Source organism: Diceros bicornis, chromosome X (assembly GCF_020826845.1).
Source record: "Diceros bicornis minor isolate mBicDic1 chromosome X, mDicBic1.mat.cur, whole genome shotgun sequence".
Lineage (NCBI taxonomy): Eukaryota > Metazoa > Chordata > Mammalia > Perissodactyla > Rhinocerotidae > Diceros > Diceros bicornis.
Window position 1 is genome coordinate 118,236,860 of NC_080781.1, and position 103,702 is coordinate 118,340,561.

Sequence of the window (103,702 nt, forward strand, 5' to 3'; positions counted from 1 at the left end):
CAATTTTTTTGGATATATACCCAGAAGTAGGATTGCTGTATCATATGGTAGTTCTACTTTTTTTAGGAACCTCCATATGTTTTCCATAGTGTCTGCACCATTTTACATTCCCATCAACAGTGTACAAGGTTCAAATTTCTCCATATCCTGGCCAACACTTCTTGTCTTGTTTTTTGTTTTTTCATAATAGCCATCCTAACAGGTGTGAGGAGGTATCTCATTAAGGTTTTGATTTGCATTTCCCTGATGATTAGTAATGTTGAGCATCTTTTCATATACCTGTTGGCCATTTGTATGTGTTCTTTGGAGAAATGTCTATTCAAGTCCTTTGCCCATTTTTTAATCAGGTTATGTTTTTTTGCTATTGAGTTGTAGGAATTCCTTATATATTTTGGATATTAACCCTTTGTCAGATATATGGTTTGCAAATATTTTCTCCCATTCTGTAGGTTGCCTTTTCATTCTTTTCATTGTTTCCTTTGCTATGTATAAGCTTTTTAGTTTGATATAGTCCCATTTGTCTATTTTTGCTTTTCTTGGTTGTGCTTTTGGTGTCATATCCAAGATCATTGCCTAGAGCAATGTCATGAAGCTTTTCTCCTATGTGGCCTAGAAGTTTTACAGTTTCAGGTCTTACATTTAAATCTTTAATACACTTTGAGTTGATTTTTATGTATGGTGTAAGATGTCCAGTTTCATTCTTTTGAATCTCATTTACAATAGCACAAAAAAGAATAAAATACTTAAGAATAAATTAAACCAAGGAGGTGAAAGGCTTCTACATTGAAAGTTACGAAATATTGATGAAAGAAATTAAAGAAGTCACAAATAAATGGAAAGACATCCCATGTTCATGGATTGGAAAAGTTAATATTGTTAAAATGTCCAAACTACCCAAAGAGATCTACACATTCAATGCGATTCCTACCAAAATTGCAATGGCTTTTTTTACATAAATAAAAAAATCCTAAAATTCATATGGAATGACAAAAGACTCTGTCTGAATAGCCAAAGCAATTTTGAGAAATAAAAACAATTTTAAATAGCATCCTTAGAGAGATTCAAGATATTGGATCCCTAAAACAAGGACAAAATGCTATGACAAAAGACCAATCAGAAAAATAAATAGCTTGTGTAAATTTAAAATGTGATTTCCAAAATAAAATTTAGCGACAAAGTTGAGCATAAAGGTGAGGAAATTTTCCAGAAAATAGAATACAGAGACAAAGAGATGGGAAATCTGAGCAAAAAGATATGAGACATGAGGATCAACCCGGAAATTCTAAATCTGATTAGCAGGAGTTTTAGAAAAGACAATTGAGAAGGGAGAGAGAAAGAAATTACCAGGACAAATAATACAAGAGAATTTTATAGAGCTTCGTGAAGAATAGAGTTTCTATATTAAAGGGGCCCCCTCGGTGTCCAGTGCAATGAATCAAAAACATTCCACAATAATCCACATTAGTGTAAGAGAAAATCGAAAGAAGGTGCTAAAAGCACCAGATGCTAGAAGGCAATTGAGCCACGCCTTCAAATTCTGAAAGAAAAGTACTTTCAAATGAGAATTCTGCATCTACAAATTTATCAATCAAGCGTGAGACTAGAATCATTTTTCAGACACTTAAAACTCAGAAAGTTTCTCTCTCCCACATACTTTCTTAGGAAGTTACTTGAGGATCTATTCCAGCAAGAAAAAGTTAGTAAACCAAGACACTGAGATCCAAGAACCAGTGGCTCCACCCAAGGACTGCAGTGAAGAGAAGTCCTAGGGGGACTGTGTCTTGACATGAGTACAGCCATGTTTGGCCGCTCCATTGACCTACAGCCACCAGCACAAAAAGAAATATAAAAGCTGCTTTCTGCATGGTGGGAACTGGCCCTTCTCCCACGGAGAGAGTTGCAAGTTGTAACATTTCAAGGCTCTTGGAGCATCACAGCACGGGATGGACTGGCCATCTGTGCCAGGCTAGGACGATAACCAAAGAGAACAATGCACGTACACAACTACTGGGCTGGGACGTTAGCCAAGGGGCTCAGTGCACGTACGCCACTGATAACCATTTTGTGCATGGGAACACTAGATGCTTGCTCTCTAACTCTGTAACTGCTTATATAAACTGCTGGAGACTAAGACCCGGTGAGAGTCCCACCTGTGGAAGGGACGCCTTGCCCAGGATGTGTGATCCTTGCCCAGCCGTGTCGATCGACAGGACTCTCCCGGCAGTGGGGCGTGGATGTTGTGAGTAATTGATTTACTGTGAAGTAATTGATCTGATGTGTTCTCTTTTCGGTCAACCTGGTGTTTCTCTTTCCGGTTGATTTGTGTCATTTCCCTTCAGTCGATCTGGTGTTTCCCTTTCCGATCGATCTGATGCTTTTCCCTCTTATTATATGACCTATTCGGATCTGCTGCTATCTCAGCCGATGTGGATGTTTTCCCTTTCCAGTCGAGCTGGTGTTTTTTCCCTCTTATTATTTGACCTATTCGGATCTGTTTGCGGACTATCGCCTTTACTATCCTCTATAGAATAAAATATACCTTCAGTCCATTGTTTGGAGTGGAAAGTTTCTTTTACGTCTCCGATCGAGTCCCCGAACCTCTCATAACAGACTGCTGTTCATTAGAACTGGGGAGCAATCAGGCCAGATTGGAGCAAAGTGTTGGAGAGCTCCAGGATTCCTCAATCCATGGAAAATCCATGGAAAACAATAGAAATCCATGGAAAACAGCAGCAATCAAGAGATGTCATACTATCCTTAAAAAACTGGAGCAACCTAAGAAGATGATAAAGGCAGGCAATGCCTGGGAATTAGGGAAGCAACCAAGCAAGCAATAACTTAGGCAATACAATGCCCATGGACCCTTCCAGAAAGAACTACTTAAGGATGAAATACATCCAGGCAAGAGATAAGCAAAATAAAAATCTTATAAATGGAGATTCTTTGGCAAAATGGACTGATGTTCCCAGCATTAAATCCATGTAAACATAAAACTAAAAGCAAGAAACCATGGCAATTGAGGTTATAGGGACTTCCCACCTTAGGCAATGTAGTGAGTGGAAAAACTAATTCCTCAGCCTCCCCTACAGATGTGGCGGGGTGGGGAGGGCAGGCAATGAAATATAAATGGCAGTTGGGGCTTCTGGAAGTGTCTTTTTTACGTTCACCCCCTTCTTCCTGCTTCTTGCCTGGAAATATAGACATGATGACTAGAACTCCAGGAGCCACCTTATGACCTTGAAAATGAAAGTCACACACAAAACATGGCAAAGCAGGAAGACAGAGGAAGCTGGGTTCCTAATGAGCTCATGGAGCCCTGCCCATGTCCTGACTCCTTCTTCCAGTCTTCCTTTAGGCGAGAGACTAAATCCTATGTGTTTGTCACTATAGTCAGGTCTCTATTCACTGGCAGTCAAACACAATTTCTAACTGATTCCTAGCACATGAAGTAAATGTTATAAATGTTGACAATGTGATATATTATTATATGAAACAAAAATTGGAAAAGGAGAGGAAAAAACACAAGTGTAATTTCCTCATCTCTCATAGCAGAGAGTCAATCAATATTATTAGAAGTGAAACAAGAAGGAAAAAACACAATAACACCAACCTCTTGATGTTTTTCTCATCAACTTTTATCCTTAACCTTAGAGGGATCTATCAGAAACTGATATGCCTTATGGTGAATAAATATTTTTCCAAAGTGTATAGTTTTGTCAGTTTGATCTCATTTTCTCTTTATCCCATTAAATTCTAGTAAAAGTAAATTGAATAATTTAATTAAAAATATGTATAATATGATTTAAATCTTATCAAAAATTGGTTCTGTATGTCTATTACCTATCTGTCTATATGTGTGCAATGAGATATCTAGAATGCTGTTAACCTCATGTTGACAGCGATTGTATCAGGGTGGTGGGAACTGGGGTGGTTTTAGCTTTCAACCTTTTACTTTGAACTGCTTCAATTCTTTATAATGAGCATGTATCATTTTTAGAAAAACAATAAAGTCATTTTCAAATGAGGGTATTAGACTCCAAGGTCTCTAAAGATCTCCAAGCTCTAAAAGTCTATGATTTAATATTTTATGAAGCAAACACAGATCCATAGTTGAGTGATAAAAGACCCCACATTCTTTTTTAAAATAATATCTCACTGAATCTTCTAGCCTCCTTTGATCATTGATCTTTGTCTAGGCTCAAAGCCTATTGGAAAAGCACTAAATGACCTCAAATAATTAACCTTAGAGGACAGTGTGTTCTCACCAACCAAAAGCAATTTTTTAATACAAATGAAAATTTTAAAACAGAAAGCATGCTATCTAATCCAAGAACAATGAAGAAACATCAACTTACACATAGTTTTAATATTTAATGTAATGATAGTAAACTGTCTACTTAGAGAGGTGGTAAATATAACTCACATTGGCATCCCTTATTTCAAAACAAGGAGTCCAAATATATTATCTGGTAGGAACATCTCCTATTCCCCTAACCTTCCAGCTCTTTCATACCTCTGTGTCTTTGCACACACCCTAATGCTTTCTCCCTCGTCTATAATTTGGACAAGTGTCATTCACCTGGAAAAACTCAGTCCCTCCTACCATTACAGGCATACCTCGTCTTATTGCACTTTGCTTTATTGTGCTTCACAGATATTGCGTGGAGGGCAAGACCCTCCACCAGCAAAAAAGACTATGACTCGCTGAAGGCTCAGATGATGGTAAGCATTTTTTAGCCATAACGTATTTTTAAATTAAGGTATGTACACTTTTTTAGACATAATGCTATTGCATACTTAACAGACTACAATATAGTATAAACATAACTTTTATATGCACTGGGAAACCAAAAAATTCATGTGACTTGCTTTATTGCGATATTTGCTTTATTGCGGTGGTCTGGAACAGAACCCACAATATCTCCGAGGTATGCCTGTACAGGCCTATAGTGCTTGGCGTATACCTGTGTTATAATGGTTCTCAGAGCCACTATGTGTAATTGTACAAGTTATGCACTGCACAGAGACCCCCAGATGAGGGAGTAAATGGGAGCTAAAATCCATCCTGAGCTCAGCTGCCAAGCCAGGCTGTACCTGCCTAGAGGAAGTCTCTGTTAAATTTGCACAAAGACACCTTATAGGTTCACATTGACTCTTACCGTTGTTTGGATTGAAATTAGAGTTTACTCGTCTATTGCTCCTCCTAGACTGTGAATTCATCAAGGACCTGGCATAGAGCATGAACTTAATGTTTGTTCAATGGATCCTGAATAAATATATCAACAGTTTCCTTAATCTTTTAACATCACAGTGAAAACAAGTGTCAGGCATTTTTTTCTCCCCTCATTTAGGTGGATAAATATTTTTTAGCAGTTGTACAGAAAAAAGGAAGAAAATAAAACTAATACTTCATGAGTAGCAACTGTATGTAAGGAAATTCACATATGTTATCTCATTTTATGTTCCCAATAACCCTACCCATTAAGTCTTATTAGGTTTGATAGTCAAAATATTTAACAACCAGTACAGCATGGGCACCCACCATTCAGAGTGGACACTGGCCCAATCAGAACAGAGCCCACCTGTAAACAACTGCTCCACCCATGCTGGTAAATATCAGCTGAATGTCAGCCCTGAGTATATCATCCCCACATTACAGATGGGCAAACGAATGCTCAGAGAGGATAGATAATGTGTCGAGCTCACATAGCTAGTAAGTGGGGAAGATAGGACTAGACCCTGGATGAGTCTGATTCCCAAAACCAGTGCTCTTTCCCCCATACCATAATGCTTCTCCTTGGTCTCTAAATCCCAGCAGGAGTGTGAGAAGTTGGGTCTAAGTTTCCTGATGTCTATTCTAATGTCTATTCACTAGACTACTTCACTTCCCCAAAGAGGAATAACCATTGTTTATGACTCTAAAGTAATGACCCTCATTCCACAAGTCACACACACACAAATAGTCATGTTGCTTTAGAGTCACGCTTCATATCCTAATAAATCTGAGTGGGACATTTTTATTACTTTATACATTGAAAGGGTATAAAGGAGACAATTCCTGAATAATGCTCCTGGCTCCCTTTGCATTTTTTAAAGTCTATATGCTTTAAATTTGAACTACATAATGCAGTTCCTTTCAGCAAATACCCTTCAACTGCCGAAGAATATACCAAACATAATTTTGTTCTGTGAAAGTTCAGGGCAATACTTTGCATCCTACACATTTTACTACCGGTTGATGAATTCTAGCTTGTTTCAAGACCTCATATGTTCTATGAACATATATTAATTTCGGGATCCTGTTATTTACTCAATCCTTGGAACAGCCATTGCATAGCACTATGGCCAGGCACTGTACATCATGCCAAATCCCTACTGGGAATGAAAACATTCAACAATGTTTGGTTTGCTTTGAGGTTGTTTTCCATTACAGCCCTGTAGGAGATTCTAATAAATTTGTTTCCACTATGAAATCAGTTCTTCCCTGTAAAGGAAGGGGATTTTTTTTTTTTCCTTAGATCAGTTTTACTGGAATATAATATTAACCTATAGGCAATCAACTCATTCTGATTTGTGACCAAAATTTATTTTTCTGGCAATAAAAGAGTGAACCTAAGGAAAGATTATTACTCAAAAAATGCTTTTTTAAATACAAGATTTCTTCCTTTTTTACAAAAATAAATGATGACTGTTTAAAAAATGCAAAATTTACAGAAAGACGTGTTGAAATTGCTTTAGAAGAAATCAACCAAACTATGAAATACATTATTTACAACTACACTGATGCAAGTACACATAGAAAATACTGTACATATGCCTTTTGTAATATGCGTTTTGGATCTTTTTTCCATGCAAGTCACGGGAATGGCATTCAAAATATTTAACAACCAGTATGGCACAGACATCAGCCAATCAAAATGGAAGACAACTCTAGCCCTGGAGCAGAAGCCTAGAGCCCTCTGCTATACCACAAAATAACCCTTTAGTTGCTGGGTTGTAAGAAGATCTTGGGGTTTTCAGGGAGGGATCAGGTCAGCTGGGGGAGACACTCGAGGGGCTCAGGGAAGGAACTATTTACCCATCACTAAGAGCTATTCAGTATTTTAATAACCAGTACGCCTGGTTATTAAATAATTACCAGTAGCATATTTTAATTTATATTATATTGTAATATTAGATTAACTATTACCCTATTATTTAAAATAATCAGTATGGTGGGTACCATCTGAAAATCAATTCTGCCAGTCAAAATGTCCGTCAGTGCCTGCCAGGCCCCAGGCCCTTTGTCCAACTACCCTACCCTTAGCCCCCGCTACCCAGGCAGTCATGTTATATACCATATTACTCAGCCCTTCACTGGCCACAGCCAACAAGACTTAGTACAGACTCACAATCCAGGGGCTGAAAATACATAGGCCAGCCAGTAATGCTTTTGGCCTAACACAAAGATAACCCGGCCAGCCAATCAGATTCCCAGTCTTAGGAATTTGAGTTAGGAAACACAAAAAGACTGATACAAGTAGCAGTTAGTTGTTTCCTGGCAGGAAATGAGAATGGGACAAGTGATACCAAAGGCATCACTAAATACAGAGAATGGGACGAGCTAGGGTTGAACACAAGGGGCAGCAGTTAATCACAGAAGTGAGGATGGACATCACAACCAGCACATGAGGAAAGGCGGCAATCCAGGTGCCAGGAGTGACAGAACACAGGGAGACCTCTGTTTTGAGTTTACAAATTGAGGGGTTCCCAGGAACACAACTGACAGATGACCTAGAGAAATTCTCCTGGATTGAAATGACCCACCACACCCCACTTCTACTTGAGCACTAAAGGCCTGACTCAAGCACCCTAGAACAGTGTTTTTCTTTTTTTTTTTTTTCTGTGAGGAAGATCAGCCCTGAGCTAACACCCATACCAATCCTCCTCTTTCTGCTGAGGAAGACCGGCTCTGAGCTAACATCTATTGCCAATCCTCCTCCTTTTTTCTCCCCAAAGCCCCAGTTGATAGTTGTATGTCATAGGAGCACATCCTTCTAGTTACTGTATGTGGGACGCGGCCTCAGCATGGCCAGAGAAGAAGTGCGTCAGTTACGCGCCCGGGATCCGAACCCGGGCTGCCAGTAGCAGAGTGCGCGCACTTAATCGCTAAGCCACAGGGCCGGCCCCCAGAACAGTGGTTTTTAAAGTGTGATTCCTGGACCAGCAGAATCAACGTCACCTGGGAACTTGTCACAATGCAAATTCCCACTGAAGCAGAAACTCTGGGGGTGGAGTTCAGCAGTCTGTGTTTTAATAAACTCTCCATGTGATTCCAATCCAAGCTCAAGTTTGAGAAGCAACTCCTCAAGTGGGTTTTGCCCAGAGTGCCAGAATTACTTGGAATTGGACTGCTGCTGACCTTAGAGTATCTCAGGGGTAATCCTCCCAGAGGCAGATTCTCCAGTTGGTCAGATTTGCTGACCAAGGAACTCACTTCTCGCCAATACATGTATGCCTACCAGTTCCAGTATATGATTCACCACCCCCAAGCAGCTGCAAGATGCAATATATACTCCGAACCAGCAACCATAGGCAGGCCCAGGAATTAAGCTGAAGACGCCACACAAAAGTTATAGACACTTAGTCTGATAAGCAGCTTTTAATATGATCTTTTCACATTACTTCTAGATAAAACTGGGTTGTCTTCCTCCTGGAAGTAGGGGAGCAGGTGTTTGTGGTTGAGGCATAATAGGTAGATTGTTTCAGGCAGAGATAACTTTGGTACTGCATATAGGAGAAAGGTTAGTGTATCAAGGGGCAAGAAATAGACTATAGGAAGATATCAATTACTGTCTGTTAGTCCACTGCCTGCCTGCAACCTCTGCTGCACATGCTTCTAAGTTTATATCACATGACCTTGCCCTCTAGCCATAGGGTGTACCCCTGACCCACGTGCAGCCAAGTCAGTCAAACCACGTACCTACAATGTGACCTGATCCAGAAGATGATCTGTACCCCTATGATTCTCCCACTCAAAAATCTGAAGACCACAGCAGTGGGAAATGACAGCTAAAGCTTACCAAAAATGCCCCGAGGAAGAGAAGGATCTATGAAGGATCGTGGCAAGGCAAAATAACAACAAAAACAGAATGCATTGCCCAGCATGGAGTTCGAAGAAATAATATCAGTAGGCCACACACTATAGAGGCTATTGACACATATAGAGAGAAGCAGAGATACTGAGAGAGAATGACAATAACAGGGACATTGAGAGAGACATCAGGTAATCCTGAAGAGAGATGGAAAGTTTAACTGCCTGGATTCCTGCTGGCTGGTGTCCTTGCAATATCCACCTTTTCATATTTAGGTAGTCAAAGTGAGTTACTAGAATGCCCGAGGAGGGGGCTATTTAAATTAGTTTGAGTGTAAGAACAAGATGAGAAAGACAAAGACAATGAAAGAAAGAGAGAGAAATACACAAAGATCAATGGAGACAGAGAAAGACAGTCCCTAGGGATGCAAAGCTTGAAGGGCATTCTGTCAGAGAAAGGGTCATGGCCACAACTCCTTCTCACAGGAGTTTAACCTGAAATCCAACTAAATGAAGAATGAATGAATACACAAATGAATAAATAATAAATACATTTTAAATGAATACATAAAGTTAATGACATTCGTCAGGATGGACAGAGATGACTCTGGCCAAGGCCCAGTGTCAGAAAAAGCAACAAAGCTTCTGAGATCAAATCACTATGAGAGTAGAAAGAGATGGCACCAGTGGCACCTTGCCCCAAGCCATACAGTTATAAAGGAACAAAAGACTAGCTCTGCGGAGTGGCAAACCCAGCAACTGATCTCACCCCAGCTCTTCTGGTGTCCTGAAGAAAAGTTAGTTAATGCTTCTAAAGAGCTCAAGTGTTTGAATTCCAGACCAGTTTTTGCTAGATTACCTTTGCTTGGTGGTGGCCTTGGTGGGGAACTCATTTAGGGGCCAGGGAAGTGACAGGAGCAGAAGTGTTCTACCCGAGATATCAATTCAGTCATAACAGGTGACAATGCACAGTCCAGCACTAGCAATGGCAACAGTAGTAATCAAAGGATCATAAACTTTGCCAACTTCGGTGGCAGAAAAAGTGGCAAGAAAGCCTGTTCTGAAGCAAACAGCTTAGAGTAGCAAAGACGGAGGTCTCTAGACTCGAAAGGGCTTGTCTGTGTTCTGGCCCAGTGCCAAAGAGGAGTAGCAGGACCAGTTCTAGACCTTGGTAAATATGTTGGACCTTGGGGCATTCCCAGACAACACTGGATATTTTGCTCTCACTGCCTATTTTAACCACGCCATTTGACCCCAAGGACATTTTTGTTCTGCATTTTGCTCTCTCCTGCACCCAGAGTATGGACCATTTGGGTCAGAAGAATTCAATTTTACTAGGAGTTTAATACCTCTATTTCAACTTAAAAGAAATTTCTTTGAATGTATAGATAGGGATTTGACACCTTGAAAGCAGCTGAGACCGTGAGAGGAAAGACACCGTGTGCTGATCTTTCCAGTTACAGAGTTGGCACATGTTGCATTAGCTTCTCTTCCCAGTGTACTCCTGCTTCACCAGTTTATAGCAATGATTACCTGGAGCGTGGTGCCTGAGGGAAAAAAAAAAAAAACGGCAGTCCCTGAAATCTGAAAGCTGGCCTGATGCTCACAGCTAGGCCGTGCTCTTCTCCTATTGGACATTAACAATTTCACATAATACCAACTTCAAACAAGGTTAGTCTGAGAACATGAGAATGTGAGACAAAACAAGGCCACTTCATAATTTTGTCTTAAGCACGAAGTCCAAGTCCCTGTGCCCCCAACAAACTACCAAACACTGGCCCCCGTCAGCTAAAACGAGTAACTGTGACTTCTTCACCAATTACAGCTTTGTCCTCTCTCCAGCCAGCCCTCCCTACAGATAAGATTTTATTGAGATACCCAGTCATAGAATCGTCCCTGATTTCTGATAGCATACAATCTAGAATGAACCCTTGCTTCCTTAGACACTCCTTCAATCACCTAACCAAAGCCCAAATCCTATAATAGGTTCTTTCTATTTTCCTCTCACTGAGGGACCCCAACAAGTAATAAACCCAACTTGTTCAACCACAGGTGTGGTCTTGGCGGGCTTTAGCTGCAGGGCATTGGCATGCCCTAACATGCATTCTTTTAATTGATTTACTTTTGTCTTTATTGTTATGTTTGTTTCTGTGTGTATGTGTGTTTTGCATTAAAGGTTGAAGGACATAAACTTTCAGTATCATATTTATGATTTTTGATGGAGTAACAGAGTTTTACGTTGAGTGTACAATAGGTACAAAAAAATTTAAGGACAACAGGTAAATAGTCATAATTATATTGTGAGAAACTGCATGGTTAGTTTGTATTGTAAGTAATGTGAATCATTAAACCATTGGAATCCAGTTTAATGGAAATTAGGTGGTGTTTGAACAAATGGGTGTCAATTTGGGGGCTCAGGGATGCATAACATTTTTCCCATTTAAAGTAATGGTGATTGCAACTTTGACTTAGGAGGATTTGCACTAAAGGAAATTGCCAGGAACAAATCACAAAGGGAAATATTATATTCATAAGTATTGGATGTGCAATAGCGTAGATCCATCCTGAAGAATAGGAAAATTCTGGAACACCTGAGTGGTGTTGCTCACAATTTCCTCATGGAATCACCAAGGAATTAATATCATATTCCAAGTCATAATAAATATAACTGGTAGAACTAATCAACACAAAATAAAATGGTCAATGTCTAAAACAGCACATGGTAAAATTTATTAGAAACAAAAACTGAAGAACTACATGTCATTTGTAACATTGGAAACTGTGAAAACTGACCCGAGAAAATTTAGACTTGGTGGAAATAACCACCAAAGAAAAAAATGACAAGTAGTGAAACTGCACATGATAAAATTTGTTACTGACTATAACTTTACAGAAAAATCACACGTTCTTGAAAAATTTGGATCCATAAAATTAGACCCAGGGAAGTAGACACGGATAAAAATAATGTCCACAAATAAAAATTTACAATGCAAATTAAATTTTACACTGAAAAATAATTTATTGATAAAGCAAATCCGTACTGTAAAGTTAAAATGAAACTTATCAATCTCAATGAGAATACTTTCAGTAGAATAAAAATTCAAATGGAAAAAAATGGAAATGGTTTATCTGTACAGTTTAAAAAATTGATCAAGGGGGCTGGCCCAGTGGCATAGTCGTTAAGTGCGCGCACTCCGCTGTGGCGGCCTGGGCTTCGTATCCTGGGCATGCACCGACGCACTGCTTGTCAAGCCATGCTGTGGCGGCGTCTCATATAAAGTGGAGGAAGATGGGCACGGATGTTAGCCCAGGGCCAGTCCTCCTCAGCAAAAAGAGGAGGATTGGCAGATGTTAGCTCAGGGCTGATCTTCCTCACACACACAAAAAAATTGATCAAGGACTTTAGTTGGCTTAAGAGAATTTGTTTCAGTAAAAATTTACTCAATAAAAAAATCATCAATATTGGGGTGTTAGGATACAGCTCCATATACCAATGACAACAAAATTTAAAACAGTGGCTTAAGCAGATAGAAAACTATTTCTCTCTCAAGATAAAGAAGTCTAGAAGTGAGGGTACCCCAGGGTTGGTAAGCAATTCCGTGATCATCAGGAACCCAGGCTCCTTCTATCCAGCTGCTACACTATCCTTGATGTACACTATCCTTGATGTACATCCACATAATTCAAGATGGTTGCTCGAACTCTAGCCATCAAGTTCACATTCCAACCAGCAGGAAAGAGGAAAGGATGAAGAAAGTCTCTCCTTTTAAGGACACTTTCCAGAAGTTGCAATGTCAGTTCTGTTTATATCTCATTGGCCAAAACTTAGTACACATGCCATAGCTAGCTACAAAGGAAGCTGGGCAATACAGTCTTTTAACCAAGTGACAACGAAATTAGATGTTCTTATTACTAAGCAAGAAGTAAAAAGATGATGTATATTTGGAGGCAATTAGCAGTCTATGTCTCTGTTAGCATAATTGTGATATACATGTTTGTACTCAAAACAGGGAATCCAAATGTTCTTGGAGCCAAAATAGATGGGGAATCCAAACCGCTGGATCAAAAAGACTACTAGTTCAAAATGGTCAAGTCAAAAAGGCAAGTACAAAATACCTTTCAGGGAGGAAGGCTCTGAGTGATAGACTCTGGACTTTCCACTGAGCTATGTACACGGGGACTCAAAAGCTATAATTTGGGATAATACTAGAGGACTGTTATTCACACTAATTGGAAAACCTCAACAGAAAGAGCCTGTGTTAGATTCCTCTCCACCCACATCTAGTACCTAGGCCTTTTCCAATGTTACTTTACAGCATCTCTCATTGAGAAGTAGAATCAATTTCCCTACCCCTTGAATCTGATCTGGCATTGTGATTTGCTTTGACCAATAGAATCTAGTTGAAGTTGTGTGAAATCTAAGCCTGGGCCTCAAGAGGCCTTGCAAGTTTCTGCTCCTTCTTTCAGAACCCTGCCAAACTGCCCAAGTTAACCTGCTGGACGATGAGAGACTTGTGGCAGAGTTACCCCCATGGCCCAAACCAACAATCAGACAACCCCTACAACCAGAGTCATCTAGCTGATCAGTAGTTGACCATAAACATGTGAGTGAGCCCAGCCAAGACCAAAAGAACCAGCCACCTGAGCCCAACCCAAATTGCCAACCCAGAGAATTGTGGGTTAAATAAACGGTTATTTTAAGCCACTAAATTTTAGAGTGTTTTGTTATGCATTAAAAACACCGCTGGCCCGGTGGCGTAGCAGTTAAGTTCACCTGCTCCGCTTCAGTGGCCCGGGGGTCGTAGGTTTGGATCCCAGGTGCCCACTGACACACTGCTTGTAAAGCCAAGCTGTGGTGACATCCCATATAAAGTAGAGGAAGATGGGCACGAATGTTAACCCAGGGCCAATCTTCCTTGGCAATAAGAGGAGGATAGGCATCGGATCTTAGCTCAGGGCTACCTTCCTCACACACACAAAAAAAGTAAATAAAAAAAAAACATAATGATACAGAGCCTAACTAAAATAAAGCTAAACCAAGCTTAGATGTCTTCAGAGCCTGAAGCTGACAATTCTAAATACAATTCAGAATGTTGTCCTTTAGCATATTAAGTCCAAACCTCTGCATCCTGGGAGATACAATCACTAGTTACAGTTCCATGTGGCTTGGGCAGTGCAGCTTGCCATGCTCCAGCACCTACCCAGCATGGTGGAAGATCTCCACATGAAGAAAATTATAGTATGCAAATTATTCACACATACTTTACATTGTTTTAAAACTACAAACAAAAAGCAAATATTTTAAAAACATAGCCCATCCATATTCAAATTTTAGCAGATGTGCATTTATAATAGCACATGAAAGTATCACCTTTTCTCCTTACTATCATGACCAGCAACAGTTGCCATCTCCCAGAAGAGAAGACTCAAAATACCGTGACACTGTTGCATAGTAAACCATTGTTCTCAAGGACTCAAGTTCACTGAGTCTCACCAATAATGACAAAATATGGTAGATAATAAATCCCACATAGGTAATGATTCTCATGAGAAGTTATCAAGTTTGCACTCTATAATGGTACCTCTTGCGAAACCTTTTGTATTAGTGAATGCTCCAGCCATATATCAACATGTAATCAACCACACAGGCTGTAGGTACTGACCTGGCTACAGAAGCTGAGCATCTAAGCAGACTAAACATAGTGTCCATAATGGCCTCCAGCGGAAGGGGTTCAAATCTCCTCTCTGGTCCTCTCCCTATCGTCCAATACAAGTAGTAGAGGAGTGCTGAACTGATGGGTGAAATTCCCAAACACTTGTTGAACCTCAGTTTCTAGTGGGTGGAGTCTTGGGAACATAAACAATCCCATATGGGTAGAAAGCCTTCTTTCTGGATTCATTCCCTCTGGAGCTGGTAGCTGTGAGTTTTTTTCTCATTGGAATGGCAAATTCTGAGATTTGATTTTGGCTTAAGGGAAATGCTAAAGCATTCATCCTCCTTTGGTTCTGAGTTCCAGGCTGCCTCTACCCTCAACCTCCTTGTGGTCAAGCCCAGCTCAGTAGAATGCTGAACTGGGGTTTGGAGCCAATGTCCCAGTTAATAAACTGTTACTTTGCTTTCCTTTGCCACTTTTTATGCACATGCATCCCTCGTGGAACACACAAGGGTGGTAGGGTCAAGGCAGGATTTAAGTATTCCTGAGTCCCCTGGCCTACAACCACCATAATTCCATCCCTTAACAGTACCTGGATCTCACTTCCACCCCTAACACTGACATGGTCTCAGCAGACAGAGCAAATATACGCCCCAGGAACTGACATTTGGAGAGCAAAGTCCCACAAAAGAGATTGAGGTTCAGTCCTCAAACTTTAAGCACTGCTTCTGTAGGCCTAGAATATAATCTCCCATGTGTAACACGCAGGTGTTGGTCTTGGTACAAATATTCATTTTAGGAGCTAGGGTAGCCTTGTCCATGACTTTGATTTGTGGGAGAAGCAAACATGACCTAGGTCTCCCTAAAATAAGCAGTGTGACATTTTTGGCCTATTGGATTGTTAGATCCAAATATTCACATGGCCAACTAGATGGCAGGCTCAGATTCTCTTGATCTTGTTTTAACCTGCAACCAGGGATAAAGAGAGAATGATGGTGAGATAAAATTCTGTGGTGTCCTGTGCCTGCTCTAAAGTTTTCTGAGTCCCTTCTCCACCATATGTTCTCAAGTTGACTCTGATTTGAACATCATATAAATCCTAATCTATGAATTTGTGGAAAGAAGATAAATGGATAGAGTAACAAAAAATAACCCTTAGTGATTTACAAAGCCTAATCAGGAGACAATACGTTCCTTGCAATGGCTTTCCTGATCAGGTATCTGATTGGCCAAGCATCTAATCATGGTTATGGATTTCCGAGACTTTAGAGTATGGATGCAATCACTGCAGAGAGGTAGAGTTCACTAACAAAAAGGAATTGAGGCCTTTACTGCACGGTGAAAGTAGCCTCTTGGATTGAGGTGGAGAGGAAAATTTAATGAAAGAAAAACAAGTCCAAAAGTCAAAAAGGCATTAAATAATGCCTGTACCCCGAATGCCTTGGCTTTGAGAATCAGGTTGGCCTGGAAATAGTGGAAGGCCCCTGGTCAGCAGGTAGAATGACTACAGGATATTTTAAATGAACTAAAAACTCTTGTTCGGGAGATAATTTGAACTTTAGGAGTGATGAGAGGCAAACTAGGAAAGAACTGGGAAAAGAAGAAGCTTGAGATCTTAGAAACCAGGATAGACATATTTGAAAGGAAAAAAGGACATACCTACAAAGATATACCCAGACCCAACAGCAACCAGCTCTCATGAAAGTAAGGGAGCCATCTACCCAAGTGTAAACAATATAGTTAACACACACTAGGAATCAGATGGAATATCACGGCAATCTTAGTAGAAAATGGGTAAATCATATTTCGGCAATGCTCTCATGTGGCCAGTACAAAAACTAAATAGCATGCTGAGACTTACAGTTGATTCTAGGAAAGAACTGAATAAGGTATCAATCCCAATTGATGATGATGGTCACATACCAAATATTCTAGCAAAGATGGGACCTTATACAAAGTTCTTTTCTGTCTTGGATATAGCAAATAGGCTTTGGTATCTACTACTGAAGGAGATATGTTAGTTCAAAACTTTATTCATCATGGGAGGTAGACAGTTGGACATGAATAGTACAATCAACCTCCCATAGATATACAGAGACCTTCAAGAATAGACCACATAATTTGGTAGTCTTACATATTCTAATATCTATTATCACAGGAAGAAGATCAGAAATTAACTAAGCACGTCTTGGGGGCAATATGGAAGGCAAGGTCGAAAGTCAATGAAAAGATACAGCCTGAATCTGACTACAATTGTCTAGATGAAAGTTTCTCTAGCTGAATAGCAATGTATCAGGAAAGGGACAAATAATCAGGTCACTAGGCCAACAGATGAAAAAAACCTACTTTCATCAGGTTTCTGTAACAGTTATATACCACAACACAGTGAAAAAGGCTAACAGTTGGTCCAGTTATCTAAATGAACCACTGCTACAGGGAAGGGGCACCAACTAGCATGGAGAACACTTAAAGAGACAATAACCTGGGCACCAGCTTTGGCCTTACCAAAAACTTGGGAACCTTTTAACCTCTGCCTAGTAATAACTCCTAATACCATAGTTATTGGTGATATGAGAAAGTCTCGTTTGTTAATGGAGAGGAATCACAACCCAGTACTTTGTACCAGTGCAGAATATCCTGATCCAGTCATATCACCCCCTAACTGTCCACAGAGAGACACTTCTTCTAAGAACAGATGAATGATGCACTATCCAGTTATTACTCTCCTTAAACACCCACATCTTTTTATAGAATAACTAAGAGCTAACAGAAAAAGAAAGACAAACACCATATGATCTCACTCATATCTGGAATATAAATCAACACATGGACATAGAAAACTGTATTGTGGTTACCAGGGGCAATGGGGGTAGGGGGTGGGCACAAGGGGTGAGGGGACACATGTATATGGTGATCGACAAACAAAAATGTACAACCAAAATTTCTCAATGTTATAAACTATTAAGACATCAATTAAAAAAAATACCTAAGGGCTAAGAAGAGCTATGCACACAGTGTCTTAATTTGGGTTTCCTTAGAAGCAGACCCTGAGACAAAGATTCTAATGAAAGTAGTTTATGTAGGAGTTGACCCCAGGAAACACCCATAGGGGAGTGAGGAAGTGATACAGGGAAAGGAAGCAGTCAATAAAGAGTGTGTTATCAACACAGCTACTACGGTGGGTGACTGGAGCTTAATCCCACGGGTAAACTCTGGGGAACCATACAGACCACATACCTTAGAGTGACCCTGCTCAAGGGGTGAGAGAGCTGGGCTACTTATACACCAACTCCAATCAGTTTTTGGTTGAGAGCCACTCTCAGAGGTATTAACCCTCTAGCTCTTCTAGCCTATCATGGAAACGGTAGAAAAGCCTTCCAAGGCCTGTGATAAAGCCCTCAGACAAAGAGATAGTGACAGTTAGAAATCAGCTGGAGCACACAGAAATGATAAGGTTGAGGAACAAAGGACATGACAGATGGCATTAGCTACGTGTATCTGAACCACAGGAAGATCTTACCTCTCTTCTATTGGGAAGGGTAGCTTAGGCAGACTAAATAAAGGAAACATGGGATAGAATACTGATAGAAGTTTGAAATTTGATGGCAACTTGAGGATTTCAGGAGTTGATAACACCTGGAGAGAAAATAATGTGGACACCAGCATTATCGTGGGCCTTGAAACTGTCCCAGAAATCTAACTAGCTGCACTGGCTATTGCATGATAGAGGAGGAACAGCAGATCACATTGGGGATCTTCACCAGTAATTGAGAAATAACAGCATTTTATTTTGATGACAGTAAATAGTTTCGCCAGTTGGGTAGAGACTTTTCACACTAAACATCCAGCAACTAAGCTGCAAAGATTCTAGCTCAATAACTTCTCTTAACTGGGAAATCTCAGAAAATGAACCAAATTTAAGGCATATTTCATGGGAGAATTATGTAATCTGACAAGTATACAAGTTGTCCATATAGCATAACCACTTGTAGGCCAGGGAGCCAGGGAACAAGAAGGAACTGTGCAATAAAGACTGAGATACAAATGGCTATGATGAAAATGAGAGATTACTGAGCTCACCACCTCTTTTGAGTCTAAGGAAATTAGGGCCTGAGTGTCCAATGGATTAAGACAAATGCTTTATGAGGGCCTCTGTGGGAGCCCGAGGGTTATTGGGAAATCTATTCACCTCTTGTCTTCTATAGATAAAGGCCTTGAGTGAAGGAAACCACTCAGGATTCCTGTTCTTTTACTCACTTCCCTCCTTACACATTCTCCAAACAGGGAATCAGGTTGGGTCAGATTCCAGCACAATCGACTGGACCATTTTTTGCTGGGGGGGGGAGCTGGATCATTGTGCATTTATAAGATTGCATTCATGGATACAGCATTCTCTTGTGCTTCCTCTGGCCTCCAAGCAGCTGACACAGTAAACTGACTATCCTGCATGACTATCCTCCTCAACATGGCAGCCAGGTCTAGGGCTACGATCCTATCAGTCTAGGCCTCTTGTTTAAAATGGGATTTCTTTGTTGGGACTTTTAAATTTTCTATGACACTTTAATTTCTCTGTGGAAAATTGACAATAAGGTTTCATATAGAGACTTGGGCATTTTGTATCTCCGACATTGTATTATTTGGACAGTGCCATCCTCTGGTGTTCATTTATGGGCCTCCTTGGTAGGCTATGTTCAACAATGATGCTATACATAATCTAAGATGAGGAATAGAATAGGTGGTGAATTTTTCACTAAACATATAGTGTGGTCTTTACGTTAAAATCCTGAATAAAACTGTTGCACAAGTTTCTGAGGATGACATCAGAGGCATTCACTGAACATCTTGGAGAATTGAATTTCACATCTCTTTGGTCCAAGAAAGGCTCATAAGAGCCATGATATGAATCAGAGAAATATCCCCATGAAAAGGCTGAAGAACTTACCTGCATATTTCCTCCCCTATAGTAGAGAGTCACATACTGCTTAGCCATTAACCCCTTTGGGTTAACAGAGAAAGAACAAGAAGTAGATACTATTCAATTTCCATGAAAGAAGTTCAAAGACCTTAATTGTACCTGCTCCCACCCTCCAACTTCATTCCCTCTAAGACAAGAAATGCTGACTTGATTTATCAGAGTCCAGGACCCTCACTGGGCTGTTGTTCAGTGCACAGAACTTGGGGTATCAATAAAACCCTCTCAGGTATCATTTTCTCCAGCTCAGTTAACTATATCTTGTAATCTCATTGGAGTGGAAAATTCCAAGATTTTATTTTGGGCTTAAGAGCTTTGGATTGAAGTTTGGAGCCAAAGCACCAGCTAGTGAAGTATTACTTCACTTACCTTCCCCTCCTTGGTGGACCTTACAGAAAGGGCGGTTAAGACAAGGATCGATTTGGGTATCTCTGGGTCCCTTGATCTAATATTATCCAAACCTCATCTCTTAACAGCACCTCAATTTCACCCCAACCTTCAAGAGAACACAAGCGTCTAAGTCCTAATAGTGGAAACAGTAAAAGGAACCCAATTAGGAGCATGGCAGTAAGAAATATGAAATCTGGATAATGAATGAAGACTTGCAAGAGTCCAGCAGACAGTGTGTTGTCATTCTAGAAGATCTATTCCTATGTTGCAAAACTCTTATGAGAAGATATGAAAGATGCTGACTTGCACTCAGGGCTACCCAAGGTTTGCCAGTGGTACACTAAATAGAGTCTGATAGGAAATGCAAAAGATCTTGGTAGGGAGAGGAAGCAACTCTTTAGTAGTCCAAACCTTGTTCTGATAACAAACACCAGTGTCCTGCATTCCCAGCTCTGCTTATTTATTTGCTGTGTGTTTTACACTAGATTCTGATTCATTTTTCCTGTTCCCTTATAACCTGACCTTGACTGTGATTAATTGCACACCAACAGTTTCATGTGACAGACCCTGTTTCTTTCCTGAAGCGACAGCCCCTGTGGCAGAGACAGTAATACAAAACATTCCATTTGTTCCCCTACATTTGCCAGCCCTCTTGCACGTACACAGGACCACATGACTAGTTTTGGGCAATGAAATGTCCATGTGACATATGTCCCTTCTGGGCTGAGGCAATAATGAGCCTACATGAGATTCTTCAGCCTCTCTTGTTCTCCTACAGCGGCAGCTGAAAAAGCCACATGTCCCAGATGGTGCAGCTACAAAATAGTGGAGCCTCAGTCAGCCTGGAACCCTGAGTGGCTGTGTGGAGCAGATCCTTTCCCATTCTCACATCCCTCTAACCTGCATGGGATCTGTAGTGTGAGCAAGAAGTAAACTCTTGGTGTGTAAAACCCAGATTGTTTGTTATCTAAGCATAATTGTATTCCTATAGAAGACAGCCTCCCTTCTGCATGCATAGTGCTTATTTCATACTCTTAATTTAGTTATTAATAAATCTACTTGTTATACCCAGACTCCTCTAAACAGGCTCTATGGGACAGAAAATCATGCACAAGTCAGCAAGCAAAGCTTTAACTGTCAACCAAATACATAGTAGTGAGCAATACAATTCAAGTAAACACAGCTATTCTCTACTGCACAAAAAACAGGAAATAATTAAATTTCTTATAGACATTTTCTTTATTATATTTTCCCACTTGAATATTTAGAGAATAATTTAAATGTAACGCATACTGACAGCAAGCACAGTATCAAATATTAGTTTTTTAATATTTTTCTGTTCTCACCCTTTATTCCTTTAGGAAAAAAATATTTAGATGACCTCAAAGAAACAATTATTATGCTAATCACAGTATGCAGTAACACGTACAAGCCCATACTCAATAGAAAAGAAAGCGACAAAGAAGTGAAAAAGTCTTTCTCCTCAAATCATTTTAATTCATTTTTCCACAGCCATATAAATTTAAAGTATGAAACAACAATAATACAGCTATAGAATCTAGGTTCTCTTTCAAAGCAGCGGCATATAAAACATAGAAAAGCTAAAACCTCAGCACAAGCTTCAAAAGAACAAGGACTGAGAGGATTTTGATGAAGACATGAAATGCACAAAATACAGTACACAAAAATACTAGAATGCATAAAATATAAAGCTACACATTTCAGGTAGAAAGCATTGTAAAATATATAAAATATGCAAGAAATCAAAACCAAAGAGATTTTTCTTAGAGTACCATGAATACACTGGAACTGGCAATTAGCATTTGAAGATGGGAACAAGAAAATAGCAGTTTCCCATTTAAAACTTTATTTCTAGGCTTTAGGATTTCACCTTCTTGACATCCTTCTTTCCAGAGCTCTCAGTAGCTGACTCTGCTTTTCTTTTCTGTGACTAAAATGGAAACAGATTTAATGTTCTGCTCCAATATGCACATTTTTAAATGGCCCAACAATGTTAAATCTAGGATGTAAATGCATTAAAAAAAAATTTTAACATGAATATTCACTTAAATGTTATACTCACAGTTAATGTTCTATATAGCCCAACAAACTATATAACCCAATGTAAAATAACCTTCAAAGATGTTTCTTTATAAGAAAAGACATAAAATACCCATCAAAAATAGTCATGAAGTGTCTACTTACACATGGTACTATAAATGTACTCTTATTTTAAAGAACTACTTAATACTTAAAGTTTTCTGGGCAAAATGTTATTTATGAGTGTATTATTTTTAAAAACCTTATGATAAATGTTAAAATACCATATTTCATATATTCCAGGATGCACATTTCTTTCCCACTTCAGCATCTCTGAAATCAGGATGCATCTTACAACTGACGACAAAGTATAGTTACTTGGCAGCAGTTTTTCTTAGTGGTACATAAAATAATGCTATGTCTTACAATGGAAGCATCTTAGACTTGATGAAATATGGCAGTTTACTTAATGACAGTCAAATAATATGATCTATTCAGGAGTATATTAAACTGTGGCTATATAAGGCAACCTGACTGGATTACAGTCAAGTCATCTTATTATTCAACAATTAACTTATTACTAAGTAAACCAAGTAAAGCTTTGCTGTCTGCTCAAAGTTCTTATTTGCACTCACAGTTCCACAAAGATCAGAAACTTATTTGATCAAATCAGAACTCCCAGTTTCAACCTCAGCCCCATCCCAACCCACCCCGGCCCTCTCCTACTCCCCACGATAACTCTAGTCTCAATTCAAAGGATTTTACTTGCATTATACTTCTGCTTAAAGTCACGAGGAATTTTTTAAAATACTGAGCCCTGTTACTAGGGAGTTCCTAACCATATGTTCTACAAACAAATAGGAAACGTGGTTGTAGTGTAATTCTTCTTCTGTCAAAAACAAATTAGCATTTCATAAAACCGGTTTTTATAATAAGTAGCACTATGGCATTAAACATAATATAGGCATTTTAATTATGTAAAAAAATGAGATCTACCTAAAAGTTAGGAAAATGCTGAAAATTTTACCATTGGAGTTTTAGTTGCCCGTTTCTTCTTTTCTGCTCTCTCTCTTTCCTCAATTTCCATATTTTCTTTCTCAATCAATGAAATCAGAGTATTACAGCGTCTCTGGAATTCCTAAACCAAATAATAAAAGACGTAATTTCTGCAACCTAGGCATAATCTTTAAAAACTGACAATTCTTTAATTGTATCATTTCTGTGGTACAAGATTTCTAAAGTTGATATTCTTCAGAACAATATTCATACAGGGTATTAATAGATTCCACCAAAAATATGGGGAGGGGTTAAATGTCATTCAGTGGGTGAATGGGTAAACAAACTGTGGTACATCCATACCATGCAATACTACCCAGCAATAAAAAGGAAAGATACTATTGGTACACACAACAACCTGGATGAACCTCAAGGGAATTATGCTAAGTGAAAAAAAGCCAATCTCAAAAGGTTACATACCATATCATTCCACTTATATAACATTCTTGAAATGACCAAAGTCTAGAAATGGAGAACATTTCAATGGCTGCCAGGGGCTAGGAAAAGGGGGGAGAGTGGGTGTGACTATAAAGAACTAGCACAAGGGAGTCTTGCGGTGGTGCTGGTTACACAAATCTACATGTGATAAAACTGCATGAAACTACACACACACACAAGTGCATGTATAACCCATGAAATCTGAATAAAATCTGTGGATTGTACTAATGTCAATTTCCCGGTTGTGATATTGTACTATAGTTATGCAAGATGTTAACTTGGTGAAGGCTGCATGGGACCTGCCTGTACATTTCTTTACAACTTCCTGTGAATCTATAAAGATTTCAAGGTAAAAAGTTAACAAAAATCATATAAACAAACAAAAAAATAAGGGGTTGTTCTATTGCCAAAGTAAGTTTTGGAAGTACTCAGTTTACAACAGTTAAACAGATCTCTTTACTACAGCGCTTCTCAGAGCCTTTAAGTTCCTGATGAGCACTGTCAACCACTGGGTAGGAGATGTACAATGCAAGCAGTTCCCAAAGCTATTCAACCAACAGAACTCTCTTCTCATAGGACATCTTCTGGGATCAGAGTTCTGAGGAGCACATCTCAGAAAACACTGCTGAATTTGTTAATTCGGAGCAAACGATAGCTGAAAGATTTTGCATTAACCTTGCCACTACCTATATTTCACTGCCAGCAAATCAATGCGTCTAAACTATAAACGTTTTTTATGAATGTATGGTAAACATTAAACATATGATTCATTAACATGGACACTCATATATATTAACTCTGTATACTTTGCTGTATTTTAAAGGTAAGTAATACTTTAATATTAAAAGATAAATATTTTAAAATATGATTCTTTTTCTGTATAAGCAAAAACGTCTGATAAAATACAAAACAGCTAAACACTCAAATGAAAATGTAGGTTTATCGGCAATTAAGAACCTCAACAAAAAAACAGTCAAGGTACAAGAAGAGAAAACATAAAAAATTAAAATGTCCAAATATTTTAAAAAATTTCACTCAAACTAATGATCAAAGAAATGTAAAGTAAAACAATGCCATCTTTATCAAATTAGCAATAATATGTGCATGCATGTGTGCATGTGTGGTGTGTGTATCCAGTGTGGGAAGTAAGATGGTAAAATGGAAATTCTCATTCACGGCTGATGAGATACCTATTATGGACTGAATTGTGTCCCCTTCAAATTCATTTGCTGAAGCCTTAAACCCCCCACAATGTGACTGTGTTAGGAGACAGGGCCTTTAAGAAGGTAATTAAGGTTAAATGAGGTCATAAGAGTGGGGGCCCTAATCCGATAGGATTGGTGTTCTTATTAAGAAGAGGAAGAGACACCTAGAGATCTCTCTCTCTTTCTACACACGCACAGAGAAAAGGCCATGTGAGGACACAGCGAGAAGGACCATCTACAAACCAGGGATAAAGGCCTCACCAGAAACCAACCCTGCTGGCGCCTTGATCTTGGATTTCCAGTCTCCAAAACTGTGAGAAATTTCTGTTTAAGCTGCCCCATCTGTGGTATTCTGTTATGGAAGGCCAAGGAGACTAATACACTACTTTTCTAGAAAGCAATTTGGGAATATCAATGAAGCATCTTAAAAATTTCATACCCTTTGAACTAACAATTTCACTCCTAGGCACTTAATTTAAGGAAATAAGAGATGTATACAAAGATTTACAAAAGAATGTTTAAGACAGTGTTATTTTTAGCAGGAAAATATTGGGAAGTAAATTTTTGGTAATTTGGAATGGAATACACAGACACATCTTATTATATACATATATACACAGAAATAGCTGAGAGAATATTAACTACAACGTTACTAGCGGTTAACAGTAGCTGTCTCTGAGAGTAGGACCAATGGTAACTTTTATTTTCTTCTTCATACGAGTCTGTATTTTCCAAATTTTCTGCAATGAACATTTAGGTCTTGGGCAATCTGTAACGTTTTTAAGAAATGTCAATTTTTTTAATACAGTTTTATCTTTTCAAATAAAAGCCAGAAAAATTCCATACAACACAGGAAATGTTACATACAGAAATATTATCAACTATCCAAGCATTTTCTACTCTTTAAAATTCAAATCCTCCTTCAAATTTCAAGGAGGCAGAAAACCAAAGACAGTTTAGCCAGAAAAAATTCCTCATTAACAAATTATTAACTATTAAAAATAACCTTACAGAACATTGGTACATTCAAGTTTCTCATGCATCCTCAAATCACCCAAGGTTAAGTAACTTAGGGAAAATAACACTGGAATTTTCCTTACTTACCAAAACAATAGTGGTATCTTTAATATGCAGACCAAATACTCTTCATAACTTCATTCAATAACACACATACAAATTAAACAGCATGTTATTCAATTTATCTATTATAGAAAGGGCTAAGTTACCCCTGATGAGATTTGACTATTGGTTTCTAGGGAGACTTAGAGTCTTTATGTGAAGCTGATTCTTGAATCATTAAGCTATATCCTCTGGCTATTATCATTCTCAATAAGTAATAGTTGCCTGTGACTGCAGATACCTTTAGATACATTTTCATCGTTCATATGGGTGATTCAGGAAAAAAACTAATACTTTTGAGATAGTCTTATATGCAGGGAATTAGAATATCTCAAAATAATTATAAATAGACTGTATAAGTTCTTACTTTCACTCATTTTAACCTGTCACTAACTACTCCAGACACAGAAAAATAATCTCTCTAGAGAAATGCACCTTGGAATGGGCGAGTATGAATGTTACATTCCTAGCATAGGTAATATCATTTTCTCTATATACCAATCCCTTTTTTATTCACGTGCTTAAAGACTGCCTAACTAAACAGATGGTATCATAAACAGAACACTAGCTAAAAGCAGAAATTACAAGGAGAAAGGCCAGATTACCAATAAAACAGTGATTCACTTTTTGAATAACTAAGTGACTATGAAATGACCATGAGAAGTTTCATGTCAAAAGCACTTTCACCTTATATAATTTCTCCTTTCACATACATTTTCTCCTAGACTCATACTTCTTTATCTTCCTATTTTTCTGGGGTTACAGGGAGTAGTTCATGTGGTCTCAAATGTTTCCACAATTCTGTAGTCTAGTTAACACTTTCTCTCACCATTTCTCCATGCTGGATTTAGGAATGAAGTTGGAAGGAGAAAAATAAAACACAAGAGGAAGAGAGGATATGCAAAAACAATAAAGACAACAGAAGGGAACAGGAAAATGACAAATGGAAAATTGTTTTGCAGTGCTAATAGCTGTGACAAAAGAAAAAAAAAGTATTCTGTGTTCACACGTGTGGGAAAAGCTGGATTTTAAAAAGGTTATACAAATTTCTTCATGGCAGGTCTTCTCAGAGCTTTTAGCATTCTAATGTAGATTGGAATTGTCAAGGGCAGGATTTAGTATCAGCACTACCCAAACCTTCTGAACACAGAACCCTTGTCTTGCTTATCATCTATTTGTATATCCTGGAACAATGTTTGGTAGAAACCAACTTGGGAAATGCTGTGCATGGTAAGAGTGATGAATAAGGCCAAGTTTGGATCAAAGTACAAAGAAACTAGTAATGAAGAACTAAGGAATTTTACTTAATTCAGTTGACAAAAGGATCTCATTGATGATTTTTGAGCAGGTGGAATGATGTAATCAAAGGCATATTTTGTACTTGGAAATCTTCCCTTGATACAGATTTTCAATAGTGGGAGTTCATAAAATCATAGACTCTCAAGATTAGAAAGGACCTTTAAAGATCATTCAAGTTGATGCCTGAATCCCTTCTACCAGGTCCTTGCTAATTAGTTGTCCAACCTGTCTGAATTCTTCCAATGATGGGGTACTCACTACCTCCCAAGGCTGTCTAGTCCACCTTTGGACAAGTTAAGCATGTTCTCTTATGCAAAGCTACAATTTGCTACCTTATAGTTTCCAACACTTGGTTCTAAGTCTAACTTTTGTAGTCACAGAGAACAAGCTGATTCTCTCTTCTGTATGACAATACTTCAAATATTATGTCAGCTATTATGCCTCCATCACAATCATCAACAGACTCCCTCCAAACACCCCTCTTTTAGGCTAAATAGCGTCTCCCTTTACCCGTCCCTCATTCAACACTTTTCTTAAAGGACAATTTAACACATAGCTACCCTTGGTTGTACTATTTCTTTCAACCTTTCCTACACATTCTTTTAAACCAGGGGTCAGCACCTCTTTTCAGTAAAGAGCCAGATAGTAAATATTTTCGGCTTTGCAGACCACATGGTCTCTATCACAACTACTCAGCTCTGCTGTTGTAGCATGAAAGCAGCCGAAGACAACACATAAATGAATGAGTGCGGCTGTGTTCCAATAAAACCTTACTTACAGATACTAAAATTCGAATTTTGCATAATTTTCACATGTCACAACATAGTCTTTTATTGTCTTTCAACCATTTGAAAATGTAAAAACCATTCTTGGCTCGCAGGAAGTACAAAAACAAGTGGTGGGCCACGGTTTGCCAACCCCTGTTTTAAACTACAGACTTTAGATTTACTTTAAACAAATTGTGCTGCCTTGGGTTTCCATATCTTTTTAATGGTTTATGATTCTAGTCAACACAAAGTCATCCGAGTTTCAACTTTTGAATCCTAAGATATGTATCTCTGCCTTTATTTAATAAATGATGGAATGTTTGCAGTGAGCGGGGCTGCCCCTTAGTGTGTGGTGAATACCAATCGTGCCGGTCACCAAGTTCAAATATCCTTTGCCCCAATACACAGCTTCAAAGCACCAATTCAAAAGGCACAGAAAGCATGAGTAGACTTGAAGTGATTTACTGAAAGAGATTAAAGAGGCTCCACATTACGTTTCCTATGTACGGAAATCCTAGACACTGAGCCTGCCTAAGTCTGAATGGCAGAAGATCTGCGCCCGCTATGGTTCTAAGTCAAAAGCAGGTGAGAGAGCAAGGGCAAAAGAGTAAACTGCACTCCATATCTGTGTCTCTAAATTTGTAGCTGTTCTATAAAGTCATAATTTTCTTCTACAGTTCTTTGTAAAGCAAAATGGGTGTTTTTTTTCCTCTTTTGCTCTTTTATAAACTCCCTATACCTTACCTACAGAATCAATACCTTCAACTATACATTTTGTGGTAATTTCCCAGGTTCTTTGTCACTTTGGAACCTCTATCATGCTAACAAAAAGCAATGACATTCTATACTAGAATCTCGGGGCCCAAGCACATTGGCAGTTAAATGAGAGTTAATATTCTAATAAATATTTCCCACATTTCTGAAACAAGTATCCAATGTTACAATGCTTTTACTTAACTGCTGCCGCTTAAACACTGATATTTATAAAATGTTATGTCATATCCTCACAAGATAACACATAATTATAAATACCTAAAATGTAGTCTTGTTAGTTATTTCAGACTGTTCGAACACTTCAGTCTTAAATCAAACACTATCGTCACTAATAAAACACATGATATTTACAACTGGCTATTCAAACAAGAATAAATGAAAGCTGCAGGGATGACAGCCAAATAAAGTCTATCATTAGAAAAAGGTAGATAAAAAGAAAAAAAAGCAAATATTTCTTCACATTCTTTCCAGATCTGATCCATCTGTAGAAGTCTATGAGATGGACGCAAAGTGAAGTACCAAAGTTCCATGCTCATTTAGTCACTGAATGCCTACTTTGTGCAAGGTACTATGCTGGTCCCTTTAGCTATAACCAACCACACTTGAAGGTTAAAAGAGCAGTAGTAAAAAATGACTCTGGGGCAGATGGTGATACATTACCCAAGGGAAGGAAAAAAAAAGATGAGGAACAGAGAAAAGATAGAGAGATAAATTTGGAATTATCAGCCTATAGTTGGTAGTTGAGGTAGACATTTGCCCACTTCCACAGAATGCTATTTCTAAAACGTCAATCTGATCGTCACTGACCTGAGAAAAATCTGTCAATAACTCCTTACTTCCTACAGACTAATGACCAAAGACTTCAATACAGTAGACAGAGCCCTTTGTAATTTGGCCGCCATCCATTTCCTCACCTTCCAGTACTTCCCTATGCATACCCTACCATAGAACCTACTCACGGTTTCTGAATATGTTGTGTTTGTTTATACCTTTGCATATGCTGTTTCCACAACCTGGAATGTAGTCCCACGGCCAACTCCTTTTAGTTTTTCAAGACTCAGTTCCAAGAAGGCCCTTTTCTGTGAAGCTATTCCTCTTACCTAACCCTCAAGGCAAAGATAAGCACTACTTCCGCTGTACATATCTTTACATAGGACCGTTTCAAAATTAAGGCTGAAAAGGGACATTTTTGTCTTTCAAGTGCATGAGTTAACAATATATCCCTATGAGCATAAATATATTGGGTTTTTAATATTTTAATAATTCTATAGTCAAGAAGAGACAATCAATACATTTTATAGTTCACCAATTTTACCAAAAATGTTCTAATTCATATTTATCACATTCCATTAAGAATGTAATACTCTAAAACATCAATATTAGCTGTTATCATACAATTAAGTACTAACATATAAAAATTGTAAGTGGCCTTCTTTATGAAATTTCCTAGACTATGCTGTATAAGCAACAAACAAAAGTAGTATTGCGACTACAGAATAGGTTGGAAATTTCTGAATTTGACTTTCATTTTTCTGAAGTATCTATAAAGAAAATCCTTCTCTGACTGGACTGATCATTTATAAAACATCCTGTGCTGAACTAATAACCTAATTAACATTTACAATCACTGATAAACCTATGAAAAGGGAAGCAAGCTAATAAAAAGCTATAGTGATTTTCTAAAAAGTATTTTTTTCTCTACAATTCTAATGAGGGATGTCATTTTCTTAAATTTTAAATAAGGAACACTTTCATTAATAATAAAGGTGTGATTTGAAAACAAACAATAATAACATGAAATTTTTATTACATTGCATACAACAGTGTGTGATTTTCTTTCTGAGATGCTATCAGAAAAATTCATTTAAACTACTAGAAAAGGCAGGGTAATTGTAATAACTAATTACTAATACTTTGACTCAACTCCAAGGTACATGGCCATAGGCAATGTGCACACAGCTTCTTGAGCTGGCTAAGAGAGGAAAGAAAAGAGGTCCCCAGAGATTAAAGGTATGTATTTTTTTTAATTAAAATTAAGAGTCAAAGCAACACTGCAAAGGATGCAATAAATGGTTACATCAAGAAATGTTCTTTATCTCAGAGAGTTAAATTCTGTTTTTTCTCCTTTAAGTACTTAAAAGGACCTAAGCAGGTCCAAGGAATTAGTGATTAAACTTTGGGTACTTTCCACATGTCCTTTCCAGTACACTGACTAATGTGCTAGATCTTTTGGACCTCTCAGAATCTTCTTACATCTCCCAGTCACGTTAGTCTGTCACTAAATGAATGGAGATAGTACCCTGGCATCCATTCCCTAAAAGGAATGGCAAGAAAATTAATGAGCTAATGTTGGTAAAGGGATTGGCAAGCATTTTATAAAAGGTACTATATAAATTCAGAGTATCATCATTTCCTCTTATAGCCATTTGGTCAAAGTCCTTTTAATTCTGATAGTTTTTGAATGTTCTCAGACTAAGACCCCATTATAATATATTTTTCTTAGAAGAAAAATGGTAGGATGATTCATATGCTCTGAGCTTAAAAATATAAATTGATCATATCCTTCCTACTTGTTTATGTAGTTCAATAGACACTGATTACTTACTTAAAGACCACACAAGTTCTCAGAGAAAGAAATCACAGTCTTTTTTTAGCACAGAGAAATGGAACTAAAACTCATTTTCTCTTTTGTATAGCTAGCATTTTTAAATGGAGAAGAGCCTCAAAGAAATCTTCAACCTTTAGCTGAAGGCTTTCAAAGTGAGGCATATTTAGAAGCGGAGGTTCACGCCTTTAAGCACTTTAAGACTATTAAGTCAGAAGCCATGGATTCAGTACTTGGAGATCTCTGAATAAAATATAACTACTAATGTGTCTACCTTTTTCTAAGTACTTCACAGTATTTATTGGTATCTCTGGGAAAGAAAAGAGTCATCTTTAAGGAAGATTACGTTTTTAAAGATAGCTTCTTTAGTAAGCTAAGTTTCAAGTTTAATCATTAGTAAGATTTTAATTTGAACACAGTGACACACTCACATAATGAATCAAATTACATCCTCTGGTTTTTGTTTTGTTTTCGTTTTTTTCAGTGAGGAAGATTGGCTCTGAGCTGACATCTGTTGCCAATCCTTCTCTTTTTTGCTGAGGAATATTAGCCCTGAGCTAACATCTGTACCCATCTTCCTCCATTTCGTATACGGGACGCCGCCACACATGGCTGGATGAGCGGTGTGCAGGTCCACGCCCGGGATTCGAAACTGCGAATCCCGGGCTGCCAAAGCGGAGCGTGCAAACTTAACCACTATGCCACTGGCCTGGCCCCCACATCCTCTGTATTTTTAAGATGGTATTTTTCAATGAAACAAATTATTTTAATTTCAGAAATCACAACTGCTCTTTCAAGGGGGAAGTTTCTCTTCCTAGATTGTGAATGTGATTCACTCACTATACAAGAACAATTACTTAAAATGAAGGGGGAAAGAGATCATCTGGGAACATTAATAATCCATTTCTTTAATTCCCTAATGATTGATATTATCATGAAATATTCCAAAAAGATGGTTCAAATGTATGCATATTTTAAAACATATTTCTTATACTCTAAATCCAAAAAACAGGCAAAAATTATCCAATAACTAGGAGAGAAATAAAAACAATATGATAGAAATTTAATAAACAAAAAAATTTGGATTAAAGTACTTAAATATGAAATAAACTATTACACGTTTTAAAGATTCTTTAGAAATCATAAATTCCACCCTCCGGAAGGTAATTAAGGACAGAGGTGTCTTCATTTTTAACAGACAACAAAATAAAGGTTTCATTTTGCAATCATCTATATGGTTAACATCTGTTCTTTGGAAAATATACATTAGAGATTTATATCTCTTAGTAAAGAAAGAAGTAAATGTCTTGCAGAAAGAAGATGGAGGATAAAAAGATTATTTACAAGGGAGTTCAGAGACATCTAGTGGTTGTTAATATATTGGGTTTTTTCTTGGAAGATGAAATAAGATTACATAGTTCTACAGTCATGTTCATATTACAAATAACATAAGATTTTCTTTGCATGTGTTTCATCCTACTGTTTTAGTCTAATGATTCCGGAAACTGAAAACAGCATTAAACTATCAACCTTTTAAAAAATTAGTAAAATATCACTGAAATAATACTCAAAATTCAGCAAATGTTACATCACATAAAAGGGCAGGTATGATCTAAAACATGATTAACCGACAAATGCAGGTAGGCAATTGTTTTTTACAAGTTATTGATGCTGCTCTAAATTAGATCATTACACGCATAAAATCCCAAATGGCTAAAAATGTTAAATGCATGGCTTTTGAAAGGAGTTCTCTGCTAAACATGGTCACAGATGCACCGAGCTAGAAGGCACCTTTTAAGGCCAACTAGCTCACTGTCAAAGTCTTCAGACAGTCAAAATAGAATCTCATTTTCAAGGCTTATAGAAAAGCTATTCTACATTGTTCTTCAATCATCTATTTCAGTGATGCAAAGAACTCTGTCAAACAACTCTTCCCTACATCCAACCTCAGTCCTTCATGCTACAGATTCATTCTTATCTTTTTTATTCTTTTCTCAATTCTTCCTACTGTATCTTATTAACATATACACACTGCATATTCTTTTGTACAAGTATAGCACTTTACATTTATCCCTATTAAATGTCATGTTGTGAGAGTCAACCCACCTATCATTCCAATTGCTCTAGTTCCTTTTGGATCTTGGCTTGACCCAAAGTATTTGCTAGCTCTCCCAGCATTATGTATTCCATAAACTTGATAGGCACATTCTAATAACAATCCAAGAACACTCTAAATTTGTGTTGAAGTTTTAAGAAATATCTCATCTTACAAAGCACCAAAATTAGCATCTTCTCTTCTTTTTATTCAACTTGAACTGAAAATATAAAATGAGTCAAACAAAATATTAAGCATTGCTTTGCATCCCTATGAACTTTTGGCCAAGAAAACATTTATGATAGATAGCAACTACTTAAGAAATATGTCCACTGTTTGGATTGTTAGTTTCCGGCTACTTTTAATTTTTAGGCTGTATAAATCTATTTTTGTCTTAATTACCTTGGCTGACAAAAGACTGATGATGCCAACATTAAAAATGTGTTGCATTTATTTCAATATCATCACGAACACTGCTAAGCAGCACTAGAATTTAACAGGAACACGATTCACATTAGAACGTAACGGAGTAACCTGCATGAAGCTAAAAAGAATACCTCTTCTACTTAATCATTCTCTGTCTCATAATATTCTTATAAACACTCAACTTAGGCAGCAATTCTTTCTCATTAAAAATAATTCCTTAAGTTATTCATATAGTCTCAAGTATCATCTGCCTAATTACAAAGGGGAAAATGTACCTTTAAAGCGGAGAGCTCTGGTGGTCACCATATTAACCAAGTGATCAAACTTATAGCATCACCAACGGTGTGACAACCTGACATAATGTGCCTCCTGATGTGATGCAATAAGAAGTACACGTCGCTTATGTCACATTCTTGCCAAAAATGTTTAACCATAATCTAACAATGAGCAAAGAATGAGATATATGTGGGACAATTTACAAGACAATGAGCCCGAGCACCTTAAGAAAATCATCGTCATGAAAAACAAAAAGTTGTAGATTGAAAGAGACTAAAGAGACTCAACAACCAATGCAACATGTGAACTTTGACTGGATCATCAATTTAAAGAAACAGCAATGAGAGACACTTTTGAGACAACTAGAAAAGTCTGTACATGGACTGTATACTAAATGACATCACTGAATCAATGTTAACATTTTCAGGTAAGATAACAGTATTGTGGCTATGTAGGAAAATGTCTTTATTTTTAGGAGATGAATGCTGAAGTATTTAGAGGTGAATACTCATGACGTCTGCAACTTACTTTCAAATGGTTCAGAAATATAGATATTATATTTACGAATATAAAATACAGATATGTATTTCTGAATGGAGATATGTTTCTGTATTTCTTAATATAAAATATAGATGCTATATGTATTTATAGATTCTATGTATATATGTATGTATAAGTTTATATACACATATAAGGGTGGAGGGAGAAAGCCAATGTGGCAAAATGTTAACCATTAGAGAATCTAAGTGAAGGATATATAATATTTAAAATTTTTTAAAATAAAAAGTTGGAGGAAATAAGTAAGAAAGGAATACATACCATGGCAGTTCTAGACTTGATAAACCAGTCAAATCTAAACTGAGGAGCATTCCGTACACACTGTCTTAATTCTTCATACACATTTTCTCTATCAAAGCCCATTTTGTGTAACATACAAATCAAGAATCTATCTTCTTCCTCAGTATAGTTCTTTCCTTTGCTGGTTCCATACTGAATACGTAACTGATGAAATGGAGCCTTGTATCTTGCAATCTGTGGATTTAAACAAAATAGTGCTTTTAACTAAATGTGCAATAATAAGTCAAAGCTAATCACCATATGAATTAAAACAATCTAATCATAATTTGACAATTATGTAATATAGTACTTTGGCATCCAGGGCTTTCTTGATACTGATCCTTCGTTGAATTCTTGCTTCTCCGCGTTCAATCTGAGCCATAATTTTCTCAATGTCCTGTAATTCATTGCAACGTTCCCAAAATACAGCTGAAAAACAGAGTTATTACTTCACAATACTATCATCTTAAGCAAATGAATCCAAGGAACTGCAGAATAAAGAATTAACGGGAAAAGATACAGTGAACTTACATTGTTTAAAATTAAGATTCAGATTCATATGTACATATATATATATATGTTCAATTATTAAGTACCCCTAACTTTTCACTAAAAAGCAAGACCTCAACAAGGTTTCAGGTTAGCAATTTTTCTTTCATGAAATATTTATGCAATTTTTAATTATCCATCCGAAATGACTAGGATTTCAAAAATTTAAAGCTATGCTTTTATTCAAACATGATATAAAAGGGACCAAATATATAAAGTGAAATAGGAGAGAGGGTGGCCATATAAACTTAGAGAATATAGCTTCCCAGCAAGCAAAAAAAAAGGACGAAACTGTTATCAACAGGTCATTCAAACGTCCTACAAAGCAGCAACTTCTACTGAAACTGCTACTTCGCTTTTGCAACCACTCACTAATCTTACAATATTTCCAATGATCCATAGCTTTTTTTTAAAGTTACTTGGAATAGCCTTTTCTCAAAAAAAAAAAAAGAAAGAAACACCAAGTCACCCAAATTTTATACATGTGTTAAATAATCTGGCTACATTAATGTGTCACATCTTATGACAAGTCATACTCTGCATTTTTAAATTTTTCATTTTTAGAGCCTATCAAGAAAGGGATGTTAGCACTCTGATTTTTATAAGCACCAGTGTTCATTTACTCATTCTCTCCCTTATTCATTCAACACATATTTAAATACCTGCTATGTATAAGATACTCATAAACAGCCAATTGTACACATTTCTTTTTTAATTGCAACCAACTAGATAGATCCATTCCAATTTCCCCACCCTCTGACATGGCCCCAATTAAGCTGTCCTGAGCTATTCATGCTACCAGGCCTGGTGTCAAATTTTAAGGAACATCTGACATGATATCTTTTTGAATCACTTGTTTTCTTGCAACTTCACACACACACTGATGCTATTTTGAAAAAAAATTCTACTTCAATAAATCTCTCTACACATATCCTTTTATACTCTTTTCATTCAACTTTTGCTGCTAAAATTCTACTCTCTCATCTATTTTTCCCCTGTCTAAGCCCCCAAATGCCCTGAACTTATGTGATAAAGCTTAACAGTAATAGTAATGTTATGCTGGTATCAAGGAAAAGAAAGTTCATAAACTTGATATTATATTACACGAAATAAAAACTCAATATAATCAACCTCTAAAGTCCCTGATAATCACCAGAAGACGCTTTTGGATTTCCAAAATAAAAAAAGTATCTATTCTCTAATTAAACCTGGATTTCTTCAAGCAGTACCACTATAGATAAATTAAAAGCTGCTCCTAGCCTGTATTAATCTTTGGAATATTTATTAGTATTGTAATGTTTCCTCTCTACTATTTTTCATTGCAAAAACACAGAATTTCAATTGTTAAGCTAAATCGACTTTGAGAGGCTAGCATAGAAAACTAAAGCTACTTTGTTACATTGTTCCCACGGGAAAAAATGCTCTGGATTCTGAACAGCTGATATTCATAATAAATTTGAGAGTTCAACCTACTTGGAAGTTGGAAACTTCCTATTCTTACATATAGAAAACTTGCCAAACATAATTACCTATTTTTAATAAGATTTCTTTTCAGAAGACTGAGGTTGGATCTGATGTGACATGGGACTTAGTATTAACTCCATATGCTTCAGCAGCTAATCTAGTGCTGGTCAAGACCAAAGACACAGCTGAGTAAGAGAGGGAGATGATTCTAGGACCAATCAACAGATCTATTCAAGCAGTCTTTTTAGGTCTATTCCAGCTTGCCTTGAGTTATTGGAATCCACATGAACCCTGGGGGTATTTGAGGATCTAAAAGGGCGTGACGGGAATTTTCTACTTCAAGGACAACCTAGAAAGACACTAATTGAATCCGCTGAACCTGAAGTCTCAGATTTGACTTTCCCAGAAGAGGACCAAATTCCAGAGGTGGGAAAGTGGGAAACTTATTTTGTCACTGCTCATCCAATAGCCACCCTTGTTTCATCAGGCTTTACCTGGCTCTATTAGCTACATACTAGGGACAACAGCAGTCAGTTTGTTTTGATAAATCCTATAATCTTTTTGTAGAAATACAATTATATTTTATACTTTCATCTACACTTTATCCATAAAAGTTTAAAAGATCTCTGAACAATGGTACAATTAAATTGAAACTAAAGAAATGAATGAAGTTACATTAAACACCATGTTTGAAGTTAAATACAAACCTGAATACTCCATGACCTCTTCGGGGGATTTGCCCTCCACCTCTCGAGCTATATTATCAATGTCATCTCTTCCATACTTTTCATTAGCTTTAATAAACTGGTTAAAATCTCGCTTAGTCCAGTTTGTGAATCCCTGTGAACAAAAAATTAAGCATCATCAATAGAGGTTAAATTAACAAATCCATTTATTGTTCTATTTACTTCTATACAATGATACTTTAGAAAAGGTTTAAAGGACTTAAAACATTCCTCCTTATAAAATCCCAGGTTTTTTATGTTGGAATCAAAAGTTGAGTGAGCGTTATTATAAAAATGCTTTTCTATCATGAAGAGGAGGTACTTCTCTCCAAGTCTTAAAAAGGGATTTATAGTACCAAGATATTGTTTTTAATTCCATATTTTATACCTGCCTACTACATTAAAATATTAATGCATAAAAATAAAAATGCTAATATAAATGCTGAAGTCCTGATATTCCAGTACTTCAAAGGTTTTTTTTCACAGATCTGTTCCCATATAAATTAAGAGAGGAATGTGGATGCATTAAAACTAAAAAAATGGAGGGGAAAAAAAGGAGAATGCAGAAAAAATTTTGTAGCTCTTTATATCATTCCAAACTACTGTGAATAAATAATTTCTGTTCAAAATTGTATTCAGAAATAGAATTTCTATAAACAGAATGTATTGGGCTCACTCAATTTCTTTACTAAAAGACAGAACACTTTAACCAATCGGTGTTTTAAATCTCTTTGGTATTATTAGCATGTTTGTGAAGTCACAAGACCAAGAATTTGTTTTCCCCTCCTCATGTCCCAACCCACATATACGTGATACCCTCAACAGTGCAAAACTCTATCCCTAGCCTTTAGTTAATAAAGGTTTCAGATGATCCTACATTTTGTTCCTTTGTATTGCCATGATTTTTTAAAAAATTAATTATTTTTGGCAGCAGAGAAAGATGATTAAAGATGAATTCAACTACAAGGAGGAGCAAAAAAACTGATTTTACTTCTAATTACAAACTAATGCAATTTCTCAGTTGAGACTGTATGTTCACAATATATTGTACATTCACAATATACTGAAAGCCAAGTAGCATTCTAAGACCATAACTTTATTTTTGTGTTTGGGAAATAAATTTTGAAAATAAAACATGAATATTTAAATGTTTTATTTTATTCTGTGGTAAGTCTTAGTATTCAGCCAACTACAATTATATTTTCAAACTAAATTTTATGACTTCTAGGCATTGGCTCAACGACTTATGAATGTAATTTGTAAAAATTCATTCAATAAAATTACATAATATAACAAAGAAAAGACCTATATAATAAATAAGATATAAATATAAAAACTATCTTTCAATAATTAATGTGGAAAACTTCCTAGCACTGTGCCTTGCATAGCGTTCAGAAGAATTTGTTGAACAAATAAATCTCGCTGGCAACTTTCTATACTACAGTAGTATCATACAGTACAAATTTTGTTTATTATTTTGCAAGGGTCTTTTATGCTGTAACTTTTTTAATCTTCTACAGATTATTTTGGAAGTATGACACTCATAAAATTCATTAAAGCAACCATGACCAGAAAGCACTAATATTTTGTTCAAATGGAAATGCTCCCTATTTAATAACTATTAGCTTTTAATTATACAATGATCATCTTAAAAAGTTTCAGAAATTTCTCATCATTTTATTAAAATTCTTTCCAAGAAAGCATAAAAGGCATTTTGAGACTTATGAGATTATTCCATAAATAAAAGATTAGTAGAGTATAATTTCAGAGGATAGTTCACATGACTCAATAAGAATATGCTAGTAGGTCTAGCCCTGTGGCTTAGAGGTTAAGTGCACGCACTCCGCTACTGGCGGCCTGGGTTCAGATCCTGGGTGCGCACTGACGCACCGCTTGTCTGGCCATGTTGAGGCAGCATCCCACATATAGCAACTAGAAGGATGTGAAACTATGACATACAACTATCTTTGGGGAAAAAAAGAGAAAAAAAAAAAAAAACGGAGGAGGATTGGCAATAGATGTTAGCTCAGGGCTGGTCTTCCTTAGCAAAAAGAGGAGGATTGGCATGGATGTTAGCTCAGGGCTGATCTTCCTCACAAAAAAAAAAAAAGAATATGCTAGTAATTCTGGTCTATCAGGATTCATATGTGGATTAACTAACCTTGTTATAATTGATAAAATACATGTCTTCTTTCTAATAACTGACACATATTTTGCATTTATGTATTTTCTAGTATAGTCATGCATCACTTAACAACGGGGATACATTCTGAGAAACGCGTCATTAGGCAATTTTGTCGTTGTGCAAACATTCGAGTATACTTACACAAACCTAGATGGTATAGCCTACTACATACCTAGGCTATATGGTACTAATCTTATGGGACCACCGTCATATATGTGGTCAATTGCTGACCAAATGTCATTATGTGGCGCATGACTATATTTCCAAAAGGGTGTATTCTATGAAACAGATAAAAAATAGGGATATTTCGTCTAAACGTATACAAAATTGCCCTGAGCTTTGCTGGTGTGTCCAATTAGGGTACTGGGACCACACAACAAAAAGTAAGCGATCTATATTTTCTTTTCTTTTTCCTATTGGTTGACTAGAAATATTTGAGGCACTTAAAATATTTTACTTGTGTGAGAAGTTTTTCCTTTTCTTCAGTCTCTTCTGGTGTAAGAGGTTCAGCTCCATCAATCTTTTTTTGCTCCTCTCTTTGAGCCACAGCTGGATTTGGGATATCAGGATTCCTTGGGACCTATAAATCAAGAGATGAGTTATGAGTAAACTGTTCAGAAAAATTAATTAAGGGTGTATATACATGTATCAATCTTTAGAATTATTTCAACAGTAAACAATATAGAGTCATACTAGAATGACACATGATCCTCTCACCTTCCTACTACCTTGATATTAGTAAAATAAAAACCATTCTTAAATGCGCTACATGATAGTTTAGAGTTAAAACCCATTGCTAAATTCCACATTACATTCTATATTTACTTATACTGTGGGACAAAATGTATCCTTGTGATATTGTAATACATGCTAATAACAGTAATATCATTATCCCCAACCCCAACATTATACAATAAAATCTCAAGACCAGAAGAAACAAAAAGTTTGGCAGTACAAAAAGAGCCCATATTCACCCGCAATATAGACCAGGGCAGAGAAATGGCATTGCATTTGAAGATTGCATCCAACGCTCAGATCAGTTCAATGTGCAAAAAGAAAGGAGTGCTTTTATTGCCTGCCAGGGTATGGAAAGGGAGAGCATTTTCACACAAAACGCAAAGTCTGGAAGAAGTGATAGGACGAAGAAGAAGAAAAAAAAATAGAGAATATATGTAAGAGGAAAGGGGTAGCAGAGCACACAAGCAGGGACCCGCTATGCTGGGACCCGCAGTCAAGAGAAAAAGACTACAGTAGCAGTGACCAATAGAAATTATAGTGTTTGGGGTACAGAGCTGCAAATACACTGACAACTGAGAAGAAGAGAGTCAAGTTCAAAAGACTGAGGACAGAAGCTTAGCTCTCCAAGGAGGCAAACAGTCAGCCAGTAACCTGTATCTCAAAACTGGAGCCACAGGGGCCTCAGTGCATCACAATGAACACAGACAACCAGTACAGTTCAGCAGTATGGAGCAGCATTCATTGTATGGAGTGACAAACTAAGTCACTCAGCCCAAAGCCTCACACCACTTCTATGTGCATCTGCAGTGATGATGCAGCACACGGATTTAAGAGGGCAGGTACATAACACGTGTAGTACATTTTATAGCACTCCATTAAACATGAAAAGAATAGGGTTAACAGTAAGCCTTCCATTGTTTGAAATGCACACCTATCATAAATGACTCATTCTCTATGAGTATCAGATAGTCATTATTTTACTACAATGTAATTATAATACATACTAGAGTACATTTTTTAAATTTTTATACATATTTCATAGTGTTTGAAACTATATCATGTAACTTAAATATTTTTAAAAACTATTATATCAAGCAGTTGTTTAAATATAAAACCTACTAACTAGGCACTAAAAAAATACTGAAAAAACAGATTCATGTGTAATCATCAGTACCAAACAATCAAATTATAAGTATTGACTAAGCATCTATTATGTCTGTAGCACTATGACAGGTATTCATTGGAATATAAAAGAAGTAGTGGACATGGTCCTTGCCCAAAAGGTGCTCACAACCTAGTTGTAGAATTTTGAGCTGTACCTTAAGAACTCTAAGGATTAGGGAGATGGAGAGGAGGGAAAGAATATTCTAGGCTGGAGCAATATGAGCAAATCATGAAGGCAAAAATGTACAGGAAGGAGCACATAGGGTTTATGATGACAAAGGATAAGACACAAGGCCAAGTGGAGACAGGTTAGAGGGCCTTTTGAAACTATACAGTAGGCAACAGCAAGCCACTGGAGATTTTTGAACACAGGAGTAAAGTGTCAAAACACAGTGTTTTCACCTTTAAGCCTTGTGCTGAATGGACTGAAGTGGGGAAGTGACTAGAAGTGAGAGAACCAGCTAAACTGTCATTATCTAGAAATGAGGTATGATCACCCGGACTAGAATGGTGGCAAATGGAAATGGAAAAGAAGGCGTAAATTAAAAATGAAATGTAGTCCAGTGATAAGCATGATTAAAAATACCTTTTTTCAATAGCTAAATTCAATTTTTAAATTACAGGCACACCTGCAATTCCATACCTAAGTATTTACCCAAAGAAATGAAATATATCTATACAAAGACTTTTTACAAGAATGTTCACAGCAGCTTTACTCAAAATAGCCAAAAACCAGAAAACAGGACAGAAGTCCATCAACAAGAGAATGGATAAGCAAATTGTGGTATATCCTTACAATGGAATAATATTCATCAATAAAAAAAGGAATGAACCACTGATAATGGGACAAGGTGGATGAATCTCAAAAACAGTGTGCTACGTGAAAGAAGCCTTACACATAATGTATGATTTCATTTATGTGAAATTCTAGAACAAAAAGAACCTAATCTGTGGAGGAAAATAATATCAGAACAGTGGTTGTCTCTAGGCAGTGGGTATGGGGATTGACTGGGGAGAAGTACTTTCTGGGGTGACAGTAATGTTCTATATCTTTACAGGGGTTCCAGTTATACAGGCATATGCATTTGTTAAAATACATCAAATGATACAGTTAAGATTACACATTTCACTGTAATTAAATTTTACCTAAAAAAGAATCAAATAAATATTGAACTCTGGCTAATGACATGCATGTTGAAGTGTTTCTGGGTGAAATATACTTATGACAGCAACAGTAAAATGCATAAAAAAAATAACATACTTATCCATTTGGTAGAAAGCTGGAGAAATGGACAAATATAGGTGATAAAGCAAATAAGATGTAAATTGGAGAATATATGTGGTGTGTATATGGGTGTTCACTGTACAAATATTTCAACATTTTTTTATGTTTGAAAATTTTTCATAATAAAATGTTTGAAAAAAATTACGGACATAGCTTTAAAAGTTTAATAGATTCCTTAAATTGCTGGTATGTGAAATTACTTTGGCATCAAATTTTAATTGAGAAAAACTTGTTTAATCTTAAGATATTTCTCTATCAAATACCTTCAATATTTCTATGTCCAACCATATTTTAACAAAATGAAATATTTCATAAACATCTAATTTTATGACAGAAAATGGATAATATACCCACACAAAATAAACTCTTTAATCCTATGCAGATAATCCCAATACTAAAAATTTCCCCCTTGAACTTTAACAAAAGCAAAATCAGAATATTACATCATACCATTAGATTTTCGGATTCAACGCAGACTACTTCCTCCACATCCACTGGTCATATTTTTAACACAGCAAAACTTTAGAATGCCTTCATTAATGTCACATTTACTATTTTAATTCTAGAAATTACTCAAATATATATGTACTACTGAAATTGTTCTGGGGCGCCACGAACCGCGCCCAAGACAGCAAACTTAATTGATAAATGTTGTGTGTGTTCTGACTGCTCCTCTTACCAGCCGTTCCTCTGTCTCTCTCTCTCTCCTTGGACCTCCCTATTCTCTGAGATGCAATAATATTAAAATTAGGCCAATTAATAACCCTACAATGGCCTCTAACTGTTGAAGTGAAAGAAAGAGTCGTATGTCTCTCACTTTAAATCAAAAGCTAGAAATGACTAAGCTTAGTGAGGAAGGCATGTTGAAACTCAAGACAGGTCAAAACCTAGGCCTCTTGCACCTCTAGGCCTCTTAGCCAAGTTGTGAATGCAAAGGAAAAGTTCTTGAAGGAAATTAAAAGTGCTACTCCAGTGAACACACGAATGACAAGAGAGTGAAATAGCCTTGTTGCTGATAGGGAGAAAGTTTTAGTGGTCTGGATAGATCAAATCAGCCACGACATTCCCTTAAGCCAAAGCCTAACCCAGAGCAAGGCCCTAGCTCTCTTCAATTCTATAAAGGCTGAGAGAGGTGAGGAAGCTGCAGAAAAAAAGTTTGAAGCTAGCAGAGGTTGGCTCATGAGGTTTAAGGAAAGAAGATGTCTCCATGACATGAAAGTGCAAGGTGAAGCAGCAAGTGCTGATGTAGAAGCTGCAGCAAGTTATCCAGAAGATCTAGCTAAGATAATACATGAAGGTGGCTACACTAAACAACAGATTTTCAATGTAGACAAAACAGCCTTATATCGGAAGAAGATGCTGTCTAGGACTTTCACAGCTAGAGAGGAGAAGTCAATGCCTGGCTTCAAAGGATAGGCTGACTCTCTTGTTAGAGGCTAATGCAGCTGGTGACTTTAAGTTGAAGCCAATGCTCATTTACCATTCCAAAAATCCTAGGGCCCTTAAGAATTATGCTAAATCTACTCTGCCTGTGCTCTATAAATGGAACAACAAAGCCTGGAAGACAGCACATCTGTTTACAACACGGTTTACTGAATATTTTAAACCCACTGTTAAGACCTACTACTCAGAAAAAGAGATTCCTTTCAAAATATTACTGCTCATTGACAATGCACCTGGTCACCCAAGAGCTCTAATGGAGATGTACAAGATTAATGTTGTTTTCATGCTTGCTAACACAACATCCATTCTGCAGCTCATGGATCAAGCAGTCATTTCATCTTTCAAGTCTTATTATTTAAGAAATGCATTTCACAAGGCTAGAGCTGCCATAGATAGTGAATCCTCTGATGGATCTGGGCAACGTAAATTGAAAACTTTCTGGAAACAATTCACCTTTCTAGATGCCATTAAGAAAATTCATGATTCATGGGAAGAGGTCAAAATATCAACATTAACAGGAGTTTGGAAGAAGTTGATTCTAACCCTCATGGATGATTTTGAGGGGTTCAACATTCCAGTGGAGGAAATAACTGCAGATGTGGTGGAAATAGCAAGAGAACTAGAATTAGAAGTGGAGCCTGAAGATGTGACTCAATTGCTGCAATCTCATGATCAAACTTTATGGGATGAGGAGGTGCTTCTTATGGATGAGCAAAGAAAGTCGTTTCTTGAGATGGAATCTACTCCTGGTAAAGATGCTGTGAAGATTGTTGGAATGACAACAAAGGATTTAGGATATTAACATAAACTTAGTTGATAAAGCAGGGTTTGAGAGGACTGACTCCAAGTTTGAAAGTTTTACTGTGGGTAAAATGCTACCAAATAGCATCGCATGCTACAGAGAAACAGTTCGTGAAACAAAGAGTCAATCGATGCAGCAAACTTCACTATTGTCTTATTTTAAGAAACTGCCACAGCCCCCCCGAACCTTCAGTGACCACCACCCTGACCAGTCAGCAGCCATCAACATCAAGGCAAGACCCTCCTCCAGCAAAAAGATGACAACTCACTGAAGGCTCAGATGATGGTTAGCATTTTTTAGCAATTTTTTATTTATTTTTTAATTAAGGTACATACATTCTTTTTTTGGACATAATGCCCTTGCACACTTAACAGACTATATAGTATAGTATAAACATAACTTTTATATGCACTGGGAAACCAAAAAATTCATATGACTCGCTTTATTGCGGTGGTCTGGAACTGAACCCTCAGTATCTCCGAGGTATGCCTTTGTAAAAATTAAGTAGAGAAATTATAGACCAATAGTACTAAGCAGATACCTAAAACTTATCTCAAGTACTCATACTGTCTGTCTTAGTGATGGCCTCCAGCAACACTTAATATGGTCACAATATACAAGAAGTTATCTTTCAAAAGGAAACATCTCAATTATTATTTGGATTTCTAGTCAGACCCTAGGTAATTTGTGATTAAGAGCTGTGTTCCATGAGAACGTGAAAAACTTTTTGGTCTTGCTTCTTCAAAGGAGTTTTAGTAAGCATATCACAGAAACATGGAATACTGAAGGCAATGTGACCACACACAAAATGAAAGTAGTAACGTGAAATCAGCTCACCGTATTTTAGTTCTACCACTGCAAAACAGGGGGCCCACAACAGCACATTATGAAAAGTCACAAAGATTATGGAACTTCCTCCATTTGTCAAATGTTTATATTCATCCCTAAAGACATTTTTTATTGAGGATAAATGTTAGAATGTTCTACAGCTTTCTTCAGATTCAAATATGGCAAAACTCTTTCACTCCAGGTCTTAGACTCAATGGAATTTCTAAATACTCTGGGTTTTTTTTAATTCTGCAATTGAAATTTCAATTAAGTCATCCTCTTCCAATGTAAAGATTTTAGTGAACAAGTGATTAAATACATTAAGTAACTCCCTTAAGTTACAAGAGCAACGAAGCTTCTGAATATGTCTAACTTGCAACAAGGTCAAAGCTTAGACAGTGGAGAGAATTGGCACATAATGCACTGCTATCCACCAAGTGGTCAGGGCAAAACAAACAAATATTTCAGCCTCAAATAAAGCAAACCTCTTTAACCACAGATCTTATTATCAGCAATATTGCTGTGACCTTGTGCTGAGTGTGGGGGGAAAACAAAATAGAAAGTAAAAATGCAAATAAGCAGGCCCTCAGGAAAAATGCCTTTACCGATTGCTTCAAAACCATTGAGCCCCTCACAAGCCCCACCCCAAATCACTACAGGATAAGACTACGGGGGTTCAAAATGGACAAAACGATACTGCGTGCCACAGTTCCCCCAGCTATAGACAACACTTCTCTCCCTTGGGCTAACAATCATTTAAGCAGAAAGAGGGGAATGAGTCCCTTTTTGAGACTCCTAGCTGCATAGAGAATACCAGGTAACTTCACTACAGCAGTTCCGTTCATCTCAGAATAAACTATTGCTCTGTTCCCTTTGTGGCTCTGGTGAGTTTTCTGGAGGTATGGGGGAAAAGAATCAATCCAGATATCCTTAAGAAGATACATCTAGCAGTTAACAATATCACATCATCCTTAAAAGAAAGCTTTTGCAGATGATTAACATGCCATGCTCATCTGTCTATACTCTGAACTCAAACATGAAACGCACCCAATTGAAGCACTCATCCTAGCTCGGGTCTGTAGGTCCTGGTAAAAAATGGAAAAGACAAGGTTCAGAAAGAACCAACATCCAGAATGTATTCTTGTTTGTTTTGTAAATCTTCCGCTAAATATGCATATGGAGGATCAAGGCAAGTCTTTAGACAATACAGAGGCAATCCAGGATGCAGCTGAAGAGAGCACAAGGCTAGGAGTATAGTGGTAGGGGAGTGACTCTCCTTCCACCACCACCACCACCACCACCACACTCCAACCTATCACCATCTTCTCTCATCTTGACACTTCAACAGCCTCCTGCCTGGTTTCCCTGAATAAACTCACCATTCTCTGGGTCGCAGCCAGAGTGATCGTTTAAAAATGTAAATCTGATCATACCCTACCACATAAGTTGTTTGACCTTAAGCAAATTACTCAACCTCTCTATTATGCCTCAGTTTCCCCATTTGTATAACTGGAATGTAGTTCCAGAGCTGTTGTGAGGATAATGAGCTAATCTTTTAAAAGAACTTAGAACAGTAAGCAACACAAGTAAATACTAAATCAGTATCTGCTACTATTATTTCACACTCACCCACCACTCTGCTTAAAAACATCTAAATGGTTTTCCTTCGCTCTAAAGCTAAAGTTCAACCTAATTAATATGACCTATAATTAATGTTCAGTGCTCCAGATGATCCAACTCTACCTGCTCACCAGCTTCATCTCAAGTTGCTCTCCTCCTCGCCACTCTTAGCAACACTGGCCTTCCTTCAGTTTCTTAAGGGGCAATCCTCCTTCCTACTGCAACACCTTAGTACCTGTGGTTCCCTCGCCTGAGCTCTTCTCTCCCACACTTTACTTGGCTAATTCCTGTGCATCTCTCTGACCTCAGCTTAAATGACACTTCCTTATGGACCACCTCTCTGATCTCCCAGTCCACATTAGATACCCATGTTATGCTTCCTTGTAGCACCCTTTATAAGTACTGAAAACAAATAACATCATTACTCTGTGGTATCAGCTTAATGTCTGTTCCTCCATTAGAATGTAAGTTCCATGTGCTGAGGGACCTTGTCTGTCTTATTCACCGCTTTATCCTCAGTGCTTGGCATAGGACCTGACACAGAGGAGTACTCAACAAATATGTATTAAATGGAAAAAAAAAAGCCCTCCTTTTGCTCATTCTCACTCTCCTGTCATTTCTTTCTGGAAGGTGAGAAACAGAAAATAGTAAGGTGCCATAACATGAATTCCATGCCATCTTCCTTCTCCACATTGATCCCTTTCCTCTCTACTTACACCTTCCTGCTTCCTACCACCCTTCGCAGCTGTCCCTTCATTCCTCTCTCTTCTAAGGTTTCCTCTCTCCTCCATCTCCTTCCAGTTGGCCATCACCCAACCAGTCACTGTAAGACCTCACCCTCAACCACAAACTGCCTATAATGAAAGGCATTGTTTACACTAAAATCAGAGCTGTGGTGAGAATGTGGTGAGCACTGTATTATTGCAGAGAACAGAATTTCAGGATCTCCAAAGAAGGAGCATACACAGTTACATCAGCAGAGATGATTTTTTTATTGCTGCTACTTGACTACCACTTGGCTCACCTCCCAAACAACATGTCACACCACTGTAAACAAAGTCCTTATTTAGGGCTGCTGAAAGAAGCGGGGTTATGTCACATGCAGAAATAGCCCAGAACGTCTGAGCAGAAAAAGCATAGCATATGAACACTGAGAACTCGGGTTTGAGACCAGCACCCTCAGCAACTCTGTTAGCTATGTGATCTTGAATAGTCATTTAATCTCTCTGAACTTGGGTTTCCTGATTTATCATATGGAGGTGATAATAACACCTATCTCTCAGATTTGTTAGGAATCAAATGAAGTATGTGGTAAAGCATTTTGTAAATTATAAAATACTATACATAGATATTTGGTTGATTTACTAACTGAGGTCTAACATTTCAACTAATTCTCCTTTCAAGTCTCACTAATAACAGTCAATACAAGTAACAGAATATAATGATCTAAACCTAAAATTATTATAATCCTTAGTGGGACAATATATATATTTGTTTACTTCATGAAATTTTATTAACTATTAATTTTACTATTTTTATTTTACATTTTTAACCTATAACTTGCCTGTTTCTTCTGGCATATCGCCATTTTCACCTTCTTTGAAACTGGTTTTCAAAGATACTGATAATGTTCAATCATGGTTACTTTACTCTTCTACAACTTCCTAAGAAGGATTTTATCCAGTCCTGTTGATTTAAATACATTCAAATTTAATCATATTTCCCTAACCAGATTATAACTAACCACTTATATTCACCTTAAGTTTCTTATTCCTATTTATATCTATTTAAACTTTGATACACAAATAGCAAGCAAAGTTTTTTTGCTGTTTCAAACGGCAATGCTCCCACTCTGCACAAATAATAGAAACATTATAGAGATCCACTCTAGTTCCAAAAGATAAACAAACTAACTAAATATCTTACACACATGGAGCTTTTCTAGGCATATTACAGCTACTAATCAAAATAATTGGTAATAGTTCCACTGGTGATAAAGGTTCACAAAATAAACTTTAAAACACAGCTTCCAATTCATAAAAAGAAAACTTCATACAAATAATGTTAATATTTTCATAATTTTGTTTATACTGTTTATTACTATACCTTTGGTCGTCCCTTTTCTTCCACTAGGAAGTCAATTTCAACATACAGAAATAACCTAGTACATCTAATCTCTCAATGTGATAGCTGTAGTGTGACAAACATTAAATTTCACTAACTTAAAATGCGTCCCTGTCTACCTATATAAATAAGAATTTCGAATTCCAAAAGATCATTTTAAAATGACATAATTCTTTATCATGTTTATCATTATCTTTAACACCTATGTGACCACTATCTACTAACCAGCAACAGGACTTTCATCAACCTATGAGCAATAAACACAAAAATACTATTTCTTAGCCATATTAAGGAAAATGATCAAAAACTTCCTATCATTTATCATATATTCACTTCTAATTAAACACATACCTGTTGTTCTTTCTACATATTCTCTGACCACTCAAACACTAGCACTATTAAAATAATATGTTATTACTATTTTTAAATATTGGATAATTCTCCATTAATTCCATTTAGTAATGATTCTACTGGTGATTCAGTAGTTTGATGCCTTACTTCTAGTTAAACCTCCTCTTTGGTGTTAAAAACACCACTATTTTGGTTTACTCTTATGTTCTCTCACATTAAAATGGAATATCTTCTAGTCCAGCTTAATAGATTATATTAGCTTAAAAGATTATATTGTACTAAACTAAAAAAATTGAAAATTTTTATACCTTATAGCCTATTGTCTTCCGATAATAAAGAATTTCCTTTTCCAGAAGCTCAAATAAACGTGGTGGGAAAAACTGAAAATCCTGAACATTTGGCTGCTTTGGAGGTCGTGGAGCCTGTGGGGGAAAAATACATTACATATATGTTTTCAATACACAAAGTAAACATATTTATCTTGTACTATTTCTTTTATATATAGAAAAACAAATACAATGGAATCCATTTATATGGCTGGGCCATATCAAGGACTTTTCTGTATTGTTGTTATACTTTAAGGACTATGATTTTGTACTAATATGAGTAAATCTGTATCCCAGACCGTGTTACAAGAGAATCCTGCTGTAAGACAGAAAACCTGGCCTCATTACTGTTTTACCTTTGGAACCTTTGGCTCGCTGACACGTAAAGCCTCTCTAAAGTAGGCATCCACTGCATAGTTTGCTTTGCGTTCTCGTTTAGGAGGTTCAATCCATTCCACCATACCAAGCTATACACAACACACAAGAACAAGGAGTTTAATTACTCCAAACTGTTTTATGAAAATCTAGCACATCAAGGCCACAGAAGCATGAGAAAACCAAAGCCATAAAAAAGAATCAAAATTTGCTTTACAAGTCACAATTACACATCCAAAGCTCCAAAACCTTGTTATTATATACCAAATTTAGGTGCAAGGATGGTTTTCTTTCTTTTTGTTTTTTGAAAGTAGGTTTAAATCTTAGTTCTTCCTTAGTAATTGAGAATAATTTGCACAATCTGGTTAGTATTTTATGTCAAAATAAATAAACAAACAGTATCTAATATAGAAGGAAGACTAACATAATTCTGGTAACAGTGGTTAATTGTATGAATTAGAAAACAGCTGAAAGGGGTAAATTATGTATATCAACATGACAAGCACATATCCTTTCAAATCAAGAGAAATTTTTTAATGAGATCTCTCAGTAAGGTAGCTATGGGAAAAGTCAGTGGAATCAGAAAGACCTGAATTTGTTTGGGTTTTGGGGGTGTTTTGCTTCTTTATTTTATTTCATTTTACTTTTTTATTGAAGTATAATTGGCATACAATACTATATTAGTTTCAGGTGTACAACATAGTGATTTGATATTTTTATACATTTTAAAATCATCAGCAAGCTAAGTCTGGTTACCACCTGTCACCATACAATGTAATTACAATATCATTGACTACATGCCCTATGCTGTACATTACATTCCCATGACTTATTCAGAAAGACCTGAATTTGAAGCCAGGTTCTGCCACTTCACCAGTTGTATAACTTTGGAGAAATTATTTTCTCCATCTGTAAAATGGGAATAATACCTATCTTGAGGATTAAACATGACCATATACATGAAAGCATTAGGTAAACTGCCAATAGTTAAATGTAAGTTATTAATAAACATCCAAAGTGGGGTGAACAATGATTTGGTAGCCTTACAAAACTTTACCCCAATATCAGCTAGAAAATACAATTTAAAAGTCAATAGACAGGGCCGGCGCCATGGCTTAGCGGTTAAGTGCGCACGCTCCGCTGCTGACGGCCCGGGTTCGGATCCCGCGCACGCACCGATGCACTGCTTCTCTGGCCATGCTGAGGCCGCATCCCACATACAGCAACTAGAAGGATGTGCAAGTATGACATACAACTATCTACTGGGGCTTTGGGGAAAAAAAGGAGGAGAATTGGCAATAGATGTTAGCTCAGAGCCAGTCTTCCTCAGCAAAAACAAGAGGAGGATTGGCATGGATGTTAGCTCAGGGCTGATCTTCCTCACAAAAAAAAAAAAGTCAATAGACAAAACTGACAGTACAAAGTTCTGGAGTCTGTAGAAATGGTTCTTCTAGTTCAGATATTTTTCTTGATTTCACAGTGCCTAGCCTAGTGCTTTTACACAAACGAGGCCATTAATCTACAATTAATAGTGTTACTCTGATCTTATCTAAGGGTTGAGTTCCAACTTTTTTATCACATTTTAAGAGTGGATGATAAACTAAGATGACTAGGATTGGTAGAGATTACAAACTCTCACAGTGTCTAGAGAAGTAAAGACTAAAGACAAACATAATGGTGGCATCCACATATGTAAAAGTCTATCAAATAGAAAAGAACACAGTTCTTTGTTGATCCGTAAGATTAAAACCAATGTGGAAAGTCAAAGGAAAGTGGGTTGCTACTCAATATAATTTAACAAATATGTCTTAAGTACCTATTGCATTATTTGCAAGTCAGTGTCAAGGATACAAAGAAGAATAAAATAATCTCTTCCATCAAGGAGTTTATAAGTTCAATCAGTTGTCTGAGAACTAGAGAATAAAAAACAGTGAAATGATCCTGAAAGGAGTAAGATTCCCAATGTGACCACATTCAAACAGAGGCTGAATCACTGTCCTAAATACTATAGATGGGATTTCTTTTTTTTTTTCCAGCAACTTTATTGAGATCATAATGGTTTATAACATTGCATAATTTCGGGTGCACATTATTGTTTATCAATTTCTGAGTAGACTTCATCGTGGTCACCCCAAGTAGTCTAATTATTGTCCATCACCATACATATGATGGGATTTCTTAATTATAAAAAACGTTAGACTAAATGACCTTTAAGGTCTCTTTTTTAACTCTAAGAGTCTATGAGATATGCATAATATAATGTTTGTTTATGTAAAATGAGAAATACCCAGAGCAGTGAAATGAGTTTTGTTTTGTTTTTTTCCCCCTCAGATGGATTAATGTGAGATGATAGTAATGGAAAAGATATTTTATAAATAACCAATATTTTATTTGTCTCAATTGGGGTGAAAATCAATAATAACTTAAATTAACTTTCTAAAAGTAATGTATTTGGCCATTTAACCTACACTTGTTTGAAGGTCTAGGTATTCAAATTTGAAATAAGTGTTAAAGGCCAATTCCTGAATTTTCAAAAGGAGAATAAATCATGCTGAATTAGTTTGTTTTAGACAAGAATACACTAATACAAACTTATTCAGGTTACTTTATTCAGGATCAATGTCAGTCATTAAATTTAGCAAGTATGGTTGTAAAGTAATGCAACTAGTTCAACAAATCATATATGAAAATCTACCTCATTGTGTAATTCCCATGATTTATGTATAAACAACATTCTTGCTGGTTTTCAATTCTCTTCAAAGGATAATATGAACCTATTTTAAGAACCTATCTAGAAAATATGAAAAGACAGAAATAAAATATAAATAAAATATAATCTCAACTCAGAATATTCAGAAAAAATTCTGATTTGGTCAGACATTCAATTATAAAAATATAAATAATAATTATTAGTATTAAAATTTCTCTATATCTGTGAATCATTATTTTGCTAGAATTAGAAGCACAAGAAAACCTGTTATATTAGAAATAGACAAGTATTTTATTAAGTCTAATTTTCTTCTAAGAACATAGATAAGAAGCTTGACTGATATTTAGACTCTTCACTGTTGAATATTTTTCCACTTTATAAAACACTTTTAATACCAATAAGCCTGCAGGAATAATTGTAAAATTAATAAAATTCGTATCACATAATGAGATCTAAACAGCATATTAGGAAGGCAATTTCCATCCTGTGCATGCAGGCCATCACCTCCATCTCATCAGAATAAAATATAAGAAATCTGAATTAAGGTTACAGATAAAAGAACCAGATAGATTTAAGTCAAGACACTAAAAACTACCAGAAATAATGATAGCAACAAAGCATTATCAGCATACTAGTTGCAATGCGAACTAAAATGGCTCACCTCTCATTTTTCAGTAAAATCGATGACCAAGAATAAGCTTTTTTTTTTTTGTGAGGAAGATTAGCCCTGAGCTAACATCCATTGCCAATCCTCCTCTTTTTGCTGAGGAAGACTGGCCCTGGGCTAACATCCGTGCCCATCTTCCTCTACTTTATATAAGACGCCACCACAGCATGGCTTGACAAGCAGTGTGTTGATCCGGCCCGGGATCCAAACCCTCGAACCCCGGGCCACCAAAGCAGAGCGCCACCGGGCTGGCCCCAGAATAAGCTTTTTTTATTTTAATAAAATTCACTTCTGTCAGTTAAAATACATAACAGCTTTACGGAACAATTTGAGCAACAAAATAAATAATGATAGAAAAATATAATAATTCAAAAGAAAAACAAATATCCATGAGTCCATGCTGATATAAATGAATAACTGAGTATATAAACAAATGGGGAGAAGGCACAACTCTTCCTTACAGAAAGATCTCAATTAATAAATGTAGATGGAATGAAGGAAATACAAAATTATCATTAGGTAAACACCACATTAATTACTGTTGCAGGCAAACTCCACCAATAGATACTAAAATCAGTTGGTAAAAGTTTGAGGAGTATCTCCCCCAAGGTATTTATCAATTACAAAGGGAAAAATGGTAACCCTATAGTGGAGAAACCCAGCAGACACTACCTCAACTAAATGATCAAGGTTAACATCCCCAGTAATACAACATGGTAATATCATACATTGCCTGGTATGATGTACTAGAAGGACATAACATCCCTTCCATGGCATTTTTGCCAAAAATGCATAATCTCAATCAAATCACAAGAAAACATCAGACAAACTCCAAGTGACAGACAAGCTACAAAATAAATGACCAGTACTCTTCAAAAGTGTCAAGGTCATGAAAGACTGAGAACTATCACAGATTAGAAGAGACTAAGGAAACACAACAACAAAAATGCAATGTGGCTCAACAGAATGAGAAGACAAGCCACAGACTGGGAGAAAACATTTGCAGAAGACATATCTGATAAAGGACTGTTAATTCAAAATATGCAAAAAAACCTTAGAACTCAACAATAAGAAAACAACCAATCTGATTAAAAAATTGGCAAAAGACCTGAACAGATACCTCCACAAAGAAGATATGTAGATGGAAAATAAGCAAATGAAAAGATGCTCATCACACGTCATCAGTGAAATGCAAATGAAAACAACAACATACCACTACACACCTATTAGAATGGCAAAAATCCAGAACACTGACAAAACCAAGTGCTGGCAATAACGTGCAGCAATAGGAACCCTCATTCATTGCTCATGGGAAAGAAAAATAGTATGGCCACTTTGGAAGACAGGTTGGCAGTTTCTTATAAAACTAAACATACACTTACCATACGATCCAGTAATTGTGCTCTTTGGTATTTACCCAAAGGAGTTGAAAATCTATGTCCCCATAAAAACCTGCACATGAATGTTTATGGAAGCTTTATTTATAATTGCCAAAACTTAGAAGCAACCAAGATATCTTTCAGTAGGTGAATAGATACATAAACTGTGGCACATCCAGACAATGAAATATTATTCAGCACTAAAAAGAAATGAACTATCAAGCCATTAAAAGACATGAAGGAAACTTAAATGCATATTACTAAGTGGAAGAAGCCAATCTGTAAAGGCTACATGCTATATGATTCCAACTATATGATATTCTGGAAAGGGCAAAACTATGGAGACAGTAAAAAGATCAGTGGTTGCCAGGGGTTGAGGGGAGGGAGGGATGAATAGGCAAAGCACAGAGGATTTTTAAAGCAGTGAAACTATTCTTTTGTGTGTGCGTGTGAGGAAGATCAGCCCTGAGCTAACATCTGCCAATCCTCCTCTTTTTTTGCTGAGGAAGACTGGCCCCGGGCTAACATCCATGCCCATCTTCCTCCACTTTATATGGGACGCCGCCATAGCATGGCTTGACAAGCGGTGCGTCGGTGCGTGCCCAGGATCCGAACCGGCAAACCCCGGGCTGCTGCAGCTGAGCGAGCGCACTTAACCGCTTGCGCCACCGAGCCAGCCTGAAACTATTCTTTATGATACTATAATGATGGATACAAGTCATTATACATTTATCCAAACCCATACAACACCAAGAGTAAACCCTAACATAAACGACGGAGTTTAGATGATGATGATGTGTCAACGTAGGTTCGATTGTAACAAATGTACCACTCCGGTGTGGGATGTTATTAGTGGAGGAGGCTGTGTTTGCGTGGGGGCAGTAGGAATAAGGGAACTCCATATTTTCTGCTCGATTTTGCTGTGAACCTAAAATTGCCCTTAAAAATTAAACTCTGTTTTTAAAAATCGCAATGTGGGATCCCAGATAGTATCCCCTGGAACAGGAAAAGGACATTAGGGGAAAAACGTGTTAACTTCCTGGATTTGATAACTATACTATGATTACGTAAGTTGTTAACATTAGGGGAAGCTGAGTCAAGGATATATGTGAACTCTGTACTGTTTTTTGCAATAAAGTCTAAAGTCATATCAAAACAAAAAGTTTTAAAAATTACAGCCATAATTTCAGTTTAAACAAACAAAATAACTAAAACTCTCATTTCTTCATAGGACTCTTGTTGTCCATGCAGTATATTACAAGGCATTATTTTATAAATGAGACCACCTATAACAAAGTCCTTCTGGCATTTAAGTAACTACATGTTAATAATAATATTATTAGTAATGTAGTTAATAGTAAGTGCTATGCATTGTTCTAGTTACTTTATGAGTATTAACTCATTTAACCCTCAGAATCACTCTATGATCTAATTACTATAACTTCCATTTGATAGGTGAAAAAACTGAGTATCGAAAGTCACTTAATTAGTGATAAAGTTAGGATTTCAGCTTCAGAATCCATGAACTCAACCAAAATCCTATACTGCTTCTCAAAAACAAAAGGGGTAGTAGTAGCAGCAACAGCAGCAAAAACAATGATGATGATGATGGTAATAACAGTAATAATAAACCAGCAAAATTCATTAAAGATAGCCCTTGCATGAGATCTTTTGACCTACAGCAAATTTCACTCTACAGTAGGGTATTGTAATAGGTAAGTGCCAGTGTTTTTTATAATTGCTATGGGGAGAAATGCTAATTTGAGAGTTTAATGGTTGAGGGTAAAAAGTTACCTTCTGTTTCTCTCTATAATCTTCTCCTTCAAACTTGTACAAACTTTGTTCAGTGTCCATTCTAAAATTTCTCAGAGAAGACTCTCCCATTTTCTGCAAGCGTTCATTCATCTCTGCAGTCTAAAGGTGAATGCATTGAAATTAGAAAATTATCACTGAATTATTTATAAAAATCTGTGGATTCTCTATAAAAGTCTGGTTTTCACATGAAATATACAATCTGTTAACTTACAAGGTAAGAATACAACACTAATATCAAATTTGAATATAAATTTAACTTGTTCCAAGTATTTTAAATACTTAAATGGTTCTACCAAAATATTCTCACTTAACCTTTCTTTAAAAATTTTTATCACTGAAGATGTAGCCATATTATAATTTCTATTGCATAATTTAATGGGACAAATAGCTAATGCTAAAATAAAGGCAAACTTAGATTAAGCAACACATTTTGCATACTAATATGAAACAGTAACACAAGATTGCTCAAAATTCAAGATATGACCTCAGATACATGAAAAGGTGCTCAATATCACTAAATTATCAGGGAAATGCAAATCAAAACCACAATGAGATATCACTTCACACCTGTTAGAATGGCTATTCTCAAAAAGAAAAGAAATAACAAATGTTGGTGACGATGTGAAGAAAAGGGAACCTTGTATGTAAATTCTCACTATATAGCAACTACGGAAAATGTATGGAGGTTCCTCAAAAAATTAAAAATAGAACTACCATATGATCCAGCAATTCCACTTCTGGGTATTTATCTGAAGGAAACAAAGACACTAACCCAAAAAGATATCTGCACCCAAAGGTTCATTATAGCATTATTTACAATAGCCAAGACATGGAAAGAACCTAAGTGTCCATCAGTGGATGAATGGACAAATGAAATGTGGTGTATATGTACACAATGGAATATTATTCAGCCATAAAATAGAAACCCTGCCATTTTCAACAACATGAATGGACCTTAGGGTATTGTCTAAGTGAAATATGTCAGACAGTGAAAGACAAATACCATACAATCTCACTGATATATGGAATCTAAAAAAAAAAAAACTGAACTCATAGATACAGAGAATAGATTGGTGGTTGCCAGAGGTGGGGGATTGGGGGTTCAGTTATAAAATAAATAAGTCCTGGGAATGTAATGCAAAAAAATTATATAGATATAGATATAGATAGATAGATAGATAGATAGATAGATAGATAGATAGATAGATCTCAGAACAAAAAATGGTCTGAAAAGTAAATTCAACCAATTTACAGGAAATATAGTAAATAAATGAACATGGTAAAATACACCATGGGGATGGAATCAGCAAAATCCAGACCATGAGCAACTCAAAAGGCAAACAACCCAGTTTCTTCACCAGATAAACTACAAGGGAAATAATACATAAATGGAGGGAGAACTAACAAATCAAAAAAGATACAGATGACATATCAACTAATGGCAATGTGTGGACCTTAAGTGCTTTCTGATTCAAAAAAAAAAGAAAACTGTTTCCAAAAAAAAGGTATAGCTACTTATGAGACAACTGGAAGTTTGAACACTAACTGGATACTTGATGTTATTAAAGAATTATTGGGGTTTTTGAGATGGGACAATGCTATAATGATTATGTTTTTTGTTGTTGTTTTTTTTGTGTGAGGAAGATCAGCCCTGAGCTAGCATCCACGCCAATCCTCCTCTTTTTGCCGAGGAAGACTGGCCCTGGGCTAACATCTGTGCCCACCTTCCTCCACTTTATGTGGGACGCGACCACATCACGGCCTGAACAAGCAGTGCATCGGTGCGCGCCCGGGATCCAAACCCAGGCCGCCAGCAGCAGAGCGTGCACACTTAACCGCTACGCCACAGGGCCGGCCCCATAATGATTATGTTTTTAAAAAGAGTTCTTATATTTTAGAAACACATAGTGAAATATTTACAGCTGAAATGATATGTCTGAAATTTGCTTCAAAATAATCCAAAAGGAGGGAAGATGAATTGGGGGTATGAATGAGGCAGGACTAGTTGATGGTTGTTGCAAATGGGTGGTAAGTACATGGGGGTTCATTACACTAGTCTATCTACTTTTGCTTATGTTTGAAATTACCCATAATAGTTTGTGAAAAAAGGTAAATTCAACACAAAATTGCAATATTCTGAAACAGCTTATTATACTTAAACTTCAATATTTCATGAAATGTTCATAAAAGATCTTCAGTTAACACAATGTATCAACAGACAATTTCTAATCCAGTGGAAAAAAAGTCATAAACATGCGGTTCTGATACACGTAATTAAACACAAAATTTATTTGGCTTTTAAGTAAATACCAACATTATTTTCAATAAACATGAGGTATAAGGTCACTCAATTTAAACTCTGGTTCTTAGTCTTTCTCATCAAAAATTAAACTAAAAAAAACTAAATTACCCCTGGATATAAATCTACAAATTCTTAGACCATGAGTCATTTGAAACATGCAGTTTGAAACATGCATTTGAAATAACACACATACAATAAGCATGCTGAAGTATGTTGATTTTAAAGCAATCCATCATGAAAGCAAAATGCCATTGTAACTAACCTTCTTTTCCCCTCTTTCCAGAAGAGTTGTAATGTCTTCATCTGTCAGCTCACTTTCTTTAGAAGCAAAAACATGTGTGGCCCCATGACGTATCATTTGCAACATTTCCTCTTTTGCTAGCTTATTAGACTGTTGGTCAATGAGTCTTCCTAATAATAAAAATAAAATTTGTATATTCAATTATATTCCAGAGAAGCTATCAGTGCACTTTCTTTAGAAGCAAAAACATGTGTGGCCCCATGACGTATCATTTGCAACATTTCCTCTTTTGCTAGCTTGTTAGCCTGTTGGTCAATGAGTCTTCCTAATAATAAAAATAAAAGTTCTATATTCAATTATATTTCAGAGAAAGCATAGCATAGTATTTCTAATCAGACACTACTACATTTAACCATAAGTAAAGCTTTATAAGATACAGAAAATTAGTGAGCTTTAAAGTTATTTTTTCAATGAACAATTCTACAAGTTTTTCTTCTACCATACCTTCTACTTCAATATGAATTTCCTTCTGTAAAATTCAGTTAAAACTCAAAAAGACAGAAACATTTTTTCATGTTGAAACTTCATTTTTCAGATCCAATTTCTCTGTATGGAAAGGTGCCCTCTAATAACATGCTTTAAAAATTTTTAAACGACATTTTATCTGCTAAATAATATCAGGTACTTCAAAAGACATGCCATTGACATTCAACTATAAGTTAGTGATGTTCAACTTTCTATTCCATATATTGAATGCAAGGCTTTAAATTAGGAACATCTAAATTAACATTTTTTTAACTAACTTTTTTCTCTCGCTAAGTTTGCAAATTTTTTTGGTCAACTTTCATTAAAAGTAATCTCCTTTGAAGAAAATTGCACGTATTTTTGCAAAAAAACCCATCTAATTAAGTTTATACATATAAATACCTTGTTGTATAACAATTGAGTCGAGTCTCAGTTTAATCTCAGCTCTTTCTACAATCCTTTCTTCAACAGTGTTGTCAGTGATGAGACGGAACACACGTACTGGCTTCTTCTGACCAATACGATGTGCTCGATCCTAGTAGAAAGAATCCTAATATAAGATATTGGGTATTCTGGATAAAATGTATAATATAGCCACCATATGCTATAAAATTCTGAAAATAAAATTAGTTCCTGATATCTCTAGACTTGCCACTTTTGAAAGGAGGATGATGAATATTAGGAATATCTAGAGATCCTTAGGAACAAAGAAATCTGCAAACATTCTACCATACCATTAATAGAAAACTTCCAGAAAGACAACAGGCAAAGCTCCTTTAAGATGAGAGCTAGATGGAACTGAACACTTCTGGGTTAAATTACTAAATAACTTTAAGCCACTAAATACAAACATCTTCCACACTAGCAAGGAGTTTTGGAAGTGATGGGCAAAGTAGTTAACAAGGATTGCTATGGTGGCAAGAGTCAGCTTTATCTCATCATGAAGCAGGTCTTTCTGCTTATTGAGGCAATTCAGGGATCTGTAGCAGAGGGTCATAAAAATTAATGGAATATTAATATCCTTACTATATAGTGGTCTAGAATTGGTCCTATTGTTTATAGCTGATAGAGGTGACAGATGGCAAGTTCTGATAATATAAAAACAGCTTGGGGAGTGTTTTTAAAAAACAGAAGCTGCTAGAGCAAATAGGTGAAGGGAGGAGCGTAGTTGAGAAAAAAAAATCAAAGAAACGGGGTTCAAAACAGCCCTTGTACTAAATATAAAAACACTAGAGCCCAGTAACAGTTTTAACACAGCATATCGAAAAAGAACACAACACCCCTACACATTGAAATTTCAAAATCAAATCAGTAAATCATGGAGCTGGCCCGGAGGCATAGTGGTTAAATTCACACGCTCTGCTTCAGTGGCCTGGGGTTTGCAGGTTTGGATCCCGGGCATGGACCTACACACCGCTCATCAAGCCATGCTGTGGTGGCATCCCACATAGAAAATAGAGAAAGATGGGCACACATGTTAGCTCAGAGGCCAATCTTCCTCAGCAAAAAGAGGAAGATTGGCAATGGATGTTAGCTCAGGGCCAGTCTTCCTCACCATAAAAAAAAAAAGGTCAGTAAATCGTGACACATCAGCTATACTCCAACACTTTTAAGGAAATGAAGTGTTATCATCAACAGATTTTCCAGTTCAGTAACACTGTTACTTACTGGGGCTTACTCCTACTTAGTCATATCAAACAAGGAGTTTGGTACTCTGCTAAAGTAATAATAATTATGCCAAAGCATGTTGATTTAAAAATGTCCCAATGGTCAATATTTTTTCAATTCTCTATTATAAAAGAAAAGGAAGGACTTCTAAGCTATGCCTCATTGGCATATGACTTTAGTTGCTCTCAAAGACTGTCAATTGTCTCATAACTCCTTGGGATTTTGAATGCACAGCTATTTTGCATCTTTTTACTTCTGAAATTATATTTCTTTATCTTAAAATGTGAGTCACACTGACAGAAGTTGCAGCTCTAATTCAGTAAATGACACCATGATGAAAGGTAAGAAAATTGGCTCTCTGATTTTTTTTTTTTAAAAAAAGGATAGAATAGTTTTTGATGGTGTCCTTAGGTAATAAATATTTTTCTGGAATATATTCCTTTGTTATCTTTTTACCTTCTCATCGCAATTGTTTTATTACAAAAGTTAAAATCCGACTTCTTCCAATTTCAGTGCTAAGGATTTTAATATATTTAGTTGTTAAGCAGAACTTTTTAACCCTTTTCATTAAAACACATGTATGTGTCCTCTTCAATATTCAGGATTGGGGAAAAACGACATTTCTGTTTCATGATAAAAGCCAAAATCGAGATACAAATGCTATAGTTGGATTTGGGGTGTGTTTGTTTGTTTTAATTTCCTTTGTTTTTGCAAGTAGCACAGCAACTTTGTTTTCCAGGATAATCTATTTTAACATATACAAAACCTCTCAAAAAATTGTTGTTACCCTTTCATCATAAATTACCTTTGTGCTATATAAATAACAATAGTATTCTGAGTTAAGATAAATTTCTGGCACCATTAAAGATTACTAACCATAGCTTGTAGATCAACCTGTGGATTCCAGTCTGAATCATATAGTATTACCACATCAGCACTTGCCAGGTTAATTCCGAGACCTCCAGCCCTTGTACTCAGCATAAAGATGAATTTGCTACTATTCGGAACATTAAAGGCCTCTATTGCTTCCTTTTTTTTTTTAATTGACACAGGAGATGGAAGAAAAAGAGAGAAAAATCAAATTACCAGAGTACTTAAGAAAGAAATAAACATTTTTAACATGCATACTCAAAATCCCACTTTATAATACTCTTCAATCTTCAAAAATATTTAAGCATCTATCTATATACTATACTGTGTGAATTGCTGTAGAAAGTATATTACATAAAGTTCCTACTCTTTAGAAGCTTACATCAATAGAGACAAACTTAGAACAATCACATAGATAAATTCAACTAAGCAAGTAGTAAATCATTTAAATTATTTCAAAACAATAATAGTAAAAATGTTTTAATTGAGTGAGAGCTGAAATTTACCTAGGGGGTAAAATGTCAGATATCTCAATTTCATTCCCATTATTTTATAAAGGATTAATAAAGAAGGTACAGTTTAGAAGACCAATCAAAAGAGAAAAAGGTTTAGAAATGGGAATGAAAGCAACAGATAAAGGGGAAAGTAAGTAGACTTATTTCCGTATGGTGAAAAAGGAGCAAACGGAAATAATAAGGAATATCAGGAAGGTAATCCAGGGATATTTAGTAAAGCGTCTTAAAAATTAATGGGATGTTAATATCCTTACTATATAAAGATCTCATACAAATTAATTAGAAAAAAAAATTAAGACCCCCCCAATAGAAAAATGAGCAAAACAAGAACAGACGATCCACAGAAGAACAAATACGAATGGCTAATAAACACAAGAATAATGTTAAATCTCACTAGTAATCAAATAAATGCAAATTAAAACAACATAATACCATTTTTTGAAGATTAAAAAAAATGATAATACTCAATGTTGACGAGGGGGCGGTGAGACGGGCACTCTCATACATTGCTGCTGGGAGTGTAAATTGGTACAACCTTTCTGGAAAGCAATTTGGCAATATGCATCAAGAGTCTTAAAAATGTTCATACCCTCTGACCCAGTAATTCCACTTCTAGGAATTTATCCTAAGGAAATAATCAGAAATGTGCACAAAGATTTATGTATAAGGACTTGCACTTTAGCATTATTTATAATAGTGAAAAACTGGAAACAACCTAAATGATCAACAATAAGGGGATAAATTATTTATAGTATGTCCATAGGATGAAATATTACACTAAAATTATTTTTACAATGATTTTTTTTTACTGACATAGGAAAGTACAACATAATGTTGAATAAAAAGTATGAGGATATGGAACTTTATATATACTGTATATAGCATAATATAAATTACTTATATATATTATATATATACATAAAATATTGGCCAGAAAGACTTTTCTTTATTTTCCAAATTTCCTTCGGCAATCACATATTACTTTCATAATCACAAAATACAGGAAGTTATATTTTTAATGAATGGAATGGCATGGTCAAAAGTTGCCGGCAGAAAAGGTGACTCACTGCCACAGTCCATATAGAGGGGACAGTATAGAAAGCAGCATGGTGTAGTGAGAGGCAATTTGGTGTAGAGGAAATAGCAAAAACCTGGACGTGAATAATAACTCTACCATTTATCACATATGTGGTTCTGAGCAAGCATTTAACCTCTCTGAGACACAGTTTCAAGTGGAGAAAATTACACCAATACTTTACTGGGCTGCTGGGAGAATTCAATTGGAACTGTAAGTTGCCCAGCTTATAATAGTTGCTTGACAAATATTAGTTCCTTTCCCTATAAACGTAAGGAGGCCAATTAAGTAAAGGTTACAGGAACTGAGTCAGAGGATGACCAGAGACTTAGCTAGCTGAATTTAGCTGTAGCAATGGAGAAAGGGCAAATCTGAGAGCTACTGAGAAAGAATTGTTTATTAACAGCTAGCAAACAATTAGAGTAAGGAATCAAATGTGGTCTTCCCCTTCTTATTGTGAAAACAAATGAAATGATTGTGTGGACAACAACATAATGGCATTTCCAAAACAAAAAAACGAACAGCTCTGACTTTACTGTATCTAAAGTCAATACATGTAATTCCAAGTCTCTGAAGGTAAAACGTTATTTGAAATTTTAAGAAACCAGAAGAATTTGGGAATAATTAGGTAAAGTCCACATTGTTCATGAGCAGAGAGATTAGTCAGAAATGCAAATAGGCTATTTGAGGTCAGACAGCCTACTCTTCTCCCTCAGTATCATCTTTATTCCAGGAAGAAAGGCAATCTTGAATGGTACTATAATGGCCTATGCTTACTATGGATTTGGAGAAACCTATTCTCAGGAATATATCAGCAATAGCCCAATAAAGCTTCAGGTTATGATTTCAGAGAGAGTAAAATACTACGGATCAGGGAACAATGTAAGCTTTGAAACACCCCCACATTTGTAAATGTTACTGCAACTATTTCCCCACAGTGAGTAGCAGGAAACCCTTAATGCCTGCTGTCGACACTATCCTATGCTATAGCCAGGCTTCAACAAGGAGGTGTGCAAGGGACAGAATGCCCACTGCAGCTGTGGAAGGAGAGGGACAGGGGCTGAGAGTCTTTGTAGCCTGAGAAGGGGCCCTAAAGCTGAGAGATAAAAAGGCCTGTGTGCAATTTCATGACATGGGATATATACTGCAATACAGTTTAAAATGCAATATATACTGTACTACACAGTTTAGAAACTGTATTCATACCTACTATATCCAATGATCATTGGATTGTCAGAAAAAAGAAGCCTAGGTATTAATATTACCCTTATAATACAGTTAAAGATACTGAGGCTCAGAGAATTAAATGGCTTGCATACACTACAAAGTGGTGGAGTTGGTGCTAAAATTCAAGTCTTCTGAAACCAAGTTCAATGCATTTTCCACTATACCATGGAATCACGATCTTTGCCCAGAGCATGAGTATAGACTTAAAACAGAGGCCAAAGACAGAGCCTGAAGGATCACAGAAAAGAGAAGATAAATTAGCAAAGCCCTCCCCGAAAAAAGTGCTTTAAAGGATTTAAAATACATTAGACCCATGACATTTGTGAGGGATAATCTAAAGATCTGTAAGAATTTCCAAATTTGAGAAAGATACTGGGTGCTAGGCTTCCATGTTAGCTAAGCAACTCACTCCTGCACACCAATCTTTTACTACTCTAAGATCCAAATGCATGACAAGCACCCATACCTATGTTGTCCCATTTCAGTTTTACAAAATCTCTGTAAGACTGAGATTATTCCTTTTACAAATTACTATGTTTCATGAGTCTTTAGAGTTGCTCATAAACTGGAAAAATCTGAACTGTTAAACTCCACAAATGGCGAGGGTCTACTGTAGGAGGCAAATCAAGAAAATGACATAGAATCAGAGGTCAAAGACTAAGCTTAGAAACAGTAATCAAAAGGTCAGAGATAGCAGTGGTTAGAGGAGGTAAGGATACAATGGCGTAGTGTCTTTAGATAAGTGAAGATGTCTTTAAAGACCCTGGAAAGGACGATTTGTAAAGAGTCAGGGTAATGGAAGCCAAACTGAAGATCTCAGAGAGAGAGAGAGGTGGCAGTGAAAAATTCAATGAACCTAGCTAAAGAAAAGGCCAAAATTCAAAACTACCTAATGATGAAAAACATGGCTTAATTGAACTCTTATTTCTGAAGTCTTATTTTATTTTCTCTTCCTCACCTCTCTTTCTTCGTGTGGGGTTTGTCCATCCAGTCGACAATACTCATAACCACGCCACATACAATAATCCTCCAAAATATCCAGCAAGCGAGTCATCTGGCTAAAAATGAGAACCCTTGAACCTAAAACATTTCACAAAAAAAAGCAAGTTATTCAACTTGTGTAAAACCAACATGAAAGTTATAAAAATAAAAGTAAACATCATATGCAATATAAATCTACAGCACATGAACACTCCACTAAACACATACAGACCTTCAAGGGATACATACAGAATTATGCATTTGTTGAGTTATGCATTTTTAAGGCCTTCAAAATCCTCCACACATATTGAGATGATTTAAAGTCTGCCTTTACTCCGTCCTGAGAATGAGTGATGGGTCCACACAGTCTTTCACTGGATTACCACAATAGTTTCCCAACTAGTCTCCTCTTTCCAGTCTCTCATCTTCAGTAGATCCCTAATGCTGCTTCCAAGGTTCTCTTCCTAACATACAAGTCTGATCATGTCACTCTCCATGGCCTAATCTTCTATGACTGCCCCTCTACCTTCAAAATAGTCTAAACTTCTTAAAGCATAGTTTAAAAGGCCTTTTGTAATTTGGCCCCAACCATCTTCCCAGATTCATCAACTGCCACTCTACCCCAAATACCATAAGCTCTGCATTCCCTTCTTTCACACCTCTGTTTCATTGCCCTGGAAAACCCTTCCCTTCCTTTTTCCCATGGTTTACTTCCACACATTCTCCAGTGCTCACCTCAAATGTCATCTCTGTGACAACTTCCCCAACTCCCAGTTTCTCAATATATCACAGCACTTATCACAATGAAATGCAACTATTCCTCCTCACTATACCATGAGCTTCTGCAAGGCAAAGTCTGTTGTCTTCTACATCTTTGTATACCCAGCCCGTAGGACAATTCCTGGCAAATAGTAAGTACTCAACAATGTTTGCTGAAGGAGTGAGTGAATGAATGATGAGTGATTATGCAAAATGTTATTCATACACAAGTCATTAATATTAAGCTATTTCATATTAATTTAAATATTTGTAACTTACCCTGTTCTTTGAGTTTGGCCAATAGTTTATCAAGAACTACCATTTTACCACTGTTACTGACAATGTGCTCATCAGTGGTATAAGGTGGACCAGGCTCAGCACCATCAAACAGGTAAGGATGATTACAACACTTTCGAAGCTGCATCAGAATGTTTAAAAGTCGCATCTTGTCCATTTTGCCAGCAGAGTTTAAAACATCAATATCTTTCATCAGGATTTTTGTATACCTAAAGTTTTAAACTATAATTAATCATCAATTATTAGAAAGGTTTAATGTCATCAAGAAACGCCCCTTTGGTTATCAGCTTGGATTCCCATTTAAAGATAAACAACAAGATTTGATTTGAGCCTAAATCTGATCAGTAAAACCAAGAAACTAGTGAATATTTGAGTATCTTAACTTGTATGACGCCTATAAACCTGTTTCCTCCTGCCTTATCATTACTAAAAATTGCCATCAGCTAATAACTAGTCAGACAATTATATCTGATAATTATTCAATAACTACAATATTTGGCAAAAGTTGACATCCAACTTTCACTTGTATGTGCTTAAAACAATCACAATTTCTTATACATGTCTTCATAGATCATTTTTTTCTGCTTCTATAAACATTTTCTATTATCTTTTCTAGACGTTCACCCGGGCAAAAATAGACCTATGTATCCACCTGGACAGTAATAATACTTAATTATAATAATAGCCAACTTGTACTGAGTGCAAGTGCCAGGTATCATATCAAGGGCTTTATATGTGTCATCTTGTTAAATCTTCACAACTCTGAGATACGTACTAGTGTCACCCCCATTTTACACATGGAAATTAGGGCAGCTCAGAGAAGTGAAACAACTTACTCAGGGCCACAGAAAGGACAAAGGCCAGGGTTTGATCTTATATCTGAGTCCAAAGAATATACTCTTCACCACTATCCTAAACTGGCTTCAATAGTCAAGAAATCATTATATGTTATGTGATCTAATTTTATTTATATAAGCAATGTTTTTGCTTCTCTTAGCAGCAATATTACATTATTAACATGTCTAATTTACGATTCCTTGTGACTCCCCTTGTCAATTTCCTGCTTTGCTTGTATTTATCAAACCATTCCAGCTTCTGCTTTTGTAATATCTACAATCACTGATATGTTTTCATTCATCTGATTGTTACTCGTTATTATTATAGTTATTACTATTTTCAATGATGGAAAAAGCAAGAATAACAAATGTGCCAGTGACAGTAACCCCTTTAATTCTCGTAAGCTAAGTATTATTATCCCTATTTTACAGAAGGGAAATTGAGGTTATATAACTTGCCCAAGATAAATAGCTGTTAAGAGGCAAAGCACAGGATTCAAACACAAGTCTACAGACTCCAAGGCCCATGCTCTTTCCCAAAGGTTAAATAAAATACTCATCAATTTTCTATTAAAATATTTGAACTACTTAACTTGCCATTTAAACATAAAATGTAATTTTTGAACTAATGGCACAACTGAACCATTACAAAGCTAATTTTTTAATAAATTCCAATACATAAATAAATTCTAATGGAAATAAAATAGCTCACCATTCTCGTTGCATTTTACTCAGTCCCAAATAAATCTTTATTTCTTTTTTAGGAGGCAGGCTCTTCTCTACATCAGTTTTTATACGACGTAACAAAAATGGTTTTAAAACCTAAAAAGTGATAGTTTTTACAAAAGTTTATAAAACATTTAATATCATAAACTATATATTTCAATGACAACACTCTAATGTGAAATTTACTTCCCACTGCATAATCTGAAAAACACTACCAACATCAGTTGCCAACTTTATTGGTAAAAAAGAACCAAGTAATGGCCACCTAGAAAATCAGAATAGGGGACCTAAATTAGACATTCATACTTTGATGGCACAAAATACATTAAAAATAAAGACAACGTGATTATTGATTATTGAATAAGCATGGAAGAGCATTTTGTGCATGTGTGTGTGTGTGTGAGGAAGATCAGCCCTGAGCTAACATCTGCCAAACCTCCTCTTTTTGCTGAGGAAGACTGGCCCTGGGCTAACATCCGTGCCCATCTTCCTCCACTTTATATGAGATGCTGCTACAGCATGGCTTGACAAGCGGTGCACTGGTGCACACCCGGGATCTGAATCTGTGAAGCCCAGGCTGCCGAAGCGGAACACACTCACCTAACCACTACGCAACCGGGCAGGCCTCAAGAGCATTTTTTTTAAATCTGCTGTCACGTAGTTTTTTTAAACCTTCGAGGAAATATGAAGTCAGAGTATGGATCAGAGAGTTTCTAAAAGTGAAATAAAAATGCAGGACACTTCAAAATGGTTAAATATATGAATGAGGATAAAATGGTTCAATGTTAAGGAAGATATGGATGAACAGAGAAAAAAGATGAAATAATCAGTGTATACCTGGAAGACAGATTCTATCACAAGAAAATAGCAGTGCTACCATCCATAGAGAATCTGCAATGTGCCAGACAGTGCACTATGAACTTTACTTAGCGTACTGAAGCCTTAGGATAAATCTTTGAGAGAAATGTGATTATTTCAATTTTAGAAACACCACCAAAGTCACTTTGCTAGTAAGCGGTAGAAGCAAAATTCAAACCCAGATCAAGCTGATTCTAAAATCAGCTCAGCCCCTGATTTGCTTTTGTCAGTCTGGGCAAGTTCCTTAACCTTTCCAAGCTTGTTTCCCCATTCATTCATCAAAAAAAAAAATTATGATATATGTATATGCCAAGCATTTCTAAACACAGATAATGACACCTATTTCCAAGGCTGCTGTAACAATTTGTAGTAGTACATGTGTAGAGCTTAACCACAAGCTGTTATTATTATAGATCTATGGGCGATAAGGAAAAGGGAAAAGTAAAAGACAACTTCTAGTCTCTGGTTCGGGCCTCTTAAGCTTGTCTAAGAGAGATTTTTAAGAGTTTAAACTGCCTGTGAGACATGTAGGCAGAAAGACTCAGAAGGCAGTGGGATATGTAAGTCTAGAGCTAGAAGAGAAATATGGAGAGAGAAATTTGGAAGTTAGAAGTGTATAGGTGATAGCTGAAACCATGGAAGTGGATCCCCAAAGAAAGTCTGTATGAAAAAGAAAGTCCAAGACAAAGCCATACAAAACACTAAACTTTCAGGGACAAACAGAGAAAGAAAAGTACATAAAAGGGGACTGATAGGAGTAGCCAAAGTGGTAAGAGAATATCCATTCCATTCCCAGAAATCAAACAAGAAAGAGTGTCAAGGAGGAGGAGTGGTTAGCAGTGCTACATAGTCCAGAGAATCCAAGATACTGACCAGAAAGTGTACCCTGAATTCAGCAACTGGAAAATCATTGAGGACCTTGCAAAATAAGCTTCAGTTGTGTGGAATGGATAGAAGCCAGTGGTCAATGGATTCAAGAGTGAATAGAAAATTAGGCAGTGGCTATGGAGAGGATAAACTACTCTTTCAAGAAGCTTAGCTATCAAAGGAAGAAACGAGAATCACAGCTAGAGAGGGACAGTGTTGAGGGAGTACTGTTTTGTACATCAGTGAGGGTGGGTGGCTATGGGTGGGGGTTTGGATTTGATAAGGGAGGTGTTTGAGATGTTGAGGGAGAAGAGCCAATATGGAGGGAGAGGTAGAAAATTCAGTCAATAAAAAGGATAAATCATGGGGAAACGTCCATAAAGAAATAGGAAGAGATGAGATCCAGGGTTCACATTGAAAGAATTAGCCACCGACCAGAGACAGAATACCTCTTCCCCTCAGGCAGAAGGTAACACAGATGCAGATACCTGTGGAAGATGGATAGCCTTGAAGGAGTTCCTACCTAATGACTTCTGACTTCTCTTTGAGAAGGGAATGATACTTAGCTGCTGAGAGAGAAATAGGGTGGGGGATACTTGGGATAGAAGTCTTGGGGAGATTGAGACAGGTCTGAAATAGCTGTTATAGGAAATGGGAAAGAATGCTGTACAAGGCCATATTGAAGGATCACCAGCGTCATCAAATCCCAGCTTACATTAGGAACATGAAATTGTAATGGTTCCAATCTATACAGTTGTATAATCTTCTTTATCAGTGTTGAGCAGCCCCAGGACAGAGTAGGTCACTCTGCTAGTAAGTGGTAGAAGCAGAATTCAAACCCAGAGGACAGAGACACAGTTACATTACTCTATTTTAGGGCTTTTAGGGCAGAAATGGCAGATGGACAAGAGAGCAAGGGAGTTTGGGAGTTTTGGCAAAAGAGTGGTTCAAGTGATAAAAAATGGGCTCATTGCTGGATACAGAAAAAAGTAACAACAGAAATGGGTTGATGGATGGGGAAAAAAAGCAGGGATCAGGAACTGAAGTTCTCTGTAAGAGAACAGAATAGGTACAAGAGTAACATGAGTGTAAGAGCTAGAAGGATATGAGAAGCTGTTATCAAAGAATGGAAAACTGGTGTTTAATGAATGTGAGGGAGTCACCTGGTGATGAGTACATGACAAAGAGAATGGGTGGAGAGGGAACCTGCAAGATAACTTGAGCTTCAAAGTAATAGTTCTATACATGACAGTGGAGAAGTAGCGGCTTACAAGTGGCTCTGGGGAACTAGGAGAATACTGATGCGATCTCGAGGACCTGTGGAGTGTGAGAGAGTGAACAGCCTCTACTGGAGAGGACCACGTTATCCATGGGTGAGAGCTGAAGCTAAAAAGCTGTTCCACAGACAGGCTGAGGATATAGTGGAGTTTGTTTCCCAAAGAAGGATGTTGGGAAGGAGAAGCAGTGAGACTGAGCCACAAGGCAAACCCACAAGTTCAAACAGATTCTATGGTAGTTTGTTTTCTGGCTCAGTTATACATATTTAATTAATAAATTTTCTTGTCTGCTATTACTTACTGCATGAAGTCTTTCCACAAGTTTTTGATCACCAAGACAATTTTTAGTGTCAAACCAAGAATCAAAGTCCTGTGGAGGGGTGAAAATTCTGCAGTAAGTGCACAGTTTGGGTTATTTTTAATAAATTTGGTATTCTATAAATTCTTATACAACTGATACAGAAATAATTCATTTTAAAAGCACTTTCAAAAATATGTTAACTGTGATGGCCAATATTATTTACTTCTGAAAATAGATAAAATACTGGAGCAGTTAAAAAATTTGAACCCCATTATACAGAAACTCCATCAGCAGTTTTTCCTTAAAAGGCTTTTATTGGGCTTATCCATACCATAGTAACATTATATCCAGTTCAGCAGAGTTGGAGTCAGAATATAAAATCGAAAACATATAATGCTAATGAAAAAGTTAATCAAACAATAAAAATGAATGAAAAGCAAGGTAAGGTATACAAACCAATGAATAGCTGAACTTGGTACTTTTTATTATCAATTAACATCAGTAATGACAAAAATCAAGCTCCAAAGTCCTTAAATCATTCAATTCAGTTTGCTGCACTAGCATAAACTTGTGTTAATGATACAAACAATGTAAATCATACATTTACAAAATACATTGTGCTTTCAAATCACACATTATGAGCTCTTTAGTACTCACCAAATGTTAATGCTTACAATAATCAAAGATCATGTTAAAGACTCCACCTGCCAAACTAGTATGCAGAAAGCTCTTCCAATTTAACTAAAAGAAAATTTTGAATGCGCTATTCTGAACTCAGCCTATCTCATATCATAACTTGTGGGAGCAATCTGATACAGGCAAAGTTTAACAGGCAGGATAATCTCAAAGAAAAGAAACATTATTTCTCTAAATATCCGCATTTGGAAAATTTGTACTTAAGAGCTCTTTTCTGAGAAAACAAAAACACAGATAAAGAATTACAAATGAAAAAGAACTATAAATTTCAATCTACAATCTACGCTTTGAAAACAATTGTCTGTGAGCATAAAAAAATTATACTTATAATGTCTGACTTAAACTTACATCTGCAGAATTAAAGACATCAGGCAATAAAAAGTTGAGTAACGCCCAGAGTTCGTGCAGATTATTCTGCAAAGGTGTTCCAGTTAGGAGCAAGCGGTTAGTTGACTTGAACTCACGAACAATCTCTGAAAGCTAGAAAAATAACAGTTATGTTAATGTTGTTTTATTTATTAGGATGTTCAACGTTCAGTTCTTTATCCAACCAATGCATTTTCTGAATAAAATAAAACTTGAAAATAAATTTTCTGTGGAAAAATATCCTAGTTCAGGTGACAGTGCCACAGTGAAGCACAACTGAACCAAATATTCTGGGCATTTCTACCCTTACAAGAATGCAGATCATAGTCATACCTGAGACCCCCCCCCCCACTTCAAAACATTTTTTCTCCGTTTTGGGTCCACAGAAACAGAACACTATGGAATCCAGGCTAGTCACTTTACACAATAATACTTCCTTCTCCCCGCCAATCATGTTCATCTACATGCCTAGTCAAGTTCTAACTTGACCTGGTCACAATTTTTAAGCAGCTGAGTTGAGCCCATTTTCCCTGATATCTAATATTAACTTTCTAAATATAAGATCTCAAATTAAAGTATAAAAAGTATAAAAGAACGGTAATTTTATCAATAAAAATGCACATGTTTATAACGCTCTTAAATAAATAATTATTCTCTAACATGCACCTTCTTATCGGCTATTAGTTCCAATGTGAAATTAGTATGATCCACCTGGGGGTTTTGCTCCAGTTCTGTCCCTGTTTCTCCCAAAGTAGCCCAGAGATCCAAAGAGAGGTTCACCATAATAACTGATGCTTTTCCTACTGTTGATGGAGTTGAATGGCAAGAAATATTGACATTTTTCAATGTTAACACCACACTCTAATTCACACAAGTCAGATAATTCCAGGGAATTATTTTTTCTAATCCATATGAACATACATAAGGTAGCTCCTCAATAAAAAATAAATAAATGCAAATGACATTTGTATGCCAAATATTACCAAAATATTAAAATACTGTATTACAACAGAGTTAAGCTGCAACAGGTATAGCCAATAAACACCTAATTTTCTTTACATTAAAATCTGTGCTCAATTTTCATTTGTATTATATTCAATAATTTAAACTTTAAAACCATTTTAAAAACTGATTTTCATTCACATTCCATGAATAAAATCACAATGTTTCATCACATATTTATTTTGAATAAAGAGAAGTAAACAAACAGATGTGGCAGTTAAAAGAAAACTTTAATAAAGATATTGAGAACTGGCTTACCTTAGACTTTTCATTCTTTATTCTGTGAGCCTCATCAATGACTAGGTATCGCCAATGAAACTTTTTGAATACAGATTTTTCTTTAATTACCATCTCATAAGAAGTAACACAAACATCCCATTCTCCTGGCATCATTTCATCACGAATAAAAGCAGCCTAATGCAAAATAAAGTTCCTTATATTAGAATATACTGACAAGATGACCACAGAATTAAAGCAGCAAGAAAATATTAAGACTTCTAAGAGACTCTTGGAATCATTTGGTCTCATCCATTCTAGAGATAAAAAAAACTGAGGCCCCAACATACCTTTGTGGCCAGTTATCTGGATGATATGCTAATGTATTCATCAACAAAAGACAAGCAAAGGCTTCCCTTAAACGAGTACAGCATATTCAATGAACTGGAGAAGTTCATATCACCAGAAGACGACTAAATTACCAGGCTCTTACTTCATACCAAGGGGTCCAAAAGGACATGGGCAAAGTAACTGCTTTCTGAATACCATATTCTTACCAAGATCCAAGCATTACCAACATAATATAGTTTCAACAAATGGAAAAAACTCAATATACACGAGTGATTCCAACCTTTTGAGATCTCCTGTACGTTCCTTCACTTTCTAGCAGGGATGAGTCATATGTGTTAAGGGGTCATGAAAGCCCATTAATGTTTTTGTGAACTTCCTGATGTTGTTATGAGGCTAAGAATGTGATTTTATAAAAGGGACTTGCTCTACCTAGTACAGGAGGCTATTTAAAACGGTGAGACTATTTACAACTATTTTTAAATCTTCACAGGCAGTGGTCATTGTGGTAGCCAAGCTGACTGAGAATATTTCTAACTCATATGAACTGAATTCCAGATGTTATAGGTCAAAATAAAACCCCAAAAGTTAACAGGGAGCAGCAAAATCTATATTGAGAAGGGGCTGATTAGTACTGTAAATCTGAAATTACTGTGCATAAAAAAATTAACTGTTCACTGCTAAGTCATTATTTCATAAATTCACAGTTATGCACCAAACACACTGTGGACTCATTAACAAATATTCACTGAGTGCCCACTATGTTTAAAAGGACTGCCTGGACTAAAGTAGAGAACAGAAAAAAGGCCTTTGCAGAGATCTCACCTGCACCCTGGGAAGTGGTCATATTAAAAACAATAAGTAAGACATTAGGGAATTCGAGATAAAATAAAGAGAACCCAGGGTGCCAGACCCCATTTGGTCCTGCAAACACCTTATCTTTGTTTGATTTTGTGAAACACTTAGTTTAACGGTTCCTCCTACAGTTTCATGGAACATAACGCATATTTTCAATTTAAATTAGCTCTGCTTTGAAATTTGTGTAACTATTTGATAGATTTTAGAGTTAAATATCTTGACAGAATATTAAACATTACATAATCCAAAAGCTGTGATTTTATAGGTGACAAAATTAAGGCCCTTCAAGATTTACTCAACATCACACAGTCAGTAGCAAAGCCAGAACTAAAACCAGATCACGTGTTTCCATGTCCATGAACTTTGATGCCTCTGGAGTGGAAAAGGAAGGGGTCAAAAAACCATGTTTGGGAATCACACCTCTATATATTTCAGGACTACCTTAGCATCAGACAGGATCAGAAGCTATCTCTAATAATATCCCAACTCAATTAAATAGCTCTTGTAGCCTACATCAAATTTTTTATTACTAAAATATTGACCTCATAAAATTTTTAAAGAGAGCCAGGAGACTAGAAAGACCCAATATATCTATCCCATAATGGTACCAACGTTCAAATCTGTCTATAAATAATGATCTAGATTTTCTCTATACATACTGACATCAATGTCTAAGTGTTGAATATGGCACATTATTTATATAATTAATAATTACCGGTTTTCAAACTCTTTTGACCATGGACCACAGTAAAATTACATTTTAGATTGCAATCCAGTATACACATACATGTTCAAGAGTGTGTATACAGAAAGAAGTAATATGTATCCTTGCTATGTTTGAAACAACACATTCATCTTCCAGAGTGTGTATATAGAAAGAATATGTATCCTTACTATATTTGAAACACTTTGCTATTTTCTATTCCATTCTATCTCAATGTTTTAAAAAATTTTTGTCACCATCCACTAAGATTAATTCCCAACCTATTAATGAGTGGCAATTTGAAAAACACTGACTTTGAAGATTAGTTTTCAAGATTAAGAAATTTTTGAAGCCAGCAGAAGAATCCCAACCTCCCATGTGGTAGAGATAGGGCAGTCACAAATTAAATGCATCCACTTTTAATTTAAAAACTCCCAGAGGGGCCGGCCCAGTGGCGCAAGCGGTTAAGTGCTCGAGCTCCACTGCAGTGGCCCGGGGTTCGTTGGTTTGGATCCCGGGCACGCACCGACGCACTGCTTGTCGAGCCATGCTGTGGCGGTGTCCCATATAAAGTAGAGGAAGATGGGCACGGATGTTAGCCCAGGGCCAGTCTTCCTCAGCAAAAAGAGGAGGATTGGCATCAGATGTTAGCTCAGGGCTGATCTTCCTCACACACACACACAAAAAAAACTCCCAGAGATAACTTCATGAAACCCTTAGATTTCATATAACATAGTTGAAAACCACTGACATACATCTTTACTGAGACATTATGAAAACACAAGCCTAGACATTTCTCTTTTGCTTATGATCTTCGAGAAATAATTTCAGCAAAAAACCAATACTTCAGAAAAGCAAACTTTTATAAGGAGTGGTATTACATTAAATACTAGCAGTGATGAGAAAGAGTTCTAAGTGACTAATTTGCTACTGGGAAATATTAGGCATAGGGAAGAATCAAGCCTATAATTCTAAATTTATGATCCCAGTATTTCAATATTTAAATTATTTATAAGTTAAATGTAAATAAATATAAGTAGTTTTTCTTGAAGCAAAATGGTAAGAATAAAATTATAATTCATTATGCTACCATTCTTTTGAGGATATCCTTTGATGACCTATCTAAATATGTAAAATAGAATAAATCTTTAAACTATGTTCTCTAGAGGCAAAGTAAAGACAAAGTTTAATAATCTGCTTTCTAAACTGATTATTCATTTTGGTATTTTTGCATAATTTATTATTTTTAGATTAATTCTATAGTCCTAAAATAACTGTAGCCTACTAGATTGACAAATATCTAATTTAAGCAAGAGCCCAGAGTTTCTCTATCTAAGAATGTATGCAGACATGTATTTTTCTATTCAAAGACCAAAACTGAAAGCTATGTCTATGCGTAAACACAAAACACAAAGCTGTCCGTACAAAGAGAAAAGGTTCCACTGGTATGTGAGCGCATGCGGGTGGGTGTGTGTATGTATACCAAGTGAAAGCCAAAAGTCGAAAATTTAAACATAAAAAATTGTCATGCAAATTTACACATTTTTGGGTCAAATAGCAGAAATTATACAGTCATTGATAAGATATACTGTCAATAAAATAAGATTTGTTTTATAAAAAGTTACTTAAAAGTGCAACTCGAAAATGTAACAGGGCACATGTGTACAGTGACAGATGGTAATTAGTCTTTGGGTGGTGAACATGATGTAGTCTACACAGAAATCGAACTATAATGATGTACATCTGAAATTTATATAACGTTATAAACCAATGTTAGCTCAATAAAAATAGTTAAATAAAAATTTTAAAAATGCTTAGGTTAATGAGCTAGTTAAAAGTAAATGCACATAAACACAATACTGGATTGTCTGTTACTAATAGGTAACACATCTACCTCATAGGAGTGTTGTGAGAACTAATTAACAGATAAAAAAGCACTTAGAACTGAGCCTAACATAGAGTAAGCACAACTTAAGTGTTATTAAGTAGTAGCCAACTTAAATGTCTTTTATGGCAATAGCATGCAACTTAACCCCAGAAAAGATGTTATTCTCGATTGCCTTTTTAAACCTGTTTATCACTTACTCTCGCATCCTTGTCTCCGACGAAACAAATAACACGGAGAGATGGGACCCATCGCTTAAATTCATTCATCCAGTTATGTAAAGTAGACTTTGGAACTAAAACCATGTGAGGTCCGGGAATGTTTCGGTAATGTTTCAGGTAACCAAGCAAAGCAATCGTTTGTAAAGTCTTACCAAGACCCTGCATTATCATCACAAGGAAAAAAATCCATAAATGTTTTTTATTAATGCAACATTTTGTTAGTAACAAGATTACAAAAGATATTTGCCAACTATCTCACATAGGGAAAAGTGAAAAGGTCTTTTTTTTTTTAAAGTGAATAACCATTCCAATTCAGTACTTACTGTGAGCACAAAAAGAAACCAGGAACGTGCAGGTGGAAAGTTGCTCAACAAAGCAACTTTCTATTTAGGAGACTTACCCCTAAAGGAGCAAGCAATCTACTATATAATTGTTTCTACTGGTTGCAAAATTAGGAATCTTGTGTATATATCTCATCAAGACTCATTTCCTTTACCAGCCTGCTTACATACCAGTCTTTCTTTCCCATTGACCTCAACATTATTACAGCCTACCCATGAAATATTCAGACTATGCATCAAGAAGCTTGTAGCTCTGTACTTGCATCTCTGTACTTACACACTTGAAGACCTACACAACCATAAGAACAGAACATAAAAGAACTTGGCAGCCAGAAAGGACCTTAGAGATCACCCAGGACAGAGGACTTTTTAAAAAATAATATATTGGGGCCGGCCCCGTGGCTTAGCGGTTAAGTGCGCATGCTCCACTACTGGCGGCCCGGGGTTCGGATCCAGGGTGCGCACCGACGCACCACTTGTCCGGCCATGCTAAGGCCACGTCCCACATACAGCAACTAGAAGGATGTGCAACTATGACATACAACTATCTACTGGGGCTTTCGGGAAAAAAAGGAGGAGGATTGTCAATAGATGTTAGCTCAGAGCTGGTCTTCCTCAGCAAAAAGAGGAGGATTAGCACGGATGTTAGCTCAGGGCTGATCTTCCTCAACAACAACAAAAAATAATAATAATATATTGAAAACCCATGAACCCACTACCTAATCAATGGAAAAGGAACTATGTCCTATGCTTCAAGGCTGTTTAAAATAGTTTCTGGCTTTATCTATTCAAGGAATATATTTTCATTTATAAACCTAAACCTAAAGCCATTTTTTTTTTTGGAGGAAGATTAGCCTTGAGCTAACATCTGTTGCCAACCCTCCTCTATTTTCGCTGAGGAAGATTGACCCTGGGCTAACATCCGTGCCCATCTTCCTCTACTTTATATGGGACGCCGCCACAGCATTGCTTGATAAGTGGTGCATAGGTCCATGGCTGGGATCCGAACCTGCAAACCCTGGGCCGCCAAACCAGAGCACGCAAACTTAACTGCTATGCCACTGGGCCGGCCCCTAAAGCTATTTTTATGAGGTTTATCCCTTCTGATATTTCAATTAATGAGATGGGTTTTATGAATGCTATGCATCAAAATCTTAAAATGTTTATACTCCTTAAGCAAAGAATTCCACTTCTAGGAATCCTATGGAAATAATTTGAGAGGTTCAGAAAAACTAAATTACAGAGGTTCTCATAATAGCATTATTATATGCCATATATATGTGTGTGTGTATATATATATATACACACGCATACACACATATATACACACACAATATATACTATATAGGTATATATTATACATCACCAATCCAAATGACCAACAATAAGGGAGGAGATGAATAAAATTATGGTAGTTCCCTAAGATTATTATGCAGTAATTAACAATTTTTTACAAAAGTGTTTTAATTATGTGGAAAATATGTATGAATGTGAAGAAATCAGAATACCAAGTTATACATACAGTATGATCTCAACTATGCAAAATAAATACATCCAGAGGATAAAGACTAAAAAGAAATATGCCAAAATGTTAACTGTGGTTATTTTCAGGCAGTAGAATTATAACTTACTTTTAATTTTTTTCTAGATTTTTCCCAAACTTTCTATACTCCTTAAAATATCTTTCCTTTTTTAGTAATTAAAACATATCTCGTGTCAGTATAAATTCAATATGAAAGATCTTTAGATCCTTCATGTTTAGACAGGCTGCAACCAAGAGGAGCTTGAGACAAATAATCCTGGTCTTTCTGTTGTCCAATTAACTAAGCTCCTCCCCCTCTGAGCCAACTGTAGTCTCCAACCCAGAATACTAAATATAAGGAACCACAGATCCTTGATTTAAAGGACCTCCTGCCACACACCTAACAGTTGCTCAGCCAGGGATAAGTACCCATGGGATTGACTACTACACCACATGCTATAGAGCATAAAGAGTCATGTGGCTCTTCTGGATAAGAGTGATTGCAAATATGGCACCAGAGTCACATAAATATGAGTATCACTGGGTCATATACATCTAGAACTCCCCCTGCCCTCTCTTAAATCTCATCTTATTCATTTGGCCTTAAAATACCAATCTAAGCCTTCATATACTCCCCGATCTGCTGAATTAGCATCTTAAATGGGCTTACTTTTTCTCTTTGGTCATTTTATTTATATGTCCATCATTCATTAGCTTACTTACCAACCTCACCTGGCACTCTGCTGTATCAAGACTCAATACTGCTCTTTACTTTTTTGTTCTTTATTCCATCTATTCACTTTCTGATTGCCCACACATCAAGGTATTTACATTCATTCATGCATGCATTCATTCACTTATTGTTTGGTTTATTCATTCATTCATTCATTTAGTGTTTGGTTTATATACCCCACCTTATTCCCAAAAGGATTTCAGGTAGCCTACAATGAAAACGTGGAACATAAATCAATGGCAAAGTAGAAATAAAGAGGGGCCAAGGAAAGTAACAGCAGAAGGTATAGAATAGGAAAAGGCACAAAGGACACAATGGGCAGACCATGAAAAGTTACACAGACGCTCCATTTTGGCATTTACTTTGGCTCTGAGCTTCCTGGAAGCCAAAGTGCAAACAAAAACAAAAGTACAAGGAGGTTTTCCGAACCATTTGAGGAAATCTCAATAAGAATTTTGTGGCCTGTGAAAGTATATGTTCTAGAGGTAACTTAAAGAAACAATTCTAGACTTTACAAATGCCTTTTATGTTATAACTAAATAAAGCAATTAGCCTCCAGGGCCTCAGGGGAGCAACTCAGCTCAGGTATTTCTAATTATTACATAAAGATTATTGATAACCGAGAATGTTTTTTTTTGGTACCAACTCCTTACCATTTCATCAGCCAAAATACCATTGACTCCATTTTCATACAAAGAGATCAACCAGTTCAGTCCTCGAATCTGATAATCTCTCAATGGTCCTCCTTTCACATCTGAAAAAAAAGGTCCAGGATGTCTCATACTTTCATTAATACAATCAAGTAAAACTTTTCTAAAACCAATATGATGAAGTACTTACACGAAGGTGACACCTCAAATCTAACACACACGTTAGATGTTTTCCGACTTTCTGAGAGTAGTTCTTCATCTTCTTCTTGTTCTGTGCGCCTGTGGCGGTAGCTGAAGTGAAAAAAGAAATACCTTCATATTCAACCCAAATGCTAAAGTGTCAATTAAGTCAGTATACATTGCTAATATCTGTTATGAAAAAAAAAAGAGTTATCTAGGGTCTTGCTTAGAAGTTGGTAGAACCAGCCTACATTTTTATTGATTGACTTGTAACGAGAAAAAAATACTGTTGCCTCCAAAACATATTTACACCGAAAATAACCTTATTTTTTTTAATATAGAGTTATACTGAATAAGTGAAGAAGGAAGGAGAGTATGCAGGGAGGGAAAAGGGAGGACAGGAGGAAGGGAGGGAAAGAGAGAGGAAAGAAAGTAGAGAGACAGATGTCAACATACTCTCCAGCAGAAATTAAGCTTTGCTTGTCATCTTTCTTTATTCGAGGACGTCCCAATTTCATGTTCAGAGGAGATGTTGGAGATTTCTGTGCTGAAGGTTGAATGAAATGTGCAAAAAGTTCTGTCTGCTTCAGTAAAAATTCAAATCTCTTGGCTCGGTCTGCTTTCTAATTCACAAAACAAAAGAAAAAGTAATGATTTTCTTTTTATTCATTCAAAGTTATTTAACACATATTGCACTTACTTTGCACTATGTTCTAAGCACTTTAAACATACTAAGCCATTTAATTCTCTTAAAAAAACCTACAAGGTAGGTACTAGTATTATCCCCATTTTACAGATGATAAAACTGAGGTACAGAGAGGTTAAGTAACTTGCTCAAGTTCCCACAGCGAGTAAGTAGCAGAATTTGAAAACGGTATTCTCTGATAGCTTGAATAGAAGCCAAGTGATCTGACAGACCTAGTAAATGCCCCAATAAGAAGTACCCTGCTTAAAGAGTCAGGATCAAAGCAAATCCTCTTTCCAAACCATAATGGTTTTCTTTTCCTAATAGTTAACAAAATTAAGCATCAAAATATACAATGTATCCCAAATACAGAAATATAAATTAACTATGATATACGTATATATACTATAAATTGAACTCTTCAAGAATTTTCAAGCTCCATCTAGAAATTGAAATCTTAGAATACAGTGTCATTTCATCTCAAAATATTTTCAGCATTGTGATACAATAACATAAACATTTCTCTCTTCAATTACAGTGATCTAGAAAATTGCATTTTATGCTAATGCTATATAAAGTATCTCCCCAAGGTGAGCAGGATTTGGAGAAAAAAATATACACACACACATACACACGTAAGTGAAACAGTTAATATATATTAACTATTAAAAACTGATATGTATTATAATTTCTCAAAAGGTCATAATTTGTACTATATTAATACAATAAAACTTTTTTTCACTAAAAAATCTTAAAAGATTAAAAGATGTATAAATCATTTTAGATAAAGAAAAAAAATGAAGATGATTTTTCAATTCCCAGTCACTTTCTGACCACAGAGTAGAGAATATCTGATTGCCAATGAAGGATGCATAATTAATAACACCAGAAACTTACAAGCATTCATTAACATAAATACAAGAATTAGACAAATATATTCAGACCAGCAGCTGGAAGGAGGCCAAAACCTTTCCATTTTATGTTATCCTCCCTGGAATGTTGTTTTTAGAGTGTTAAAACATTAACTGTCTACATTAGATGTCGCCTTAAACGTTAAAGGAATGGAGTTTTGTAAAACCACTATGAACAACCAAAAAATGTACTTCATCTCTACTTGTTTTTATAATATTACTGCAAAAACAATCCCTCAACAAAAAAATTCAGTTACTACTACCTGTTAACTTCTCTTTTAAGTTAACCAACTTTACTGGTTTTGAAAGATCCTAGGGCATAAAAGTTATGCCCTAGTTAAATTTAAAGCTAAAATATGGATTTTAGTGACTAAAAATTAATAATTAAATGTATAGCAAAGCAGTAGATGGGCATAACTAGGATTATACTGCTTAAACACGTAATAGTTTCATACATTGGGCAAATATCCTTCCCTCAAGAAAATGTATTACCATATTACATGTTTCATAATGTGTAGCATTCGTTCATATATCCAAAGCAAGGAGAAAGGGAGAAAAAAATATCAGTCTGGCTTTGTGACTTGCTCTCTCTCAGCCATATTGATATTGCCACTGATAATTTCACTTAGTGGATAAAACAGTTCTAGAATAAAACATCTTATGGGGTAAAGAGGACTGAACAAAAGTGAAGAGATGTGGCTTCTGGTCCCAACTATTCCATATAGTTTCTCTGATCCTTTATTTCCTCATCTTAAAACGAGGAGATTCATTTATTCAACAAAAATCTCTATATTGGATTATATATTAAATTACTTTCCAATTCTAAAATCTATGATTCTGTATTCATTATATATACACATATTTTTTTTTAATCTTTCAGATCTCCTCTATAATAATGAACTATGGTAGTCACTATCCTACCCAAGAATATATTTACCATTTTCTCTTCATATTCTGGGTCCATTTCCTTTTCAGATTTAGAAGCTCTAGCAGCAAGTTTGAGTTGAAATGGAGAAACGTTTTTCTAGAATTTCAAATAAAATAAATCAGCAAATTGCAAAGCAAGGTCTTAAAAGTCGTCAACATTCTCATTTGAAGAAAGTAAAAAGTAATTAAATACTCCATAAATAAATCAACATGGGCCACGTATGGACCAATGATGAGAGCATGTCATGAAGAAGGGTTTATGATTAAACCAGTACTGTGCACCTGAGGTCCAATAAAAAAATCCAAACAATTGTGAAAGTCAGAGAAATAACATTAATTAAAATAAAAACCAAAAGGCGAAACATTGAGTCTTTTCACCTGTTTTTTAATTTAAAGCATAAGAAAGTGTATAATCAATGAACAGAAGATTTAAAATCTAGAATATGATAATATTATCAACCACAAACCAAAGAATTCGAGGGAAGTAAATATTAATTCTCAGAAATACTTTTTTATGTAATGGAAACAAGCCAGACTTTCAGAAGAAAAGACTGTGGTTTCTGTTCCTGAAAAGATACTATTTCTTTTATTGTTTTCATATTCTAATTAGAACATGTAAACTTTTTTATGTAAGGCAATATGGTCATTTATATTTAAAATAATGAAATAGTACAGTTTCAAACTTTTGGCTTATGTTAATTTTCTTCAACTGGAAAGAAAACTATTTTAAACTATATTAAATAAATATTTTGTAGAAGCAGTTTCTCAGGGCTATTAATTATTAACCTTTGATATTTAAAAAGTTGTAACTTATTGAAAACTAACATAAATCAGCTCTTTAAAAATACTGAAACTGGGGGTTTATCTCATACATCCTAATCCTTTGTAAAAACAAGATTGTACTTATAAATAGGTATATAGAATACACCTCCTTCCCTGTAAGAAATCAAGAAATAAAATAATAAACATAAATCTACCCATTAGTACCAAACCCGGGAGTATTTCAATTTTAACAAAGACTTTGCACAACTCAAAACACAAATATGTTCGTGAAAACTAAAGAAATTAGGTCCATTTTATTATGGCTTTTTTTAATCTGTTCCTGAAAACTTAGGTCATAAATCAACAACAGAGTGTGATCTTAAACATAAGAAAAACATGGCTCCAAAAGTTAATGAATATGTCTTCTGACATTTACTAAAATTTCCATTTTGAGAAAATCCAAACTAAGATTATGGCATTTGACCCTGGTCAGGGTTCTAATTTGGAGCACCGACCAGATACTGTTCAGTTATTCTTAACCCAAATAACAACTGTCTTGATTTATAGCATCTCATATGTATATATCACCTATGTGGGATGTTTTGAATGTAATCCTGGATGGATGAGAATAGAAAACTGCTAAAATCCCCTCAATCTCACACATTCAAACTGTCACATATACTATAAATCCTATTTTATTTTCAAAGCAACAAGTAAAGGAAAATTAGGTAACAAAATTCACATCTTTATCATTCCTTGAAAAGCATGAAGTCCACTTCTCAAGTTTCAAAACAATGAAAATTACTTTGCCTCATATACACAAGTACATATCTGATAAAGTGGGATGTAAACTTCGCTTACAGAAAATTAAACCTTTAGTATTAGAAAAAGATTTTATTCGTTACTTTTTTGCTTACCTTGTGAAATACCATAAAAATTTAATTATATGCTAATTAAAATTCCTAATCTTGAGCAGTGCTATTAAAAGCTGTGAGTGATTACTTAATTGGCACTATCTTCCTCAACAAATTTTAAAATATCTACCTTCTAAACCTTTTCATTTGTATATGTTTTCAAAAATACACTTCTCATACCAGAAAAGATACAAGGTGACTGAAATATTCTAATAAATTCCTTATGGATTTTATCATCTGTTAGTCTACATGTCACGAGAATGCAGCACAAGGTCATCAAGATGCCCTGTCTTAAAGACCATGACCTTTTTCTTGACGTTTTCATTACCAAAAATACCAACTCCAATTTCCACAGTGTTAGGTTATCCAACTGTCACTTAAATCAAATAAGTTCAAGAACCAGAAGGTAAGTAAAAATACCTTTCTGTAGCTAAATATCACAAATTAATCCACTAAATCTCGTTTACTTTATGCATCATGAAAATGCTCTCATTCAGAGCCTACTTTCTTTTATTTGATATACAATTCTACCAAGTTTGATAATCTGGCTTCCCATACTACAGAGAATAAAAGCAGCAGCAAATGACATGAGAAAGACTACTAGAAGAAGGCACGCTGTCAACAGCAAGAAGGGATGGCAGAAGCCCAGGACTAAAACATGAGTTCCACTGCAGTGACATCCCTTTTCCTTGGTGTTCAGGTGTAATTATTTCCCTCTCCCTGCTGCATCATCTGTATTTTTGTATTGTATACTAGTTTTAAATGATTTCATGGTTTTGTTAGATCTGTGTCCTTTATCATAAACAAATTCTCATGCAAGTAGATGAAGTGTTTAAAAAGTGATAGCTAACAGCATGACAAACAAGGAAGGAGACCGAAAAATTATTTAAAAATCAACACTATACTGGAAGTGTCTGGGAGGTGGTTAGTTAATTGAGGGGAAACAACCTCCTAGATCTTGAATGCCTTCGTATCACTGTCAGAGTACAGTAACTGATGGACAGGAGGAAAAGGCTAATTCGAGTTTTTAGGACACCATTTAAGAAGTCAAGGCAGTGCACAATGTATTCAGATTTGAGGGACTACCAAATTAATTTGAAGAAATGATACAAATGAAAGAACTTAAGTTCATGTTTTGGTACTACTTAGATTTTTAAGGAAAAATAAAAATAAAAAGATGTAGTTACTACAGTAGTAAACTTCAGATATCCAGAAAGTTCCTGCCATATAGAACCTCATTTCCCTACGCTGAGCAGACAAATGAGGTACCATTAGGGCAACTGCTGATTAGGCTGCAGAGTTCATGAATATATATGTATCAACTCAATGCTTATTATATAGGGCTTTTATTGATCCCCAGTCTTTTCACAATTCAAAGAATTCATACAACCTAGAAATTCAACATTTACTGCCATACAAAAGACAGTTTAGCACTTACATTTGCCCAGCCTAGGGAATAAAAGGCACTTAGAGACGTTTCTGAATTTCCCAACATTTGATTAATATTGATGCTTGGTATTTGGCCCAGCTTTAATCATCAATATTGTCTTACTGATCCAAATATCGCACAGATCTTAAAATGGGTATGTTTTCTATGGTTTTCACTTACCACTACAATCATCTTTCTGTTAAGTCAACCTTGTAACAGTAAAATGTCACTTAAGCAACTGCTGAATTTAAAATTACTCTAACTCACGGCAAAAGGTGTTAATTTCCCTCAAAAGCTTTTCATTTGGTCGTACAGTATCATATAATGATTCAGACAAAGCCACTTGAGATCTCTAAAGCATAATTTTAACTACTTACTGTTTTTTAAATTGCAATATGTCTACTGGTAAAAGGAAAAAAAATCCACTCATAAACGATCCCTTCCACAATTTTATTGTACATCAAAAATCCTTATGCCCCAGCCTATTTTTTATCTTAATTTTTTTAACGTGTCTCAGTTTGATTTGCATGTCTCGGTCCATATAAAAAACGCCTTATGGATATAATACATATTTCCCGGATTTGGCTTTAATAGGTGTCAGAGCGGTCCCCTTATGTACATTAGCAGCAGCTCATCCTGGCGACGTTGGGTTAAAAAAAATTTTTTTTTTTTTTTTAAACCTGCGTGTGTCCAGGAGCCAGCAGCGCCCACTAGGAGAGGGAGGCGGAAGCCTGGAAGGCTTGAGGCCGGATTGGGGGGACCATTTGGGTGGCCCTGGAGTGAAACACTATACCGTCGGGGGCGGGGCAGGAGAGGGTGAGGGTGCACGCGTTGGAAAATTTCCTAGGCCAGCGTCCACGGTTCCTCAGTTTGGGGTTTGGATGGGGGGGTTACGACAAGGAGAGCTCATTTTCTCGGGGTGACACCCCCGCCTCGGCAGGCGGGGACCAAACGAACAAGGGATGATTTTTTATTCCTGCCACCCAAAAGGCCGACATTGCCAATCAAAGAAATGAAAGTCTCTCCTATCGTCCTCCGCCTCCCAACCACCGACACCTTGAAATTCAAATTTAAACAAATTAGCCTCAGCAAAACCCCTTTTTCGCGAGTGTGGGATTGAAGGGCCCAGATTTCCCAGGCAGAGGCCGACGGGAAGGGGGGGGAGAGGGAGCGAGCGAGAGGAGAGGGAGAGGCGGAGGCTTTTTCCTGCACAGCCCCATCCCCCACCCCGTTACCCCAGTTCCGGGAATGTGGAGGGGGCCGGGGGCTGTCGAGGGGCTCCCAAGCCCCCAAGCCCCAGGATAACGGGCACCCTCCACCCCGCGCCGCGCCCGTGCCCCGCCCCCGCCCTCCAGGCGGCGAGAAGGAAAGGGGGAGGGGAGCGAATGCTAGACTGTTCCGCCGCCCCCCGACCCGCGCGCGCCCGCGGCCCCCCATCCCCGCCGAGCTCCGCGGGTACCTGTCGGCGCCGAAAGGTCAGGGTTTGGGCCCCTCGGAGGGGCCCGACACAGGATTTGTCCACCACACACACCCCCTTCCTATTTACCTCCTTCTTCTTCTCGCCCTTCTCCGTGGCCACGGTGGCTTCGGTGACCGCGGTGGCCGCGGCGGCCGCTCCCTCCTCCTTGGAGGTGGACGGCCCCGGCTGCTCGTCCTCTATGACCACGATTGTGGCGGTCGCATCAGCGGCTGCCACGGTGGCTGCCAATGCAGCGGTGTCCGGCTCCATGGCGCTGGAGCGGGAACGAGGAGGGGGACGAGGAAAGGGACGAGGGCTCCCGGGCGGCGGCAGTGGCTGCACTGGAAAAGGCTGGATGAAGCAGGGGTGGGGAATCACTCCGCTTTCAACCCCTTCGCTCGGCCCCCCCCTTCTTTAAATAACCCTCAACCCTGCCCCACTTCCGTCCACCCACCCTACGTCATGGCCTCCCCCCCGTCACCCTCCCCTCTTCCTCCACCCCCCCTCAACGATCGCGAGACTCCCCCTCCCCACCCAGAGCCCGGGCCGGCCCCGCACGACCAACTGTTGCCTGAGTGTGGGGCGCAGACAGGGGTGGAGGCGGGAACCCACAGCCTGAAGCCCCCTAAAAATCTACTTTCCCTCACGCCCCCAACAGTCAGCCTAAGCTCCCCTCACAGATGTGTGCAGAAGGAATCCTCTTTCCCTTAAATCTGCTCTTTGTACCTCGGGGCGCTCTCCCCTTCTTGCACAAAGAACTTTTCCTCTGCTTATAACTGTACTGTAGAAGGTCTTTCTCACCATTTGCAAAGCCCAGAACCCCTCTGGGGACTGCCCTTTCCCAAGTCCCTAAAGGGGAATTGGTGGTACTATTCCCACCTTCGTAAATTCTGCAGGAGAAGCACTCCTCGAATCTCTTGATTGCAGCTGCAAACATTCACTTACAAGGCAAAGCGTGACTCTTGGTTTTATGTATATTTGCTCTATTTTCAACTCTGATACGTCTCAGATGGCCAATGTGCAGGAGCCCTTCTTTTACCTTCACCACTGAATTTTAAAACTCCTGGGGGGGCAAGGGCAAGGGCAAGGTCCCCACAGAACCTGGGGCAGCTCATGGTAAGTACCTAATATTAGTAATTGGATTGAATTACCGTGATTTTTTGCGTGTGTGTTCTATTCGTTATTATTTTGTAGTAACTCAACACCAATGATATACATGATCACGGATATAAAATTATATCGTCAAGGGTGCGAAAGTATGCAAATGTCAGTTATTAAATATTATTGTTTCTGTCTCCTCACCATTTATTTTGATCAATAATGGGAAGATTTATATCCTAGTTTTTAAATTTCAGTCATTAGAGACAACAGATAGCAAAATATACAGGAAACAGTGTACCAAACAACAATCACAAAACCTACGGTTTCCAAAATGGAGCAAATACTTTCCAAAGGGAAAAGAAACTATGATTAATTTCCCTCAACACACCTTCCTAAATTACCAATCTCAAATCAAGTGTGATTTCTGCGAATAGCAGGAAGGCACATAACTGTCCTCCAAATATATCCCTTTTTCTTGGGGATAATACCCTAAATTCCCTTTGTTTTAAAGGTGTGACTCCTTAATATGCAAAAACTTGTGACATTTTAGCTATTATTGGTCATTTACAGCCTACTGTGAATGAGTGTGAGATCCCATCCAGGGACTGGTTTTGAACAGAGAAAAAGAGACAAAAAGCAAGACACAGGTGATTGAAGGAGTGTGCCACCGAGAGAGGAGAGACTGGTGGTGGTAGCTTTGCTTTGATTTAACTTGCGTTACGTTCTTCTCATTTACTTTAGTTTTTCCCTCAGTGCCCATGTTTCTCATGCTGAAGTACACATGTGTACTATCCGATGGGTATAGGGACAGTCAGTATAAAAATGGTTCATATTTCTGGAGCATCAACTTTAGTCAAAAAGTGGGAAGGAATTAAGTCACTTAAGTGATCATTTGAAACACGATTTTTTCTATTAAAATGTGCAGATATATTAAGGAATGAACTGTGGAGTTTCAAGTGTCTCCAAATAAAAGCTTGAGACTTCCAGTTAGACATCCTACCCCTGTTCAATCTCCTCAGTCATTAAGGATTGTTTGATGGGAAAGTTGAAACAGCACTGAAAGAGAAGGATGCTTCAATGCATGCATCCACCTGACTCGAGAAGAACCCTTCCAGACAAGGGCAGTGGAGAATTTCTTTTTCACCAAATTGCAGCTATGGGAGGATAAAATTCCCCTTTCATTGCCTGGGGCTTCAAAGGACAAAGGCTCAAGAAATATTTGTTGTGTATTGATGTGTTCCTGCTTGCAAAAGTACTTTGTCCCATTGTATTTCTCATTGTAAATGTACAGTATTTCATTTACGTCATGGGCTAAATGCACTTCTGTGAGGAAATCTGGGAAACTCACATCCCTTTATAATGCCTTTTCTGTGGTATCATGTGTTCCAAGTTCCAAAAAAAAGAATTTAGAAATTAATTTGGGGGACAGAACATAGTTGTACGTTGGCAATTTTCCTTGTATGTATAACATGATCCTTTCTTTTCAAGATGACACGGCTAAAAGTGCTACGAAGTATATGAGTTTGGCTGGAAAAGTCAATGCTTGGTCCATAGATCTTGCCGCAGGATTCATGTAAATATTGCCCTTTGGCTTGTGGCAACAGCTGCTATTTACAGAGCACGTGCTATCCTTATTTGCAAATCTGCCTAAAAATTCATGATCTGTAGACTTTGTTCAACAAGAGTCACAACATTTCTGATCCTACTCAACACCTTGCTCTATCTGCTACTACTTTCCCTTATTATGTCTTTTCATTTGAAGTGGTCTTTAATTGCTCTACTCCATTGACATTGGAGAACAAAGGAAACTTTTATAGAGAACCTTGGGGCCATATTTGGGAATCTCAAAACGAATCCTAGTCTACTGGACTATATGTCCATTTTGGCAGATTGTGAACATTGTAGAAGTTATTCAATAGTCATTTTTGCATAGCTGAACTGGTTTAGTAGCTACCAGAAGGCATGTCCAGTGGTGGTATTTAAAATATTTTTATAAAGTTCATAAAGGCAAGGTCAAGGGCTTGGTGTTCCTTCTCTTATCCTGTATCTGAAATTTGTCATTGAAACCACAGTATGACTTAAAACCACATTGCGATCCCACAGATCAGTGTTCTTCAGAAGCTGGTACACAGGATTCTGGTCATGGTATTTTGCTCACCACTATAGTAACCATTCTGCTCATATCAGTAAGCTTTCTCACCATTCTTCTTAAAGACATTTATGATAGTGGGATTTTCGAAAATGTGGTATTCCCTCGGTGCTCTGTATGTTAAGGAAACGGTAGTGGTAATAGCTAGTATATGTCTACCATTTCTTGAGCACCCCCTATTGTATCAGGCTCTGTGCTAGGTTCTTTACGTATGATATTGCTAATCTTCCCAGTAATTTTATGAAATAAATATTATTACCCCTATTTTACAGATCATAAAACAGAGACTTAGAGAGGCTAAAATAACTCACCTGAGGTCCCACAGCTAGTGAGTGACTAGATTGAAGCCAGATTCAAATCCCAGACTGTCTGGCTCCAAACCTGAACTTTCCACTTCACCTTTATTAAATTCTCTGTTCTTCACAGAACTTCCTCCTTGACAATGTAAATCATATTGAGAAAATGACTGAAAGATATTTCTGCTATCTGTCTCCATCGTGTTCCCTCTGGGTTTATGAGGAGACACTGTCACTCTTAAGGCTCTGTTAGTATGTACAGATAGATTATTTATTTAGCTCTACATAGAAGTTGTTGTAAGGTGGAAGTTTGAGAATAATTTGGGATTCTTGCATATACCCAAAGTAAATTCTTGGAATAGTAATGGGACTCAGGACAGTTAGAGTTCAGAGAGGGGGAGAACCTAACAGAAACAACTCAAATGTCCAAGAAGTCGTCTTTGGCAAAATGTCGTACAAAACATTCATAAACGGAATACTATGCAGTCATTATGAATGATTATGTAAATATACATCTGTTGACATGGAAATATGCTCCTAATATATTATTGAGTAAGGAAATAGAATGATATAATTTTGGGGGAAAAGAAAGAAACTATTTACATAAATAGAGTTCCACAAAGGAACAGGTCTGGAAGGTTCTACTCAAAATGTTAACAGTAGTTACATTGTAGCAAGGTGGTGGGATTATGGGTGACTTTTTTCTTATTTTTGCTTTTCTGTTACTTCTAATTTTCCTCAATGAAGGTGTTTATACTTATATAATAAATAAATAACATTTTCAAAGATGAATCAAAAAATATTGCTCAAAACTGGACAGGTTGAAATAATCCCTAACAGATGGAGTAGGAGCTAGTAGACAGGGTGAGTCAAAAAAAGGAAAAGAACAATTTCATGCTGAAGAGACTTTTGCAGTTACTTAATGTGTAATGTAACAGAAGAAATATAAATTGTCGTGCTATTTACAATAGTGTTACCTGGTTAAGGAACTGTTTTTGACATTATTGTTTTAAGTTGTATGTAAAAGGATTTTTCTACTTTTAAAAATTATCACATGAAACCTAGCTCAGGAAAAAGATACAGCCAATTTTTTAAATACTTCTCACACGGAAATTCTACACACCCATGCATGCCCTAAAACTTGAAAAACATGCTAAGTAATCTGAATTGAGTTTGCTAAAAGCAAATGGTGAATATTATTAGAGGCAGAATAGCACCATTATTACCAGCTTGGGCTCTAGAGTCGGAAAGACTTGGAGTTTGAATTCTACCAAATTATTTAACCTCTCTAAGCCTCAGATTTGCATCTGTAAAATATAGTAATACTTAACTCAAAGTGGCTTTATGAGGATTTAATGTAAAAGTATACATGAAACATTTAGCATGGTCTTGGCACGTAAAATGCACTCAATGGATAGTAGTTAGAAAGAAAAAAGCAAGATGATGCTTTGCGCTTCAGACTAAGCCAAGGAAAAAGCCAGGATATGAGAAAGTCAGTCCAGAAGTCAGTCCTAAACTAAAGTGGGAATAAGGCAGAACTGTTGTTTGCCCAGTTAATTTGGTATGTTTGTTATCATTTATTAGGGTCAGCAGTTTGGTGCAATTATACTTCCTCGAAGGTAAGTTCTGAAGAAAGGCAGTAAATGAGGGAGAAGAGAGACAACACTTCCCTACTTAGACTGTGACCTCCTTGAGGACAGGGACCATATATAATTCCTCTTTGTTAAAAGGCTGCATGAAATGAGGTGGAGGGAAGGGGGGTTCAGCGGCTGGCTCCCAAGCTATATTGTGTCCTCCACACTCCACACATACCCTTCAGGTTTTATGTTGCCTTCTGTGGTTCTTCCCACTTTTCCTCCTTTAATTTTGCCCTAGGTGTCCATTTTGGCCAGATTTCATATGCATAGTAATGTATTTATAGAACACTTTTTAAGGCTCTTTTACAGCTTACGCACTATGGTAAGCTATCCACACACTATCTTGTGTGGAACAAGATATCAAGGACTGTGAAGACTCACAAAGAAAATGGATTAAGTCCTTGTCCTGGGCCTAGACCAGTGGTCTCCAACTTGAACACGTCAGCATCACCTGGGGGGCTTGTTAAAACACAGATGGCTGGCCCCGCTCCCAGAGTTTCTGAATTGGTAGTTTTGCATGTGGCTAGGAATTTGCCTTTCTAACAAGTTCCAAAGTGATGCTGATGCTGCTGGTCCAGGGACCACACTTTTGAACCAGTGACCTAGAACAGAGATCAGAAATCTTTTTTGGTAAAGGACCAGATAGTAAATATTTCAGGCTTTGCAGACTGTAAGGTCTTTGTTTCAATGACTAAACTTTGCTGCTGTAGCATGAAAGCAGCCATAGACAATAGGTAAACACGTGAGCATGGCCAGGTCCCAATAAAACTTTATTTATGATCACTGAAATTTGAATTTCATGTAATGAAATATTATTCCTCTTGATTTTTTCAACAATTTAAAAATATAAAAAGCATTCTTAGGATGAGGGCTATACAGAAATGGACATCAGGCTGTGTTTGCTGATCTCTACCTGAAAGAGACTCATTGTGTAAGGAAGACAAACACAACTGGAAAAAAGAGACATAACAAAGCAATAAACATATGAGAAGGTGTTAAACGTCAATAGTCATCAGAGAAATACAAATTAAAACCACAATGAGATACTGCTACCCATCCATTAAAATGGCTAAAATTTTTTTAAAGATTAACAATACCAAGAGTTGTGAGGACGGGAGGCAACGGAAACTCTCATATAGTGCAGGTGAGAGTATAAATTGTACAACCACTTTGAAAACCAGTTTGGCATTATTTACTAGATGTGAACACATATATACCCTATTGTGGTATAGAGAAACAGAGACGTGCAACCCAGATTCTCCTTCAAGGAAGGACATTCTGTGCAGATATGGGGAATGCCATCAACAGATAGCCTCCAGCTGCCATCTCCTTGAGTGTCTGCTGCAACTACAGAGAGTTCCTTTGCCGAAGGTCACGTTCTTCCTAAGGTGAATGAACAAGGCAGGAGTGTAAATGAGCAAAGTCTGACGCAGAATACATGGATGGGTACTACTTGTTCCAAAGCTCCATGCCAAGTTGGCTCAAGGTTTGTCAGACATGTATCGCAGTTCATCTTCTCCCTCCGCCCAATCCTAGTTCTGCCACCTTTCTTTCTCCAGTGTTGGTCTCTAATAAATATCTTGCACTCAGCACTCCATCTCAGCGTTTCCTTCTAGAGACCCCAACCTGCAACACCTTTGACCCAGTAATTCCACTAGGATAATACACCCTAAAGAAAATCATTCATATGCACACCAAAAGCTGTGTACAAGAATGTTCATAGCAGCTTTTGCTTATAATAGCCAAATACTGTAAACCACCCAAATGTCCATCAACATGAGAATGAGTGAATTGTGATATATTCATATGATGGAATATTATACATCAATGAAAATGGCAGCTATGTACAACTACATGCATGATGTAATATTGAATGAAATAAGCAAGATATAAAAGTGCATATGACATGCACTATGATACCATTTATATGAAGTTCACAAACAGGCAAAAGTGTTTATGGCTGCATTCATAAGTGATAAAACTATAAGGAAAATCAAATAAATGATTATTGCAGAAGTAAAGATAATGGTTGTGTCCAGAGATGATCTTCAAAAATTTTAATGACCAGTATGACTCAAATCTTGACCAGTGCAAACAGACAGAAGCTTTTATACCTCATCAGAGTATGCTGGACCAATACCAACCCTGGTTTAATTCTGGGTAGGGGAAGAAGGGATTGTCAGAGAGAGAGGCGTCTGGTTTGGGGGTGTCTCCCAAAATGCTAACAATGTTTGATTTCTTGACCTGGAAAGAGGTTACATGGGCATTCACTTTAAAATCATTTGTTAAACTGTACATATATATTTTACGTGCATTAAAAGAAGGGAAAAATAGACATACTATAGAAAAATATAAATAAATGTTTTGTAAACATTTACTTTAAAAAGTATAACTATAAAGCACTGAGGAGACGGTGGGGGAGTGAATTTAAGAATGATCAGAGCTCATCATGTGCTTATTCATTCTGTGACAATATGATACAAAACAGACCTTGAGAAGTTCCAAGAAGTTCTATAAGAGGTACAAAGAGATACTGTTGTTCAGAAGAGGGAGCATTCTTTTCCAGCTGAGAGGTGACAAGAGAAAAGCTTCAAAGAGGAAGGACCATTCCAGGTGAGCATTGAAGAATAGAGAGGATTCCAGCCAGTGCAGTTGCAGAGGAGGTTGGGGGAAAAGACAGCATTAACGAGAAGTAAGAATAAGTTGCATGTGATCAAGAAATTAAATAGCCAAATTGATTAGAGCAACATTTCCCGACTTCTTTGGATGCTTAAAACCCTTAGGAAAATTCTAATCATACATTATTTTCTGCAAGGGATAGTTATCCATTCTGCAGATACCTATTGAATAACTAGGTGCTAGGTGCTAGGTTTATAGCCATAACAAGACAAAAGGTTTTGGAGCTTACACTGCCTGTGTCTGGACTTAATTTCTTTCTAAAGGCACCATTCTTCCTGAGAGCAGAAAACAATCTAGACTCGTCCGCATAAACTCAGTCAACTCAATGTTGTTTTTTTTGTGTGTGTCATTGCACGTTTAAAGTCAATCAGATTTAGGAGTCACCCACTCCCTCCTTCGTGACCCCCGTGTTGATTTTGAACTCCAGGGTTTATGTAAGACTGAATTAGCAGTGGTGGGGAGGAGGCATCTACTTCTTGGGCTCTTGATATATTCTGCACTGGCCTTCCCTGAGGTGTACGAAGTCACCCTGTCATCCATCCCTGCTGCCATCCATTTAGGTGGCCAACTCCGTGTCAGACCTCTAATGGCACGATCTCTACAGCCACCCAAAGCTGCTTCCGCTCGTCGTGACCACAAGACCCCAGCTTGTAAGTTCTCTTTTCCTACTGGCATCCTTCTTCTCAGTTCTGAGGCTCTAATCTATTAGGGTGGAGGGATGGGGTGAGTAACATAACACATCTTGCCCAACCAGTATTCTTCTGTCTTACACCCTGGACTGAGACATAAACCAATAACCTAAAAACCAAGAGTATGTTCTGCCCTTCCTTTGTGACACCTGCATTGGAGGTGAGACCACCCTCATGTGCCACTGCCTGCCTCGAGAAGGGTCACGAGGCTGAGGGTAGAAGGGAGCTCAGGTAATCTTCATAGATGGTCCCACCGGATCCATCACAGTGTAAATTAAATGTCACAAATAGACAAAAACTGCTTTTAAGACCTGATTGGAATTCTTGAACTTTGTGCTTTAAAAAAATATTAGCTTGCTTACTGTAATAATTTTTATGTTTTGTTTCTAAATGATGAGATTAGAGAGATAGCTTTACTTGGCAGATGTGGATAATTTTTATTCCCAATAAGCAGAAAACTGAGTTGAATTTAGCCATAACTCTATTTTCTCTTTTAGAGTTTTCAAAGTACTAGAGGAATCTTTATGTGCTATGTAAGAATTTTGATCAGATAAATGCAGCTTATGGGTCTGATGAGTATCATCTTGAGAATTTGTAGAATTTTTCATTTTTATGGTCTGTATTTCAACATCAGCATCTTTTCGATTCTTTGTGGATATATATTAAACATCTTATGACCATTTTTTAAAAAATTAACACTCTATAAAGATCAAGACCAAGATGGCAAGATAAGCAGTATTTATCTGGACGATCAACGGAATACCTGAGTCATGAGCACACCTGTCTCATTGCCTCTAACCGCCACACGTGTTCAATTCCTAAGGGAAATGCTGAGTAGAGCCTAAGGTTTGTGAAGAGTGGTCTTGGGAGGTAACTCTGGAAAGATACGTTCAGGACACAATCCTTGGAGCCTTAAATGCCAGACTAACTCCACATTCTTTTAGTTCAGCCTATCCAATTTCTGAGGGGAAAGGAAAGTAGGCCTGGGCAATGCCAGACCTGGCTATGAGATTCTCAAAGCAGAAAGAAGAGGCTAGCCTTGGAGAATGAAATAGGGGTAGAGGGCAAAGGGAATTAAGAAACTAGCCAGGGCAGGAACAAAGTAGCGAAGGGAAGGGGAGACCTAGAGGGGAGAAGGAGGGTCTGGAGGGCCTCGTGTGCCAAAGGAGGCCAGCTTCGCCTGCCTGCTGTGCCTCTCACCAGCTAATGAGCCTTTCTCACCCCAAAGTCTATATGGAATGAAAAGTATAAATGAAAATATGTAAATAAAAATAAGCTCTTCTTTATGCTGCTCTCTATAGAAAGCAATATCTATGTTGGATTTGTGTATATGAAAAGTGAGGCTTTTCAACTAGTGGTGATTTAGAAGTCAATGAATCATTTATGCCTCTGTTTGGCCTGCCTTCCAGCCTCTGGCTGCTGACTCACCTATGCGAAATCTTCCTCCCCAGCCTCACTTATGTTAAGCAGGCCTATTTTTGCCTTTGCAGGCCCTAAGCTCTCTAGCTTGTGAAGGCTTCAGCCAGCATCATATTAAACATATTAAAATGCATCCACATCTTGCATTAAATATTTATATTTTTGCTATAAATTTTTGAAAGGGCTTTTGTAATTTTGTTCTTGAAATTATTTGTCTGTGCATAACTAATTTAATTTATAATGGCTGTGATTTCTCCATAATCATTAGGCATACTTGGAAATTCTTGGGAAGTGAGAAGATCCAACCTAAAAATTGTTTTCGATGACAATGGTTTTTAAAATAAATATGAAATTTAATAATTAATCACTTTGATATGTTATATTTTGTAGCCATTTAATTAAATTATTATTATTTTTGAGTTTTTTATTTTCTTTTAGTGTTTTATAGTCTCTTTTTAAGATCTCAATTTTTTATTTTGTCTCTAAAAAGCCAATAAGTCCTAAGCACTTAGTTATAGTTGTCTAATGGATAAAAGGCACTGAGCACTCATTTAATCATGTGCGCGTGTGTGTGTGCACACGTGTGTGTGTGTGGTGGTGGTGGTGGTAAAGGTGGTGAGACTTGTGTTTGCTTGAAGCTAGAGTTTCATTCATTTTAATTTTGTTCAGTGACCATTAACTCTTTGCATTGGATGTCTCTTGTATGTGTAAATACAAGTATAGGACATAAGACCTTTATTTGGCTAGGCAAAATACCGTCTGATGATGATAGGTGAGAATGATCAGAACTATATGGTAAAAATTTACTATAGAATTGACAAAACTTGGGTTATTGGATATCATAGGTAAAGGAGAAGCAGAGTTCAGGATAAACCTCAAGTTTCAAACTTGGGTGACTAGTTAAATAGTGGTATCACTAAGAACAACAGGTAAATCAGAAAGCAGTTGTGAATAAAATAATTTTTAGCCAATTTACAAAAGTGACTTAACATGTACAGAAGCACATAAGTAAGCATAGTCCCTGAAGTGATCCCAAAAAAGCAGATACAATAATTTGCCACAGAATCAGGCCCAGGGAAATGATTAAATTAGCCAAGCTTGCCTTCCTCCCCTCTGCTGGCCCTAGGCTGAGGGGATACATATCTTTACCCAACTTAGACTCCAGGGTCAGCTATTTCAATGCATCCTAAACACCACTTTAGACTCCCTCGCCCCATGACATTCTTCTCTGCCTGCTGTACTAATTCCCAAGCCTAATGCACTTTTTTGGTAGATTTTCTCTACTCCTGCTTTCCATCTGCCAAGCATTGCCAGAGAAAGTTACAGACCCATGCTGATTTGGACCACTATAGAAATGCACACCATCTGCCTCCAGGTGGGCTTTCTCTGTTGCTCTAAAACCCTTTATTAACTTTTCTGGATTCACTGTCAGTCTCCAACAGTGCCTGTTCTCTCCTTCTCTGCCTTATTCAAGTTCCCAAACCCTCTACTGTTAACTTCAATTTCATCAGATTAAATGTGATAATTCAGGTAGAGCAGTTACCATAGTGCCTGGCACATAGAAGGTTCTAAATAAACACTTACTCTTACTACTGTTAATATTGAATGAACAGCGTAATGTGTTAGTTAAAATCCTCGGGCTTTGGAGTCAGACAAACATAAGTTTGAATCCTGATTCTGCCATTTACTAGCTAATGGGCAAAAGTTGCTAAACCTCTCTGAGTCTCAGTTTTCTCATCTTTAAAGTGTAAACAATAATATTACTACTTTACAGGGATTTCGTCAGGATTAAATGAAAGTATGTATGTAAAGCCATGAGGAGAGTGTCACATGAATATTCAGTTAGCCACCAGGATTATTATTATTGTTATTACATACACTTATTAATTTTTTTTGAGAAAATCATCAACTACCCTGTGAGAGTTTCTCCACAGTTTTTAGTGTCCTCACCTCAATACATTTCCATGTCTTCACAACCTCTTATGCTTTACAACAAATATTTGAGTACCCCACTATATGCCAGGCACTGTTTCAGGTGCTGGGGATACTGTAGACTTGGACGAAGAACTACCTCTCCTCTTCTCTAAGGTTGATTCCTCCATCTGCACCTTGGATCCTTGTCCTTCCCAATTACTGAGGGATTTTTCTTGCAACCTTTCTGCTTCCCTCTTCTAGTACCTTAAATGTCCCCCTCTTTGCTAGCTCCTTCCCGTTGCTTTAGAGTAACTTCAAGTTTTGTCAAGAATTTCTCTTTAACCCTTCTAACTAATTTAGTTAAAATTGTATTTCACTCCTTTTTGCTTCCAAACTTCTTCAATACGTGGTCTCTTGTCTCCATTTCCTCAGGATACAGTCCCTTCTCAATTCCCTGTCATCTTGTTTCTACCCTCACCAGTTATTGAAACCACTTATTTAGCAGTCTCCAGTGAACTCCTTGACACATCCAAAGAAAGTCTCTCAATCCTCATTTTCCTTGTCCTGTTTTCAGCATTTGACACAGCTAACCCTCCTCTACGTATTATTTCTTTGTTTTTCACTTTCATTGATTACAAACAATTTAAAATGCAGGAAAGTACATGGAATAACATAACCCATATATGTACCTACCACCCAGTTCTATCAAATCTTGCAACATCAATTTTCAGATTGTTTTTAAAGAAATAAATATTACAGATACAGTTGATATTCCCTGTATTCCTCTCTCCAGTCTCAATCCTCTCCTTGAATTTGGTGATGATCATGCCCTTTCATGATTTATATACTATTACTGTTATGTATATCTATGTAGCCATAAGCAACAGATAATATTTTCAGACTTTATATAAACGGCATACCGTACATGTTTTGCAATTTTCTCTTTATGCTTAACATTATATTTTTGAGATTTAACTCTGTTAATACATATAGCTTGTGTTATTCATTTTAATTTTAAAATAGTATTCAACTTCATGAATACCATGATTTATTCAACCATTCACCTGCTGATGGACATTTAATTTGCTTCCATTTTTTTGAGATTACAAATAATGCTGCAATGAACATTCTTTTACATGACTCCTTGTGCACAACAGTTAGAATTTTGCCCAGTCTGTAGTTAGAAATGGAATTTCTGAAGGGTATTACCTATAGAACTTTATTATACAATGTCAAATTGCTCTTCATAGTAGTTCTACCAACTTACACTCCTTCTAGCGGTGATCAGAGGTCTATCTGTTCTACATCCTCAACAACACCTGGTGTTGTCTGAATTTTCAAATTTTTAACCAAACCGATGGTTGCAAAATGGTATCTCATGGTTTTAATTTTCAATTTCCCTGAATAGTAATGAAGTGAAGCATCCTTTCATGTCTTTACTGGCCATTTAGGTTTCCTTGACTATGAATTACTTACTCATATATTTTGTCAATTTTTCTACTAGGTTTCTTTCTCATTGATTTATAGGGGTTTTTGCACGTTCTGGATACTAATTCATTCATTTAATCAATATTTTTATAGCATCTACTTTGTTTCAGGAACAGTTCTAGGCACTGGGAATGCAGCAATGAACAAAACAGACAAAAATCCCTGCCCTCATGGAACTTACATTCTAGTGGGGAAAAGTAAACAATAAACAAAATTGATAAATAAAATAGAACAATGATAGAGATATATCCTCTGGAGAAAAATAAACAGGGAAGAGGGATAGGGAGCATGTGTGCATGGGAGTGGGAAAGGAGATTGTCAAACTTCAATTTTAAATAAATTTGTCTAGGAAGGCCTGACTGAGAAAGTGACATTTGAGCGAAGATCTGAAGGAGGTGAGAGTGCAGACAGAATGAACAGCATGTTCAAAGTCCCTGAGGCAAGAATGTGTTCGGCAAGTCCTAGGAATAGCAAAGAGCAGTGTGACTACGCAGCATGAGTTGGAGAGAGTGGTGGGAGAGGATGTCAGAAAAGTGATGATGGCAAGAAGTGTAGAACCTCAGGCTATGTTTGTCAGTTATATGCATTGAGAATATCTTCTACTAGTCTATGGTTTGTATT

At 36.8% G+C, this 103,702-nt stretch overlaps 1 protein-coding gene across 9 annotated transcripts; it reads right to left on the reverse strand.

The window, feature by feature from the left end:
* Window positions 1-21,867: 21,867 nt before the first annotated feature.
* On the reverse strand, window positions 21,868-90,080 carry SMARCA1 (SWI/SNF related, matrix associated, actin dependent regulator of chromatin, subfamily a, member 1). 9 transcript variants are annotated; one of them, XM_058536681.1, is made up of 26 exons: window positions 89,797-90,080; window positions 85,156-85,242; window positions 83,079-83,245; window positions 82,633-82,733; window positions 82,446-82,546; window positions 79,176-79,355; window positions 75,224-75,379; window positions 73,946-74,077; window positions 72,902-72,970; window positions 69,585-69,694; window positions 68,019-68,245; window positions 66,958-67,079; window positions 64,287-64,322; window positions 63,189-63,341; window positions 61,047-61,179; window positions 60,141-60,289; window positions 57,556-57,675; window positions 50,987-51,097; window positions 50,613-50,726; window positions 40,407-40,529; window positions 37,747-37,879; window positions 35,337-35,455; window positions 35,009-35,221; window positions 25,090-25,218; window positions 23,157-23,267; window positions 21,868-22,040 (listed from the first exon to the last, which is right to left on the reverse strand). In XM_058536681.1, exons 1-26 carry the CDS (start codon window positions 89,977-89,979, stop codon window positions 21,969-21,971), a joined length of 3,351 nt encoding a protein of 1,116 aa, XP_058392664.1. In that variant the 5' UTR covers window positions 89,980-90,080; the 3' UTR covers window positions 21,868-21,968. The 9 variants fall into 9 exon arrangements, with proteins under 9 accessions (XP_058392664.1, XP_058392665.1, XP_058392667.1 ...); XM_058536683.1 differs by lacking the exon at window positions 21,868-22,040 and adding an exon at window positions 22,050-22,109; XM_058536682.1 differs by lacking the exon at window positions 64,287-64,322.
* Window positions 90,081-103,702: the final 13,622 nt, after the last annotated feature.

Bases quoted from the DNA above. Each gene is read 5' to 3' on its own strand.
- SMARCA1 (XM_058536681.1), bottom strand. From the start codon at position 89,979: ATGGAGCCGGACACCGCTGCATTGGCAGCCACCGTGGCAGCCGCTGAT. The intron at 75,380-79,175 runs GTAAGTGATAAA...ATTTTGCATTAG, and splicing joins TCGGAGACAAGGATGCGAGA to GCTGCTTTTATTCGTGATGA. The intron at 57,676-60,140 runs GTTAGTTACAAT...ATTCACCTTTAG, and splicing joins TGGAAAGAGGGGAAAAGAAG to ACTGCAGAGATGAATGAACG.